Source organism: Macaca mulatta, chromosome 3 (genome assembly GCF_049350105.2).
Source record: "Macaca mulatta isolate MMU2019108-1 chromosome 3, T2T-MMU8v2.0, whole genome shotgun sequence".
Classification (NCBI taxonomy): Eukaryota; Metazoa; Chordata; class Mammalia; order Primates; family Cercopithecidae; genus Macaca; species Macaca mulatta.
Genome location: NC_133408.1, coordinates 178,852,327 through 178,996,505, shown reverse-complemented (window position 1 = coordinate 178,996,505; position 144,179 = coordinate 178,852,327). Strand labels below are relative to the sequence as shown.

The window sequence follows — 144,179 nt, the reverse complement described above, 5'->3', positions numbered from 1 at the left end:
CTCTCAGCACTTCTATTCAACATTGTACTGAAGGTTCTTGTCAGGCCTCTGAGCCCAAGCCAAGCCATCGCATCCCCTGTGACTTGCACATCCGCCCAGATGGCCTGAAGTAACTGAAGAATCACAAAAGAAGTGAAAATGCCCTGCCCCGCCTTAACCGATGACATTCCACCACAAAAGAAGTGAAAATGGCCGGTCCTTGCCTTAAGTGATGACATTACCTAGTGAAAGTCCTTTTCTGGGCTCATCCTGGCTCAAAAACCTCCCCCACTGAGCACCTTGTGACTCCCACTCCTGCCCGCCAGAGAACAACCCCCCCTTTGACTGTAATTTTCCTTTACTTACCCAAATCCTATAAAACGGTCCCACCCTGGTCTCCCTTCGCTGACTCTTTTCGGACTCAGCCCACCTGCACCCAGGTGATTAAAAAGCTTTATTGCTCACACAAAGCCTGTTTGGTGGTCTCTTCACATGGATGCGCATGACAGTTCTAGCCAGGGCAATTAGACAAGAAAAAGAAAGAAGGGGCATCCAGACTGGAAAGGTAGTAGTAAAACTATCCTGATTCACAAATTAATCTTATATATGGAAAATCCTCCTGAAAATCTTCAAGAAAGCTAATAAATGAGTTCAGCAAGGTTTCAGGATACACTCGATACAAAAATCAGTAGTACTTCTATTCTCTTGCAATGAACAATTCAAAAATGAAATTAAGGCAACAAGTTAATTTACAATAGCATCAAAAATAATAAAATAGTAATAAATTTAACAAAAGAAATGGAAAACTTGCCCCATAAAAACCACCAAATATTGTTGAAAGAAATTTAAAAACACCTAAATAAATGGAAAAATATTCCATGTGAATGGATTTAAAGACTTAACGTTATTAAGAGAGCATTAATCCCCAAACTGATCTTTAATGCAATCCCTATCAGAATCCAATCTAGGTTCTCTGTTGGAATTGATAAGCTGATTCTAAAATTCATATTGAATTGTAAGAGATCAGAGTAACCAAAACAAGCTTGGAAAACAAGCAACAAATTAGGAGGCCTCATACTTCCTGATTTCAAAACTTGTTACAAGTAAGGAAGATAGTGTAGTATTAATGTAAGGATAGACATATAGACCAACGGAAGAGAACTGAGTCCAGAAGAAATGAATCCATTTGTCTATGGTAAACTGATTTTCAACAAGGGTGCCAAGACCATTCAAAGGATGAAAGAATAGTCTCTTCAACAAATGGTGCTGAAATAATTGGATATTCACATGCAAAAGAATCAAGTTGGACTTTTGCCTCATGACATTTACAAATGTTAATTCAAAATGGATCAGAGACCTAAAAGCTAAGATTATAAAACTCTTAGTGGAAAAACCAGGGGGAAATCTTCATGGCCCGGGACTTGGCAATGGAATCTTAGATATAACACCAAAAGCATAAGAAACAAAAGGCAAAAAAAAAAAAAGAGAGATAACTTTGACTTCATCAAAATTAAAAACTTTTGTACTTCAAAAAAAAAACACTATTAAGAAAATGAGCCGGGCGTGGTGGCTCACGCCTGTAATCCCAGCACTTTGGGAGGCCGAGTCAGGTAGATCACCAGGTCAGGAGATTGAGATCATCCTGGCTAACACGGTGAAACCCCGTCTCTACTAAAAATACAAAAAAAATTAGCCGGGCGAGGTGGTGGGCGCCTGTAGTCCCAGGTACTCGGGAGGCTGAGGCAGGAGAATGGCATGAACCTAGGAGGCAGAGCTTGCAGTGAGCCGAGATGGCGCCACTGCACTCCAGCCTGGGCAACAGTGCGAGGCTCCATCTCAAAAAAAAAAAAGAAAGAAAAGAAAAGAAAATGAAGAGACAATCTTCTACAGGATAGGAGAAAATATTTGCAATTCATGTATCTGATAAGGGACTGTACCTAGAATATATAAAGAACACGTGAAACTCAATAACAAAAAGACAACTTATTTCAAAAATGGGCAAAGAATAAACATTTCTACAAAAAAGATAAGCAAATGGCCGACAGGCACATGAAACAATGCTCAACATCATTAGTCATCAGGGAAATGCAAATAGAAACCACAAGATTCCACTTCACACCACTAGAATGGATGGCTAGAGTCAAAAAGTCAGATGATAACAACTGTTGGCAAGAACGCAAAGAAATCAAAATGTTTATAAACTGCTAGTGGGAATGTAAAACGGTGCGGTTACTTTAGAACACTCTGGCAGTTCCCCAGACAATTAAATATAGAGTTACCATATGACCCAGCGATTCCACTCCTAGGTATAAACCCGAGAGGGCTGAAAACATACATACAAACAAAAACTTACACAAAAAGTATAATGTTTATAGAAGCAGCATTTATAATAGGCAAAAGTTGGAAATAATACAAGTGTCTATCAACTGATGAATGGAAAAAACTAAAAAAGGTATATTCATAAAACAAAATATTATTTGGTCATAAAAATGAGTAAAATACTAATACATGCTACAACATGATGAACCTTGTAAACATTATGCTAAGTAAAAGGTGCCGATCATAAAGACCAAATATTATATGATTCCATATATATATGAAATATCCACAGCAGGCAAATACATAAAGACAAAGCACATTAGTGGTTGCTTAGGGCTGGGGGAATGGGGCAACAGGGGTTGATAGTTGAAGGGTATGACTTTTTTTTTTTTGAGACGGAGTATCGGTCACCCAGGTTGGAGTACAGTGGCACAATCTCAGCTTACCGCAACCTCTGCCTCCCAGATTCAAGTGATTCTCGTGTCTCAATTTCCTGAGTAGCTGGGATTACAGGTGTGCGCCACCACGCCCAGATAACTTTTGTAATTTTTAGTAGAGATAGGGTTTCACCATGTTGGCTAGGTTGGTCCTGACCTTGTGATCCACCCGCCTCGGACTCCCGAAATGCCAGGATTACAGGTGTGAGCCACCGCGCTCAGTCATTTCTTTTATTTTTTTGGAGATGGAGTCTTGCTCTGTTGCCCAGGCTGGAGTGCAATGGTGCAATCTCAGCTCATTGCAACCTCCGCCTCCCGGGTTTAAGCAATTCTCCTATCTCAGCCTCCCAAGTAGCTGGGACTACAGGCACACGTGGCCACGCCCAGCTAAGCTAATTTTTTGTATTTTAGTAGAGTCGGGGTTTCGTTGTGTTGCCCAGGCTGGTCTTGAACTCCTGAGCTCGGGCAATCTGCCCGCCTTGGCCTCCCAAAGTGCTAGGATTACAGGCATGAGCCATCGTGCCTGGCCAACATTTCTTTTCGAGATAATGAAATGTCCTAAAATCGACTGTGGTGATGGTTGCACTTAAGCTGTGACTATACTAAAAAACCAATTGTACACTTTAAAAGGGTGAATTGTATGATATGTTAATTATATCTCAATAAAGCCATATAAAAATAAAACTATAAATTGAAGATGTAGGTCATCATATCTACGTTAGAATGAAAGTGACCTTTCCAAAAACATGACACCAATGTTAGAAACCATGTAAGAAATATTTCACGTGAAACATATCCTTTATGTTCTGTTCTATTTAACATACATATTAGGGTTTGTCTTTTCTAATTTACTAATCTTTGTCTTTTAATTGGAGAACTTAATCCTTTAAAATATATTGTAATTACAGAAAATTTGTGCTTACAAAGTAAAATAGGCTATTAGAAGATAATATCAGAATTGATTGGGCACAGTTGCTCATGCCTGTAATTCCAGAGCGTTGGGTGCTCAAGGGAGAAGGATTAGTTGAGGCCAGAAGTTTGAGACCAGCCTGGGCAACATAACAAGACCCCATCTCTACAGAAAATTTTAAAATTGGCCAGGCATGGTGGTGCATGTCTGTAGTCCCAGCTACTTGGGAGGCTGAGGCAAAAGGATCACTTGAGCCCAAGAGTTTGAGGCTGCAATGAGCTATGACTGTGCTACTGCACAGCCTTGGTGACACAGTGAGACACTGTCTCTAAATAAATAAATAGATACATTTTTTAAAAAGATGGTATCAGAAAATATAATCTTGAGCTAGGAAATGCTTTCTTTTTTCTTTTCTTTTTTCTTTTCTTTTCTTGCTCTTGTTGCCCAGGCTGGAGTGCAGTGGCACAATCTTGGCTTACTGCAATCCCTGCCTCCTGGGTTCAAGCAATTCTCCTGCCTCAGCCTCCCAAGTAGCTGGGATTACAGGCATGTGTCACTATGCCCAGCTAATTTTGTATTTTTAGTAGAGATGGGGTTGCATCATGTTGGTCAGGCTGGTCTCGAATTCCTGACCTCAGGTGATCCACCCACCTTGGCCTCCCAAGGTGCTGGGATTACTGGTGTGAGCCACTGTGCCTGACCGGAAATGGTTTCTTAAACAAGATACAGAAAGCACTAAACATAAAGAAAAAGATCAATGTGACTATGTTTCATTCTATAAAATCTTTAATAATTACAAACATTTACTGAGAGTTTACTATGTGTATCAAGTTAAGGACTTTACATACCTCATACCATTTAATCTTCACAAGAACCTATGATGAGTCAATACTATTATTTTCCCTGTTTCACAGATGATGCTTAAGGAGGTTAAGTATTTCACCTGAAGTCACATAGCAACTATGCCAGGGTTGAAATTTGGGTCTATCTGATTCCAAGTCCAAACTCATAATCACTACCCTAGAGGCCATGCCAGTTTTGGGGGAAAAGTTCTTCAACTCTTCAGTCTCTAAAACCAGCAGCTTTCTCCTCTTTTATTTTATTTTTTTAAACCAGTATCTTACATTCAATGTTTCCATTTTTTCATCATCTACTTGCCATCCCTTCTGCCATACCCTTTATGAGAATTCCCAATCTGGGTTGTTACTCACTCACTCCTGATCTCCTTGCAACCTAGCTTCAAGCTCCAGTAATAATGATATCCTAATCAGATAAGGAAATGTAGGAAACTCTAATTAAAATGGCCTTTTCTCAGTCTTCATTTCTACTGACCTTTTGTACCTCCTCCTTCTTTAAATGTGATTCTCCTTAATTTGTCAGTCATACTTTTAATTTCTCATTCAACAAATAAGTAGTTGGCATCAACTTTGTGCAAGCATTGTGCCCAGTCCTGGGAAACAAATGTCAAAAGACACAGTCTCAACCATCAATGAGCTTGTTTAGATTGAAGATAATTAGGCAACTGACAAATAATAAGCAGAATGGAGACATTTTGTGTGTGTGTATTGCAGTATATTTTAGTGGTTAAGTCTATGTTGGAGTCAGATAGACAAAAGTTTGAGATCTGAATTTGCCACTTGTTATGTTAGTCGCATAAGCATGAACAAGTTACTCAAAGTACTTTAAGAATTAAGTCAATCATTATAAATTATTTCCTGTTTACTTTAGAAAAGCAGGATGCTATTGGTGTTTGTGAGAGACTAAACAATGTAATATAGACCCCGTTATGCAAGTTAGAAGAGTGCCTGAATTTAAATAGTTTATTAAAATTATAATAATTAAACGCAAACTCTATTTTATTGCTACCAAAAAAAGTTCTTCAGGTACATTTAACATAGCCTTCTACTGCTGGACTACATTATAAAATCAATATATAAATTACATTGACACAATGTCAAAGGAAAAAGCTTGCCTTTTGAGGTTAGAAGTACACTCTGATGTCCTAACTTGGATAATTCTAGGTGTATCCTATAGATAGGATATTGAGTAACCATACTAGACTATGGAAAAGAGATACACAGACAAACTGTAAACATTTAATAAATTGGACCATACACCAAAATTGGTAAATTTCCCCAAGACTGACTCTTGCTCTGTTGCCCAGGCTGGAGTGCAGTGGTGCAATCTCGGCTCATTGCAACCTCCTCCTCCCAGGTTCAAGCGATCCTCTAGAAAGGCAAGAATGTATTTCATTTATTTGTTCTTACTAATGGGTGAAAACTCTAAAGATACCAGATTGCAAATCCAGTCTATTACTAAACTGCTGATGCTGGAAACAAGCCAATTAGGCAGACTTGGGGGACTCTTTAGTTGAAATGACCATTATCCCAAAAATGTATTTTATTTAATATATATGTATATACTATGTGCTCAAGTGTATAATAAGCAATTCAATTTGGAGGGCAAGGGTAGGATTTTTAAAGTTTGACACATGCAGAAATTTTACATTTAAATTTTGGTGTCTTCTGACATCAACTAAAGTAATAACCATGTTAAATTATCTATTTATATTCATATATTTATATATAGATATAGTGTAGAACATATTATCTATTCTATATCTATGTATGTATCTACCTATATCGATATATTGTATATGTATATATGTGTATATGTTAAATAAAATTATGTTATTAAAATGTTAGTAAAGTTACATGTTATTTAAAACATGTTAAATGAAATAAGAGGAGGTAACAACCTATGGCCTCCTGTGTTTTCTCGGTTTCCTATAAAATGAGAACTACAATAGCCTCTCGTCAGGGAAATTAAATAATAGATTTAAAGTGTTCCGCATGGTGCCTATAAGTTAGCTAACTTCTAAGTATTTATAAAATGTCCACCATTTTTGCCTCTTGGGCTAACCTTAAAAAAGAAGTTGACGTGTACCAAGCAGAGAAAGAAGGAAGTCATTCCAGGAGGGAGAATGCTGCACACGAAGCTATGGTGGTAAGAGAATATGGCCTGTGGAACAAATTCAGTGGTTGAACTGAAGATAATAAGACTGACTAAAAGCAGGAACACTATTTAAAGGGCCAAAATAAGAGGTGAGAAACTCCTGGATTAGAATAGTAGCCAAGGAGAAGAAGGGATAGATAAAAGAGCTATCTAGGATGTATAGCTGATAGGAACTAAGGGATGATTACATGGAGATGAAGAAGAGAGCAACAGATATGCCAGGTTTCTAACGTGGTTTACTGGATGTATGTTGGTGACATTCAATCGCAGAGCCACACACATATTTTAGAGGAAGAAGCTGAAGCATTTGTTTTTTGTTTTTTGGGTTTTTTTTGAGACAGAGTCTCACTCTGTCACCTAGGCTGGAGTGCAGTGGCTCAATCTCGGCTTGCTGCAACTTCTGCCCACCTCCCACCCCCCGAGTAGCTGGGATTACAGGCATGCGCCACCACACCCGGCTAATTTTTTGTATTTTTAGTAGAGATGGGGCCATGTTGGCTAGGCTGGTCTCAAACTCCTGGCCTCAAGTGATCTGCCTGCCTCGGCCTCCCAAAGTGCTGAGATTACAGGCATGAGGCACAGTGCCCGGCCAGAAGCATTTGGTTTTAAACATAAACATTTGGTTTTAAATGTAAGGCATCTCGGTAAAATCATCTACAATTTAATGGACATAACACAGAGAATTCAGAAGTCAACATTCTTTTTAGAGTACCTGATAAATATATAATTATGTTCTTATAGAATCACACTGGCAATGACAAAGGGATATTAATCAAGACTTAAAGATAGCAGAGTTTCATGAATAACTTGGAAAGTATAAAGTAATTCAAATTGGAATGAAGTACATTAAAAACACACTTTCATCAATACCTCAGCTGCTCTGCCGTTGTAAAGGCGAAAATGATTACAGGCTTTAAGATTGAGTGCGATGGTACTATCAGGAATTTGCTGAAGGTAAACAGCCAAAACTTCTTGAGACACATCATAGTAATCCAACTTATAGTAGCAGAGGGCCACGTAAACATTGAGGGCAAGGTATTCCCTATTAGATGAAATAATTAGGGTTAACCATTTAAGTCTACTTCACAGAAATGTCAAATTACAAAGCTCAAATAGACAAGGCAAAGAGGACAGTTCATGAATCTGCCTTAGGAAGAAAGAGGGTAAGATATAATCAGTATAATTATTTTCTTTTTGCATTGCAATATTCGGGTGTTTCGATATAAGTAGAGTGAAGGATGACAACTAGAGAAGAAAGGGAAAGTTCATGCTGTTCATATTGAAAAACTAATATATGTGATAATTGAACATAAAAGTACACTCCACACAGAAGACCAACAGACAAGACACGTAGGCTTGATGGCTGGAAATGGAAGCAGGTAGGAGGTAATGCAAAAGAGGATGGAAGGAAGGGGGATGAGATATTTTTGGGAAGGGAGAGAGAGGCCAAGTGTTTAGTGATAAAGTTGGAATGTAAATTCTTTTTTTTTTTTTTTTTTTTTTTTTTTGAGACGGAGTCTCGCTCTGTCGCCCGGGCTGGAGTGCAGTGGCCGGGTCTCAGCTCACTGCAAGCTCCGCCTCCCGGGTTCACGCCATTCTCCTGCCTCAGCCTCCGGAGTAGCTGGGACTACAGGCGCCCGCCACCTCGCCCGGCTAGTTTTTTGTATTTTTAGTAGAGACGGGGCTTCACCATGTTAGCCAGGATGGTCTCGATCTCCTGACCTTGTGATCCGCCCGTCTCGGCCTCCCAAAGTGCTGGGATTACAGGCTTGAGCCACCGCGCCCGGAATGTAAATTCTTAAGAATGGTTTGGGGCCGGGCGCGGTGGCTCAAGCCTGTAATCCCAGCACTTTGGGAGGCCGAGACGGGCGGATCGCGAGGTCAGGAGATCGAGACCATCCTGGCTAACATGGTGAAACCCCGTCTCCACTAAAAAATACAAAAAAAAAACTAGCCGGGCGAGGTGGCGGGCACCTGTAGTCCCAGCTACTCGGGAGGCTGAGGCAGGAGAATGGCGTAAACCCGGGAGGCGGAGCTTGCAGTGAGCTGAGATCCGGCCACTGCACTCCAGCCTGGGCGACAGAGTGACAGAGTGAGACTCCGTCTCAAAAAAAAAAATGGTTTGTATCTAATTTTGTCAGCAAGTTACCTACAATGTAACTATAACACTAAGTCTGATACATCTAGACCATACATTTCAACAGGGGTAATATCAATATCACCCCCAAAGGGGAAAAATTGGTTCTTATCGGAGGATGAAAAAATCATATTCATTTAATATGTAAAGCACTGTTATACATATAGTACATACATGGATATATATTAATATACATATATCAGTATATTAAAATTTCATGGGAGGGCAGTTGGGGGAAGAGTCTTTTAGAAGGGTGACAACGCAAAAAAAGGTAGAGAAAGCCTGATTTAGACAATATCTAATTCTTAATCTCACCAAATTATCAACTAAACAGATTTGAACGCATGGTGGTACTAGATCCAGAGGACACTAGATTCTCAAACTAGTTACAGAAGAAACTAAAAAAAATGAAAAAAATGTAGAGTAGGCATAAAAGGACACAGACCTGTTATCTAGCAGTATTCGCTTATATATATCAATAGCTTCTTGGTAGTGAGATCGCATATAGTGGATTGAGGCCAAACTGAGTTGATCTTCTGTGACATCCTGAAGATTTTGATGAAAGCTCATCAATTTTTTCTCATCATTAAACTAAAATTGTGAGAGTGGAAAAGACATGTAAAGATTCACATTAGTGTTGCTAGAGAAATCAATATCTAAGTGATAGAGATTTTAACTCTTCTTTAGCCATTGTGTCTCTCTCTTCTTCCTATTTCCCTTAGGTTCCTTGTCTTCTATTTCATTTCCTCTGCAAAGAAAGAATGCAAATAGCCTTGGGAGGCATAGCTTGACAACCACAGTGGAAAGCCCTTAGGTTACAGTTAATATTATTTGACCCCTCCCCTTATCTTTTCTTTATATTTTCTCCCTTTCCTTTTATTTTCTGTCTAGTCTCTTTACTAATACCTGGTAACATTTTTAATCTGTTCTTTCTTTCTTTCTTTTTTTTTTTTTTTTTTGAGATGGATTCTTGCCCTGTCCCCCAGGCTGGAGTACAATGGCACAATCTCGGCTCACTGAAACCTCTGCCTCCTGGGTTCAAGCAATTCTCCAGCCTCAGCCTCCCAAGTCCCTGGGATTACAGGTGCATGCCACCACGCCTGGCTAAGTTTTTGTATCTTTAATACAGATGGGGTTTCACCATGTTGGCCAGGCTAGTCTTGAACTCCTGACCTTGTGATCGACCCGCCTTGGCCTCCCAAAGTGCTGGGATTACAGGCATGAGCCACTGTGCCCAGCCAATCTGTTCTTTCATATCTCATTCTACTTGGTAGACAATAGGGAATCAAAATGTACTTCTCATCATGTAACTTAGTGAATTCAATTTTTAATTTCCTGCTCAACATTTTTTCATCCTTTCTTCAGTTACCATACATTGTTGTTGTTTGAGATTGTCAGAATTCTAACCTTGTAATGCTTATTTTGTTAGATGGCTGCTGCAAATATTAGTTGCCTTTTGCTTATATATGGGGCAGAACAGATATATTTTTGACAGTGACCCTTAATGTGTAGATTGCTCACTGCCTGATACAGAGAATGACTTATTAGCTTAAAAATTTTGTAAAGAATTGTCTTCTGTAGACTATCTAGTTACATGGAAAAATGTTTATGATACACTTTTAAGTGAAAAGCCTGGTTATAAAACAATATATACTATGATCCAAATTTGGCAATATAAATATACATATATATACACACACATAAAAATACAAATTTTTTATAGACTGGAAGAAAAGAGAGTAAAATATTACAGTGTTAGCTTTAAGTGGCAGTCTTACAGGAAATCTTGATTTTTGTGTGTATTTTGTTATTTCCTAAAAGTACTATGATAAACATGTATTATTTTTGTAATCAGAAGAAAAACACAGTAAAATATATTTCTTTAAATTCAATCAAAGACTTTCACTACTAAATAATATTAGAGAAGCTTGTAGTAGGCAGTGCTCCCACCAAGAACATCTAGAAAATCTTAAAAACTACTGAAAAATCTATGTAAGAGGGGCCGGGGCAGTGGCTCACGCCTGTAATCCCAGCACTCGGAGAGGCTGAGGCGAGCAGATCACTTGAGCTCAGGTATGTGAGACCAGCCTGGGCAACATGGTGAAACCCTGTCTCTACAAAAATTCGCTGGGCATGGTGGTGCACACTTGTAATCTCAATTACTTGGGAGGCTGAGGCACAAGGATTGCTCGAGCCTGGGAGGCAGAGGTTATAGTAAGCTGAGATGGCGCCATTGCACTCCAGCCTGGGTGACTGGGAGTGAAATCTTGTCTCAAAAAAACAACAACAGGCCGGGCGCGGTGGCTCAAGCCTGTAATCCCAGCACTTTGGGAGGCCGAGACGGGCGGATCATGAGGTCAGGAGATCGAGACCATCCTGGCGAACACGGTGAAACCCCGTCTCTACTAAAAAATACAAAAAAACTAGCCGGGCGAGGTGGTGGGCGCCTGTAGTCCCAGCTACTCGGGAGGCTGAGGCAGGAGAATGGCGTAAACCCGGAGGGCGGAGCTTGCAGTGAGCTGAGATCCGGCCACTGCACTCCAGCCTGGGCGACAGAGCCAGACTCCATCTCAAAAAAAAACAACAACAACAACAACAACAACAAAAAAAAAATCTGTGTGAAGGGTTCATAGAGCTACCAAGTGAGTGAAGACTTCAGATACCAAGATCCCAAGCAGAACAAAAGTGCAAAGAGTGATTCTGATATTTAGTACCATTTTTCTCTAATGGTACCTACCAATTCTCAATTGGTGACTGAGTTGCTGAAAACTAAGCAGAGCTTCAAGAAGTCTTATAGGCTTAATGGACAAAAAAAAAATAGAGATTGGAGCCCACCAGGTTATCAGTTGGGACCCCTGGAAAGCTACCCTAGAAACAGAGGTAAAATAGAAATAGACCAGCTTTAAATCGTTGTAATCTCTGACAGGTATCAGTTGATTTGCCCCTTTTCTATGTGCTTGCCAGAAGTAAAAGTAAATTCTAAATCCTTTCTGGAAGAAGACAAAATCATCCAGATACTCAAATTATCTCTATATATTTTAATATACAATAGCCAGCATTAAACACAATATTGCCAAGCAAACCAGGAGATAAGAACATTTGACTGAAAACCAAGAAACAGCTGTCCAGAGATACACTATAGGAATTACTAGACATGGATTTTAAAAATAACTGTTATTAATATGTTTAAGAAATTAAATTAAAAATTAGGAAATTTTAACTGGAAATTAGAAATTTAAAAAGTAATAAAATGTGATTTCTAAAAATAAGACAATAACTGAAATTAAGAATGAAATAGATAAATAGAATAGCTGATTAGACAGCTGAAGAATGATGATTAGTAAAATAAATTTCTGCAGGAAATATATAGAAAATGTGACAAAGTGTTTACATGTGATACAAATTAAAGGTCTACATACCTACATGTTACTGGGAGCCTAAAAGGAAAGAAGAGTATAGAGTAGAAGCAAAATTTGAAGTAATAATGACCAAGGATTTTTTTTTAATTAAAAAAAGAAAAAACCTCGAGCAAGCGCTATGAACCTGATGTAGTGTAATACAAAGAAAACCATATCTGGGAATATTATAGGAAAAGTGCCAGTAACAAAAACCAACGTATACATCTTAAACATGATCAGAAAAAAACATCTTCACAGGAGCAGCAATAAGACTGATGGCTAACGTCTCAGTAGAGACAAGGTCCTAGGAAGCAATAAAGCAACATCTTCAAAATGCTAAGCAAAAATAATTACCTACCTAGAACTCTACACTGAGAAAAAAAATGCTTTAAAAAAGACAGTCAAATAAAAATGTGTTTAGACAAAAACTGAGAGAATTCATCACCACTAAAGGAAATATTAAAGGAAATTCCTCAAATAGAAAATGATTTTAGATAGGAGCACAAACATGCAAGAAGAAATGAAGAGCAATGGAAAGGATAAATATGGCTAAGTATAAATGAATATTTACTGCATAAAACAGTAATAAAACAGTCTTATGGGATTAGAAACATATAGACACTTAAAATATATTTCAAATTTGTACATAAGATGGAGAGTAAATGAGTTTAAATGATCTAAGGTCCTTTAATTTTCTAGAAATTGGTAAAAGTACTAATTAATATCAAACTTTTTAGTATGCAAAAGACACATGGTAACTGCTAAAATAATGTTAAGAATGTGACAGAGCGAGACTCCGTCTCAAAAAAAAAAAAAAAAAAAAAAAGAACGTATATAACTGGCAAGCCAATTGAGGAGAAATATATAGTTTTAAAAATCAATCCAAAAAAAGACAAGAAAGGAGAGAAAAAGGAACACAGACCACGTGGACCAGCTGGGCAAACAGAGAACTAATAACAGAATGGTAGTTACGAAGCTAACCGTATTTGTAAATACATTAAGTAAATGGATTATATACTGAGGTTTTTTTAAAATAAAGATTTTAACTGGATTTTAAAACCCACAAAACTCATTTATATGCTGTTTATAAGAGTCACCTTAAATTTAAGGACATGGAAAGGTAGAAAGTAAAAGAATAGATGAGAGATATAATAGGCAAATGCTACCAAAAGAGCTAGTATAGCTTACAAATATGACAAAGAGAAATCTTTTAGAGATGAGAGCTATTTCATGATAATATATGTTTCAGTCTACTAGGAAGACACTATTGCTAGACAGTCTACTAGCAATTCTAAGTTTGTGTGCACTTAATGACAGTCTGAAAAACATGTAAAGCAAAACTAAAAAGAGAAAGAGACAAAGTGACAATTGTGATGTGGAATTTCTAAATGTACCAAAAATAATTATTTTCATATAATGCCTGTGGATGATTAAACTTTCTGTAAAACAACTTAGCAATAAAGGCCGGGCGCGGTGGCTCAAGCCTGTAATCCCAGGACTTTGGGAGGCCGAGATGGGCAGATCACGAGGTCAGGAGATCGAGACCATCCTGGCTAACACGGTGAAACCCCGTCCCTACTAAGAAATACAAAAAATAGCCAGGCGAGGTGGCAGCGCCTGTAGTCCCAGCTACTCGGGAGGCTGAGGCCGGAGAATGGCGTGAACCCGGGAGGCGGAGCTTGCAGTGAGCTGAGATCCGGCCACTGCACTCCAGCCTGGGCTACAGAGCGAGACTCCGTCTCAAAAAAAAAAAAAAAACTTAGCAATATCAATTAAAAGTTTTAAAGTTGCTCATACCCAATAGGTATGTCCATTTCTGGGATGTTCAGAATGACATTTTTATAAATTTTTAAAATTATAAATAATCTAAAAGTCAAATAACTAGGAAACAGTGAATAAATAAAGGCACATATGATGCATTTGGTGGAATGCTATAAAACAATTTTTTAAATAAATTAAACAATTATTTAAAATTTAAAATTTGAAAAAATATTATTTAAAAAATTATTTTATCATTATCAAAATCATTACCATACAGCAATTCTGAAAAGTGTATATTTATTTCTAGGAGTCAGGACAAGGTGACTCTGAGTCTGTTTCCTAAGAGATAATAGGATAGTTGACACAAATTAAACTTCTTTTTTATTCTGAGACAGAGTCTCACTCTGTTGCCCAGGCTGGAGTGCAGTGACACGATCTAGGCTCACTGCAACCCCTGCCTCCTGGGTTCAGCTGATTCTCCTGCCTCAGACTCCTCAGTAGCTGGTATTAAAGGAGTGCACCACCAAGCCCGACTAATTTTTTTTGTATTTTTAGTAGACTCACAGTTTCACCATGTTGGCCAAGCTGGTCTCGAACTCCTGACTTCAGGTGATCCACCCACTTCAGCCTCCCAAAGTGCTGGGATTACAGGCGTGAGCGACCATGCCCAGTCTAAACTTCTTATATGACTGTTGCTTAAGGAGAAATAAAACCTAACATCTCTGAATAAATTCAGAGGGTAAAAAACATTGATAGAGGAGAATATCCTATACAATTAACAGTTATATTCCACTTGTTCTAGAAAACTATTAACAAGAATTTCTAATTAATTATCTCTCACGAGTGTTAGTAACAAGAAGGAAGAAAAATAAAAATATTTTTAAAACAAAAAAAATGTGAAATGAGAACATAAATACCTTGTGAGCCAAGTGGAAGAGGAGGCGGTTTTGGAGTCGGCTTTTTGAAGCTGAAAAAAAAATCCAAGCTGCTTATTAAAGAATTCAATAGTCTAGCAGTCCCTTGTAGGAATGAAATGAGACTCGGATGAATCTTCCCAAATCCTTATTTATCTGATCCTAATATATCTCTGCTGGAATACATACTGTTGGCCGGGCGCGGTGGCTCACGCCTGTAATCCCAGAACTGTGGGAGGCAGAGGCGGTCGGATCATGAGGCCAGGAAATCGAGACCATCCTGGCTAACACGGTGAAACCCCATCTCTACTAAAAAATACAAAAAACTAGCCAGGCGTGGTGCGGGGCGCCTGTAGTCCCAGCTGCTCGGGAGGCTGAGGCAGAAGAATGGCGTGAACCCAGGAGGCGGAGCTTGCAGTGAGCCGAGATCACGCCACTGCACTCCAGCCTGGGCAACAGAGTGAGACTCCATCTCAAAAAAAAAAAAAAAAAAAAGAATACATATTGTTTGAGTCTGGTCTCCACCTGCAGTAGCAGAAACAGCATCAAGAACTAGAAGAGAAATGTGCTAAGATTCTTCTCTTCTCCACTGGTTGTTCTACCTGATCCTATTACAGTGATCCACAACACAACACTCCACATGCATGGTTATAGTAACAGCCCACCTCTGTGTTCATATACCAAACCAAACAGTGGTAAAAGACCCCCATGGTCATCTCAATGTGTGCATGAATCCACTCTCATTCACCTCTTAGTCCCGGTATTCTTTGTTATTTCCTTCTGATATCTCCTTTTCCACAATTATACTGCCATATTTTCCTAAATACTAGCCCAGTCTCTATTCTACAGATTTTCTAGCATAATTATGTGCCATACTGAAACAGGCAGTCAAGCAAAAATGTTAACGGCTTTTAAGTTCCAAATCTCCTTTGCACTCTTGGAAAACTTTCTGATTCTGGATACCCGATTCTATCTCTTTTACAGAAAAAGTCATGCTTCAATGTATAAGAAAGAAAAAAAGAAAAAATTATATGGAAATAGAGATAGCTACCATGATCATCTTATATGTGTCTAACACTGTTCTTAGCACAGATAAAGCCTAGAAATATGAGATTAAGTAAGTAACATAAAGGACCTAATAACTAAATTAGGAAAAACTACATTGGTACATATGAAATAATTTGGGTACAAATCAAGAAAGGCTTTGCTGGGCGTGGTGGCGGGCATTGTCTGCAGTCTCAGCTACTCAGGAGGCTGGGGCTGGAGGATGGCTTGAACCCAGGAGTTTGAAGCTATAGCATGCTATGTGCACACCTATGAATAGCCACTGTACTCCAGCTTGGGCAACATAGTGAGACCATGTCTTTAAAAAAAAAAAAGGGAGGGCGAAGGATAGCATTAGGAGATATACCTAATGTAAATGACGAGTTAATGGGTGCAGCACACCAACATGGCACATGTATACATATGTAACAAACCTGCACGTTCTGCACATGTACCCTAGAACTTAAAGTATTTAAAAAAAAAAAGTCTTCAAGTTCCATGTCTGCCATGAATTTGGGCTAAAATTCTTTGTATGTATAAATTAATTCTACCTCGAATACATTCTTCCCTATCAGACATTACAGTGCCCACTTTCTCTGCATTTCCTTGAACTTAATTTGGTTCATCCTTTAATTAACTTTTTTTTTTTTTTTGAGATGGAGTTTCACTCTTGTTGCCCAGGCTGGAGTGCAATGGCTCGATCTTGGCTCACTGCAACCTCTGCCTCCTGGGTTCAAGCGATTCTCCTGCCTCAGCCTCCCGAGTAGCTGGGATTACAGGCATGCGTCACCACACCTGGTTAATTTTGTATTTTTAGTAGAGATGGGGTTTCTCCATGTTGGTCAGGCTGGTCTCGAACTCCTGACCTCAGGTGATCTGCCCGCCTTGGCCTCCCAAAGTGCTGGGATTACAGGCGTAAGCCACTGCGCCCAGCCATCTTTAACTTTTTCTACCATGCTTCCCTTTTATTCTTATTTTCAAATTTGAGTACAATTGTCCTGAGATGAATATCGTATGTAAGAAAGCAGAAGGGATGATTTCTGGATTCTTCAAACTGAAATTTCTGGGTTTCTCACTTAGAAACAGGAAAAGCAGGGCCGTGCGCGGTGGCTCAAGCCTGTAATCCCAGCACTTTGGGAGACCGAGACAGGTGGATCACAAGGTCAGGAGATCGAGACCATCCTGGCTAACATGGTGAAACCCCGTCTCTACTAAAAAATACAAAAAAACTAGCCGGGCGAGGTGGCGGGCGCCTGTAGTTCCAGCTACTCGGGAGGCTGAGGCAGGAGAATGGAGTAAACCCGGGAGGCTGAGCTTGCAGTGAGCTGAGATCCGGCCACTGCATTCCAGCCTGGGCGACAGAGCCAGACTCCATCTCAAAAAAAAAAAAAAAAGAAAGAAAGAAACAGGAAAAGCAGCCATAAAGTTCACAGCCATAAGAGCCTGAACAAAACTATACCTAACTACCACTAACAGCATGCCCATCCTCCTGTGATAGGGCCTAAGAAAGACACCTGGCCCTTTTTCTTCTTTTGTCCTTCTGCTTTTTGGCTGTAGCCTGGTGGGGTGTAGCACTAACTCTCTTTAAACATCATTACTCAAATCCAATATTCTTTGAGGACTAAAGCTATTTTTTTAGCTTTCTAATATCAATTTTTTTTTCTCAAGAGAAAAAGGAATACATTAAGTTTTAAAATCTTCAAAACGACTCTTCACTATGAATGAAGAATATCAGATATAAGAGCCCCTTTACCTTTAAATCCAGCTGCTTCAGCTTGTTTATACATCCCAAGAAAGAAGTAGGTGCAAGCTAGGTTCACCCAGACTTCAGAATTACAATTTTCCTCTTTTGTAGCATTTTCGTATTCCTGAAATACATAGTAAGCAGTGATCTCGTTTTGGCAGCAAAGCAATTGATGGGCCATTCTTCCATAATGGAATAGGATTTCATACTGAGATTAAGTAACTTCACATTTAGGGAATCCTACATGTTCTGCAATTATTCTATACCTGAAAAGGTTAAATGCTGAAGCTACAGCTCAATCCTACATCTGCAGGGCTGTTGTCCATATAATCTTATACTTGTGGGTTTTGTCCCCCAATTAATACTGATAGGGACGAACAAACAATAGAAACAAAAAGCAACTGAAACATTTTATTTCTGCCAACTAAAAAAGACATACAAGATACCCTTTAAGAAATTCACATGTTCAGTTAACTTAAAATCTCATGGCTTTAATACACGACAAGTTTCATTTCATTCTAATTGCTTTCTGGCTTTTTTGGCATCGAGGGAGGCTTCATATTTTTAAAATGTTTTGTTTTTCAGGCCGGGCGCGGTGGCTCAAGCCTGTAATCCCAGCACTTTGGGAGGCCGAGACGGGCGGATCACGAGGTCAGGAGATCGAGACCATCCTGGCTAACACGGTGAAACCCCGTCTCTACTAAAAAATACAAAAAAAAAAACTAGCCGGGCGAGGTGGCGGGCGCCTGTAGTCCCGGCTACTCGGGAGGCTGAGGCAGGAGAATGGCGGGAACCCGGGAGGCGGAGCTTGCAGTGAGCTGAGATCCGGCCACAGCACTCCAGCCTGGGTGACAGAGCGAGACTCCGTCTCAAAAAAAAAAAAAAAAAAATTTTGTTTTTCCTGCCAAGAATACTCTCTGAGACTCACTTTGTCAACGACATTTTCCATATACTCTCACTTTTTATCAGTCTTTCCCAGGTGCCTTTATTTCATTTTCTTACTACATGTGGGTTGTTCTTTCTATCCTCCTATGCCTTTTACAAATACTGCCAGCCTCTATTCTGTCCTTTTCACATCTTCCCTTTCCCTTCACCAACTTTGTTCCTTTGTTCTGCATTTCGCCTCCTCATTACCTGTCCTCGAATATTTTCATTTTAGTTACGGGGGTTCTTCAAATTTGCTTAGATTACATCTTGAGAATGAGAATATGCAGGAAATGTGGCTGGGAGCGGTGGCTCACGCCTGTAATCCCAGCACTTTGGGAGACCGAGGCAGGCAGATCACGAGGTTAGGAGATCGAGACCATCCTGGCCAACATGGTGAAACCCCATCTCTACTAAAACTCACAAAAAAATTAGCCGGACGTGGTGGCGCACACCTGTAGTCCCAGCTTCCCCGGGGGGGGGGGGTGGCGGTGGTGGTATGAAGCAGGGGAATCGCTTGAACCCAGGAGGCAGAGCTTACGGTGAGCCGAGATCGTGCCACTGCACTCCAGCCTGGGCGACAGAGCAAGACTCCGTCTCAAAAAAAAAAAAAAAAAGAAAGTAAATCCATAATCCCACTGATTAACTATTATAGATGGGTAGGTAGATGGGTAGGATTTACAATGACCAAGAAAAACAATTTCCCCAAAACAATTCTACTTGTAGAAATATAAATATAATCGTTCCTATGTCTAAAAATAACCAAGCAAAGGAAAAGCGAAATTCTCTTGAGAGAAGACTCATGAAAGTTTTTATCGGCCGGGCGCGGTGGCTCAAGCCTGTAATCCCAGCACTTTGGGAGGCCGAGATGGGCGGATCACGAGGTCAGGAGATCGAGACCATCCTGGCTAACACGGTGAAACCCCGTCTCTACTAAGAAATACAAAAAATAGCCGGGCGAGGTGGCAGCGCCTGTAGTCCCAGCTACTCGGGAGGCTGAGGCCGGAGAATGGCGTGAACCCGGGAGGCGGAGCTTGCAGTGAGCTGAGATCCGGCCACTGCACTCCAGCCTGGGCTACAGAGCGAGACTCCGTCTCAAAAAAAAAAAAAAAAAAAAAAAAAAAAGAAAGTTTTTATCATAATGGCTTAATTTTCCTGTTCTGAAGATTTACTTAATAAATGCTAATACCAATATGTTGTACAATCTCATTAGTATGCATGTAAAAGTACAAAGTACACAAGATACATGTACATATACAGTAGCCCTCCTTTACCCACAGGGGATATGTTTAAAGATCCCTAGTAGATGCCTGAAATCTTGGATAGTACTGAATCCTATATATACTATGTTTTTTCCCTATACATACACACCTATGATAAAGTTTAATTTATAAGTTAGGCACAATAAGAGATTAACACCAATAATGGATAATAGAACTATAACAATATATGGTAATAAAAGTTATGAGGATGTGGTCTCTTTTGCTCTCTCTCTCTCTCTCTGAAAATATCTTATTATACTGTCCTCATCTATTTTTAGACTGAGGTTGACCTCGGGTAACTCAGATTGACCTCGGGAAGCAAAACCATAGACAAGGGGAAACTACTGTAATAGAACATATTAACATATAGATGATTACTGAAGCCATAAATTTTTAAACAGTCAGTAGTTGCCTTCATTAACAAGTATAATTGAGGAATGCAAATAGATAACTTCTTTTTGTTTCCTTCTGCATTGTTTGAATTTTACCATGAACATGTATTATTATAATATAAAGTTTAATACCATTTTAAACACAGTTCTGTTTGGAAAAAAATTTTTTTACACTAACCTCCAGAGCTCTCTTGTAGTCACCCAGGTGAAAGGCACAATATCCAATCCACAAATTAGTATCCTCTTCTTCTTCTCCAACATGACGTTTGAACTTCAGGTTAAAAATGTATTTAAAAAGCATGAAAATTTGAATAGTAAACTCTCTGTTTAAAAAAAAATGCTATGTTGGGTTACTAACGAACAACAGGCAATCTTAAGTATTAGAAGCATGACAATATGAGGTTTAATTAAACCTATGCCTACAGGACAAGTATCTTCTAATTGTCACAGAAATTTATATTTTCAAATATTTCACATTTGGCTTTCTGTATTAACTGATATTATACTCCAGAAAGCATTTGAGTTGTCTAACAATTCTGGGTGATATATAAGGAAGAGAATTATGTAAAATATTTAGAGCCAAATAACTGAAGGTTAGAGAGGCTGAACCATGAACTCAAGGCCACATGGCCAGTATGTGTGCTGTCAGGGACTTAAAGAAATGCCTGACTCCAAAGCTCATGTTGTCACCCTCTGTGCTCTACTGCATTTAACCTCCTGCTTCAGTCCTATTGCATTAGCACACACATATATTTACTAATAGGTTGTAACCTTTCACTGAGGACTAGCCATTAAATCTTTCTATTACCCTTGAGCAGGCTAGCTTACCAGGTCTACAAGAGTTAAGGATGTTCAGAAGACTTGGCCTCACTTATGTCCATTGTGAACAAATATTTATGAATTCCTCAGCCAACAAAAGAAAAGCCTTATTTTGGAGGAAAGGACTGAGATCTTGACAGAGAATTCTGAATTTCCACGGTAAGATAAGATTTTTTTTTCACTCTACAGGGTGATAAATCAAATAGTGAGCCAACACATATTTACAGAGCATCACTATAGAACTTAAGGAGCCTCAGTCATTACAAGATGAAGACACCCCTTTGATACTTTCTTGTCTGGACTAAGAATTTACTCCTGTAGCTAACTCTACAACATTAGAAATCCTCCTCATACCAAATGCTATGAATTTGAGTATAGTGCCTTAATTCTGGAGATATTCTCATGTGAGGTCTCCCTGAATTCCCTGGAGCTACAGGAAAGCGCATGAGACTTCCTCACCCCAAACCATAGCAGTTTCCATTCCCATGCAGCATGGTACTCCAACTAACTACCTAAGAATGTAAGCAAAGAGCAGAGCCTCCCTGCCAACTTAAAGGCAGTCTGGCCCTGTAGTCCCAGCATTTTGGGAGGCCAGAAGCAGGAGCATCCCTTGAGCCCAGGAGTTCAAGACCAGCCTAGGCAACATGGTGAGACCCCCATCTCTACACACACACACAAATAGCCAATCAAATGAAAATTAGCCAGGCATCATGGCACATGCCTGTAGTCTCAGCTACTTGGGAGGCTGAGGTGGAAGACTCGTGTGAGCCCTGGGAGGTTGAGGCTCCAGTGAGCCACCATCATGCCACTGCATTCCAGCCTGGGTGACAGAATGAGACCCTGTCTCAAAAATAAAATAAAATAAAGGCAACCTGGTGTTAAACAATAAGGAAAATATGGTCACTGTCTTAGAGAAAAAAGAGAGAAACAGACTGATGGAAATAGATATATAGCACTCAGTCCACTGATTCACAGAACTAGAAGGTTCCTCCATGCCAACTCCCCCACTGCAAAGATGAGAAGGCTGATGCCTAAAAAGCTAAACAACATGTTCAATACCAGAGCACTTAGTAAGAAGGTGAACTAGGCCAGGCGCAGTGGCTCACGCCTGTAATCCCAGCACTTTGGGAGGCTGAGGCAGGTGGATCACCTGAGCACAGGAGTTTGAGACAAGCCTGGCCAACATGGTGAAACACTATCTCTACTAAAAATACAAAAGATTAGCTGGGTGTGGTGGCAGGCGTCTGTAATCCCAGCTACTCAGGAGGCTGAGGCAGGAGAATTGCTTGAACCAGGGAGGTGCAGGCTGCAGTGAGCTGAGATTGCACCATTGCACTCTAGTCTGGGTGACAAGAGTGAAAGTCCATCTCAAAAAAAGAAAAAAGAGAAAAAACAAGAAAGTGAACTATACATGGAAGATGGAGAAATACATGTAAACCTAATTATAACAATTATTAACAGTAGATTCAGAGTAATATGGATGGAGTAGCATTTTAAAAGAAATGACTAGGCCGGGCGCGGTGGCTCAAGCCTGTAATCCCAGCACTTTGGGAGGCCGAGATGGGCAGATCACGAGGTCAGGAGATCGAGACCATCCTGGCTAACACGGTGAAACCCCATCTCTACTAAAAACGCAAAAAATGAGCCGGGCGTGGTGGTGGGCGCCTGTAGTCCCAGCTACTCGGGAGGCTGAGGCAGGAGAATGGCGGGAACCCGGGAGGCGGAGCTTGCAGTGAGCTGAAATCCGGCCACTGCACTCTAGCCTGGGCACAGAGCGAGACTCCGTCTCAAAAAAAAAAAAAAAAAAAAAAAAAAAAAGAGAAATGACTGTGGCACAACACAACCAGACCATGCTGTCAGAACTCTTCATTCTTTGGTGCAACGCTTCACCCTCCTGTAACATGTGCTTCCCACAAAGCAGTTTTTCAAAGCGCAGTCTCCTGGGACCATCTCCATCAGGCACTTAGACTACTCACCTGAAAATGCAGATTCCTGAGCACCACTGCAGACCTACAGCAGGAGCCCAGGAATCAATATCTTATTAAGTACCCTAGGTAATTCCAATATATATTAAAAGGTGAGAACTACTGCCATGGAGATTTGAAATATTTTCTGGGGCTATAATATTTTCAACCATAAACATGTTAGAATTATTTAAATTTGATCAAAATTTCAGAACACATAATAGGAAAAAAATCATACATTGGTCAAGGGTTGGGATAAGCAATGTGTGAAATGACATTGTATTAAATGTCCCTTCACATTTTTAGATTGTAATCACCATTAGTAAACTAGACATACTCAAAAGTGGCCCTCAAGAAATTAGGTTTTTGTTTGTTTGTTTGTTTTTTGAGATACAGTCTTGCTTTGTACTCAGGCTGGAGTGCAGTGCAATGATCTTGGCTCACTGCAACCTCCACCTTCCAGGTTCCAGCAATTCTCCAGCCTCAGCCCCCCGAGAAGCTGGGACGACAGGTGCGTGCCACCATGCCCAGTTAATTTTAGTATTTTTAAGAGACGGGGTTTCATCATGTTGGCCACGATGGTCTTGATCTCTTGACCCCATGATCCGCCTGCTGGCCTCCCGAAGTGCTGGGATTACAGGTGTGAGCCATTGCGCCCAGCCAAATTTAGTTTTTTAGTTCATTTTTTATCAGGTTTATAGTTAACTTAGAATCCGGAATCTGTGCCTGACTAGATTTACAGGGGATTTGTACAGGAAGCCCCAGAATGCACGCACCTATTACAACAGCAGAGCAACCAGCATTCTCACCTAATCATTCATCTACAGTCTGGTATTCACATGCTAAGAAGCAATGTTCTTTGGGCATTACCTCCAATAGGGTAATAGCTCCAGTGAAATCTCTTTTTGAAAGTAGCTCCTCTAGTTTTGGAATCTTCCTACCTTTCTTCTTTTTTTTGTCAGTGGGCTGTACGCCTCTGCCTACAGCAGGTTTGGCCCTTGAAAGCATCTGTAAAAGAAACAAAGACAGCTGTATGGTCCAATTCTGATTATCAGATTTAAACTGAGAGTGGCAGCTCTATAGTTTAAAAGTCAAGGCTGGGCACAGTGGCTCACGCCTGTAATCCCAGTACTTTGGGAGGCCAAGGCGGGCGGATCATGAGGTCAGGAGTTCGAGACCAGCCTGGTCAACATGGTGACACCACGTCTCTACTAAAAATGCAAAAATTAGCCGGGCATGGTGGCAGGTGCCTGTAGTCCCAGCTGCTCGGGAGGCTGAGGCAGAAGAACGCTTGAACCTGAAGGCGGAGTTTGCTGTGAGCTGAGATCACGCCACTGCACTCCAGCCTGGGCAACAGAGCGAGACTCCGTCTCAAAAAAAAAAAAAAAAAAAAAGTTATAAGTCAAATCCTTAACAACGAACCCCAGGGAAGCCTATTCACACTTGCTTTGTAACAGGTATTCTAGTAGAAGAGCCATCACCCAATACTTAGGAAGGACCAGACAGCTACTCCCAACTTTATCTTCACTGGCTAGAGATGCTTTCGCACAGCTTCTGTCATCTCAGCTTTCCCTTCCTCTGCTTCCCATCCCACGAGTGGTTTAGATGTGGGTAAATGGAGAAGCAGGAGGGAAGAAAGCATCGAGGTATCTACAGTTGCATCCCTGTCCCCCGTGGGAACACAGGGAGAGCTGGGGATTACCCTCTGCGGACACACCTAGACTTTACACAGAAGTGTGCTGGGAACCTCGAATCGCCAGCCTCAGGACCTACTCAAAGTAATCCCTCACTATTCAGAGCCACTAACCATCTTGACGTCGGTCTTGTGAGTCCCCTCCAGACAGCAAAGGCCGGGCCTCAGCGTTTCGCCGCATCCACACAGGACGCTCTGTCTCCACGGCAACCCCGCCGCGAGGCTGGTACGTCGGGGAGAAAAGCTCGTTGGAGAACCAGCGCCCGCGGCTTCTTGGTTCCGTGCAGCTTCTGCCGCGGAAGAGCAGCGGTTCCTCTTGGGAGGAGAGCGTCGTTCTCTGTGCTGAGAGCGAAAGTTTGGTTGTGTCTCTATTTATGAGTTTACTTTAGGAAAAGGCGAATTGGAATGGCATTGTTTTTCAAATGCAAGTTTTCTGGGAAGGAAATTTTCAGGGACCACTTCCGTTTTGGGCCGCGTTGGACTCCATAGCAACCCTTGGCTGCGTGCACCGCAGAATCTTGGTCTCTGGCTGGTGCGGGAAGCTTAGAAAATTTCTGCTGAAGGAGTTGTAGTTCTGTGATTTGGAGGCAGGAGTGCATCAAAATACAGTTTCCTATTTCCACAGATACATCTACACACAATAGAGAACTGTAATAAATATTTGTCGATTGGATGACTTAATTTATCTATCTTACTCCGGAACCCAGTTAATGCAGGGGCAACCATAATCTTTAAATTCACGAAATCGTGAAATGTTAGAGTTGGAAGAGACCTTACAGGACCTCTGGTCAACCCCTCAGAATTAACAGACTGAAGAACTAACATCTTGTTAGTTAACTAATGTCAGCCTAAAAAGCTCAGGGATCCAATTGAAAGAGTTTATTCAAGTGCAAAGTGTGAGGGCGGCTATCCCGGGAACCACAGACAGCAAAGAATGGTGATCCGTGCTCCCTGATGTAGGGAACGGTGAGGGTCGTTTATATCGCCAAAAACAGGGGTGCTGTACATAATTACAGCATTTTCAAGATGAGGCTAACGTACACAGAAGATTAAATTCACTACTATTGATTATACTCTAAGGGGGATGTTTAATATTCTATTGTAAAGAGGTAACAATCACAAGGGTCTCTATCTCCAACGTCATTTAGTCTGAATAAAGAATAAAAAATCTGGTTAATATATAACATCAACACAAAGATCAGGAAGCAACAGTCATGCACCAGAGAAGAAAAACAGCCATGTTCTGTGAGTTAGTTTACAGGGCTTAACGTTTCCCCTTGGCATAATATGTTTGGAAGGTGCTGAAATTTTCTTTTCACATTTTCCCTTTTCTTCAAAAGCTTTCGGAGAAAGCATTATAGAAGAATTATATTCTCAGGCCGTGTATTTGATCAAACCTCATGTCACTAGGAAGGCTCCTTCCTGGCAGTCACATCCCAAGGAGGAGGGGAAATTGGAAAGGACCAAGTCCGAATTATAAAGCAACAAGAGAAAGTAGTTCTGGAACCTGATTCAGGCTACATGGCTGCCTCTTCAAACAAACAATTATCTGAGTAGTCTTTGTTCTAATTTTCTCAGCTGTGTGTTGACCCAATTGCAGTTAAATACCATAACAGCTCTGTAGACAAAGGCAAGACAAAACACAAACTATGATAATTCCTAAAATACATAACAGCTTTTGCCACCAAGGTCCCCAAGATCCAAATCAACTACTTAACTGGTAGCTTAGAGAGGGTTTTGGATCCGAAAGGTTAATTATTAGAGTTTTTCAAATCAGTCATTACTTTGGTAACATTATTTGATTCATCTGGGATATAAACACAGCATTCAGTTTCTGTCATAGCACAGGTTCCTCCTTGGGCTGCAGTATGTCTAAGACCATACAATTTTGTAATACAGTCTTCTCAAGAGAGTAACTTTATTATTTAACAATGAGACATTCATGTGGCTGTCATTTAGGGCCTTTTGTGTGTAATTGGTTAGGACCTCTATATGGTGAATGACATCTTCAATACCCAGTTGTGGTACAAAGACAGAAGTGAATCTAAGTGGCTTCTGGAAGGTAAGCACTTTCTATTTCTTCTGTTAAAGACACTATTGTGTAAACCTTTACAGTAAGTTCCAGATTCATCCTTTAAATGACATCCATCTGTAAACCGAACAACATCAGCCTAAGTAAGAAAAGTCTCTTGCAGATCAGTCCTAGGAGAAAAAAAGTTTATCAGTTAGAGTTATGCAATTATGTGGTGTTTCATCTGAAAGTGAAGGAAAAAGAGTTGCAATATTTAGCTTATTACATCCAGAGATGGTCACATGATAAGCTAAAAGAAGTGAAACTTCCTATGAAGCTAGTCTACTCATTGAATAATGTTAAGTGTGTTGTGAGTTTAGCAATGCTTCCACAGAATGAGGGATGAAATCAGTAAGGGGAGTTTCTTTTCTCCCAGAGTGTTATTAAGGAGAAAAGGAAAGGCCCTTTTAAGTTCGATGGAGCACCCCCATTTTTTATTTTCTGCCTCCACCTGTTGTTCTTTCCTTTTTAGTTTTTGGCAGTTCTTTTTAATGTGATCAGGCTTTTTGAATTAATTGAAAGCGTATGGTTAGGTCTACTTGGGGGTTTATAAGGATATTTTGAAGGTCCAAATTGTGTGGACATTCGTTTCCACTGTAAATTCATAATTTTATTAGCCTTGCTCTTTTGTTTGGCCTCCTTCTCAGTTTCATCTTCAGTTATGAGACAACTGGTCAGCAAGACTGACCAAATTATGAGTTTGAGAAGTGGCCCAGCGAGAGTTTTGTCTTTTCACTATTAGTGCTAATTCTTCATCTAACCCATTTATAAAACTGGAGTTGAGAAGGGTATCATTTTGATTATTAGCGTAGCTTTCTTCAGATAAACCCAAATATTGTTTAAGTTTACTCAAACCCTCAAAATATGATATTACTGACTCATCTGGATTTTGTTGACCTTGTTGTATTTTACTACAGTCTACTACTCTTTGAAACAGTGAGGAGTGGCTTGAAGCAAAGCCTTTGCAGTTTTGTGTGTCTGCCTACGGTCCTGAGCATTTATGAAAGTCTTCTAAGAGATTTCTTTTTTCTTTTTTCTTTTTTTTTTTTGAGACAGAGTCTCGCTCTGTCGCCCAGACTGGAGTGCAGTGGCACAATCTCGGCTCACTGCAACCTCTGCCTCCCGGGTTCATGCCATTCTCCTACCTCAGCCTCCCGAGTACCTGGGACTACAGGCGCCCGCCACCACACCCGGCTAATTTTTTTTTGTATTTGTAGTAGAGACGGGGTTTCACCGTGTTAGCCAGGATTGTCTTGATCTCCTGATCTCATGATACGCCCACCTCAGCCTCCCAAAGTGCTGGGATTACAGGAGTGAACCACCTCACCTGGCCTTCTAAGAGAGTTCTATAATGGGCCTTGTCTGTCTAATCTTTAGCTTTACTTTCTGATAGTCACATGTGAGTTAGTTGATATAAATCAGAATAACCAGGGCCATAAGCTCAGATATTTAATTCAAATTCTCTAGCAAAACCAATAGGATCCTGGTGAGGGTCGGGGAATAATTTACTATGCCTTTAAGTTCTACCTTAGACCATGGTTGATAAACTAAAGCAGGTTTCCCTCTACCAGATACTGGATGTTCATGAAATGAAGCCAAAAAAGTGGGAGCAGGTGGAAGGGGAGGAGAAGGAAGAGAAGGTCAGTCTGGGCAAGGTAGTTCTGATAAGGAGGGATAGAGAGAAGGGGGAGCAGGAGGAGGAGAAGCAGCAGTTTCAGCAGCTTTTCTGAATTAAAGTTTTAGAGAGCTTTTCATTTGCTTTCTATAGGAAAAGAACTCTGTCACAGCAGCTTTTGCATGCTTCTGGGTAGCATTGGAAATAACTCTCCAAATTATATTATTTAATTCTAGAGCTGGCTTTTTCTAATTGTGCATGTGAGCAAACTAACTTAGGCATTTCACAAGTACCCCACTTTGGCCATTGTAATTCAGCATCTTCCTGTGTCAAATAAGACCATTTTTCCCAATACTGACAGGAGGTGGCAGGTGCGATGACTCACACCTGCAATCTCAGCACTTTGGGAGGCTGAGGCAGGAGGATCACTTGAGCTCAGGAGTACGTAGAGTGTCTCTACAAAAACTCAAAAAATTAGCCCAGCATGGGGGTGTGCATGTGGTGCCAGCTACTTGGAAGGCTGAGGTGGGAGGATTGCTTGAGCCCCAGAGGTGGTGGTTGCAGTAAGCCAAGATTGTACTATTGCACTCCATCCTGGGTGATAGAGCAAGACCCTGCCTCATAAAACAGACACACATACACCCATATTTATGTATGTAGGGTGTGTGTGTATATATGTATATATATATATGTGTATATATATAGACAGGAGGTGGCACCATAAGTCTTGTACATAAATTTAGCTGGAGTTTCTAAAAGTGGGTCCTCCCTTAAAGAGGACTTTGTTTTAAATGAACAGTTGACCATAATTTGTATCCTCTTTTAAACTGACCAAAGATTGAAAGGGAAAGATGTTTTGGGTCTAGTGTGCTGCTTAATAGTGATTACTCCTCAAGGTTTCACCCATGAGTCACCTCTCCCCTCTTATGTGTCCCAACGAAATCCAGAAATTTCTGGGAGTTTAAGGCACCGGTAGCCCAATTCCTTATGTGTGCCCACCGGGCAGATTTCCTTGCATATTCTTCTTTGAGATTTCCCTAGAGCATAGTTACACATCCCAAGCTATGAACTCTGACATCCTTACATGACCTCAATCACCTAAGGTGCTTTTCTTCTGGGAGGAACAAGGTCTTTTGCATTTGGGACTTACGTCCTCATATGAACCCTTTTGTGAATTTTTGGTCACTCAAGAAGAAAACTTAAATGTCAATTTTTTTTTTTTTTTTTTTTTTTTTTTGAGACGGAGTCTCGCTCTGTCGCCCAGGCTGGAGTGCAGTGGCGCGATCTCAGCTCACTGCAAGCTCCGCCTCCCGGGTTCACGCCATTCTCCTGCCTCAGCCTCCCGAGTAGCTGGGACTACAGGCGCCCACAACCGCGCCCGGCTAATTTTTTGTATTTTTAGTAGAGACGGGGTTTCACCGTGGTCTCGATCTCCTGACCTTGTGATCCGCCCGCCTCGGCCTCCCAAAGTGCTGGGATTACAGGCGTGAGCCACCGCGCCCGGCCTTAAATGTCAATTTTAACTGAGCTCCAAAACCTGGGTCACCAACCTGGGTCCAGTTTCAGGCCACAATCAAAAAAAATTTTTTTTTTTGAGTCATAGTCTCACTTGGTTACCCAGGCTGGAGTGCAGTGGAATGATTTGGGCTCACTGCAACCTCCATATCCTGGGTTTAAGCAATTCTCCGGCCTCAGCCTCCCAGGTAGCTAGGATTACAGGCACATGCCACCATACCTGGCTAATTTTTGTGTTTTTAGTAGAGATGGGGTTTTGCTGTTGGCCAGGCTGGTTTCAAACTCCTGGCTTCAAGTGATCCACCTGCCTCAGCCTCTCAAGTGCTGTGATTACAGGTGTGAGCCATTGGGCCTGGCCTAAAACCACAAATTTACCTAAAGCCACAAACATTCAGTTTCTGTTTTCAGAGAGAGAACCTATTTTGTTCTCTGATCAAATTCGAATGACAGAAAGGGCCATACAAAGTCTAGCAAGTAGTTCAACAAACCTTAACTTCAAAGAAAATTGAACGTCATAAATCTGTGAAAGGCAAAACAAGCAAACAAAACTTCTATCTTAAAGTAGAGCTTCAGTTCCAGCTCTGTGGAGCATAGAACTGGATTGCTTGCGTAAAGTCTGAATCTCAGTCAAAGCCAGAGAGATTCAAAACCTGAGAGGAGCCTTGGCAGAGCCCCCTGCCAGTTCCAATGAGGTGGGAATGAGCAAAAGCCACTCCTGTAGACACCAAAGCTCCGAATGTCAGCAAAGAGGCATAGATCTCAGGAGGCCTGCTTAGAGTCTCTGGATCATCAAAATGTCAATTTAATATAATCAAACAGCTCAGGATCCAGTTAAAAGTTTATTCAAGTGAAAAGTGTGAGAGCGGCCATCAGGTAAACACAGACACCAAAGAAAAAATGGTGATCAGTGCTCCCTGATGTAGGGAAAGGTGAGGGTGGTGTATGCAGGCAACCACAGGTGTGCTGCACAGAATTACAGCATATTACAGCATTTTCTTTCCTTTCTTTCTTTCTTTTTTTTTTTTTTTTTTGAGATGGAGTCTCCCTCTGTCACCCAGGCTGGAGTTCTGTGGCACGATCTCGGCTCACTGCAAGCTCTGCCTCCCGGGTTCATGCCATTCTCCTGCCTCAGCCTCCCCGAATAGCTAGGACTACAGGTGCCGGCCACCATGCCTGGCTAATTTTTTTTTTTTTTTTGTATTTTTAGTAGAGACGGGGTTTCACTATGTTAGACCCAGGATGGTCTCAATCTCCTGACCTCGTGATTCGCCTGCCTCGGCCTCCTAAAGTGCTGGGATTACAGGTGTGAGCCACAGCTCCCAGCCAGCATTTTCTATATAAGGCTAATATACAAAGAAGATTTAATTCACTACTACTGATTACACTCTAAGGGGGTTGTTTAACATTTTGTTGTAAAGAGGTAACAATCACAAGAGTCTCCATCTCCAACGTCATTTGGTCTAGGTTTGAATAAAGAATAGAGAGCCTGGTTAATTTACAACATCAACAGAAAGATCAGGAAGCAACAGTCATGCACCAGAGAAGAAAAACAGCCATGTTACGTGACTCAGTTTCCAGGGCTTGACTTTTCCCTTTGGCATAATAAATTTGGAAGGTCCTGAAATTTTCTTTTTTTTCACAGTGACAAGTTGGGCAAAATGAGGTAATTCTCCCAAGTGAATTTAAGTAATTGTGGCATTGTTGAGTTACATTACATACCCTCCTGAATAGCCTATGGAGATTCAAGTAACCATGAGCTCATGGAAGGCAGGTGTGATTTTTTTTTTTTTTTTTTTTTTTTTGAGACGGAGTCTCGCTCTGTCGCCCACGCTGGCGTGCAGTGGTACAATCTCAGCTCACTGCAGCCTCTGCCTCCCGGGTTCAAGACATTCTCCTGCCTCAGCCTCCCAAGTAGCTGGGATTACAGGCACGCGCCATCACGCCCAGCTAATTTTTTGTATTTTTAGTAGAGATGGGATTTCACCATGTTGGCCAGGCTGGTCTGGAACTCCTGACTTCTAGTGATCCGCCTGCTTCTGCCTCCCAAAGTGCTGGGATTACAGTCATGAGCCACTGTGCCAGGCCAAGTAGGTATGATTTCTTAGATTCTATTGCATATTTCTCATGCTCTGACGACCCACCACCACACCCCCCACTGTCCCTGTCACTCCGCTGCAATTACTTGGTGAGTAAATGAATGACTAGATATCTTACTTCACTGATTATATATATAGAAAAACATCAATATACAGAGATACATAAAGACAGCTACATGTACAGATTTCAGATAAGCACAAATTCACCAGTAATGTATTTATAATTCTTTTGGTTCCAAATTTCAGAATTATCCCTATGTTTGGTTGAATTTAAAACAAAAATTATTTCTAGCTCCTCTTTACAGAAGAATATTCTTGTAGGGGAGTGAAAAATGACTTCCCTCTACTCTTCTAAGTTCCTTGGCTGGGCTATGAATTAAATTGACATAAGATAGATTAACAAGAGGAAATCCATTTTAAATTATGTACATACCCATGCAAGCCCCACAAATGTGAGATTCAAAGAAGGGTCAGATGATTGAAACTTATATAGCACCCTGAGGTACAGAGGTGAATAGAGACTTTGGACTTCTGGGTGGGGGGTGGTGACACCTGTTATGAGAATATGAGGGGTGGAAGTGTATGGTGAACAAAGGTTTCTTGTTATGCAAATGAAAAGCCTCTCAAGTAATAAAGGTTCTCTTGGAGCAGTCCTCAGAAGAAGAGGTGGCTGTCTAGGCATGATGTCAACCTCCGGTCTCCCCTCCTGTGATCCAAGTTCATTGTCCCTGGTTGATAAGATTCCAGAGGAGGAGATTCATGACAATTGAGTTCCTTTTGGAGGATCCCTTGGTCTGTCTTAGGCAGATAATCAGAGCTCAGAGAAAGCCTCTGCCTGCATCTGCTGTTCCCCAAGTGACATCAGTTCAAAGTAATCAGCATGTCATAGCATCATACTTTGGGGTGGCATTTCTGAACTCCCATTGTATATTTTTGGTGATAGCTTGATATATCATTTAAATTACCATAAAACCCACACTTTTAAAGCGTGAGTGGCTTTTAGTATATTCACAGTGTGCATCCATTATCACTATTGAATTCCAGTACACTGTTATCACCCCAGAAAGAAACCCCACACCCGTCAGCAATCACTCATTATTTCTCCCCTCCTCCCAGCCTCTGGCAACTACTGATCTCTTTATTGTCATTATATATTTGTCTATTCTGGACATTTAATATAAATGAAATCATACATATGGAGGTCCATATACCATACAGCTCAGTGTTGGAAAATTTTAAATCAGCTTAGCAAACTGTTCAATAAAATGTTTTATCCTCCTACCTTGACAAATATGCTATTATGAAGAAGGTCAGGTTCCAATTTAGAATTCTCAGATTTCTCAAAATTCTGTTGTGGATGTGGCAGTACAGAGAGATCCAACCCCAACCCTCAGCGCAAACCCATGTCTTCTCACTCCAGGTTCTCTCCCACACCATGTAGGGCTTTGTGCATGTATGTGGACACCCAGCCCACAAACTCAAGCTATAGTCACCCAACTCAACTGTGATTTGTCATTTTCTAATAGACCTATAGGGAGGACAGACCCCAGGAAGATACCTGCTCAGGTGTGGAAACAGGCTTGGGGTTGCATCAGCAGGGAATTCAGAGTCCTGGGCACACAGCATCGTCAGGTGAGGTGCAAGGACCCCTTAGCTCCATGGACTTTTCATTCGTGGCTTAGGGTGTGGCCACAGTACAGAGCCCAGAGCAAGGGCTCCTCTTGCCAGGGTCAAAAGGGCTGATGATACTATAAACAACCCTACTGAATTTCCTAAGTCAATTGAAATGACCACTGACTTCCAACAGTTGGGTATAGCTTTAAATCTCTAAATTCTGGTAGAGGCTGTTTGAACTGCAGCTATAGTTATGAAGGGCAGAATATGACATTGAATGTACTTGAGAAGAAGTTATTATTCCTAACTACAGCTCTAATGGTATTATGAAACACATCATAACATAGGTACACAAAACCTGGTTGCATAGGTAACAGGCAAAGTTGGAACTTAAAGTTTCATTGCAGCTGCAACGGATCAGTGGATTCTGAGGGACTGTAAAACATAATCCAGGTTTTGATGATTGTATGACTATAAAAATTTATTAAAAAGCATTGAATTGGCTGGGCGCGGTGGCTCATGCCTGTAATCCTAGCACTTTTGGAGGCTGAGGTGGGTGGATCACAAGGTCAGGAGTTTGAGACCAGCCTGACCAACATGGTGAAACCCCGTTTCTACTAAAAATACAAAAATTGGCCGGGCGCGGTGGCTCAAGCCTGTAATCCCAGCACTTTGGAAGGCTGAGACAGGCGGATCACGAGGTCAGGAGATTGAGACCATCCTGGCTAACACGGTGAAACCCTGTCTCTACTAAAAAATTACAAAAAACTAGCCGGGCGAGGTGGCGGGCGCCTGTAGTCCCAGCTACTCGGGAGGCTGAGGCAGGAGAATGGCGTAAACCCGGGAGGCGGAGCTTGCAGTGAGCTAAGATCCGGCCACTGCACTCCAGCCTGGGTGGCAGAGCAAGACTCCGTCTCAAAAAAAAAAAAAAAAAAAAAATTAGCCTGGCATGGTAGTGTGCACCTGTAATCCCAACTATTCAGGAGACTGAGGCAGGAAAATCGCTTGAACCTGGGAGACGGAGGTTGCAGTGAGCTGAGATCACACCACTGGACTCCAGCCTGGGCAGCAGAGTGAGACTCCATCTCAAAAAAAAAAAAAAAAAAAAAAAAGCATTGAATTGTACACTTTGAATAGGTGAATTATATAGTACTGTAAATAATAAATAAAATTCTAAGCCCCCACCCACCCCCACAAACATCTGAATGGACCCCTCCTCTTTACCAAGGGCGTTCCAAGGTTAATCTGAAAAACTAGTTCAGGCCATGATGGGAAGTGGGAGCTGGACATACCTCATTATACCCTCCTCGCTTTTGGAATTACAGACAGAATAGACTCTTTAAATCTGATAAGAAACATTTATTCTCTTGTAAGCCTGCTAACTGGAGGTTTCATGTGCATAATAAAACCTCGGTCTCCACAATCCATTATTGTAAACCAGATATTCCTTTCTGTTGATAATAACTTTTTCAACCAATTGCCAATCAGAAAATCTTTGAATTTGCCTATGACTTGGAAGCCCCTACTTATAAATGTCCCACCTTTCCAGACCCAACCAATGTATAGCTTACCTGTATTGATTGATACCTTATGTCTCCCTAGAATATATAAAACCAAGCTGTGGCCTGACCACCTTGGATACATGTTCTCAGGATCTCCCAAGGGCTGTGTTCTAGGCCATTGGTCACTCATATTTGGCTCAGAATAAATCTCTTCAACTATTTTACAGAGTTTGACTCCTTCTATCAGCAGTAAGTAAATTGTATCTTGCTAAATCTGGTTTTGTTTGTTTGTTTATTTTAAAGATAATCCAGCCCAGAGCTTAGAGTGCTGCTCTGGAGTCTCTGTTTCTCCAATTCAGCCCTGATACACAGTGATATTGACCCTAGGTTCTTAGAAACCACTGTAGAAATCATGTCTCTGTCATCGACCAGGGCCATGAGTTGCTGAAGGAATGCCAAGGCACTAAGTTTTGGCATTTCCTACTAGGGTTGATTTTCCTTAAGGAAAGAAAATCTCATGAAAAGGAGAATCCTCCACTCTCTGCTACAGAGCCACAGTAAATCTATTCATTGGCTCTGTTTGAGGGCTGTTAGTTTTTTTCTTTTTTTACTAGGTTTACAAATATTCTGCCTTACCAAAAAAACAAAAGAATGTTTTGTTTTTTCTGAATAGAGATTGTTCCTTCTGGAAAAAAAGAAGGCTTTAAAAACCATATTCTGGCTGGTTGCAGTGGCTTACACCTATAATCCCAGCATTTCAAGAGGCTAGAGGTAGGAAGATTGCTTGAGTTCAGGAGTTCAAGAACCAGCCTGGGCAACATAGTGAGTCCCCAGCTCTACCAAAAAAAAAAAAAAAAAAAAAAAAAATTAGCTGGGGGCAGTGGTGTGCACCTATAGTCCTAGCTACTCTGGAGGCTGAGTTGGGAGGATCCCTGAGCCCAGTCTGAGGCAGCAGAGAACTGTGATCTCACCACTACACTCCAGCCTGGATGATAGAGCAAGCCCCTGTCTCAAAAATAAAGCCCAAATTTTTTCTGCTCCCTCTTAGTGAACTATATGAAATCGTGGGGGAGAGGATTACTGATGGCTTGTTCCAAGCAAGAACAAGAGTGACTCTTGGACCAAGCATTTGAAAATATACTCCTTAAAGAAATACACTTTTTTCAAGCCAGGTAAAGTGGCATGCACGTGTAGCACCAGCCACACAGGAAGCTGAGGCAGGAGCATCCCTTGAGCCCCAGAATTCGAGGCTATGGTACACTATATTCATGCCTGTGAGCAATGACTGCGCTCCAGTCTGGGCGACATAGTGAGATGCCCTCTCTAAGAAAAAAGAAAAAAGAAAGAAAAAAAGACATTTTTCAATCATTTTAAAATAGCATTTTCTCTTATTACAAAAGTACTTCATATTGACTGCAGAAATTTGGGAAGATACTGAGAAGTAAAATCAAGAAAATGTAAATTATCGGCCGGGCGCGGTGGCTCAAGCCTGTAATCCCAGCACTTTGGGAGGCCGAGACGGGCGGATCACGAGGTCAGGAGATCGAGACCATCCTGGCTAACCCGGTGAAACCCTGTCTCTAGTAAAAAATACAAAAAAAAAATAGCCGGGCGAGGTGGCGGGCGCCTGTAGTCCCAGCTACTCGGGAGGCTGAGGCAGGAGAATGGCGTAAACCCGGGAGGCGGAGCTTGCAGTGAGCCGAGATCCAGCCACTGCACTCCAGTCTCGGCGACAGAGCAAGACTCCGTCTCAAAAAAAAAAAAAAAAAGAAAATGTAAATTATCTATAAAATGTATAACCAAGAAACAACACCTATTATCATTTTGGTGCTTTTTAAAAAACGATTTAATAAGTGCTAAGGGATAACCATGTTGTGGCTCAACTATGAATATGTTGGCAGACTGAGACAGCTACAGGTGATAATTGTTGAAGCTATATGATGAGTACATGGGCATTTTTTTTTAAATTTATTTATTTATTATATTTTTTGAGACAGAGTCTTGCTCTGTTGCCCAGGCTGGAGTGCAGTGGCGCGATCTCAGCTCACTGCAAACTCCACCTCCCGGGTTCACGCCATTCTCCTGCCTCAGCTCCCAAGTAGCTGGGACTACAGGTGCCCGCCACCACACTCGGCTAATTTTTTGTATTTTTAGTAGAGACAGGGTTTCACCATGTTAGCCAGGATGGTCTCCATCTCCTGACCTCATGATCTGCCCGCCTCGGCCTCCCAAAGTGCTGGGATTACAGGCTTGAGCCACCTTGCCCAGCCATTGGGCATTTATTGTACTATTCTATTTTTGTGTAGAAATTTTCTATAATCTAAAATTAAAAAGAAAATTTATTTGAAAACTCCCAAATTCTTCTTTATGGCTGAAGTTTAACTGAAATGAGTTAAAGACATGGGAGACAATATTTATTTCAATATTATTACAATATAAAAGGTAACTTACCTTTTTTTCCTTTTCTTTTTCTTTTTTTTCTAGACAGGGTCTTGCTCTGTCACCCAGGCTAGAGTGCAGTAGTGCAACCATGGCTCACTGTAGCCTCAACCTCCTAGGCTCAATCGATCCTCCCACCTCAGCCTCCCTAGTAGGTAGAACTACAGGCATGTGCCAGGATGCTGATACATGCCTGGTAATTTTTAAATTTTTCTGTAGAGATGAGGTCCCCTATGTTGCCCAGACTGGTCTCAATCTCCTGGCCTAGGCAATCCTCCTGCCTCAGCCTCCCAGAGTGCTGGGATTACAGGCCTGAGCCACTATGTCCTGCCTGGTAACTTATCTTCATAGCAGTTAAAACGAAGTAGCTTTGTTGGGCTGGGCATGGTGGATCATGCCTGTAATCCCAGCACTTGGGATGCTGAGGTGGGCAGATCACTTGAGGCCAGGAGTTCGAGACCAGCCTGACCAACATGGTGAAACCCTGTCTCTACTAAAAATACAAAAATTAGCCAGGCATGATGGTGTACACCTGTAATCCCAGTTACTCAGGAGGCTGAGACAGGAGAATCGCTTGAGCCCAGGAGGCAGAGGTTGCAGTGAGCTGAGATTGCACCACTGCGCTCCACTCTGGGTAACAGAGACCCCATGTCAAAAACAAACAAACAAAAACAAAAAAATTAAGTGGCTTTGTGTGAGGATACTATAAAAAATAATTTTCAACTTGTGATTGCTAGCATAACCGTTTATTTGGCAGAAAGATAATTGAGAAATCAGAAAGCAATATAAACATAAAAGGAAGCTAATGGGAAAATATCAGGTGTTCCAATTCAGGGAGCCCTGTAAGGAGGGCCTCTGTATGTCAGCTAGCTGCTGAGGTGCCAGGCCTTGTTGTGTTGCATGGTTCACTTCCTCCTGTAGTGCTGAAGGCAGCTGCTAGCAAGAACTGAAGGTGACATAGGGTTGTATGCCTTGGAGTCAGCAAGACCCAGATTTGAATCCTGCCTCTGCTGCTTCCAATGTGTGCTAACCTGTGTTTCAGTGTTCTCCCCTGTAAGTCAGGGTAATAAAACTCACCTCACTGATTTGCTTAAGACTCACCAGATACATAAGCATGAAGCAGTATGATATAAGCAATCAACATTCTTATCGCTTTCAGTTTCTGCTTAGTGGCTTCGCTGGGTGGTTCCGGCTCAGAGTCTCGGTGAGGTCACAGTTAATTGGGGCTGCAGTCATGTGATGCCTTGAGCAAGGCTGAAGGCTCCCCTTCCCACTGGCTTACCCACATGCTGGGCAGCTTAGTGCTGGCCATTGGTGGGAGAGTTTAGTCACTTGCCACATGGACCCCTCTCTAGGGCTGCTTGTGTGTCCACCCAACGTAACGGTTGGCTTCTCCAAAGCAAGGGATCCAAGAGAGAGCAAGGAAAAACCCACAGCGTTGTTTTATGACCTAGTCTTGAAAGTCACACTGTTATTTTGACAGTATCCTATTGATTACACAGATCTGTGCTGTTTAGTGTGGAAGGGTGCACAAAGGTACAGATACCTGGGGGTAAAACCCACTGGGAGCCAGCTGGGTACCATCTCAGGCCATCATCACCAAGTTAACCCCACCTCTGGATTTCTATATCCCCATTTTCTCTGCTCTCAGATATGTTACTGGAAGAAGAGTTGCAGCCTGAAGTTCCTCATTTTAATACCACCAAAACAAAGTTTGTAAATATATCCTCTAAGAGGAACATGGCCCTTCTCCAACTCTAAAAGTATACTTGCAATTCCTTCCCTTCCCAGTACGGTACTCCCGGAGGCACTTGCAGTGATGCAGGTTGGAGCTAGGGAAAGCCCTGGTGCCTGCCCCCCACTGCAGCCTTCCCCTATTTGTCTGACCATTTGATTAATGCTTCTCTTGACTCCCATATCTCCTGTAGAACACCTGTTTGGCATGGACTTTGGACATTCCAAATGTCCAAATCGGACTCAATTCTCTGATGTTTATGTACGTTTCTATGACTTAGCATAGCTGACTCATTGCAGCCTGTATGTTTTCTGCTTCCCCTTCTGATCGGTGGTTCAACGGGTTCATATGGCTCAATGTCACCCTAACATGCCCTAGCAACTTCAGTTTTGCACTCTCCTCAGATCTATTTCATTGAAACTTTCACAAATACCCAGATCTTCTAGTAAAATAACAACAAACAATAATAATAATAAACAAAAAAATAAAAACAAGGGCAAGTATCAATTGAACAAAAAAAATTCTCCCTCTCATTACTGAGATTGTTCACTGAACAATCTTTTCCCTCTCTTCTCTTTCCCTCCCATTCCCTTCCCTTCCCTGTCAGTCCTCTAAAATGAATGTTCTATACTCAATTGTTTTATTTCTTCACTTCGCACACTTTGATTTCCAACTTCAGCATTCTGAGAGAACTGCTCCGTCAAGTGAGCTGGAATAATATGAGATTGTATACAGGAGAATTTACTGACATAAGGGCACATCTCAGGATACGAGGTTGAGCATCCTGGCAAGAACCAGGTACAAAATTGCTGCTAGGGTGGCTCCCTGAATCCCGGAAAAGTGCTGGCTCATGAAGAGTGAGTCTGAAGTGCCTAAATTGCTATGTCAGGCAGTAGAGGAAAGGATTACAGGACTCAGAAAAGGGGACATGCTGAAACAGATGTAAGGTTAGGCCAGAACACCCACCATGGGATTATGTCCTATAGGATGGCTCAAGGAGCCATATTCATCAAGGCCATAGGGAATGCATTGATGAGAGGTACAGCAACATTGCTAATAAGTTCAGTGGTGCTTTCCCCAGTAGAACATAGTTGATGGAAGGAGGGGCTGTCCTGGAACTTGGCTCACTGATAGCAATGAAGATGATGGAACCCTGATGCACTAGACACCAGAATGACGGCACTTAAGGGCAGAACGACAAAATCAGAGTGGCAGCTAACAGGACCTGACTTTTAGGGAGTTGTAGGGATTGTAAATAGCATACAGTTTCTCTAGGAAGAACATAGACGCATGGGTAGTCAAAAAGTTCAAATGGCCGTCAACATACGATTTTTCTGCCTCACCATGGTGTGCATTCAGTAGAAACTGCACTTTGAATTTTGAACTTTGATCTCTTCCCAGGCTAGGGACATGCCATATGATACCCTCTTGTGATGCTGGGCAGTGGCAGCAAGCCACAGCTCCCAGTCAGCCACATGATCACAAGAGTAAACAACTGATACTGTACAGTATACTGAATTCAAAAATTACATGATGAGATATTCAGCACTTTATTATACACTAGGCTTTGTGTTTGATGATTTTGCTCAATTGTAGGCTAATGTAAGTGTTGTGAGCACATTTAATATAGCTTAGGCTAAGCTATGATATTTGGTAGATGAGGTGTATTAAATATATTTTTGGGTTTTTTTTTTTTTTTTTTTTTGAGACAGAGTCTTGCCCTGTCACCCAGGCTGGAGGGCAGTGGGTGATCTAGGTTCACTGCAACCTCCGCCTCCCAGCTTTAAGCAATTCTCCTGCCTCGGCCTCCCGAATACCTGGGATTACAGGTGTGAGCCACCATGCCTGGCTAATTTTTGTATTTTTTTTTTTTTGGTAGAGATAGGGTTTCATCCTGTTGGCCAGGCTGGTCTTAAATTCCTGACCTCAAGTGATCTGCCTGCCTCAGCCTCCCAAAGTGTTGGGATTATGGGTGTGAGTCACCGTGCCTGGCCTAAATGCATTCCTTGCTTACAGTATATTCAATGTATGATGGATTTATTGGGCCATAACCCCATTGTAAGTCAAGGAGCATCTGTTCTGCTTCATAAGTATAATCTAAAATAAAAGAATTAATGAGCAAGACAGTGAGAAAAACATTTCCTGGCCTGGTTTCCATTCCTGAACCAATGTTCAGACTCAGAACCCACTGAGTGAAGTGGTGGCCAAGTCACCAAGATGAAGGACCTGTAACACTATGGCAAGAACATATTGCCACAGTTCCTCTGATTCTTCCCCTAAAGAGATCTATAATATTTATTCCAATGATGGAACACTGGGGATAGGGAAATATGCAGACATTTTGGTGACTGTTGGGTACAAGGTCAGAGGTCAACTGACGCCCAAAAAACTGAAACATTCTCATGGCTTCCATGTCAGAGTGGGAGCAAATGGAGTCCTGACTGAGATCCAGCTTGCAGTGGGTTCCCTGGGTTCATGAACCCACCAATTGTCCTTCTCCTAATCTTCACATATGTGGTTGGGATTGCCACACTTGGGAATTGGGCTAACTCTCACATTCATCCTGATTTTGTAGAGTGGAGCTATCACAGTAGGGAAGGCTAAGTGGAAGTATCTGAAACTATCCCACACCCCAGCCAATGTAGTAACTACAGAATAGCATTACAGTCTAGGCTGAGGAGGATGGCAGATATTAGTGCCACTCTTAAATATCTAAAGGATGAAGAAGCATGGTCCCTATGATGTTTCTGTTTAATTTGCCAGTGTGGACCCTGCAGCAATGGGATGGTTCCTAGAGAATGACTTCAGACTACTGCAAGGAAGTAGTAGCTATGTACTGGATATAGCATCTTTGCCAGAGCAGATTTATGTAGCTTGAAGTGGTTTGAGGCCATTGATCTGGTGAATGCATTCTTTTCTATTGCAATCAAGAAAGAGAATCAAAGAGTTCATATTCATACAGAATGCACAGCAACAAGACTGTATAGTTTTGCCACAGGGTTATATTCCTTTTCAGTCCTCTGCTGTAATCTAGTCCAAAGAGAACCGGAGCATTTGGACATCTCATGTAACATCACATTGATCCATCACATCAAGGATGTCATGCTGCTAAGCAGGATGAGAAAGAGGTGAAGAGCATGGTAGAAGCCTTGGTATGACACATGTGCTCCTGAGAGTGGGAAATAAATCCTACAAAATACGTTGACCTGCCACTTCACTAACGATTTGAAAGGTCCCTTGGTCACCAGTGTGCTGGGACATTCCTTCCAAGGCAAAAGAAAAATTGTTGCATCATTTATACTTATTGGAAAGAAGGAAGCACAAGGTTTGTTAGGAATCTTTGGGTTCTTGATAAAACACATTTCACACCTAAGAATACTGCTGCTGTGCATATACTGGGTTACACAGAGGTTGCCAGCTTTGAGTGGGACTCAGAACAAGAAAGAGCTCTCCGGGCTGTGATACAAGCAACCCTATTGCTTGGACCATAAAATCTGGCACAGCTTCTCATATTGGAGATGTCAGTGATGGAAAAAGATGTAGTATGGGATTTATGGTGAGCCCCAATAGAGGAATCACAATGCAGACTCCTTGGATAGTGCAACAAGGTCATGCCAACTGCAGTGAAGGATTACACTCCTTTCAGAAAACAGCTCTGAGCTTCTACTGGGCCCTGGTGGAGACACCAAGTGATCATGGATTCAAAACTGGCTGCCATCAGCTACATCCTGTTAGACAAACCAAGTGATAAGGTCAGGCAGGGTCACTATCAAAGCCATCATAGGATAAAACTGGTACATCTGGGACTGAACACAAGTGGGACCAGAGGGCACATGCACATGCTAGCCACATGAGCAATTAGCCCAGATTTTCATGTCACTCACTACAGTTGCACCAGCACCTCTCCCCCAGCCTCACCTGTGGTCATGTGAGGGGGTCCCATATAACTAGCTAAAGGAGAAGGGAAAAAGACCAAGTTTGGATTAAGGATGGGCTAGCTTAATATGTGGGTACAAACTGAAAATGCATGGCAGCTATATTACAGTCTCACTCAGGGAAGGTCTTGAAAAACAATGGTAAGGGAAAATCTCCCCAGGGGGAGGAGCTTTGAGAGTGCACCTAGTCATCACTTGGTATGGAAGGAGTATGGCCTAGGGTGAGAACATACATGAACTCATGGACAGTGATGGTGGCCTGGCTGGGAATTTGGGAGCCTAAGAGTAAAAGGAAGCATATGAATAGACGTATGGAAGTGGGCAGTTCATATCACATTAAGACCCACAAAAGATCTGCCAACTACACAAAATAACTTGGCCAGTTAATGTTGGCCAGGGTTAGTGAGAGGCTGCTCCCCCACTGCTGCACGAAGAGGCCACGGTGGCCAAGATGGAAGTGATACAAGAACCTAACAGCATGGATTGTCATTTGCCAAAATGAACATAGCTGCTGCCACCTCTGAATGTCTGATCTGCCAGCCATAAAGACTAATGCTAAGCTCTATTCCTTAATGAGAACAATAGACTACCTGGTGACCGGTAGACTACATCGGGCCCCTTTTGTTCTGGCAGAACCAGTAGTGGTTCTCACAGGAAGAGGCAGTTATTCTGGATTTGGGGTTGCCCTTTCCCCCTGCAGAGCCTCAGTAGTAGCACTCTCTCTCTCTCTCTCTCTTTTTTTTTTTTCCAGACAGAGTTTTACTCTTGTTGCCCAGGCTGGAGTGCAATAGTGAGATCTCAGCTCACCGCAACCTCTGCCTTCTGGGTTCAAGCGATTCTCCTGCCTCAGCCTCCCAAATAGCTGGGATTACAGGCGTGTGCTATCACATCCGGCTAATCTTGTATTTTTAGTAGAGACAGGGTTTCACCATGATGGTCAGGCTGGTCTCAAACTTCTGGCCATAAGTCATCCATGCCTCGGCCTCCCAAAGTGATGGGATTACAGGCATGAGCCACCATGCCTGGCCAGTAGCACCACTTTCTGGAGCCTTAAAGGTTGCCCGATCCACAGACGTGGAATCACACTTAACATAGCATCTTACCAGGTGAATTTTTTCATGGCATAGAAAGTTGAGGGAATGAACCCATGAACATAGTATCCATGGTCTTATCATACACTTCACCACCCAGTAGCTATAGGATGCAGTATTGGAAAGGCCAGTTAAAGATGGAGTCAAAGCACTAGCATGGAGGTGATATCCTACAATGATTACATAGCCTCCAGAACATCGTGGTATATGCCTTGAATCGGTCAAGTTAGTATGGTACTGTGTCCATATGTGAGTCTGGAAAGAATGGTTTCCAGAGTGGCCCTACTTAGTAAAATTCCAATGACCCCCTACGATTTCCTCTGCCCACAACACTGGGCTCTGCAGAGTTAGAGGTCCTGGTTCCCAAAAGGGGCACACTCTTGCCTGGAGATACAGCAGAGATCCCACTGGACTACAGTGATGGCTGTCACCAGGTACTTTGGCCTCCTAATGGTCAAAGACTAGCAAGTAAGAAAGGGAACGGCCATCTTATCCGAGGTAACTGTTGATGGTCAGCAGGAGGTGTGGCTGCTGTTACACAATGTGGGCAGGTGGAATATGCATGGAATTCTGGTGACCTATTTGGGTGTCTCTTGGTAATCCTTTGCCCATCTGGGCCTGAGATGTGCTCAGACCACTTACAAATAGGGCACCCAACCAGATTAAGCTATTGAGAGCAGCTGAGGTGGTGGCCAAGGGTGAGAGGGATTGGAATGGATAGTGGTGGAGGGATATGATGAGGACCAGACGACCAGCCGTGGCCTTGAGACCAACTACAGTGACAAGGACTATATATAGTTCATTCCATTAATTTCCCTCTTATAAGCTTCCCTGTAGGAAGAGTGCCCCTGAAAAGCTTGTTTCCTAAATACAAATGGATAAAGAAAGCCATGTGGTACAAAGGGTGGACTACAGCTGACACAGTGTGGCACTCAGGTCAAGCTTGCTGCCCAACTTTGAGGAGCATGTTTAGCCAATAGCCTCCAGCTTTAGCTCTTTCAAGATCTGCCCCAGCATTTGAGCTGAAGTCATCCACTTCTCTGGCGGCCCCCACCAGTGGCTGAGCAAGGCAGTACAAAGGCCTAGACTTTTCTGTCCGGAGCTGGACCCCTACTCCAGAGCTTCTCATTGGGCTGGCAGAGACTTTGTCAGGTCCTCACCAAAGTCTGATAGGCCCCGTGGATCAATCATGCTTTTTCCTTTGACTTTTACTGGTGTTATGCCCCAGAAAAAGTGCAGAGAAAGTTCTGTACTCTTAACTCCATGTCAGGATCTCCTTCCTGGAGAACCCAATCTCTGATGGCACATATTTCTTTTTTTTCTTTTTTTTTTTTTTTTTTTTTTTTTGAGACGGAGTCTCACGCTGTTGCCCAGGCTGGAGTGCAGTGGCGCCATCTCGGCTCACTGCAAGCTCCGCCTCCCGGGTTCCCGCCATTCTCCTGCCTCAGCCTCCTGAGTAGCTGGGACTACAGGCGCCCGCCACCGCGCCCGGCTAATTTTTTGTATTTTTAGTAGAGACGGGGTTTCACTGTGGTCTCGATCTCCTGACCTTGTGATCCGCCCTCCTCGGCCTCCCAAAGTGCTGGGATTACAGGCTTGAGCCACCGCGCCCGGCCTGATGGCACATATTTCAAAAATTTTCAAAATGTCTCCTTTTTCCTTCCCAGAACTCCTTAAATCACCTTTCTTTCTCCCTTTCACTTTCTTTTTTCCTTTCACTTTCCGTTCTTCTTTTCCCCTTTCCTTTCCCTTCTTTCCTTTCCTTTACTCCCTTTCCTTTCCCTTTCTCTTTCCCCTTCTGTTTCACTTTCCATTTCCCTTCTCTTCCCTTTTCAAAAGGATCTTCCTCTGTTGCCTTGGCTGGAGTGTAGTGGCACAATTGTAGCTCACTACAACCTTGAACTCCTGGGCTCAAGAAATCCTCTCGTCGCAGCCTCCCAAGTAGTTGGGACTACAGGCACATGCCACTATGTCTGGCTAATTTTTATTTTTAGTAGAGATGAGGTCTTGCTATGTTGCCCAGGTGGGTCTCACACTATGTTGCCCAGGAGGGTCATGATCCTCCCGCCTTGGCCTCCCAAAGTGTTGGGATTACAGGCACTGCACCTGGCCCTTAAATCATTTTTCATGGCTTCAAATTGGAGTAGATTCTATGTCTATTCTCCCAACCACTGTAGCCAAACTAGACTCTTCAGTCTCTCATCTTGTATATTCCCATTGCAGCGTTTATCCACGAATTTGCTTATATTTCCAAGCATTTTTTCATGTCTTCCCATACATGCTCCTTGAGCGCAGGGACTGTTTCTTAAACTTCTGCATGTTCTTATGTTACTAACTAATGTAAGGACCACATAGAAGATAGTCAATAAACATCTGGAACTTAGTTGATTTGATAATAAAAGGTCCCTGGGAACCTGTCAGACCACAAATAAGGCCAAGTGGATTAAAAGACAACTATAGAAGCCGCAGCTAGAGGGAACAAGATGTCCCTCTTAGACATCCTGAGATGATCCTATGTGGCCGCCATGTTTGGCTGGTTTTCATAACAAAGTACTCTATTCCTGAAAGAGGGTTTATCTACCATGAATGACAAAGCGGAGAATTCTCATTAGTCATTTTGAAGAATTTCTAAGATGGCAACCAGATTCTATTATTTTTTTTTTTTTTTTATTTTTTTTTTTTTGAGACGGAGTCTCACGCTGTTGCCCAGGCTGGAGTGCAGTGGCGCGATCTCGGCTCACTGCAAGCTCCGCCTCCCGGGTTCCCGCCATTCTCCTGCCTCAGCCTCCTGAGTAGCTGGGACTACAGGCGCCCGCCACCGCGCCCGGCTAATTTTTTGTATTTTTAGTAGAGACGGGGTTTCACTGTGGTCTCGATCTCCTGACCTTGTGATCCGCCCGCCTCGGCCTCCCAAAGTGCTGGGATTACAGGCTTGAGCCACCGCGCCCGGCCGATTCTATTATTTTTTAAAAAGATGTATTTCTTATCTGATCAATGACCCATCTATTTTATTTGAAGATGTTGGAAAAAAACAAAAAACAGAAAAAACAAAAAAAACCCACTTTTTCCTCTTCAACTTGTGTCCTGTCTTCGAAGTCCTAAAAATTAACTGGCAATAGACAGACACAGGAGAAAAGACAAAGTTTATTTACACATTCAAGGAGGAGCTTCCAGTAACAGAAAACTCAGAAGTAAAGGTTTATATACCTCAACTTAACAGAAAGGAAGTTTTCAGGGTTTCAGTAGGAGAGTTTGTAAGTTTCGATTGGGTTGTTTTCTGTTTTTGAGACAAAGTCTCAGCGCTGTTGCCCAGGCTGGAGTGCAGTGGCACAATCCCGGCTCATTGCAGCCTCTTCCCATGCTCAAGCAATCCTCCCACCTCAGGCTCCCGAGTAGCTGGGACTACAGGTGCACACCACCATGCCTGGCTAATTATTATTGTTGTTGTTATTATTATTATTGTAGAGAGCTCACTATGTTGCCCAGGCTAGTCTTGAACTCCTGGGTTCAAGCAATCCTCCCACCACCTCAGCTTCCTAAAGTGCTCGAATTACAGGCTGAGCCACCGTACCTAGCCCATTGGGTTTTTTGGTGCTAATGGTAATGGGACAGTCTATCTTCCTGGCAGCTGAATACTCTGAGAGGCTGTTAATGGCACCATGTTTTCGGGAGTTTCTGCTTTAGTCAGATAAGAGAAGTTTCATTAAGATTTCTTTCTACCTCTTCTGTAGCTCAATGTTTTCACTTAAAAACAATACGTCAACTCTGGGGGTCAAAGTGTGTCCCCACGGTGGAAAAGTTCTTGTCCCAATCTCTACAGGGAGGAACCGATCTGAAATCTTGGGATAAGTCTTAGCATGTCCATCGTGATTGAGGTATAGGCAGTGGTTCAGGGCACCGAGTTAGCGATTCTAGGTAAGCAAGACCACGTCAAGAAGTGGTTCGTCCAGAAGTTCGTGAGAAGGCAGAAACGAGGGAGAGTGACAATCGTTGTTCTTTAAGAGGGCGCGGTGGTGGAGGAGAAAGTTACACATCGGTCCTGGACCGGGCAGACCACGATTTGGGGCTTGGGGACGCGATCTGGGGAACCTCGGTGGCATCTGAGCTCCGCTTGATGCCAGTGCGTGTTTGTGCAAGTTACTTCCTCAAGTTCGGGGTGAGGATAATAATATCTACAGTATGGAGTTGCTGGGAAGATTTACTACCAACGGAGGCAGAGCGCACGGCTCGCAGGAAGCGCTCGCTAGGGTCTGCTCTTTCCGGGAATGGGTGGGGTGCGCACTCCTCAACAGGGCTCCCAAGACTTGCGTCACACGCCTCAGTCGGCTGGCTTATAAAAACACCGGCCAGAGCCCCAAGATCGCTTTTAGTTTCTCTTCTTTCTAAAGAAGCCACGCGGAGCCCGGCTGGGGAACCTCACCCTCGCCGAGCCTAGAACCGAGAGCGGCCACCCCAGGCGGTCACCAGCGGATTTGCCCGCGCGTTCTCTTTCTTTCCACCCAGTTGCCCTTGCGGCCGGCTGTAAACCTGCCACTAGGACCCGGTCGGTGAGAGCTAGCCTGTTGACCTGAGAGCGGAGAGTGGATCGCTGGGCTGGACTAACGGCGACGGAGAGCGCGCCCTCGCTGACTCCGGGCGCGCCCAGCAGGAGCACCGCCCGCGCCCGCCCCTGTACACTTGTAAGTTTCGATTTCCGCGGAACCGAGTCCCGCGCCGCGGCGGAGCCAGCACAGCCAGCGCGCCATGGCGGACCCGGAGGTGTGCTGCTTCATCACCAAAATCCTGTGCGCCCACGGGGGCCGCATGGCCCTGGACGCTTTGCTCGAGGAGATCGCGCTGTCTGAGCCGCAGCTCTGTGAGGTGCTGCAGGTAGCCGGGCCCGACCGCTTTGTGGTGTTGGAAACCAGCGGCGAGGCCGGGATCACCCGATCGGTGGTGGCCACCACTCGAGCCCGGGTCTGCCGTCGCAAGTACTGCCAGAGACCCTGCGATAACCTGCATCTCTGCAAGCTCAACTTGCTGGGCCGGTGCAACTATTCTCAGTCGGAGCGGTAAGTGCACCCGGAGGGAGGGGCGCTGTCCGCAACCCTGGTCTGGGTGGACTGTCCAGGCGGGCACTGTTCTGGGAGGGGCACGGCCTCGCCGGGACCCCGCACCTGACAGCCTCTGCCTTCAGCCACTCCCTTCTCTGCTCCCCTCTGGGAGCCCCTGCAGGACCCGCGCTTCTACGGTTCCCTTCCTTCCGGCACCTCCAGACCTTTTTTCGAGAATGGCTAAAATGCTAGTGCCTAGCGGAGACCAGGCTCAACCTCTACCCCTTTCCCGGCCCGCCCGCACCAATCAGAAGAATAAAGTGCTCTGGAGCCAGCCAGGGCCTAGAGAAGCGGGAGGCAGGGTTGGGAAGGAAGGAAAGAGCCTCTACTCTTTGGTATCTTGAGTCTTTCCCTCCCTGCTACCTTCTTCCCTAGACGTGGCGGAGCCAGCAACCAGCCGCGCTGGGCCCCCTGTCCGTCTCCGCCAGAGCGAGCCGCAGGTCTCTCTGCTTGTCCCTCCCTTCCTGGTCACCCCCATGCCCCTCATCACCGCTTTTCTGATGCCTGGCGCTTAACAGGGGTAGTCTTTTTCCAGGTTCCTGAATCTGTAGCAGCCGCGGGCCTTCCCTCCGGGTGGTCTCTCCACGGTGGCGCGCGCAGTTGACCACCTGCCTTGGGACAACTCTCTTAAATCGGTTGGAAGCAGTGCGGCTTACCTCTCGGGCCGCTGCTAATGTTTCCATTTGCCTTTTTTTTTTTTTTCGTCTAAATGCAGGTGTGCTGCAAGGTTTGGGTTAAGCCTCTTGAGTGATTTTCTTCCCAGTTTCTCACTAAGAGAGCTTGCTCCCTCGGGGACAGCTGCACATCTGAAAAGATGGCTTCCAGGTCCACATTCGCTGTCCAGGCCTTTCCCTTGATCCCAGGCCCTTCCTCTCCCGCATGTGTCCTGTCCATAGAGTCAAACTCATCTTTTCCCCCAGGGGGGGTCTTAATCCTCTTCCTCACAATCTGTCATCACCAAATCCTTTTTGTGAAGTCTCTTTCCCGTCTTGGCGGGTTCCGCCTTCCCATCTCATTTCTCAATGAACTGAATGAATGCCTTGTGGAATTAATCAATGGTTCTCTCTGGTCAGTCTTTCCTTCCACCCTTTCTGTCACTATGTGCTTCTGCTCAATTACTTTTCTCGGTAGAGTACTTTTTACACTTGGCCCATTCTTAAACACTTTGAATTGTATCCCAGGGTTTAAAATGGTGGTCAGCAAACTTTTTAGGCTGGAGTTCAGTGACTCCACCTCGGTTCACTGCAACCTCCACCTCCCGGGTTCAAGCGATTCTCCTGCCTCAGCCTCCCGAGTAGCTGGGATTACAGGCACGCGCCGTCGCACCTGGCTAATTTTTGTATTTTTAGTAAAGACAGGGTTTCACCATGTTGGCCAGGCTGGTCTCGAACTCCTGACCTCAGGTGATCCACTTGTCTTGCTCAGCCTCCCAAAGTGCTGGGATTACAGGTGTGAGCCACCTCGTCCGACCCGGTCAGCAAACTTTTGATCACGCACCTAACTTACAAAAACTCCAGTCACTCACCCCCAGTATACGTTTAATAAAACACACAAAGGTAAGTGTTTTAGATGGATGAGGTAGAGGACACAATATATTTTTTAAAAAAATTTCTTTACAGCAAAAACCCTTTCAGCTCACTCTAACGTTTTTAAAAAGTTCTTGAATGTGTTCCTTTATTTAAAAATTTCTTTAATATGTTGTGAGGCAATAATTTGAAGGTTATTTCTGAGTTGCTGGGAGTTATGGGTATTGAGGAAATCATCTAAGTTGTCGCTGGTCACCGAAGAAGTATCTGAGAAGGAGAAGAGAGCAGAGGGCGGGGATAGAAAAGGAAGGAACATTCTAGCATGTTCTAGCACTACACCAAATAACATGGTTGGAAGGCTTTGTTATGATTTTTCTGTTACTATCTTTTCTATTATGACAAATTCCTCACCAACTAGTGTTGACTTTTAGTTTGAAATACATATGCTTTTTATTTTTTTATTTCTTACTATGGATATTTTCAACATACTCAAAAGTAGAGAGAAAAAAATGATGAAGCCCCTTGTACTCATCATTTCATTTAAACAGTTTTCAAAATATGGCCAGTTTTGTTTCATTTGTTCTCCCTATTCCCCGTATGTCCCCAACTCCAATGTGTTATTTTAAAGCAAACCTCAGCAACCATTTGATTACTAAGTACTTTAGTATCTCTAAAAGATAAGAACTGTTTTATTAACATAATACAGTACAATAATCACATTTTTATAAAAAAAATTACAATTTAATATCATCTAATATCCAGTTGGTATTCAAATGTCCCTGATTGTCTTATATCCAACTTGTATTTTCAGGAAAAAGCCTACGTAGACATAATCCTTTAAAAAATTTATTTTTTATTTTTATTTTTTTACTTTTTGAGATAGGGTCACCCAAGGCTGGAGTGCAGTGGCCTGATCTCAGCTCACTGCAAACTCTGCCTCAGGTTCAAGCATTCTACTGCCTCAGACTCCCAAGTAGCTGGGATTATAAGTGTGTGCCACCATGCTTGGCTAATTTTTTGTATTTTTAGTAGAGATGGGGTTTCGCGATGTTGGCCAGGCCGGTCTCAAACTCTGAGCTCAAGCCATCTGCCGGCCTAGGCCTCCCAAAGTGCTGGGATTTCAGTCCTAAGCCACTACCTTGCCTGACTTATAATTGTTTTCATATGTTACATATCTAACATTTAAATACTTAGTTTCAATTTGTTGCAGGCAATACACTTCGAAATTTTAGTTTTATGGATTTTATTATGGTATATTTTTCCCTGGTTTGAAATAGCAAAATTGTTTTAAAGTCGTTAATTGGGTTGTTAACCCCCACTTTTATAAGAATATATATAATATAGGGATTATTTGGTCTATCTAAATTTGGATGGGCCCTCCAGAGAATTCAATAAAGTTTATTTTTTTTTAGTAGAGTGATAAAATCTTATTTCCTAACGTTTATTGGCCGAGCCATATTTTTAATTCGTTTTACATCACTTTTGAATTTAGGAATTACAAACTTTTAATCTATTAATGTATAAAATGTTCTAATAAGGACCTCTGGGAGAATTTTTTTTTTTTTTTTTTTTTTTTGCCCTCGGGTCCTAGAAAACATGTTTTTTTTTCCTCCCTAAGTATGTTTTAAAAATATTCTCCTCTCAGCAAGTTATAAAACCTTGTCTTCCAAAACTGCCACTTGTGAGTTTGAGGACTTTCTTTGTAGATTACCAGTTAATGGGGTCTGTTAACTAATTGCTACCCATCTTTTTTTTTTTTTTTTTTTTTTTTTTTTTTTTGAGGCAGAGTCTCGCTCTTTCGCCCAGGCTGGAGTGCAGTGGCGAGATCTCGGCTCACTGCAAGCTCCGCCTCCCGGGTTCACGCCATTCTCCTGCCTCAGCCTCCTGAGTAGCTGGGACTACAGGCGCCCGCCACCACGCCCGGCTAATTTTTTGTATTTTTTAGTAGAGATGGGGGTTTCACCCTGTTAGCCAGAATGGTCTCGATCTCCTGACCTCGTGATCCGCCCACCTTGGCCTCCCAAAATGCTGGGATTACAGGCGTGAGCCACTGCGCCCGGCCTGCTACCCATCTTGATGTTACTATCAGTTCAGTAAACTGGTCTCTGTTTACAGGGGGACGATTTGCATTGTGCTGGGTGTATAAAATTTTGTCTGTGGTACTATTATTTATAGATAGGATTTATCCTGTCCTGTAATTTCTGTCTTTTCTTTTGCAATGTTTTTAGTTATACATTTTAGTTGACAACAGGGCTTGCTTCGATGTTGGATAATTGTTTTGGTGAATCGGTTTGGATATTTCTATTTGCTTTGCTGAAATATATGCCCACACAGGGAGTTCTAATCCCAGTTCTGATGCAAAAATAATCACTATTTATCGAACAAATAACTATGTGCCAGCCACTATGATAAGCACTTTGGAGATGATATCCAGGTTAGTCTTTAGGGTAGCTCCTAAGGTAGTATTTTAAGTCCCATCCTTATTATAGGAAACTCAGGCATAGAGTTTTTCAGAAATCTACTGAAAGTAACATAACTAGAAGCTGGCAGGATTGGTATTTGAATCTAGATCTGCACGACTTCTTTTTTTTTGTTTTTTTTTCTTTTTCTTTAGAAATGAGGTCTTGCTTTGTCACGCAGGCTGAAGTGCAGTGGCAGGGTCATAGCTCACTGCCACCTTGAATTCCTCGAATTTCTGGCTCAGATGATCCTCCTGCCTCAGCCTCCTGAGTAGCTGGGACTACAGGTGGGCACCACCACGTCCGGCTTGCTTTTTTTTTTTTTCCCCCGAGACAGAGTCTCACTTTGTCGCCCAGGCTGGAGTGCAGTGGCGTGATCTTGCTACAACCTCGGCCTCCCGGGTTCAAGGGATTCTCCTGCCTCAGCCTCCCAAGTAGCTGGGATTACAAGCATGAGCCACCACACCCAGCTAATTTTTGTATTTTTTAGTAGAGATGGGATTTTGCCATTTTCCCTGGGCTGCTCTCAAACTCCTGGGCTTAAGCGATCTTCCCATCCTCCCAAAGTGCAGGATTACAGGCATGAGCCACCGCTCCTGGCCTTGCTTGATTTTTTTTTTTTTTTTTTTTTTTGTGGTGACAGAGTCTGGCTCTGTCCCCAGGTTGGAGTGCAGTGGCGTGATCTCGGCTCACCGCTGTTTCCACCTTCTGGGTTCAAGCGATTCTCCTACCTCAGCCTCCCGAGTAGCTGGGACTACAGGCGCCTGCCACTACGCCTGGCTAATTTTTTTTCTTTTTTGTATTTTAGAGACGGGGTTTCACTATGTTGCCCAGGCTGGTCTCCAAATCCTGAGCTCAGGCAATCCGCCCACCTCGGCCTCCCAAAGTGCTGGGATTACAGGCGTGAGCCACCACACCCAGCCTTGACTTCTTAACTAGCTACTTCCATTGTCCAGTAACTATATGAAGTTATTAATTCAAAATTTTTTTTTGCCTGCATGATTTCTGTTTAACTGTTTCAAGCAGGCTGCCTAAGCGTCTTTACCTTGCTTTGTGGTTTTTGCCAGTGTGGGTGTTTCCTCTGGGTTCTTTCCTGTTTGTGTCTTTCCTTTTCGGTTAGTTCACATTTTGGGTGGGGGTGGGTAGATGGGAAGAGGACTAGTTGACTATTTCGCAAATTGGATAGAATACTGAAAAACGCAAAGAATAATATAACAAGCACCAGAGAATATTTATTCTGAACCCATACAAGTTATAACTCCCCTCCTAGAATAAATAAGTGTTCACATTTTTCAATTCTGCTCCTCTTTTAAAATATAGTAAACAATCATAACAGACCTAAGGTTATTTTTTTCTCATCCCCCAGTCTCATTTCCCTCTTTCCTAAGAAGTAGCTTCAATCATGATTTTGGTGTGTATCTTGCTCTTCCATGATTTTATAACTTCCTCATATATATTTTTATCCATATGCAAAATGTAGTATTATTTTTTGTGTTTTCAAATTTTTATTCAATGCTGTGTTTTGGAGATCTATTCATATTGCTACACAAGGACCTAGTTTATTCATTTTAAGAGTTGAAAAGGGCCGGGCGCGGTGGCTCAAGCCTGTAATCCCAGCACTTTGGGAGGCCGAGGCGGGCGGATCACAAGGTCAGGAGATCGAGACCACAGTGAAACCCCGTCTCTACTAAAAATACAAAAAATTAGCCGGGCGCGGTGGCGGGCGCCTGTAGTCCTAGCTACTTAGGAGGCTGAGGCAGGAGAATGGCGTGAACCCAGGAGGCGGAGCTTGCAGTGAGCTGAGATCGGGCCACTGCACTCCAGCCTGGGCAACAGCGTGAGACTCCGTCTCAAAAAAAAAAAAAAAAAAAAAAAGAGTTGAAAAGTATTTCATCATAGGATTTATACCACAGTTCAGTTACCTGTTCCTCCCAGTAAGGGATATATGGTATATTTCCAAGTTTTTGTTATACCAAATCAAGCTGTCAAGAATTTACATGCAAGTGTCTCTTGGTGCTCATGGTTAGAGCTTTTCCAGGGTAGATCATTAGGAAGCAGAATTGTTGGTTTGAATATTACATAGCTTCAACTTTTCCAGATTCTGACAAATTAGTATAAAGGTGGCTGTGCCAATTTATACTTATACGTTTGAGTGTCCCCGTTTCTTCATTTTCTGGCCAACTAATGCTTGGTGTTATCAAACTTTTTTGACTTATGCCAATTAGAAGGCTTTGAAATAGTCATTATTTGAATTAATTTTTTTTTTTTTTTTTTTCTGAGCTGGATGCAAAGCACTACATGGCTGTACTCCCAGTGCTTTGGGAGGCCAAGATGAGAGGATTGAGGACAGGAGTTCAAGACCAGCCTGGACAACATAGTGAGACCCCATCAAAAAATAAAAAAGTTAAAAAAAAAGTTAAAAAGTAAAATAAAAAATAAAATAAAATAAATAATTAAATAAAAAACGAAAAAAATTAGCTGGGTGTGGTGGTGCATGCCTGTAGTCCTAGAAATGCTGGAGGCTGAGGCAGAAGGATTGCTTGAGCCCAGGAATTTTGAGGTTACAGTGGGCTATGTTCATGCCACTGCACACCAGCCTGGGCACCAGAGTGTGGCTCTGTCTCAAAAAAAATTTTTTTTATAACAAATTTTAAAAGTTTTTGTATTAAAGTTTTTATTATGTGATTATATATACATACTTTTTTTTTTTTTGAGACAGGGTCTTGTTCTGTCACCAGGCTGGAGTGTGGTGGTGCAAACATGGCTCACTGCAGCCTTGACCTCCTGGGTTCAAATGATCCTCCCACATCAGCCTCCCAGTAGCTGGAACCAGGCTAGTGCCACCATACCTGGCTAATTTGTGTGTGTGTGTGTTTAGAGACAGGGTCTCACTATGTTGCCCAGGCTGGTCTCAAGTGCCTGGGCTCAAGCAGTCCTCTTGCCTCAGCCTCCCAAACTGCTGGGATTACAGGCATGAGCCACTGAGCCCAGCTGAGCATGATTTATTACTATTAAATATTTAGACATTTGTATCCAAGCCTCCATTTATAACCTTGCTCTGGGCCCCACCACTTTTAGAGAAAGACTACTCTGATTCACTGAAATGTTTTCATTACTTTCTTTTGCATGAATGTACACAATTTATACATTGATTTTCTTATTATTAAAATTGAGACTGGGCTCAATAGCTAACATCTGTAATCCCAGTACTTTGAGAAGCCAAGGCGGGAAGATCTCTTGAAGTCAGGGGTGCGAGACCAGCCTGGGCAATATAGCGCCTACAAAAACATTAAAAAATAAAATTAGCTGGACACAGTGGCACACACCTGTAGTCCCAACTACTCAGGAGGCTGAAGTGGGAGGATCACTTGAGCCTGGGAGGATGAGGCTGCGGTCAGGTGCAAGTGTGCCACTGCACTCCAGCCTGGGCAACAGAATGAGACCCTGCCTCTGAAAAAAACAAAGTGAAATTGATTTAAGTTTTTGCTATTAAACCATTATGCTGTGAACATTTTGGTATATGCTTCTTTGTGTACATGTTACATGAGTTTCCCTAGGGATCTAGTAGTGGAATTTTGATTCTTAAGTTTTATGTGATAATACCAAATTGTTTTCTGAAGTGTGTTTGCCAAGTTATACTCCCACCAGAAGAATAAGAGCCTTCCCTTGCCTCACATCGTAGCCAAGTGGTATCATCAGCTTTTTAAAATTTGTGCCAATACAAAGAATGCAAATTGTATCTCACTGTGTTTTTTTTTTTCTTCTTTGAGATGGAGTCTCGCTCTGTCACCCAGGCTGGAGTGCAGTGGCACAATCTCGGCTCAATGCAGTCTCTGCCTCCTGGGTTCATGCCATTCTCCTGCCTCAGCCTCCCAAGTAGCTGGGACTGCAGGTGCCCACCACCAAGCCCGGTTAATTTTTTTTGTGTGTGTGTTTTTTAGTAGAGACGGGGTTTCACCATGTTTGCCAGGATGGTCTCAATCTCCTGACCTCGTGATCAGCCCGCCTTGGCCTCCCAAAGTGCTGGGATTACAGGCGTTAGCCATCGCGCCCAGCCCTCATTGTGGTTTTAATTCTTTATATATTCTGTGTCTCTAGCCCTTTTAAGTCTCATTACTTGTTTTTTAAGTTTGTCTTACTTGGCATCTTAGTAGTTGCTTCTTATTTGCATTTTACTTTTTTGGTCATCTTGGCACTCTATTTTTGTTTGTAACAGTTTTTTTTTTTTTTTTTTTTTTTTTTACCATTTTTAAAATGGCTAAAACTATTTATTTATTTATTTTATTTTGAGACAGAGCCTCACTCTGTCACCCAGGCTGGAGTGCAGTGGTGCGATCTCGGTTCACTGCAACCTCTTCTCCTGGGTTCAAGTGATTCTCTTGCCTCAGCCTCCCCAGCAGCTGGGATTACAGGCGTGTGCCACCACGCCCGGCTAATTTTTGTATTTTTAGTAAAGACAGGGTTTCGCCATGTTGGCCAGGCTGGTCTCGAACTCCTGACCTCAGGTGATCTGCCCACCTACCTGGGCCTCCCAAAGTAAAACTATTTTAAAGTGTACAGTTCAGGGGGTAGTAAGTACATTCATGATGTTGTGCAACTATTACCACTATTGGAATTCCAGAACATTTTCATCACCCCAAAGAGAAACCCCACACCCATCAGGAACCAGTCCTCATTCTTCCCTTTCCTCAGCCCCGGGCAATCTCTAACCTACTTTTTGTTTGTTTTCCAATTCTGGACATTTCCTATAAATGGAACCTAATAATATGTGACCTTTTGTGTCTGCTCCTTTCACTAAGGAAACATGATTTGCATTTTACTGTTGCATGTTCTGTGTTGTTTGTGCTGGCGTATTCATCTAGGAGAAGTCTTTCTGAAGTTCCTTCTGTTACTAATTCTGCACTGTCCATGGAGTCATGTTGTTGTCGGACTGGTGGCCCTAGAGACATGCTGTTTTCTTTTTTTTTTTTTTTTTTTTTTTTTTTTTTTTTGAGACGGAGTCTCACGCTGTTGCCCAGGCTGGAGTGCAGTGGCGCGATCTCGGCTCACTGCAAGCTCCGCCTCCCGGGTTCACGCCATACTCCTGCCTCAGCCTCCTGAGTAGCTGGGACTACAGGCGCCCGCCACCGCGCCCGGCTAATTTTTTGTATTTTTAGTAGAGACGGGGTTTCACCGTGGTCTCGATCTCCTGACCTTGTGATCCGCCCGCCTCGGCCTCCCAAAGTGCTGGGATTACAGGCTTGAGCCACCGCGCCCGGCCGAGACATGCTGTTTTCTGCAACATCGTGACACAACAGGGTGCACCCTGTAAGAATCATTTGGGAATTTTTGTTCTCTTTTCACAATCACTACATCTCAAATTTTTAATTTGATCAAATTTGACTCTCAGTGTCTGCAGTTTTCTTTAGAAATTAAGCTAACAGCGGGGCGCGGTGGCTCAAGCATGTAATCCCAGCACTTTGGGAGGCCGAGACGGGCGGATCACGAGGTCAGGAGATCAAGACCATCCTGGCTAACACGGTGAAACCCCATCTCTACTAAAAAATACAAAAAAACTAGCCGGGCAAGGTGGCAGGCGCCTGTAGTTCCAGCTACTCAGGAGGCTGAGGCAGGAGAATGGCGTGAACCCGGGAGGCGGAGCTTGCAGTGAGCCGAGACTCTGTCTCAAAAAAAAAAAAAAGGAATTAAGCTAACAAATATAATGACATTGTAATATTGTGAACCATGATAAAAATCTTAAATAGTGACAAATGAAGCATGTGATAACACAGTATTTTCTACTTTTTACATAATGCAGAGTTGGCAAAATTAAACATTTAAAATAAGTAGATATATTTTTCCATCCATTAAATGGTTCTGATTTGCTTACTGCTTCTGCCTGTATTTACTTCCAAACCAGGCATCTGTGATCTTTACCTATGGCTACTTTGGGATAGAAGAAGCCATAATAACATGGGCATAAAAAAGGGATAAAAGGTTTCAGTAGCACCTAGGATTTCAGGCCCAGTGAGTAATCACTTTAACCAAATTGCAGCAGGGGAGCTGGTCTCAGGTTGGGAGGAGAGAGGGGAGACTTATTTCATGATCTTTTCCCTATTTCCTATACAGGGAAGAGATTGTATTTTATTTTTTTTATGTACTATTTTTATTTATTTACTTATTTATTTATTAAAATAGAGACAGCGGTCTCAATGTTTTGCCTAGGCTAATCTCAAACTCCTAAGCTCAAGCCACCCTCCTGCCCCGGCCTTCTGAATAGGTGGGATTACAGATGTGTACCACCATGCCTGGCACTGAGAAGATATTTTAATATGTTTTAGACCAATTTAGAAAATCAAGCTAAAAGACGTCATCTAGGGAAATCGTTTCCTAACATTTTGATCCCGCATACCTATCAGCAGAGAACGTTTTGAGCATGTACTCCTAATCCTAATGTGTGTACATTTATTTAAACATTCTATGATGTAAAATTCTTAATTTGTATGCTATTTACTGTTTTACTTTTTAAAATTTTTTAAAATCAATTTTATTGAGGTATGATTTACATACAATAAAATGTACCCATTTAAAGTGTATGGAGGCCGGGTGCGATGGCTCATGCCTGTAATCCTAGCACTTTGGGAGGCCGAGGCAGGCGGCTCACTTGAGGTCAGGAGTTTGAGACTAGCCTGGCGAACATGGTGAAACCCCATCTCTACTAAAAAAAGCAAAAAAAAATTTAGCTGGGCATCGTGGTGTGCACTTGTAATCCCAGCTACTCAGGTGGCTGAGGCAGGAGAATCTCTTGAACCCAGGATGTGGAGGTTGCAGTGAAGTCAAGATTGCACCATTGCACTCCAACCTGGGTGACAGAGTGAGACTCCATCTTAAAAAAAAAGGTAAAGTGTATTGTTTAAAGAGTTTTGATAAATGGAGGCACCTATGTAACCATCACAACACCCTAGATACAGCACATTTTCATCAGCCCTAAAGGTTATCTTATGCCCCTTCTCAGTTAACCAGGGAATCCCCCCACTCCTCCAGCCCTTTTGGCCCAGGCAATACTTTTCTGGGCTGAAAAGATTTTTTTATATTAAAAAATATAAGGAGTTCCAGTATTTTTTCCCATCCATGATGGATTGTTTTGAGTAGCTTCTGGGATGTAGTTACCCAGCTTTGGAGCAGTACTTCTCAAACTTTGACATGCATTTTCATCACATGGGAGAATCTACTAAAATGCAGGTTCCCAAGTCACGTATTGGAAATTCTGTTCCCAACAGGTGGGTTGGAGCCTGAGAATCTGCGTTTTTATTCATTAGTTTTTAAATTTTTGTTTACTTTTTTTTTTTTTTTTTCAAGACAGAGTCTCCCTCTCTCGCCCAGGCTGGAGTGCAGAGGCAAGATCTCTGCTCACTGTAACCTCTGCCTCCGCCTCCTGGGTTCAAGTAATCCTCCCACCTCAGCCTCTGAAGTAGCTGGGATTACAGGCCTCTGCCACTATGGCCGGCTACTTTTTTGTATTTTTGTATTTTTATTTTTATTTTTTTTTGAGACGAAGTCTCACTCTGTTGCCCAGGCTGGAGTGCAGTGGCCGGATCTCAGCTCACTGCAAGCTCCACCTCCCAGGTTTACGCCATTCTCCTGCCTCAGCCTCCCCAGTAGCTGGAACTACAGGCGTCGGCCACCAGGCCCGGCTAATTTTTTGTGTTTTTTAGTAGAGACGGGGTTTCACCGTGTTAGCCAGAATGGTCTCGATCTCCTGACCTCGTGATCCGCCCACCTCGGCCTCCCAAAATGCTGGGATTACAGGCTTGAGCCACCGCGCCTGGCCATTTTTTTGTATTTTTAATAGAGACAAGGTTTCGCCATGTTGCCCAGGCTGGTCTTGAATTCCTGAGCTCGAGCTATCCACCCAACTCAGCCTCCCAAACTGCTGGGATTACAGATGGAAGTCGCTGCGCCCCAGAATCTGCATTTTAAATACCATCCTAAAGAATCCATTTGCAGGGGTCAAACCACACTTTCAGAAACATATATTTCCTTAGGGGTAACTTCCTGGAAGACTGCAAATGCAAAGTTTTATGTGGCTTTCGAGTTTGAGGGAGTAAAAGAAATGAATTTTTTAGTGCAGAATGAATGAAATATTTTTCTTTAAGTGATCTTTCTCAGAGATTAGGGGTTCTATTACTTTTATGTGATAGACCAAAAGACATAGGAAACTTTTGGCATCCTAGGCACCAGGTCAACAAATATTTATTGAGCACATACTTTGTGTCACAAACGGTAGATTATTCTAGAGGCTTCTGCCCCTTCCTCTGTCACTCACAGGATCCTGAAATACTGTCAACCAGTTAATTAATCTCTCTCTGGTTAGTATTCCTTAACTTTCAGAGGGACTTACGCTGGGAAGTATTGTGGCGAGTGGTGGGGAGAAGCCAGCCTGTGAGAGGAGAGGAGGCTTGTGTGAACTACTTTCTCTGATCATCAAGATTTTGGTGGCCGGGTGCGGTGGCTCATGCCTGTAATCCCAGCACTTTGGGAGGCCGAGGCAGGTGGATCACCTCAGGTCAGGAGTTTGAGACTAGCCTGACCAACATGGAGAAACCCTGTCTCTACTAAAAATACAAAATTAGCCAGGAATGGTGGTGCATGCCTATAATCCCAGCTACTTAGGAGGCTGAGGCAGGAGAATCACTTGAACCCGGGAAGTGGAGGTTGCTGTGAGCTGAGATCGTGCCTTTGCACTCCGGCCTGAGCAACAAGACTGGAACTCTGTCTCAAAAAAAAAAAAAAAAAAGATTTTGGCAGTAACACCACCACCTCCGGCCATCTACTCTCCTTTTTCTCAGTCCTGATGTGGACCCAGGGCGATGTTTCTCAAACTTTGCTACGTGTTGGGATCACTTAGGGAACCTTTAAAAAATATGGATGCCTGACTCCTACATTCTGATTTAATTATGGTTTGAATTGGAACTTTGGGATTTTTTTTTTAAGTTCCTAGATGGTTTTTAATGGGCAGCAAAGCTTGTGAACCATGAACTTAGGGGACTAGAGAAGTCAAGACTGGAGAGACCGTCCATAATAACAGAAAGATTATTTTTTTGGTGGCACCCGCGCTGTTTGTCTCACTCTTGGTACAATCGTCGGATATGTGCAGATTCTTGGCCTCCTGCCTCCCCCGTCCTCAGCAGGCCCGGCCTCCTCTGCTGCCCAGTCTTGCAAGGCCCTCGGTGCTTTCCTCCCCCTCGGTGCAGGCTGGGGCTTGCCATGGCTTCAGCCTTAGGATCATCATCTTCTGCAGTGAGCCGGGGCTCTCTTTGTGCCTGGTGTGTTCTGGGTAATACAGTTGTGGTTAAAGCAAGCTCATTTTTTTCGGCTCCACCCTCTGTCTCTCCCCACATCCTTTCTTACCCTGCTCATGTGATCTCGTCCGGTCTATTCTGTTTCTCCTCCATCTTACTAGGGGGTCTAGAGGCAGTGAACCATCCCTACCCTCTAATAACATGGCTATTTAATCTTGAATATCAGAAGTACAAACATGGGGAATAGGAATCTCGTGGCTTTAAAATAGTATTTCGTTAGGGTTGGTTTTGACTGATGACATTTTATTCTTTAGCTCAATGTTCTCTAGATTTTATCTTTCACACGTCCTGGTTCCTTTTTCACCTGGCTTATATCATGGTGAGTGATTTCCTGTTTTCTATACAAATCAGCAGTCTTTTTGTTTTTGTCAACCCTATTGGGTGTTGGGGAGCAGAGGGGATGAAGGAGAGAAGGGAAAGGGAAGGAGTACTTCAATATAAATTACTGTCAAAAAAAAAAAAAAGACTCGGGTTACTGTCTCTTTTTGGTCTGTTGAGTCAGAGCTAGCCCTGTGTTTACCGATGTGTGAAGTGCAAGAACTCAGAGGTGAACATCCGGTTCAGGAATCTAACCCAGAATTGAATGTGACAAGCATATCCAGTGATACTCAGCTCTGACTGCACACTAGAGTCACCTGGGCTCCCACCCCAGTCAAATGAAGCCAGTCTCCAGGGCGGGGCCCAGGTTTGGGTATTTTCAACACTGCCCAGTTGATTATTATGTGTAGCCAGGAATGAGAATCACTGTGCAGGCTAGTTGTTTAGGCTGCACCCGTGGTGAGAGAGAGCACTTATTGCCTGGGCTAAAATAACATTTTGTTCTGTGGCTGGAAGAGAAAAGTGAAAAGGTCATTTGTTTTTAGGCTTTTGGCTTGAGTTCCTTAAAGAGAGACAATTCTGCGTTTTTCAAGGATGTCTTTGCTCTTTTTTTTTTTTTTTTTAAGTTATCACCTCCTACCGCAACTTGTCCCGTTTGTTTGAGGTTTATCTGCTCCAAATGTGGGTAGCATTCTGCAAACGCTTGTTTTGTCCTGGGAAATTCATAATAATTTGTAGGAGAGCTCTTTTTGTCCTGGCGAGAGGGGAGTTCCCACAGCTTCTAACCAACCTTCTGTAGGACCTGTTGTCTTTTTTGGGGAGGTGACCCTGAGCTGCCTATACTCCAAGTATGTTCATAAAACCAGATTGTTAGACATGCAAATTCTTGACCTCCACCCTTAGATTTACTGATTCACAGACTGCAGGGTGGGGCCCAGGAATCTAACGGACCACTTGTCTAGGTGATGCTGATGCATGCTAAAAGATTGAGAATCACCCTGGGATGTCTGGGATGGGGCCTGAGAATCTGCATTTCTGACAACCTCCCAAGTGATGCTGATGATGCTGGCCTAGGGACCAAACTTTCAGCATCGCTAGCTTAGCAAACCCCAAAGGGCCACGGGAGACTTTCACACTATTTCCTGGCCGAAGCCCACTAGCCAATATTAGGCACCTGGAGCTGGGACAGAGTGATCAGAAGAAAGTCGGAAGGAAGGTTCTGCCACCTGAAACCTACACATGACCCCCTTCACGCTCTGATCGTGGCCCACGCCGCTGAGCTTGTCTGTACAACATTAATTTTCACTTGCATCTGTGTAAAGAGACCACCAAACAGGCTTTGTGTGAGCAACAAGGCTGTTTATTTCACCTGGGTGCAGACGCGCTGAGTCTGAAAAGAGAGTCAGCGAAGGGAGATAGGAGTGGGGCTGTTTTGTAGGATTTGGGTAGGTAGTGGAAAATTACAAAGGCTGGCAGGGGCGGGGGACACAAGGTGCTCAGTGGGGGAGCTTTTGAGCTAGGATGAACCAGGAGAAGGAATTTCACAAGGTAATATCATCAGTTAAGGCAAAAACAGGCCATTTTCACTTCTTTTGTGATTCTTCAGTTACTTCAGGCTATCTGGATGTGTACGTGCAGGTCACAGGGGATATGATGGCTTAGCTTGGGCTCAGAGGCCTGACACTAATCACAACAAGTAGTGCCTATCACATACTGTGTTCCTACCACACCCTTTATGTGATTTATGTCCACGATCTCTGCTTGCACCCTGCTTAAATAATAGTGTGGGAACAGTGGCTTAAATCATTCTGGATGCCGATTTAAATTTTTTTTGGTTTGAAAAGGTTTCAGATCTGTTTTTGTTCATTTTCCCAGCTTAGGTTTTTGCTTGTGTTTTGGGATACCTGTTCATTACTGGATCTTCCTCTTATCTCAGTCACCTTTGATTTCTCATTTTATCAGGCATATTCCCAAAGTAGGATTATCGTGACTACTAAATTAAATAACAGAGGTGAAGTTCCTGTCACTTAGTAAATGCGTAATAAATGTTAATTTCTGTGCTTAAACCAGATAGAAGGGAAGTGTAAACTGCCCCACCTTCGTGGCTGAGCGAGTGTTGTACCTGAGCGAGTTAGAGAGAAACGCCACACTTTGAGACGAATTTAAGAGTCCTTTATTAGCCGGCAACCGAGAGACGGCTAACGCTCGAAACTCTCTCGGCCCCGAGGAAAGGGCTTGATTTTCCTTTACGCCTTAGTTTAGAGAGGGGAGGGGGAGCTTAATTGCAGCAATTCTACAGAAGTAAAAACATGCAAAAAAATTAAAAAGACAAATGGTTACAGGGAAACAAACAGTTCCAAGTGCAGGGGCTCTACATCTATCATAAGGCGATAGATGTGGGGGCTCTGCCACACACAAACTCAGGGCTTTACGGTCTTACCTCATGAGCAAAATCCTGGAAACTTGGGACATTGCTTGCTTCAGTACCTTATCAGTGAATTGGACTCTTTGATATGTTGAGAGTCAGCTTACACAAGTTAACTCCTTGAGGAAGGGGGTGGGTAAGGAGTCCTTGATGTCTTGTAAATGAAGGAGCCAAATGGAGTTTGTCCGGTTTTGTCAGCTAAGGGAGAGCCTATTCATGTGGAAACAAGGCTAGGTGATTAAGGGAGAGTCTAAAAACAAGGTTAGGTATTACATGATCAATATCCTGAAATTAGGGCAAAGAAAAAGCCCCTAAGAAGCCACTGGGGAGAAGTCTAGGGAATGTGGGAAAACGAAGCAGAGTTTGCCAGGGAAGGGGCTGCAGGTCAGACCCAGTCGAGACAGAGATGTTGCAGGTCGAGACTGGGTTCAGGGTGAGAATCACAGAATCTAGAGGAATAAGAAGCTTGCCTGAGGATGGAGATGAAAAATGAAAAAGAAAACCAGGCCCCCAGGTGGGCAGCGCCAGGGACCCCAGCCAGTGCAGCATGGGCTAGCTTTGACTTTTCTTTCAGACAGAAGCACCTTGGGTAGCTTTGGAAAAGCCTGGACACTTGGGGTTCCAGGCAGAGGGGTCCCTATTAGGCTACCTGGCTTCCTTTAGTTATTTAGAGGAAGTGCTGACTTCAGGGACCTTGGAAGTGCCACACTCCTCATCTAGCACAGGACAGGAAAAATTCTGCATCTTGCCGTGATCTGCACAGGTGCCGTAGGCTTGGCTTTAAGTTTAGGACATCTGGGCTGGAGCTAAAGGGGAAGCAAAGATTCTTAATTCCTTCTGACTAACAAGTTGCTAAATACATCAGAGCCAGAGGGCAGAACCTGTCTAGTGGTGGGAAGTTTCAGTGAGGTCATTTTCAGCTCAATATCAAGAAGAATATTAGGGTGGCATGGTGGCTCACGTCTATATCCCAGCACCTAGGCCTAGGTGAGAGGATCGCTTGAGCCCAGGAGTTCAAGGCTGCAGTGAGCCATGATTGTGCCACTGCACTCCAGCCTGGACAACAGAGTAAGACCCTATCTCAAAAAAAAAAGAAAAGAAAAAGAAAACCTTAATGGTAATGGCTAAATGGACATCAGCACAATGAGGTAAGATCCTTGTGAGATAAAGAGGCTCACGGTCATCTGGTCAATCCACCAGAGAGGATTTCTGCTTTGAGGTGGAGGCTGGAGGGGATTACCTTTCTTTTTTTTATTTTTTTGAGACACAGTCTCCCTCTCTCGCCCAGGCTGGAGTGCAGTGGTGCGATCTGGGCTCACTGCAAGCTCTGCCTTCCGGGTTCACGCCATTCTCTTGCCTCAGCCTCCTGAGTAGCTGGGACTACAGCTATTTTTAGTAGAGATGGGGTTTCACCTTGTTAGCCAGGACGGTCTCGATCTCCTGACCTCGTGGTCCGCTCACCTCGACCTCCCAAAGTGCTGGGATTACAGGCGTAAGCCACCGCGCCTGGCTGGCTGGAGGGGATTATCTTTCAAAGGCCCTTCTTGCTGTAGGAGTCCTTCCTCCGGGATTGATAAAGTGGAGTCTTAGCCCAGCTGCTGAGGGTTCTGGGTAGGGGCTGGTGGGGACTGGTTATCTGAAACCACAGTGCAGGATCAAAAAGCAGAGGTCGACCTTATCAAGGAGTGCCAGGAAGCCAGGGTCACCGGGTGGAGAAAGCAAGGAGAGGGCCTGCCTGGGAGAATGGCAAGGATAGAGGCTGTCGCTAGAGCCTGAGTGACTGGCCTTGACTTCTCCAGGAGGCAAGGTACGCGGAGGGCTGGCTGGGTTTCAAGGGCTCCGCTCCTGGTTGACAGAGTCCTTGGTTCTCTATTTTTTTCATATGAGGTTATGCTGTGAGATCTGAAGGCAACCTGGAGAGTTGCAGAACGATTTACACACAAACAATAGCATTGAATAAGTGACTTTTAAAGATTAATTCTTAGAGAATAACTTTTACCTAGATGTTTGCATTTTCAAAAAATCATCAATTTCAATAAGATCATTTTGCATTTACCAGTGACAATTAAAAAATAATAGTGCAATCCCAGCACTTTGGGAGGCCGAGACGGGCGGATCACGAGGTCAGGAGATCGAGACCATCCTGGCTAATATGGTGAAACCCCGTCTCTACTAAAAATACAAAAAACTAGCCGGGCGAGGTGGTGGGCGCCTGTAGTCCCAGCTACTCGCGAGGCTGAGGCAGGAGAATGGCGTAAACCCGGGAAGCGGAGCTTGCAGTGAGCTGAGATCCGGCCACTGCACTCCAGCCTGGGCGACAAAGCGAGACTCCGTCTCAAAAAAAAAAAAAAAAATAATAATAATAATAATAATAGTGCAACAGATGATATTCAATATTTTGGAAATGAAGGAGAACTATTAAAAGAAAAATTTAAATTCACAATAGGAAAAAACAGAATAAATGGAGAGATATTTTCTGTTCCAGAATCAGAAGATTTAATGAAGTTAACATGCTATACTTAATATCCAATCTAATTTATGGAGTTAATAGAAATTACATTCCCAATGTACTGTTTTATGGAAATTGAGATAATTTATTCCCTAATAAAATTTTTATAATGAAAATAGTAGGCTGGGTGTGGTGGCTCACATGTGTAATCCCAGTGCTTTGGGAGGCCAAGGATGGAGGATCAAAGAAAAGAAAAGAATAGTTAAGCACACTAAAGAGTTTTTTGAAAAGGTGTAAGCCAATGATACGAAAAATTACTGTTAATATTTAAAGTATATTTAAAATGTTAACAAAGGGCCAGGCGTGGTGGCTCATACCTGTTATCCCAGCACTTTAGGAGGCTGAAGCAGATGGATCACCTGAGGTCAGGAGTTCGAGACAAGCCTGGCCAACATGGTGAAACCCCGTCTCTACTAAAAATACGAAAATTAACCGGGCGTGGTGGTGGGTCCCAGCTACTTGGGAGACTGAGGCAGGAGAATTGCTTGAACCTGGGAGGCGGAGGTTGCAGTGAGTTGACATGCTGACATCTTGCCATTGCACTCTAGCCTGGCAACAAGAGCAAAACTACATCAATTAAAAAAAAAAAAGTTAACAAAGGACATTTAAATTTTATGATATTGATATGCTATGGGCCGGTACGGTAACTCACACCTGTAATCCCAGCACTTTGGGAGGCCTAGGCAAGTGGATCACTTGAGGTTGGGAGTTCCAGACTGGCCAACATGGTGAAGCCCCCTCTCTACTAAAAATACAAAAATTAGCCAGGGGTGGTGGCGCGTGCCTATAATCCCAGCTACTCAGGAGGCCAAGACATGAGCATTGCTTGAACCCAGGAAGCGGAGGTTGCAGTGAGCCAAGAGAGCGTCACTGCCTCTCAGCCTGGGCACAGAGCAAGACCCTGTGTCAAAAAAAAAAAAAATTAATATGATATGATAAATTGTATGATACAGGATTCAAAGCAGAACAGTAGATTGATTAAAAACACAATAGGGATTACAATTGTTCTTTGTAAATTTTTTATTTTCTTTTAATTTTTTATTTATTTTTTAGAGACTGAGTCTTGTTCTGTCATCCAGGCTGGAGTGCAGTGGCACAGTCATAGCTCACTGCAGCCTCAAACTCCCAGTCTCGGTGACCCTCCCGCCTCAGCCTCCCATGTAGCTAGAACTACAGGTATGCACCATCATGCTATGCTAACTTTTAAAATTTTTTGTAGAGGCATGGGTCTTACTGTTTTGCTCTGACTGGTCTCAAACTCCTGACCTTAAGTGGTCTTCCTGCCTTGGCCTCCCAAAGTGATGGGATTACACACATGAGCCACCATGCACAGCCCCAGTGGTTCTAAATTTGATAAAAAGTTAATTAAAAAAAAGTCTAGGATAACAAAATAAGAAAGGAATCATATTTAATAGACGTAATTGAGAAAAGTTGATATAAAACACTTATGTCCTCTGATGTCATTTATTATAACAGTCTCCAGATGTTTTATTTTTATTTCATTTTATTTTTTATTGTATTTTATTTTTTCTGAGACGGAGTCTCGTTCTGTCACCCAGGCTGCGTGCAGTGGCACAATCTCGGCTCACTGCAAGCTCCGCCTCCCAGGTTCACGCCATTCTCCTGCCTCAGCCTCTCGAGTACCTGGGATTACAGGCCCCCGCTACCATGCCCATCTAATTTTTTGTATTTTTAGTAGAGATGGGGCTTCACTGTGTTAGCCAGGATGGTCTGGATCTCCTGACCTCATGATCCGCCCACCTCGGCCTCCCAAAGTGCTGGGATTACAGGCGTGAGCCATCGCGCCCAGCCTAATAATCTCCAGATGTTTTAAAGAATTAACATTGAAAGTATCTCTTTTAAAAGTTAAACTAATTAGGATATATGTAATAGTTATCCAGCTGTGGTGGGTGAATTAATTTTGCTAGTATTAAAGCAGTAGGCTAGGGCTGCGTGCAGTGGCTCATGCCTGCAATCCTAACATTTTGGGGGGCTGAGGCGAGTGGATCACTTGAGGTCAGGAGTTCAAGACCAGCCTGACCAACATGGTGAAATCACATCTCTACTAAAAATACAAAATTAGCTGGGCATGGAGACGCATGCATGCCTGTAATCCCAGCTGCTTGGGAGGCTAAGGCAGGAGAATCGCTTGAACCCGGGAGATGGAGGTGACAATGAGCTGAGATTGTGCCACTGCACTCCAGCCTGGGCAACAAAAGCAAAACTCTGTCTCAAAAAAAAAAAAAAAAAGTCTTTGATATGAATTACTTGTGTTTCCTATTTATTGAAGTAGCATAATGACAAAATCCAATGCAAATGTGCTTGTATGGGAAATAGGCACACTCCTAGATTGCTGTTGTGTTTTCTGGACAACAGTAGATCAAAATGAAACACAAGCTGCCAAGAAAATTACTGTTTTCTTTAAGGCCATATGCCCAAAGGAATAACTCTCAGGAAAATAATGTATAAGAAGAAAGGTTATTTGTATAAAAGTAATGCTAGCCACATTATACTAGCGAAAATCTGGGCATTACCCAACTACCTGACAACTTGATAATTGTGGTGAAAACTAGAAAATATTAATATGTGGTCATATTAATAACTACTAAGGCCATAAGCCTAAGGATTTTGACACTATCACCCGTAGAATATTTAAGTTAAAAGGTGGAATGATAGCCAGGTAAGGTGGCGGGCACCTGTAATCCAGCTACTTGGGAGGCTGGGGCAGGAGAATCACTTGAACCTGGGAGGCGGAGGTTGCAGTGAGCTGAGATCGCGCCATTGCACTCCAGCCTGGGCAACAAGAGTGAGACTCTGTCTCAAAAAAAAAAAAAAAAAAAAGTGGAATGAGGCTTGGCATGCCTGTAGTCCCAGCACATTGGGAGGCTGAGGTGGTTGGATCACTTGAACCCAGGAGTTTGAGACCAGACTGGGCAACATGGCAAAACCCTGTCTCCACAAAAAATTTAAAAATTAGCTGGGTGTGGTGGCTCATGCCATAGTCCTAGCTACTTGGGAGGCTGAGGTGGGAGGATCACCTGAGCTTGGGGAGGTTAAGGCTGCAGTGAGCCTGATCATACCACTGCTCCCCAACCTGGGGGGAGAGAGTGAGACCTTGTCTCCTCAAAAAGAAAAACATGTGGAATGAGTTTGTTGTATGGACATTGATAACTGTCAAATTATGTTTGCCTAATAAGAGCAAAAGTGCTACTAATGTTTCTCAGTGATCTCAATCAGTGCTTCTCAGACTTTAATGTGATTAAACCAAGTGCTCCATCATGCTTCCATCTATAGCTTCCATATAGGAAAGTTTATATTATACAACAATTCCATGATCATGGAAAGTTCTACTGACATTGTTGAACTAAATCATTAAAGTCTCAAGGTGAAGGGATGTTACATCTTTTTCTGTAGAGTTTTTTGAAACATGCAATTAAGAGCTTGTTCCATTCCTTTGTAGTCACAAATAAGTATGTACATTGGTATATAAGACATACAAGAGATACAGCAATGAGCAATGTTATATAATGAAAAGATTAGATAAATGGAATTCTTTTGTCCCATTGATTTTTACTGCAGTCCTGGATGTGTTTTCATAATTTGTTCTCTCTTTCTTGATAGGCAATCATTTTTAATAGATCTGTTTTAGTTTCTTTGCCAATCTTTTCCTCTTCTGACCTTTCTGAGCTATACACAAATTATAACTTAATGACTTAATGTATACTAGAGGAAATGCTGTTTAAAGAAGTATTGCAATAATTTAAACTCAGATATATGTATGTATTTGAAGAAGATACACCATACTCCCATCTACCTGTTTCATGAATTTATTTTACTAAAAGTGTATTTTTGGTCGAGTGCAGTGGCTCATACCTGTAATCCCAGCACTTGGGGAGGCTGAGGCGGGCAGATCACCTGAGATCAGGGGTTCGAGACCAGCCTGGCCAACATGGTGAAACCCCATCTCTACTAAAAATACAAAAAATTAGCCGGGTGTGGTGGTGCATGGCTGTGGTTCTAGCTACTCGGGAGGCTGAGTCAGGAGATTCGCTTGAACCCAGGAGGTGGAGATTCTAGTGAGCCGAGATTGCACCACTGCACTCCAGCCTGGGCAACAAGTGCGAAACTTTGTCTCAAACAACAACAACAACAACAACAAAAACAGTAAAAAAAAAATAATGAAGTGTATTCTTTAAGCAGAACCAACCCGTTTCTGTTATCAAAGGATATGGGCATGGGTCTTTGCTGACTGAAAGTTTTATGGCTGATTTCTGTTTCTTTGCATCTGTGGAGTAGAAATACTGACCATTGTCGTGTTTTCTTCCAGGAACTTATGCAAATATTCTCATGAGGTTCTCTCGGAAGAGAACTTCAGAGTCCTGAAAAATCACGAACTCTCTGGACTTAACAAAGAGGAATTAGCAGTGCTCCTCCTCCAAAGTGATCCTTTTTTTATGCCTGAGGTAAGTTGTGATTCCTCAGTTTAAGGAGGGAGAATATTGCTGGCAGTATTGTGTCACAGATATTTTGGAGCAGGAGCAGAGAAAATTCAAAATTAACACCAGGGTTCTGCAGGTGGCAGTCGAGGCTGTTCTGAGTGACCTAAGAGATCCCAGAAATTTCTCTCCTATTTGAGGTTTTAAAAGAATGTGAGTCTGGAATACCTCTTCCACTGGGCTGCAAGGGAACCCTGTGTGAGTAAGTATGAGCTGAAGATCTGATAGTAGTCAGACTACTTGATGCTTTAAATCAAGGTGGCTTCTTGGAGGAGATGGACTTTGGAGTGAGGTTGGGAAGACGGCAGGGAAGATGAGGGTAGGCTAAGCTGTTGTAACAGATATCCCCTCAAAACGCAGTGATTCAAATAAAATGTAATTTAGTTTCTCTATCACTTGATAATCTAGGTCAGGAGTCAGCAATCTATAACCCAGAGGCCAAAGCTGGCCCGCCACCTTTTTTTTTTTTTTTTTTTTTTTTTTGAGACAGAGTCTTGCTCTGTCACCCAGGCTGGAGTGCAGTGGCGTGATCTCAGCTCACTGCAACCTCTGCCTCGCAGGTTTAAGCAATTCTTCTGCCTCAGCCTCCCAAGTAGCAGGGATTACAGGTGCCCACCACCATGCCCGGCTAATTTTTATATTTTAATAGAGATGGGGTTTCACCACGTTGGCCAGGCTGACCTCGAACTCCTGCCGTCAAATGATCTACACACCTTAGCCTCCCAAAGTTCTGGGATTACAGGTGTGAGCCACTGCACCCAGCCTGTTTTTATAAACAAAGTTTTATTGGAACACAACCGTACCTATTCGTTTATGACTGCTTTCACCCTGCAAGGGTGAGTTGAGTAGTTGCAGCAGAAACAGAATGGCCTACAAAGCCTAAAATATTTACTATCCGATCCTGTATGGAAAAGGTTTGCCAGCTCTTGGTTTTTCCTGGATGTGGATGGGGGTAGCCTGAGTTGTCAGGCAGCTAGACTTGATGATGTCATCAAGGGACTCAGGTCAGTAGGTCAGCTCTGTTATCTTCAAAAATGTGGCTTCCATCTCCGTGTACAGTGAGTCTGTACTCACTGTCACCATTTTCTAGCCAGTGGAAATGTAGAGAGGAAGTAAATGGAAGGCAAGCAGTTTCCTTTTTTAAAAGATGTGACATGGACATTGTTTATGGCACATCTGCTCAATCACATTGGCCAGAGATTATTACATGTCACACTTAGCTGAAAGGGAGTCTGGGAAATGTAGTTTCTGTCTGGGTAACCATGTGTCTACCTAAAACTTGGGAGTTTCTTTTACTATTAACAGTTTCTTCCACTCAGGAATATAGACTTAAGGATCAGAGAATACTGTTTAAAGACTGGTTTCTGGTCCAATAAAATCCATGAATAGAGAAGTTAGCCTCACAGTTAAAGAGAGGCATAGAAACATAATGGGTGAGTGGAAGGGATGGAGAAAATGTAAGTAAAATTGAAATTCATTTGCACTTTTTTTTTTTGAGACAGGATCTTGTTCTGTCACCTGGGCTGGAGTGCAGTAGCATGATCAGGGTTCACTGCAGCCTTGACCTCCTGAGCTCAAGTTATTCTTCTGCCTCAGTCCCCCAAGTATCTGGGACTACAGGCATGCACCACCATAACTGGCTAATTTTTTTTTTTTTTAATTTTAGTAGGGACAGGGTCTCACTATGTTGCCCAGGCTGGTCTTGAACTCCTGAGCTCAAGCGATCCTCCTGCCTCAGCCTCTCAAAGTACTAAGATTACAGGCGTGAGCCACTGCACTCAGCTCAGATGCACTTTTATATACAGTGAGATAGCTGTTGGGGACTTCTGGAGGCTTAAACACTTTTTGACTCTGAGCTCAGTGTGTTTCCCTAAGAACTTAAAAAACTTATAACATGAGAAGTGATTTTGAGTTGGCCACTGAGCTCAGGAGAGATATGAGTGCAAGACACATTATAAAGACTTGTTGGGGGTTGGGGGGGAGGAAAATATACCCCATTTTCTCTCCAGCCCCATGCATTCTTCTATCTAGATACTTGGATTTGTTTCTCTGTTTCTCTCTCTCCCTCTTTCTCTGTCTTTCTCTCTCTCTGTCTCTCTGTCTCTCTCTCTCTCTCTCCCTCTTTCTCTGTCTCTCTCTGTCTCATTTCCAGGAGTCCAAGGTTTAAAGGTCTTGTCTTGGGATATCTATGGGCCTTGGCCTAGATACTAGCCCAGTTCCCCATCACTACCAGCATGGGAAAAATGCCTTATACATCAGCCCTGTTAAAGCTCCTACTGACGATCAGAGACATCCCATCCTTTTCCTTTCATTGAGGGAATGACAAGATGGAGTCTTGCCATGACACTTGAGAGAAGGTATTTTGTGGTCTATCCTTAGTCTAGTGTTAACCTGGAGGCTTGGAAAGGCCATTCATCATGTCTGATCCCTGCTTCAGTTCTTCAAAAGCATCAGGTACTTTTAACATTGGGCCACACATCTATGTTGAGTCCTTGGAGAATAAGGACACTCTTCCTGTATTAGTCCATTTTCATGCTGGTATGAAGACATACCTGAGACTGGGTAATTTATAAAGAGAAAAGGTTTAATTGCTCACAGTTCCGCGTGGCTGGGGAGGCCTCAGGAAACTTACAATCGTGGTGGATGACAAAACAGGAACATCTTACATGGCGGCAAGCAAGAGAAGTGAGTGCTAAGCAAAGGGGGAAGCCCTTCATAAAACCATCACATCTTGTGAGAACTCACTATCATGAGAACAGTAGCATGGGGGTAATTGCCCCCATGATTCAATTGCCTCCCACCAGGTCCCTCCCATGAGATGTGGGGATTATGGGAACTACAATTCAAGATGAGATTTGGGTGGGGACAGAGCCAAACCATATCAGTTCCCTTCTCTAGGGAGGAGGTCGGCAGACATGAACCTAAGAGAAGGCGCTGTTGTGTTAAGGGATCCCAGAAGAGCCCTCTGACCACAGTGCTGTGAGGGTCCCTCTAAGAAAATGCTCTCATCATGCTTTCATCAAACAGTGCAAAGAAGAGGTCAGCGTCACCCAAGGCTCCCTTTCCATTGTTAGAATTCAGTACCCACAATTAGAGGGTGGGGTGGGGTGGGGTGGGGAGGTTCTTACCTGAAGCTTATTTTTAGCTAATAATTTAATTGCCATTTTCCACTTGTGAGAGTTAAGATTCTGGACTGGGAGACTGCATTATTTCCTGAACTAGAGGTCTGAGGAGCTGGTTTCTGGAGTTAGCATGAATTAGTATTGTTGGCATAAGTTTTGTTCAAGAATGTTGGGCAAGAGAAGGCTCTAAAGGAGTGTTTTAACTTGGGGGAGTAGCATGGAATTTTTTCATAGGGCTTTAGCAGGAGGAGTCAGCCAGAGTTCAGCTAATTTCAAGAAGAGTTGGTCCAGGATGGCTCTCTAAAAATGGAGGAATTATCCCTGCAGATTTGCAGCTGTTGTTTTGGGCAATTTGGATTTTTTTTTTTTTTCTTTTTTGAGATGGAGTCTCACTTTGCCTCCCAGGCTGGAGTGCAGTGGTGCAATCTCAGTTCACTGCAACCTCCGTCTCTTGGGTTCAAGCGATTCTCCTGCCTCAGCTTCCTAAGTAGCTGGGATTACAGACGTGCACCACCACACCCGGATAATTTTTTGTATTTTTGGTATAGACAGGGTTTTACCATGTTGGCCAGGCTGGTCTCAAACTCCTGACCTCAGGTGATCCTCCCACCTCAGCCTCCCAAAATGCTGGGATTACAGGTGTGAGCCACCATGCCCAGCCTGAACCACCAAACCTGACTGATTTGGATTTTATCAGAAGGGATGAGGAGGAAGAGAGGGGCTAAGTGCAAGAGGCAGTGCAGAGAAACAGCTTTGTGGTTTAGGGGGTGTGAGATGGGGACCACAGTGGAATGTTTCCAGTCACTTCATTGGTTGTTTTGCATTTGTTCAACTAATATTTAAGAGCACGTGCAAGTGTTAGTCACAGTGTTAAAATACTGGAGGTAACCAGTGGGAAGCCACACACTCATCCCTAAAAAACTACATATTCAGGCCAGGCGCGGTGGCTCAAGCCTGTAATCCCAGCACTTTGGGAGGCCGAGATGGGCGGATCAGGAGGTCAGGAGATCGAGACCATCCTGGCTAATACGGTGAAACCCCATCTCTATTAAAAAATAGAAAAAAAAAAAAAATTAGCCAGGCGAGGTGGCGGGCACCTGTAGTCCCAGCTACTTGGAAGGCTAAGGCCGGAGAATGGCGTAAACCCGGGAGGCGGAGCTTGCAGTGAGCTGAGATCCGGCCACTGCACTCCAGCCTGGGCGACAGAGCGAGACTCTGTCTCAAAAAAAAAAACAAAAAACAACTACATATTCACACTTTTTCATTTTGCTTCGACTTGTGAGAACATAAAAAGATCGGGCAAACCTGACTGCCTGGTATATAAACTTGTACAATTGAAATTTGCTTATTAAAGGAAGAAATGATTTCATTTGGCCTAATGAAGGCAGGAGCATTCTTGTTTAATATCAGCGTGGGAATAGGAATGTTACCAAAACATTATTTGTGAAGTTGCTAATAGTGCTTTTTTGCTACAGTTCAAACTTTAGCGTACATCAGAGTCACCTGGAAGGTTTGTTAAAACACAGACTGTTGGCCGGGCGCGGTGGCTCAAGCCTGTAATCCCAGCACTTTGGGAGGCCGAGACGGGCGAAACACGAGGTCAGGAGATCGAGACCATCCTGGCTAACATGGTGAAACCCCGTCTCTACTAAAAAATACAAAAAACTAGCCAGGCGAGGTGGCGGGTGCCTGTAGTCCCAGCTACTCGGGAGGCTGAGGCAGGAGAATGGCGTAAACCCGGGAGGTGGAGCTTGCAGTGAGCTGAGATCTGGCCAATGCACTCCAGCCTGGATGACAGAGCCAGACTCCGTCTCAAAAACAAAAAACAAAAAACAAAAAACAAAAAAAACAGACTGTTGGGCCCCACCTCTGATGGTTCTGACTCTATGGATATAGGCAAGTGCCTGAAGATTTACATTTCTAACAAGTTTACAGGTAGTACTGATGGTGCTGGTCCAGGGACCATACTTTGAGAATCGCTGGTCTAGAGTCTAGAATCTGGATAATAGACTTGATAGCAGTTGCCTATATCTATTTGAATCATGTTTTAGCGATTGTCCATGTGGCTAAATCATTGCTAGTGGGGGTTGAATCATGGCTTTGCCATCTAGACAGATCACAGTGAACGATACTGATCTGGTTTGCTCAGAGTCTATAGAAATGACTCATTAAAATCTCTGAAATTCAGGTTTCTTACTAATTATATTGGTTTCCTCATTTCATGGTTCAAACACTTGCATCACACTTTATATTTTCCATAACACATTTACAAATTGTGTTATTTAGTCTGCTTAACAACTTGTTTTTGTAGACAGAACAAATCTTTTTCTCCTGTTACAGCAAAGGAAACAGAGGCTAAGAGTAGGTAAGGAGTCTCTTGAGGTCACACAACTGCTTCCAGGGCCTCAGATTTTAAAACCAGCATCCTCCAGTTCTGTATCATATGGCCTGGCCTCAGCTGCAGTATTTTCTCTGCCCTCTTTCCAGTAGGAACTACATCCCTTCAGAACTGGTCACATACATGTATGTATTTAGATGGAAATATAAAACTTATCTTCTTTAGGCAATCTTTTGAGAAATGTCATTCTGCCTAGCAGAGACTAAATTTTAGATTTCCAAACAGTTGCAGCTAAGACCCATGTGTCCTTTTCTTTTCTTTTTTTTTTTTTTTTTGAGACGGAGTCTCGCTCTGTCGCCCAGGCTGGAGTGCAGTGGCCGGATCTCAGCTCACTGCAAACTCCACCTCCTGGGTTCACGCCATTCTCCTGCCTCAGCCTCCCGAGCAGCTGGGACTACAGGCGCCTGCCACCTCGCCCAGGTAGTTTTTTGTATTTTTTAGTAGAGATGGGGTTTTACCAGGTTAGCCAGGATGGTATCGATCTCCCGACCTTGTGATCCGCCCGTCTCGGCCTCCCAAAGTGCTGGGATTACAGGCGTGAGCCACCGCACCCAGCTCCATGTGTCCTTTTCATTGCAAAGCGAGTTGATAACCAAAGATGAGCTTTCCTATGCTGGGTTCCTTCATGATATAGGGCTCACTTTGGGTCCTGTTTGTAGCTAACCAGTTTACATTGATTCTTCCGAGGGTTTTCAAATTCATCAGTATCTTTTAGTTAGTCTGTGGGCCTCTTCTGCCCCAAGTAAATCACCAATTGAATGTGACTCATCAAAGATTGTAGAATATGCGTGTATTTTTCCTCCTTTGGTATATCTCTGTTTGCTTCAGAGATTTTTGCACACGTGAGCTTGCCTTAATTAATGTTTGGCAGATACAAGAAGGTGTTTTGACTCTGGCTATTGTTTCTCCCTTCTGTAGATATGCAAAAATTATAAGGGAGAGGGTCGGCAGCAGATTTGTAACCAGCAGCCACCGTGTTCAAGACTCCACATCTGTGACCACTTCACCCGAGGCAACTGTCGTTTTCCCAACTGCCTCCGGTCCCATAACCTGATGGACCGAAAGGTGCTGGCCATCATGAGGGAGCACGGGCTGAACCCCGACGTGGTGCAGAATATCCAGGACATCTGCAACAGCAAGCATATGCAGAAGAATCCCCCGGGACCCAGAGGTAAAGGCCTTTTCTTTTCCAATTGTGTGAACTCTTTTTTTTTTTTTTTTGAAACAGAGTATCTCTCTGTCACTCACACTGGAGTGCAGTGGCATGATCTCAGCTCACTGCAACCTCTGCCTCCCAGGTTCAAGTGATTCTCCTGCCTCTGCCTCCGGAGTCGCTGGGATTACGGGTGCCCACCACCACACCCAGCTAATTTTTGTATAAATTAGAGGCAAGGTTTCGCCATGTTGGCCAGGCTGGCCTTGAACTCCTGACCTCAGATGATCTCCCTGCTTCAGCCTTTCAAAGTGCTGGGATTACAGGCATCAGCCACTGCACTCGGCCAATTGTGTGAACTTTCAAATCAGCAGAAATCGCAACAAAGAAAAACTTTGCCATAAAAACTCTACCTTGCCACGTAAAACTCTTCATTTTCCCTTCCAAACTTCATGCATATGCATACACCATTTTTACATAATTATAATGGTAGTATACATGCAATGTTTGCAATTCAATTTTTATGCTTAGCACTATTGCTGCCCCCCAGGTTTAATTTTTTTTTTTTTTGAGACACAGTCTTGCTCTGTCACCTAGACTGGAGTGTAGTGGCACGATCTTGGCTCACTGCAACCTCTGCCTCCCGGGTTCAGGCAATTCTCCTGCCTCAGCCTCCCAAGTAGCTGGGATTACAGGTGCCTGCCACCACGCCCGGCTAATTTTTGTATTTTTAGTAGAGATGGGGTTTCACCATATTGGCCAGGCTGGTCTTGAACTCCTGACCTTGTGATCCACTTGCCTTGGCCTCCCAAAGTGCTGGGATTACAGGCGTGAGCCACCGCGCCCGACCAGCCCCCCAGGTTTAAAAAGTGTGTATCATTTTCCTAAAAACAAATTAATAAAGCTTTTTTTTTTTTTTTTTTTTTTTGAGACGGAGTCTCTCTCTGTCGCCCAGGCTGGAGTGGCAGGATCTCAGCTCACTGAAAGCTCCACCCCCCGGGTTCATGCCATTCTCCTGCCTCAGCCTCCCGAGTAGCTGGGACTACAGGCGCCCACCACAACGCCCAGCTAATTTTTTTGTATTTTTAGTAAAGACAGGGTTTCACCATGTTAGCCAGGATGGTCTCGATCTCCTGACCTTGTGATCCACCTAGGCCTCCCAAAGTGCTGGGATTACAGGCATGAGCCACGGCGCCCAGCATTTTTTTTTTTTGAAATACAGTCTCGCTCTGTCGCCCAGGCTGGAGTGCAATGATACGATCTTGGCTCACTGCAACCTCCATCTTCCGGGTTCACGCCATTCTCCTGCCTCAGCCTCCTAAGTAGCTGGGACTACAGGCACCTGCCACCACACCCGGTTAATTTTTTTTTTTGTATTTTTAGTAGAAACGAGGTTTCACTGTGTTAGCCAGGATAATCTCCATCTCCTGACCTCATGATCCAACCCCCTCAGCCTCCCAAAGTGCTGGGATTACAGGCGTGAGCCACCGCGCCCGGCCTAAAGGTTTTTTTTTTAAGGAAAAGAAGCAAACATAAAATTGTTTAGATTTACCAGCTGTTAACATTTTGTCCCAATTGCTTTAGCACTTTCTATCTATACATACATACAGCTCCACACGTAGAACATTTTGGTGGTTAAAGCATTTGATATATGCAAATATCATGACATTTCACACCTGAATATATCAGCATGTATCTCCTCAGAACAAGACCATTCTCTTACATATTCACAAGACAATTAATACAGAAAATTTATTATTGATGCAAAACTATGTACAATTTAATTTATGGTCCTCAGTGCCATTTCTTTAAAAAAAAAAAAAAACCCAATATTTTAAAATTTCTAAAAAAATCACAATGACTCCCGTTCCCTCTTTTCCCCATCCCCTGGCAACTAACATTCTGCTTTCTGTTTGTATGAATTTGACAACCCTAGGTACCTCATATAAGTGGAGTCGTACAATATTTATCCTTTTCTGACTGGCTTATTTCACTTAGCAGGATGACCTCAGGGTTCATCCATGTTATAGCATATGTCAGAATGAATAATATTTCATTGTATGTATATAATTATATATTTTTTATTCATTCATCTGTCGATGGACATTTGGGTCATTTCCAGTTTGATTATTGTGAATAATGCTGCTGTAAATATGGTGCACAGAAGCCACTTTAAGACCCCGTTTTCAGTTCTTTGGGGGTGTATAATCTGAAGTAGAATTGCTGAATCACATGGTAATTCTATGTTTAAGTTTTTGAGGAATGATCATACCTTTTTTTGTAGCAGCTGTGTCATTTTTCATTTCTGCCAGCAATGCACACGGGTTCACATTTCTCACATCCTCTATCATTTCGTGTTTTCTGATTTTTTTTTTTTTTAAAATAATAGCCATCCTAAGGAGTATGAAGTGCTATTATTACTTTTTTTTTTTTTTCTTTTTTTGAGACAGTGTCTCACTCTGTCACCCAGGCTGGAGTTCAGTGGTGTGACCTCAGCTCACTGCAATGGCCGCCTCCTGGGTTCAAGTGATTCTTCTGCCTCAGTCTCCCAGGTAGCTGGGATTAGAAGTGCCTGCCACCATGCCCAGCTAATTTTTGTATTTTTAGTAGAGATAGGGTTTCAACATATTGGCCAAGCTGGTCTTGAACTCCTGACCTCAAGTGATCCACCCACCTTAGCCTCCCAAAGTGCTGGGATTCCAGGCATGAGCCACTGTGCCCAGCCAAGTGCTCCTATTTCTGAAGCATTTTCATATTATATAATGACATTCATTTTTAATGTCTTTATGAAGTGGATGTAGAAAAGGTGAATTTTATAAAGCAGATAGAATACATGATTCTAAGATTCTGTGCAAAGTAATGAACAATTAAATTTCCTTATATTTGGGAAATGGTTTATCATTTACAAGGGACTTTCACCCCAAATAAATATTTCATCATTGTTCCTCACAGTGAAACCACAAAGAAAGGCAGATATGTCATTTATTAGCCTTACTTAAGGGGGAAAAGAAACTGAGACTCAGAAATATTAAGAAACTTCTATTGCAAGCAGTCTCAGCTCATTTTTAGACGAATGAAGGATAATATAATGAAGAAATAAAAGGTAACATTTTCAAGACCTCACACCACTAGAAAGTAGCAGAGTGCATGTTCTGATCCCATATCTAATGTTTTTTCTCCCACACTACAGTGGCCTCGGAACAGGGGAACGTCTGGAGGGATGGGTTTTGGTGGTAGCTTCTCAATGTAAACTTACTGTGAATGAGAAAGATCTGTATATGTTTTCACTTCTAGTTAATCTCCCGAGTGAAGCCTTTTCTTGACAGGAGGAGGGTGTTTGCTTTTACTACATTACTGCTGCCCCCTGGGGTTTGGAAGAGAAAAAACGTCTCTTCTACCCCTTCTCCACACAAAAAACACAACTCACACACACACGAGCACACGTGCTCACCTCACATTCACACACCACACGTGCACATGTGCCTCAAACACAGACATGCGCGTCTTCCACATGTACCCCCAGCACACACACACACACACCCCACATAAACATCACACGCACGCACGCCACACACACACTCCACACGTGCTCACAAACACACCCTACTCCTTCCTTCCTCCCTGCTTCCAGGAGGGTGTGACCTGTCAAGTTTCTAGAGGGAGGCCAGTTCCCTCCAGGCCACACTGCTTTGTCGATGTTGACTTCTGATACACTTTGGCCTTATGGAGTGGGATGAAGAAAACTAGGAAAATTTCCGGCTTAAACAAAGTCAGGCCTTTAGACTGTGGTTTCATTTTCTGTTGGTTTGTTTGAAGCATTGTGAATCTGTCAATAGCCAGGTACACCCATATCACAATACGGGCAAAATTGAATGCTTTCTGGAAAATCTTCTCTGATTTGCCCTAATCTGTCTCTCTCCATTGACCACAGTGGTGAATGTTGACTCAGGACCAGGAGATAGTGGACAGCCCCACCTAAAAGTTTTGGGGTTTGGGGGCTACTTTGAGTCCCAGAAGAGAGCCTGGGTCTCACTATCATCCTAGGCCATGGAATGACGTGCTCTGCCGTGCAGGCAGAATGTCAGGATTCTTTCATCAACTGACACAGTCAGTGAGCACCTGTAGTCCCAGCTACTAAGGAGGCTGAGGCGGGAGGATCGCTGGAGCCCAGGTGTTCGAGGTTGCAGTGAGCTGTGGTCGGGCCACTGCATTCCAGCCTGGGCAACAGAGCAACACTCCATCTCTTAAAAAAAAAAAAAAATTTCCCGTCATTGTCAAACCACTCACCTTCAAGATTTTTACACGTCAAACCACCCATCTTCAAGATTTTTACACATCAGATTAGGCCAAGTAATTTGATAGCACTTGGATAGCAAGGCTGGAAAAGCAAAGAGGAGGAAGGGTGGTAGGAACTCAGTTACATTAACTCCAGTGTTCATTACTTTGTTTCATTTTGGCTTTTTCTCCCCTAGCTCCTTCTTCACATCGTAGAAACATGGCGTATAGGGCTAGAAGCAAAAGCCGAGATCGGTTCTTTCAGGGCAGCCAAGAATTTCTTGCGTCTGCTTCAGCGTCTGCTGAGAGGTCCTGCACGCCTAGTCCAGATCCGAGCAGCCACAGGGCTTCCCTGGAGGACACGCCTGTGGATGATCTCACCCACAAGTTCACGTATCTGGGGAGTCAGGATCGCGCTCGGCCTTCCTCAGGCTCGTCCAAGGCTACCGATCTCGGAGGAACAAGTCAGGCCGGAGCAAGCCGGAGGTTTTTAGAGAACGGCAGTCAAGAGGACCTCTTGCATGGAAATCCAGGCAACACTTACCTTGCTTCCAATTCAACACCAGCCCCCAAGTGGAAGAGCCCCACATCCTGGACGAACGACCAAGGCGCCAGGAGAAAGACCGTGTTTCCTCCCACGCTGCCTGCCGCCCTCTCTTCTCTTGGCTCTCTGCAAACACCTGAAGCTGTGACCACCAGAAAGGGCGCAGGCTTGCTTTCCTCAGACTACAGGAACATCAATGGCAAAAGTGGAACTCAGGACGTCCAGCCTGGCCCTCTTTTTAATAATAATGCTGATGGAGTGGCCACAGATACAACTTCTACCAGATCCTTAAATTACAAAAGCACAAGCAGCAGTCAGAGAGAAATATCAACACCTAGGACTCAGGATGCTGGACCTGCTTCCCGAGATGTTCAGGCCACTGGCAGAATCACAGATGATGCTGGCCCAAGAGTGGCACTTGTTAATGGTAAATACAAAGGGAAGAAACTTGGGGCTAGTGCATTTGTTCACGATACACCAAATGGCTCTAGTCAAGTGGCAGATAAAACTACTGACGTAGAAAAAACTGGTGCCACTGGTTTTGGCTTCACAATGGCAGTCATGGTGGAGAAAGATAAGTTACGTTCTGGAAGTCAGAGTCTGAGGAGCCTGGTCCCCACCACACCTGGGGAATCCACTGCCTCTGCACAAGTCAGCACTCTGCCTCAGTCACCTGCTGCGCTTTCCTCAAGCAACAGAGCTGCAGTATGGAGGGCCCAGGGGCAGAACTGCACCCAGGTTCCTGTTTCCCCTGCCAGTGAGCTCACAAGGAAGACAACAGGCTCTGCTCAGTGTAAGTCACTGAAGGACAAACGGGCCCCTGTGTCTTGAGTCTGCAGCAGAGTGGCTATGGCTGCTGGGTTTTCCTTGCATGTTCCCCAGTTCTTAAAGGGTAAAGAGTTAGAGGGTTTTGGTTAAGGGGTGGTCTGGTGAGGAGGTTGACTAGTGAAGACAGGGAACGACCAACCAGTAGAACCACAGGGAATAAGCTGCCACATTTATTGACAATAGGAATATTTCAACTATGATTTAAGAAATAAACACAACTTTCACAGGACTCTGAGGTCCACATTTTTGTTTTATGGAGGGGCTGTCTAGACACTCATGAGAAACACATAAATCATAGGAATTTTCTTGAACATGGCCTGCATTTCAGATATTCTTTCCCATTGTGAGACCAAGTGCCTTGATTTTTGGTTTAAACATTACGATCAGCATACATGCATCCTTTTTTGTTTCATAGATTCTTTATCTGATGTCACAAGTACCACATCTTCTAGGGTGGATGATCATGGCTCAAAGGAAATTTGTCTTGACCATCTGTATAAGGGTTGTCCGTTTAATGGTGAGTAACCTAAGGACTTTTCTGTAAGCTTCTACCTTTTGGCCATTGTAAATAACGCTGCTATGAACATGGGTGTGCAAATGTCTTCTCAAAACCTGGCTTTCAATTCTTTTAGATATATACACAGAAGTGGAGTTGGGGGATCATACAGTACTTCTTTTAATTTTTTTTTTTTTGCGGAACTTTTTTTTTTTTTTTTTTTTGAGACAGAGTCTCGCTCTGTCGCCCAGGCTGGAGTGCAGTGGCCGGATCTCAGCTCACTGCAAGCTCCGCCTCCCGGGTTCACGCCATTCTCCTGCCTCAGCCTCCCGAGTAGCTGGGACGACAGGCGCCCGCCACCTCGACCAGCTAGTTTTTTGTATTTTTTTGGTAGAGACGAGGTTTCACCGTGTTAGCTAGGCTGGTCTCGATCTCCTGACCTCGTGATCCACCCGTCTCGGCCTCCCAAAGTGCTGGGATTACAGGCTTGAGCCACCGTGCCCGGCCGCGGAACTATTTTTCATAGTGGCTGTACCATTTTTCTTTCCCACCAGCAATGCACAAGGGTTCACATTTCTCCACATCCTCACCAACACTTGTTCTTTTTGTGTGTATTTGTTTGCCTTTTTTGTTTGTTTGTTTGTTTTGAGACGAAGTCTCGTTCTGTCACCCAGGATGGAGTGCAGCGGTGCAATCTCAGCTCACTGCAACCTCTGCCCCCTGGGTTCAAGTGATTCTCATGCCTCAGCCTCCCAAGTAGCCGGGATTACAGGCGTGTGCCACCACGTCCGGCTAACTTTTGTATTTTTGGTAGAGACGGGGTTTTGGCACATTGGCCAGACTGGTCTTGAACTCCTGACCTCAAGTGATCCACCCGCCTCGGCCTTCTAAAGTGCTGAGATTACAGGCATGAACCACTGCGCCCAGTAACTGTTTGTCTTTGATAGCAGCCATTCTAACAAGTGTGAGTTGTGGACTATAATGAGTGGTTATGTACTTTTCAATCAGCCAAGTCTCAAGTGGGGCCACTCTATGGGTGTCCCTGCAGTGTCTAAACTTGTCTTTTTTGTTAGTTTGTTTTAGAGCTGTCACACATCTTTATTTTGAGTATTTCAAAACAATTTAAACATAATATAATGCAAATTTTGAAAAACAGAACTATTTTCTATCTTCCTGTATTGTAGCTTATAACATCTATTCATTCTTTAGCCGGCATTTCTGCAATGGGTATCTTTTTTATGCCTAGCCCTGTGCCAAATATGCAAAGGGGATGTAAGCTAAACCATAGTGCAGCCTTCTCTTTAGTGACTTTGTAATTAAGGTAGGGCATGAAAATATCCATAAAATGCTAGGCACGGTGGCTTACGCCTGTAATCCCAGAACTTTGGGAGGCTGAGGCAGATAGATCACTTGAGGCCAGGAGTTCAAGACCAGTCTGGCCATCATGGTGAACACCCATCTCTACTAAAAATACAAAAGTTAGCCGGGCGTGGCAGCACAGGCCTGTAATCCCAGCTACTCGGGAGGCTGAGGCAGGGGAATCTCTTGAACCCGGGAGGTGGAGGTTGCAGTGAGCCAAGATCGCGCCACTGCACTCCAGCCTGGGCGACAGAGTGAGTGAGACTCTGCCTCAAAACAAAAACAAAAACAAACAAACAAAAAATCCGCAAATGAGAAAACTGTGTGCAGTAAGTAAAAACGTATACAAAATTAACCCCCAACTGAGTATTGGGTACTGGCTAAAGGAATGCAGAAAATACAAGTCAGATGGAGATGGAGTGAGATTCGTTAGGAGAATCTTTCTGGAAGAGATGAACTGTAGGCCAGGGCTTCAAGGAAATACAGGCTGTTGCCTCTGCTGGAGAGCATTTTGGCTTAATACACTTGGGGGGGTGCAGAAAGGGTAACTAAATTTCTGATTACCTCATATTTCTTTTTTTTTTTTTTTTTTTTGAGACAGAGTCTCGCTCTGACACCCAGGCTGGAGTGCAGTAGCCAGATTTCAGCTCACCGCAAGCTCTGCCTCCCGGGTTCATGCCATTCTTCTTCCTCAGCCTCCCGAGTAGCTGGGACTATAGGCACCCGCCACCACGCCCGGCTAGTTTTTTGTATTTTTTAGTAGAGACGGGGTTTCACCGTGTTAGCCAGGATGGTCTCGATCGCCTGACCTCGTGATCCGCCTGTCTCGGCCTCCCAAAGTGCTGGGATTACAGGCTTGAGCCACTGCGCCCGGCCACCTCATATTTCTATCTGGATAGAGTGACTTTGGGGGTAGTGGAGAATTTTTGTTTTGTTTTGTGTTTTTTTTTTTTTTTTTTTTTTTTTTGAGACAGAATTTCACTCTGTCACCCAGGCTGCGGTGCAGTGGAGTGATCTCGGCTCACTGCAACCTCCACCTCCCAGGTTCAAGTGATTCTCCTGCCTCAGTCTCCCAAGTAGCTGGGATTACAGGCACTCACTAGCATGCTTGGCTAATTTTTGTATTTTTAGTAGAGACAGGATTTCATCATGTTGGCTAGGCTGGTCTTGAACTCCTGGCCTCAATTGATCTGCCTGTCTCGGCCTCCCAAAGTGGTGGGATTACAGGCGTGAGCCGCCACACCTGGCCTGAACTTTTGTTTTCTGATGCATCTCCAAGGTAATGAAGGAACCTGGAAAATGGACACACGGCAATGTCAGCAGGTATAGATGGGACCTGTCTGGCAGGGGGCAGGCAGGAATGGATGGGGAAAGCTGGCAGTGAACTTGACTGAATTGTTTAGAATCCCCGCTCAACAGTCCCTCAGACCCCCTCTTTGTCTTTGTAGGTAGCTGCAGCAAAGTCCACTTCCATCTGCCTTACCGGTGGCAGATGTTTATTGGTGAAACCTGGACGGACTTCAAGCCCATGGAGATGATCGAGGAAGCCTACTCTGACCCCAGAATCCACGTGTAAGTTGGTGACTGTACTCTGGCTTTCAAGAGTCCAACATTATCAAAGGGAAGCATTAGTGCTATTCTTAGGGGAAAAAGAAAAAAACACTCTTCCATCGGAATCCCATTCCAGATACTTCTTGAGATAAAAATGGCAAGTGCCTGCCAAGTTAATGAAGGGAAAACACTGTTGGGTGGATTTGAGGTCACACTGAGCCTGGCTAATACTAGAGATCCTGGGAATGTCTGCTAACTCAAATGAATCAAACGGTGACATGATTATTTGTTTAGTTGATAGTTGTCTGTGTCCTGCAGAAAAACACAATGCAGAGGCTGGTTTGTATCCTGATCAATTCATCATGGAACTATTAAAAGTACTAAATGATTTAGGATGAAAGAGCCTTTGGCTTAACTTCATAGTTTAAAAACATGATTTGAATAATTTCATATAGTTTTAGTGTGGAATTTTGTTGTGGACTTTAGCATTTAATACCTTCCTTATGTTTGCTATTTTCTCTAGCCTGGAGTTGTCTAAGAGGGTACCTTACATTTCTGCTTCTGGCTGAGCATCGTTGTTCATGCTTATAATCCTAGCACTTTGGGAGGCTGAGGCAGGAGGATCACTTGAGCTCAGGAGTTTGAGATTAGTCTGGGCAACATGATGAAACCCTGTCTCTACCAACAATACAAAAACTAGCCAGGCATGGTGGCATGCACCTATGGTCCTAGCTACTCGGGAGGCTGATGTGAGAGGATCACTGGGGCCCAAGAAGTAGAGGCTGCAGTGAGCCGTGATTGTGCCACCACACTCCAGCCTGGAAGACAGAGTGAGACCCTGTCTCAAAAATAAGTAAAAACATTTCTCCTTCTGGAAGAGCTGAAATGGGTGATACCCATATGACCATATTTATCTATGGTGTGCAAGGATATAAGAAACATCCCAGTTTAACAAGGAAATTCTTTAGGGGGAAAAGTTACATTACTTTTCATCATATGAGAATTTAGTGATTTGGGGGTGGGAATTCTGTGTTGCTGCATTTTACCACTAGAGGGCGACATCAGCTATTTTCTTGTTGCTATGTCTCTATTTCCGCCCCCAGGCAAGTGAAGAGCAGGGTTTCTCTACCTGAGCACTACTGACATTTTGGGCCAGATAGTTGTTTGCTCTCAGGGCTGTTTAGCGCTATTCCTAGCCTCAAAACACAGATGACAGGAAGCACCACCCCCCACCAGCCCTGCTGGTTGTCATAACCCAAAATGTCTTCAGATGTTGTAAAATATCCACGGAGGTCAAAATCGTTCCTGATTGAGAACCACTGATCTAAGAGGTCTTTTTTTAGAGCAGCAGTTCTCAAACTTTTTGGTCAGAGAACTCCTCAACACTTAAAATGTATTCAGGATCCAAGGCCGGGCGCGGTGGCTTATGCCTGTAATCCCAGCACTTTGGGAGGCCAAGGCGGGCAGATCACAAAGTCAGGAGTTTGAGACCAGCCTGGCCAACATAGTGAAACCCCATCTCTACTAAAAAAAAATACAAAATGTTAGCTGGGCGTGGTGGTGGGCGCCTGTAATTCCAGCTACTTGGGAGGCTGAGGCAGGAGAATAGCTTGAACCCAGGAGGCAGAGGTTGCAGTGAGCCGAGATTGCGCCACTGCACTCCAGTCCAGGCAACAGAGCGAGACTCTCTCTGTCTCGAAAGAAAAAAAAATGTATTCAGGATCCCAAAGAATTTCTGTTTATGTGGAATATAGCTATCAATATTTACCATATTAAAAATTAAAACAGAACAATTACATATTTGATTCACTTAAAAATAAGAATAAGCTTGCTATATGTTAACATAATGAAATGTTTCATGTAACTATATTTAATACTATATACATACTCATGTATGCCCATTTAATATACATACCCAGATATATAACTGTGTGTATTTATATATGTATATATAATATTTATATGGATAATTATAAAATAACTGTTTTCCAAAACAAAAAATTTATTGAGAGGAATTTTATATTTTTGCAAAATAATGTCTGGCATGATAGAAGAAACTAGATTCTCATATCTGCTTCCTTATTCAATCTGCTGTGAAATCATATATTGTATAGCCTCTGGAAAATTTTGTCGTGTATTCATGAGAGAATGAAAGTGAAAAAAGCAAATAATGTTTAATGTTATTATGAAAATAACTTTAACCTTGCCAAATTTCCACAACGGTCTCCACATTTTGATAACGATTTAAATAATAATAAATAATTTAAAAAATGGACCAAACGTGAGTTTCTAACTTACTTTCTAACATTGAGCCAATCAGGAGTTTTGTGGGCATAGTTTTATTTTGGGATTTTTCTGAAGGAAGAATGCACCATGTGACACCATTAATTATGTGGTGCAGGCAAGTCACTTTCCTTTTCCTCTCTGCGTTTCCATGTTTCTTTTATGTATAGGACCTGGAGCTATGGAAAGAAAACTTGAAGATCTATTTTAGCCCTGAAAGTTTAATTCTGCGCTCTCATTAGGGAAGACGAGATTGTAGAAAACAGGGGTCTATGAAACATTATGTTAACTTAATACTTTTCTCTCTCAGCTGTTCTGTAGGAAGTTATACAATCAATTTTCGGGAAATGAGTTGTGATTTCATTCCTATCCGACGCCTTTCCACTCCTTCTTCTGTCACCAAGCCAGCCAATTCTGTCTTCACCACCAAATGGATTTGGTATTGGAAGAATGAATCTGGCACATGGATTCAGTATGGAGAAGAGGTGAGCACTGTTCCTCTTTGTAGAGGGCTCTTGTTTAAACTTGTCAACTTAAAAAGAACACTATTGGCTGGGCGCGGTGGCTCACGCCTGTAATCCCAGCACTTTGGGAGGCCAAGGCAGGTGAATCATCTGAGGTCAGGAGTTTGAGACCAGCCTGGCCAACATGGTGAAACCCCATCTCTATTAAAAATACAAAAATTAGCCGGGCGTGGTGGCATGTGCGTATAATCCTGGCTACTCCAGAGGCTGAGGCAGGAGAATCTCCTGAACCCGGGAGGTGGAGGTTGTAGTGAGCTGAGATTACGCCACTGCATTCCAGCCTGGGGGATGGAGTGAGACTCTGTCTCCAAAATAAATGAATAAATAAATAAAATAAAAAGAACACTATTAATAAAATGTTTGACGCCTATGTTGTTACCCATGGAGTGTGGGAGAGGAAGTGGTATTTTTTTACTTTGTACACAGCTATATTCAATATTTTTTCAGCAAGCATGTACTCCAGTTGCAGTCATACATTAAAGTATATATTAATTTTAATTTTAATTTTAATTTTTTTTGAGATGGAGTTTCACTCTTGTCACCCATGCTGGAGTGCAATGGCATAATCTTGGCTCACTGCAACCTCCACTTCCTGGGTTCAAGCGATCTTCCTGCCTCAGCCTCCCGAGTAGCTGGGATTACAGGCATGCACCACCACACCCAGCTAATTTTTGTATTTTTAGTAGACATGGGGTTTCACATGTTGGACAGGCTAGTCTTGAACTCCTGACCTCAGGTTATCTGCCCACCTTGGCCTCCCAAAGTGTTGGGATTACAGACGTGAGCCTCTGTGCCTGGCCATATATTAATTATTTTTAAGGAATCACTTGAGACGTGTCAGCTGCACTTCCCTCTTTCCTCACCATCAGAGGGGAGAGTGGAACCTTGAGATAGCTTTCTATGTATAAACGCATAGATATACAGAGGCTACTGCTTTGAGCTGGAAAAGAGGGCGAGAGTGAGAACTTAAAGGACCATATGGATGATGGCATGGTTAATTAGACCAGGGCATGTGTTAATTCACTAATGCAGTGAAACCACATCTGGTACAGATAGTCACTACTCTTCAGTCAGAGTCTGGATTTAGATGGACTTAAAGGACTAGAACTAGAAGATTCTAGGCTGACCCATAGTGGGGGCATAGTAATAGGGGATGGAAGTTTAGATAAGCAGAGCTTCTGTCCTTCTGTCTCAGTGTCCCTTCCTCCCTTCAACTCATAGATTAAAGAGAGAAAGAAAGCAGACCTTAAGCAGGTAATGAAATCAGGGTGGGCCGGGCACGGTGGCTCAAGCCTGTAATCCCAGCACTTTGGGAGGCCGAGACGGGCGGATCACGAGGTCAGGAGATCGAGACCATCCTGGTTAACATGGTGAAATCCCGTCTCTACTAAAAAATACAAAAAACTAGCTGGGCGAGGTGGCGGACGCCTGTAGTCCCAGCTACTCGGGAGGCTGAGGCAGGAGAATTGCTTGAACCTGGAGGCAGAGGTTGCAGTGAGCCGAGATTGCACCACTGTACTCCAGGCTGGGTGACAAAGTGAGACTCCATCTCAAAAAAAAAAAAAAAGATAATGCAGGGACAAAGAAATGGCAGCGTAAGGTTCTACATATTTAGGTTGGTGTAAAATTACTTTTGGGTTGGTGGTAATTACTTTTAATAGCAAAAACAGTGATTACTTTTGCACTGAACTAATAGTTACAATCAGTGGGTTATACATTTGGTTCTGAGCTGCCTAACTGCCAAAGCAAACCAAATACTTGGGAGAGGCACTGCTCTGTTATGTTAGTGAGGCCTGAGAAAAACACCTCCTATAGTGGGCCACATGGCAGGAACCCTGTGTGCTGTGGTGAGGTCCTCAACCACAAACAGCCCTACCATGAATTCGTCTGCATGTTGATTTCCAAACTGTCTTAGCAGCAGATACATTTTATCAAACCATCTTTCAAAGACCTTAAAGGAGCCAATGAGAGTAGAGCAGGGCTGCCCTGGTGGAATAGGATAGGGGCTCAGAGTGGTCTCCTGGGCCCCTCCTTGTTGCTCTCCTCTCTCCTGTGGTGGCCCATGTAGGATCTTTGCGGAACAGAGTTCTGCTGAAACTCCCATGTGTGTGAAAACGCCTATGATATTAAACTTTGCACAGATTCTTTGTATGCTCAAGCCAAGGATGATGTCAAATAAGCGATTCTGTCAGGCACCTGTGGAAATAAAATTATAAACCCAAATTAGCCTTGGTTAAAATAAAAATAAGCTATAGGTCTTGATTTTTTATATCAAATAATTGGAATTTTCAGTAAGATATAAAGGGGAAAGGTTGGCAAACATTTGCATTCTAGTTACATCAAGGTTCCAGGAGGCCAGGCGTGGTGGCTCATGTCAGTAATCCCAGCACTTTGGGAGGCCAAGGCGGGTGGATCACCTGAGGTCAGGAGTTCAAGACCAGCCTGGCCAACATGGTGAAACTATGTCTCTATTAAAAATACACACAGAAAATTAGCTGGGCGTGGTGGTGCCCACCTGTAATCCCAGCTACTTGGGAGGCTGAGACAGGAAAATCGCTTGAACCCAGGCGGTAGGGGTTGCAGTGACCCAAGATTGTGCCACTACACTCCAGCCTGGGTGACAGAGTAAGACTCAAAAAAAAAAAAAAAAAGTTTCAAGAACCAAAAAGAACTATTCGGGGGAAAGAGAGTATTTAAATTTAAATTTAAATTTACACAAGTTCAATCATGTTCCCTAATAAAACATCAAGAAACTTCCTGAGCTTTTTTTTTTTTTTTTTGAGACAGAGTTTTGCTCTTGTTACCCAGGCTAGAGTGCAATGTTGTGATCTCGGCTCACTGCAACCTCTGCCTCCCAGGTTCAAGCAATTCTCCTGCCTCAGCTTCCCAAGTAGCTGGTATTACAGGCACCCACCACCATGCCTGGCTAATTTTTTGTATTTTTGGTTGAGACGGGGTTTCACCATGTTGGCCAGGCTGGTCTCAAACTCCTGACCTCAGGTGATCTGCCTGCCTCAGCCTCCCAAAGTGCTGGGATTACGGGCGTGAGCCACCATGCCCAGCCCTTCCTGAGTTTTTTTTTTTTTTTTTTTTTTTTTTTTTTGAGACGGAGTCTCGCTCTGTCGCCCAGCCCAGGCTGGAGTGCAGTGGCGCGATCTCGGCTCACTGCAAGCTCCGCCTCCCGGGTTCACGCCATTCTCCTGCCTCAGCCTCCCGAGTAGCTGGGACTACAGGCGCCTGCCACCTCGCCCGGCTAGTTTTTTGTATTTTTTAGTAGAGACGGGGTTTCACCGTGTTAGCCAGGATGGTCTCGATCTCCTGACCTCGTGATCCGCCCGTCTCGGCCTCCCAAAGTGCTGGGATTCCTGAGTTTTTTAATACAAAGTTCTTTCTGGGACATTTAGTCTGTGTTAGCTGTAGAGTTTTTATTTTATTTATTTTTATATTCTGGATTCCCATGAAAACTGTAGAGTTTTTAGAATGTAACATTCAATCTGCAAACACGTGAATATTGTATTCATTAAATGTGACGTGGGTCTGTTGGATGTTCACTGAAGATGTGAATGAACTCTTACTATCATACTAATAAGACCCATCATTACATAAACTGAGTTGGCTCTAGTTATTAAAAAAAAAAAAAGGAAAAATCAGGTCCTGGATTTAATGTTTTCCTTGCTGGGTATCCAAGTAAAATTAAAATAATGTTTCTGGGAGATTTGAACCCCACATATCAGGAGCAACCTGGTTTCTTTCATGGGTCAATACATTATGGTCCAAGTTTGCAGCCCTTTGGTGACCTGCCTTGAGCCAGTGTACGGGCTAAAATATTTAGAGAAAAGAGTGGACTGTGTAGCCTTCAGCCAGTGCTCCATAGCTTTTATTTCTTGTAACTGAATTTTGAATAAGTCAGGCAACTAAGAGTCCTGGGTTGGAACCTCTCTAAGGGGACCTTGAGGTGTAGAAATTTTTGCCAACAAGTAGGTACATATGCTTTGATTATGAGCTCTCTGGGAGGTAAAATAGATATCCTTTTACGGAAATTGATGTACTTAACCAGGACTCATACCTACATAGATGGTGGGCAGGGAAAGGGTGTGGTATTAGGAGAAGTGATGATTGAATCGATGGGCAGCTGGGCAGGAATGGTGTAGGGTAGAGTGATAGCAGGGCTGACAGGAGGGCAGAGCCTGGGAGTCATTGGATGTGCACCAGGTAGGGAGTGCAGATTCAGGTCTTCGAAGATGTTTACCAGCAAAGTAGCTAAGCTTAGCAGCTGTGGAAGCTGGTGTTGAGAAACAGCGGGAGGCTATGGCCTGAGAGACCCTCTCAGAGCGAGGACAAGCCACAGCTCTAGAAAAGCCAAGGTTGAGGCAATCATTGACACCCAGGATATAAGCTAAGACCCGTTTACTGCAACTGAAACATAGATTCAAGTCTTGTGGGGAATAAATAATTGGCGGCTGTATGATTTATTCATTTATTCAGACCTGGAGTAACAGTACTGTACTCTAGGACACATGATGGCTATTAAATTAATGGTAGCTAAAAGGTCAATGAGACATCTTGCAAGGCTGTCACTATCTGTCACTTAAGAGTATGGGACAACTGTAGCTTAGGATTGCCAAAGAACTGGGGCCAGCTCAGCACAGATATGACTGATTTTCAGATACCACCAAAAAAGACTCATCGTTACAAGAATACCTTACGATACCTTTACAATAGAAACACCTGGTAATTACTTGTGTGACCTCTTGACCATAACATACCCATGACATGGGCATGTTCCTGCTGTCCTATTAGTCTTACAATAGCGAGGGTTGAATGAACCAGCCTATACAGCAAGCAGTGCCTGACACTCATCTCTGATGTGGACTAAACCAAGGGGAAATGTTACCCTGGAGGACTTTACCACCTATCAGCGTTCATGAACATGACAAGTGCAGTGTGAGGGCAAGGCTAGAGAAGGTCAGAGTGGAGCCATGCTAGGCTGTGCAGATGCCCAGACACTGACTTACTGGCCCTGTGCTGTCCAGTATGACAACCACTTGCCATATGTGGCAATTTCATTTTAAACTTTAATTAAACACATAAAAAATTAAGAAATCAGTTCCATGGTCACTGTAGTCACATTTTCAGTGTTTTATAGCCACATATAGCTTGACTACTGAAGGAGTTAAAAATATGCCACTCTGGGCCAGGCGCAGTGGCTTATGCCTATAATTCCAGCACTTTGGGAGGCTGAGGCAGGCGGATCACGAGGTCAGGAGATCGAGACCATCCTGGCTAACACAGTGAAACCCTGTCTCTACTAAAAATACAAAAGAATTAGACGGGCGTGGTGGCGGGCGCTTGTAGTCCCAGCTACTTGGGAGGCTGAGACAGGAGAATGGCGTGAACCCAGGAGGCGGAGCTTGCAGTGAGCGGAGATTGCGCCACTGCACTCTAGCTTGGGCGACAGAGCAAGACTCTGTCTCAAAAAAAAAAAAAAAAGCCAATCTGGCATATTGACTATTTTGAGTTAAAAGCACTTGAAAAACAGCAGGTGCAAGATGATCACTCTGACCTTCTGTTACTTAAAAGCAGGAGATGAAATTCCTATGTGAAAGATGTTCTTCCCTGGCTGGGCATGGTGGCCCACACCTGTAATCCCAGCACTTTGGGAGGCTGAGGCAGGCTGATTACTTGAGGTCAGGATTTGGAGACCAGCCTGGCCAACACAGCGAAACCCCATCTCTACTAAAAATACAAGAATCAGCCAGGCGTGGTGGTGCATGCCTGTAATCCCAGCTACCCGGGAGGCTGAGGCAGGATAATCGCTTGAACCCAGGAGGTGGAAGTTGCAGTGAGCTGAGATCATGCCATTGCACTCCAGCCTGGGTGACAGAGATTCATTGAGTCTCAAAATAATAATAATAATAATAAAGAAAGAAAGAGATCCTCCCTATACCAGAATGAAAGTAGCATTCTTATCATCAAAGCCAGGAAACCTGTGCAAACAAATCCTATTAGACAAATCTTCATCCTCCTGGACACTTCTCCACCAAATTAACTTCCCTAGCCAAAGCCCCTTTGCCTCATCCCGTTTTCATAACCTATGACTCTTTGTCTAATTCAATACAAGTGTTTGTCTCTAACTGCAGCTTTGGGTCTTCACTTTCTTGTGAAGTCTCCTATGCCATGTAAAACTTGTATTAAATGAACGTGTATGCTTTTCTCCTGTTGGTCTTTTTGTATATAAATTTATGGAGTACAAATGTAATTTTGTTATATGCATAGATTACCTAGTAGTAAAGTCAGGGCTTTTAGGGTGTCCCTCACCTGAATAATATACACTGTACCCATTAAGTAATTTTTCATCATCTACTCGCCTCCCAACCTGCCCTATCCTGAGTCTCCACTGTCATTCCTATCGTGGTCTTATGTCAATTTAACGCTCAGATCCAGCCAAAATACTGTAAAAGGTAGAGGTGAAATTTTGCTTCCCTGGCCGGGTGCTGTAGCTCACACCTGTAATCCCAGCACTTTGGGAGGCCGAGGCAGGCAGATCACCTGAGGAGTTCGAAACCAGCCTGATCAATACAGTGAAACCCCATCTCTACTAAAAATACAAAAATTAGCTGGGGTGTGGTGACATGCGCTTGTAATCCCAGCTATTCAGTAGGCTGAGGCAGGAGAATCGAACCCAGGAGGCGGAGGTTGCAGTGAGCCAAGATTGTGCCACTGCACTCCAGCCTGGGCAACAGAGGGAGAGGGAGACCCTGTCTCAAAAAAAAAAAAAAAAAAAAAAAGAAAAGAAAGAAAAAGAAAGAAAGAAAGAAATTAATTTTGCCTCCCCTACATATAATCTAGGACAGCGCAGAGAACATTTTCATCACCACAGAATGTTCTAGTGAACAGCACTGGTCTAGACCCTAGAGCCTTGCTAGTCAAAGTGAGGTCCACAGACCAGCAGCATCAGCCTCAGCATCACCCAGGAGCTGACTGAAGTATGGAATCTAAATCGTCCCCAACTTCCCAGAATCATATCTGTACTTTAATATGATCTCTGGGGCACTCACATGTATGTCAAAGTTTGAAAGTCTCTGGCCTTTTAAGTGAGGAACAGAGTGGGTTTTACAGAGCTGAGCAGGCAGTGGATGGATACAGGGCTTCAGCTGTAGGGATGGGAAATTGGGAAGCGATTCAGTTAGTGGTCAAACCAGGGGATATCAAGGTGCCAAAGCTGTTCCACCCGCCCCACATCATGCCAGAGGTGTTTTGCCCGAGGAAGGCATAGGGTTTACCAGGCACCATCGAATCACAGCAGCAATCTCTTTTACAATCGCTCTGATAGATACTATCCACACAGCTGTGGCAACAAGCATCTTCATGATATGAATTAATTGTTGGCTGCTGTAAGTTAGAACATTCTGCTAAAGTCAGCATCGTTGTCCCTTCCACCCTTAGTACTGGTTCTACCTCCTGAAACACATTCAAGTTTATTGCCACTTTGCCCTGTGTACAAATATTTGAACACTGCTTTCTGGTCCCACCATGCTCCACTCCAGGATAAAGAGACCCAGCTCAGGCCTTTCTCTGTCCAGGACATTTTCCTTAGACACTTTCATTCTGTTGCCCTCTGCTTACAACCAGCAGGCATTTCCATTAGGGAAGAGGAAGGGGTGTGGGTCTAGCTGAAAGCCCAAGAGTCTGGAATGTCATTTAAAAAAGGAACTGTGAGCCCCTCCCCACCACGGCTGCCTGGAAAAATTTGCTGTCATTAACTCCTTTGTTCTAAATCACAGGAAACAAGTGTCTCCTCACCATTATATACAGGGAACCCCTGCTGTTAGGGGTGTACATCTAATCTCCCCTGATTGGCCAGGGTGGCCGCTGGAATGAGGGCAGTGGATCAGTGGCCTAGCCTGCCCCCTTGCTAAAATCAACTCATTTCCCTTTTACCACCCATTCTGATGTTTGCATGCTTTCTATATGCTTTGAGACTAGAGATTATAGCTTTACATTTGCGGGGTATGCCTCATCCCTTCCTTCTTTCCTTCCTTCCTTCCTTCCTTCCTCCCTCCCTCCCTCCCTCCCTCCCTCTCTCCCTTTCTTCCTGCTTTCCTTCCTTCCTTCCCTCCTTCCTTCCTTCCTTCCTTCCTTCCTTCCTTCCTTCCTTCCTTCCTTCCTTCCTTCCTTCCTTCCTTCCTTCCTTCCTTCCTCTTCTCTTTCTTCTCTTTTTTCTTTTCTTTTTTTTTTGAGATGGAGTCTCGTTCTGTCGCCAGGCTCTGCAATGGCACAATCTTGGCTCACTGCAACCTCTGCTTCCCAAGTTTAAGTGATTCTCCTGCCTCAGCCTCCCGAGTAGCTGGGACTACAGGCACCCGCCACCACGCCCGGTTAATTTTTGAATTTTTAGTACAGACAGGGTTTCACCATGTTGGCCAGGATGGTCGTGATCTCTTGACCTCGTGATCCACCCACCTCAGCCTCCCAAAGTGCTAGGATTACAGGCGTGAGCCACAGTACCCAGCCGCCTCATCCCTTTCATTATAGCTCCTGTTAGTGGCAAATCCAAGTGCATTTTCAGTTAGCTGGCTAGCAGGAGGCTTGGCCAATTTTATTTACTTACTCTGGTTCAGGACAGAGGAGAGGGTTCGGTTATTTATATTTGAACACTGCAACTATTGGAGTTTGGACGAAGAGCAGATGGTCTTTCTTTACTTCCCCTCATGACAACTGTAAACTCTGCGTGGCTAGAATAGCCCGCAATGTTCTATTTCATGTAAGAGTCAGTGTCAGATTCTGTTAGATGGCAGATGCCGATGCAGCATCACAAAAGAGGGGATGCAAGTTGCTCTGTACATTTGGCTGCTGTAAAAGAGTATTGCAAAAAGCTACATTTTTCAGGCATCCCCCAAGCGTGTAGTGAGTTTCTGCAGGATAGACTCTTAGGTACTATGATGGAGAAGACCACAGAAGTTTGTGACATAGCCCTGAGCTGGAAGCTCTTACAATCTGGTTTGGGAAGCAAAATGCACTCCTGTTCACATCCCGTTACTAAAATGAAATCATGTAATAGTAGAGATTTCCTAAAAACCTACCCTGAACTCTTTACCTTTTATTTTTTTTTTCCAATTAGAAAGACAATCAGAAAAGTTCAAACATCGACTCTTTATACCTGGAGTCTCTCTATCAATCCTGTCCGAGGGGAGTTGTGCAATTTCAGGCGGGCTCACGGAACTATGAGCTGAGTTTCCAAGGTGAGTTTCTGTGTTTGGCAGTGTGGTGTGTCATTGAAATCTGCCTGCAGTGCACACGTGGGAGTGGGAGCAGAGTGGGTATGCATTGCTATGGCCAGGGTCAAGGTCAAGATTTAGCAAGGCGGGGGAGTGCAAGCTATGGCCATCAGGAGACCTGAGTTCTAGAGCTCTGGCTCTGACAAACACTTGCTCTGCTCCCCTAGGAGGGGCACCTGGCCTATCTAGGCGCACTTCTCTCAACTGCAAATTCAGGAGCTCAGACTAAGTAGTCTTGGGGGTACTTCCAGCTCTGCTATGCTGTTTCTGATTCTGGCTGGGCAGATGCCCAGACAGAGGCAATATTTCAGGTGCTGGTGACTACAGTAGAGGCCTTGGGCTTTTGGATACCTTCAGAGTTTTAGAAACTTGCTGTTTCTTTTAGGCTTTATCGTCTAGGTCAGTGGTTCCATCATCATATTGATTAAAGTACTTTGCCTTCCACCATGTTTATTGGAGCCACTGTAGAAAGGTCTTCTGGTGAGCTGCTGCCAATCTACCTGCTGTGTTTAGTTAGATATCAGGGCAGGAACTGCCCTCCTTCTGAAGGTACCATCCCATCAGGCACCCCCTGCACATGATCAAGTACTTGCCCTTTTGGGACCTGCAGGTGCTTTGGAAGAGGTAAAGGAGCCTTTCTTAGGTCCCTGAATTCCCAGATGGTACCTGCAGTTGGATCCTGTACCACTTAGTGGGCATTAGATGATGTAGCTTTTACAAGGACCATTATACCAAGTATTTGGAAAAACAGTCTGGCAGTACATGTCAAGTAACATTAAAATTTGCTAATATGTTTGTCTTTTCATTCCCTCAGGAGCCTTTCTTAGGAAATAATTCACTAGAAGAAGGGGGGAAAAAGCTATAGGCATAAAGTAAGGTGCTTGTTAAGCAGCATGGTGTGACTGAAGAATGCTAGACCAATACCAGTACCTACAGTACTAAAAGTAGGACCAGTCTGTGTGTACCAGTACAGTGGTGACTAAATAAACTAGGGTATTAAATTTCAGTGGCGTATTTGGCACTTGTTAAAGATTTAGATATGAAAGCCAGATAGGAAAAGCAAAATTTGGTATTGTTAAATGAAAAAGGCAGAACGCTTTTTTTTTTTTTTTTTAAGACAGGGTCCCGCTCCATCACGCAGGCTAGAGTGCAGTGGCACCATCACGGCTCACTACAGCTTCAACCTCCCCAGCTCAAGCTCTCACCTCAGCCTCCCAACTAACTGGGAGTACAGGTGCATGCCACCATGCCCAGCTAATTTTTAAATTTTTTGTAGAGATGGGGGTCTCACTATGTTGCCCAGGCTGATCTTAAACTCCTGAGCTCAAGCGATCCTCCCACCTCAACCTCCCAAAATGCTGGGATTACAGGCATGAGCCATAGTGCTCAGCCAGAACCCCAAATTTATGTTTCTGAAATTTTCTGTTTATATTTAAAATAGGAAAGTTAAAAAAACACAACCAAAAATCAATGTGCGTGATTGCAGCAATGCATGCATGTGGGCCAAGACTGGAAGATAATAATGAAAAATTAAAATCTATTATATTGGGTGGTAGAATTAAAAATGACTTAAATTACAAACAATTCTTAGGTGGTATTGTATTGTTTTTATGGTTTAAAAGGGTGGTGGAGAGATGAGAGCCAATAGACTTTGTTCCTGAATCTAGAGTAATTTTTCCAGCTACTTCTGTTTGATTGGTTCATATAAACCAGTTCAGAGCAGTTTATAGTGTTCCAGATGGCTTTTTCTTTTCTTTTTTCTTTTTTTCTTCTTGAGATGGTGTCTCGCTTTGTCGCCAGGGTGGAGTGCAATGGTGCAATCTTGGCTCACTGCAACCTCTGCCTCCCAGGTTCAAGCGATTCTCCTGCCTCAGCCTCCCAAGTAGCTGGGACTATAGCTGTGTGCCACCACGCCTGGTTAATTTTTTGTATTTTTAGTAGAGATGGGGTTTCACCGTGTTAGCCAGGATGGTCTTGAACTCCTGACCTCTTGATCCACCTGCCTCAACCTCCCAAAGTGTTGGGATTACAGGCGTGAGCCACTGCGCCCAGCCGCCTTTGTCTATTTCTTAACTAGACTGCCAGTGTATTCTGTAATGCATTAAGCTAGTATCTGAGTGCCAGCTGTGTACTGGCTACTGCTGTGGGTGCTGGGATACAGTGGTGAAGTTGCTCTTCGAGCCTATATTCAAAAGGGTGATGAGAGACAATGATCAAGTAAACAAGTCGGGCCATATCAAAAAGTGGTAACAGTTGCTGAGAAAATGAAACAGTGCCAGGAAGCAGCCAGAGAATGGAGGAGTCAGTGGGACAGCACTTACTTTTATAGAGCAGCCTCTGCCTGTAGGAAGGAGGGCGCTCCAGGAGAAGGAAGAACTAAGGCTAAGGCTGGAAGGTACAGACCAGCTTGAAGTTTCGCAGAACAGGTAGATGGTCTGTAAGAGATGAGAGCAGAGATAGAAACTTGGATATTTTATTAGGCGGAGGCCCTGGGAAGATTTTGAGCAGTGTTGTGGTATGATCCTATTTGTGTGTGTGTGTGTGTGTGTGTGTGTGGTTTATGTTTGTTTCCTATTTTAAGAGTGCAGTTGGATGAGTATTGACAAATGCATGTAACCACCACCCTAAGCAGGATATAGAACATTTCCATCAATCCCAAAAGTTTCCTTACGTCTCTTTGCAATCAGTCTCCCCAGCAACACCATATACACCTCACTTTATCCACCTCACAGGCTATTGCTGATTTGCTTTCTGTCCCTGTTTTACCTGTTCTAGAACTTGATATTAATAAATGCTTGCAGTAGGTATGTTGTTGCACGTGGCTGACTTCTTTCACTGTGAATAATGTTTTTTAGACTCATCCGCGTTGCTGCATGTATAGTAGTTGTTCCTCTTTTATTACTGAGGAATAAGTAATAAGTAATAAGTAATAAGTAATTGTAAGGCTATTCCATACTTTGTTTACCAGCTGATGGACATTTAGGTTATTTCTACTTTTTGGTTATCATAGTAATGCTGCTGTGAACATTCATATGCATGTCTTTGGGTGGATAGAGGTTTTCATTTCTCTTGGGTAAACACCTAGAAATGGGATTGCTAAATCATATAGGAGTGCATGTTTCACTGTATAAGAAGCCACCAAACTGTTTTCCAACGTGGTGGTTTCATTTTACACTCTCACTAGCAATGTATTATGATTTACTTTTTGAAGGGATCACTCTGGTTGCAGTTTGGACTGAGGTTTACAGCATGAATTGAAAATGATATTTCACACTTGATGTAGAAGAGAACCCTTCAAGACAGCTACCAGATTCCAACCCGCAATCACTGATGTCTGGTGCAGGGAAGCTTGCAAGGATGGCGTCTTGTTATTTGGCTGCCCCATCTCTCCTCTTTTACCATGCAACTTGGATTTAAAGATTAGATTAATTCCTGAATATTCATTCACTCCTTTGCTTTCTGAGCCTTCTACTAATGGCAGTGAAGGATACAAGTCTTTTACTGCAAGCAATTCTCATCCCAAAGGATTTTCTCTATTCGTATACAAACGGGTCAGTCTCGAATATTTGCTGTGTAAATAGCCTCTGCAAAATAACAAGAAGTCATTTTCTAGAACTGATCTTGATTATTTTATTTATTTTTTTCTGTCCAAAGGGATGATTCAGACAAACAAAGCTTCCAAAACTCAAAAGGATGTCATCAGAAGACCAAAATTTGTGTCTCAGTGGGATGTGCAGCAGATGAAGAGAGGGCCAGAGTAAGTGTTCTGAAGCAGCTGTTTGCTGACAGATGCTTGAGATGGTCATGCCCTGGGCTCACCAAGTCACTCGTGAATCTGGAGCCTGTTTCCCTGAAAAGTTCCTGCTTGCATTACTCTGCAGTTTCCATTTGCATTCTCTATGAGTAAGATGCTTGTTAAGCAGCGTGGTGTGACTGAAAGGATACTAGATCAGAAAATGAATTTTCTTTCTGAAAGGGAAGTCTGAGCAAGTCTCTTAAATACTCTGGGCTTTAGCTTCTCCAGCTGTGAAGAGCTGGATTGATGTGGCATGCCTAAGGAATAATCATATGTACTAGGTTTTTGTTTTGCTGTGGATTCTTTTTTTTTTTTTTAGAGATGGGGTCTCACTTTGTTGCCCAGGCTGGTCTCGAACTCCTGAGCTCAAGCGATCCTCGTACCTCAGTCTCCCAAAGTGCTGGGATTACAGCCGTGAGCCACCATGCCTGGCTTTGCTGTGAATCCTTTTGGGTGTCTTGTTTTCCTACATGATTTATAGAGGATGAGGGGCGGAGAGAGAGAGAAAAAAGGGATGAGCTAGCTGTTAGAGCAAAGGCTTCGAAGACAGATAATGTTGATTGAAGGGATTTTAAAGGAAATGTTGCTGTGGGGGATTCGTTGTAACTCTCCTTGTGAACTGCTCAGTAAACTCTACATTGTTCATGAACATTTTTGGAGTTGGATATTTTTTTTCTGGGTGATGTGTGATTATATAAAATAGGCTTCAAGAGAAGTATAAAATCAAGGCGTTCTAACTAGGTTCTTTGGTTGTAAGAATTCAAGCTATTTGATGAAAAAGGGAAGTTACTGAAAAGATAAATAACTCTGAGGTCATATGGAAAACAACTCGCAAGAATCTAAGAATGGAAACTGAGCTGTATCAGGGCCTCAGGAAGGGGAGCTGCTTCCAATTCTGCTTTTGAACTGGAGCAGCCTAGAGTCAAAGATTCTTTCTTGGGACCAGGTTAACAGCCTGGACGCTGGATCTAGCTCACCTAGGTTCAAATTCCACCCTGCCACCCATTAGCTGTGTGGATTTGGACAAATGAATCACTCTGTATATTCTTGTCTGTAAAATGGGCTTAATAACAATACCTACCTCGGCCGGGCGCGGTGGCTCACACCTGTAATCCCAGCACTTTGGGAGGCCGAGGCAGGCGGATCACGAGGTCAGGAGATGAAGACCATCATGGCTAACACGGTGAAACCCTGTCTCTACTAAAAATACAAAAAAATTAGCCAGGCGTGGTGGCGGGCGCCTGTAGTTCCAGCTACTCGGGAGGCTGAGGCAGGAGAATGGCGTGAACCCGGGAGGTGGAGCTTGCAGTGAGCCAAGATTGTGCCACTGCACTCTAGCCTGGGCGACAAAGCAAGACTCCATCTCCAAAAAAAAAAAAAAAAAATTATAATAATAATACCTTCCTCACGGCTGCTTGGGTAACACATTCCAAACACTCATCAGGTGTTCAGTAAATGTAAACTCTTCTGGTTATTATTATTTTTATTCCCCTGCTATTAATAGACTTAGTAACTATATATAATTAAGTTGACTTAATTCTAATTCATAATTCCAACCTGCATATCCCTTCAGCCTTATCTTCTGCCACTAACTGCCTAATTTTCTCTGAATTTCTCAAGTTGATTTCCCAAGAATTAGAATCTGATTGATGTAGCTATCTAAAGTCCCTTCCAGCAAGTTTTTTTTTTTTTTGGACAGAGTCTCACTCTGTTGCCCAGGTTGGAGTGCAGTGGTACGATCTCAGCTCACTGCAACGTCTGCCTCCCTGGTTGAAGTGATTCTCGTGCCTAAACCTCCTGAGTAGCTGGGACCACAGGCGCCCGCCAGTATGCCCAGCTAATTTTTGTATTTTTAGTAGAGACGGGGTTTCACCATGAGGGCCAGGCTGGTCTCGAACTCTTGACCTCAGGTGATCCACCTGCCTTGGCCTCCCAAAGTGCTGGGATGACAGGCATTATCCACTGTGCTTGGTCCCTTTCTGTAGTTTAAATATTCAAATGAATAAAGTAAAAAGAATATTTCAGGGTTTCGGGAAGAGAGGAGTGAAGCTCATGCCCTTACAGGAGCTTACATTCTGGTGGATGAGGCAATAACTGTTTCAGTTCCTGACAAATGTTAGATGGGGGAAGAAAAGGCAGAGTAGGAGGATGGGGAAGGGCTGTTCACATTCAGCCAATGAATGAGATCATCAGAGCTGCTTTCCATTTGTTACAATGGTTCTGGCAGGATGTCTTCACAATAGTGTGTTGGAACTGTCTTTCCTTAAAGCAACAAAGCTGCCTATTTTTTTTTTTTTAAGTTCCGGTAATGTTGATTTTTTAACAATTCAGATATTCCCAATTAGTCTCAACTAGTGAGACCATGCTTTATGGCCCTTCTGGACAGTAGGAACTATGGAAAGTATAGAAGACCTTGACTCCAAGCTGGATGGTTCTTTCTGTGCACGTATATTTCTAGGGGAAAAAACTGGTTTGTGGCATTTCCAGAGAGCTCCTGTAGTCAGCCACTGTCAATCTCGAGAACTTCCATATGTCAGAGTTGCTTCATGCTTCTCCATTTGCTCTTCCCCTTTCCAGAAATACTCCTTCCCATCATTCAGATGAATACAGCATCCCTCATGATTTAGCTGGAATGCCACCTTCCCATACTATAACATTCCTTGTGACTCTCCTCCAATTCTCCTGTGCCCTCCAGGAACACTCGAGATTCCCTTATAGTACTTACCCACTTCTACCTTGTAATACAGTTACTCGTGTAAATGTCTCTAGCACAACCTTCCTTCCTCTTCCCTTCTCCCTCCCTGCCCACCAATCTCAATTATCAGCTCCTCAGAGCTCTCGAAATATTTTGGTGGTTTTGTTTTTTTTTCGGTTGGGGGGTTAGGTTGCTGGGGTGCAGTGAGGCAATCACAGCTCACTGCAGCCTCAACCTCTCGGACTCAGGTGATCCTCCCACTGCAGCCACCCAAGTAACTAGGACTATGGGTGCACACCACTGCACCTGGCTAATTTTTGTATTTTTAAATAGAGACATGGTTTCTCCATGTTGCCCAGGCTGTCTTGGAATATGTTGTATAATGCATGGCACATAGTGATAATAAATAGCCACATGAATAAAAAAAAAAATTGAGAAAAACATGTTAGTGAGGGAGGGTTGGAGGGAGTGGGTCATGCAGAGAACCAACTTTAATCCTGCTCTCACCAGCCCAAGGAGACACACTTGCTGTAGGATAGAATAAGGGCTGGCGTACTATCCTGGACTACAGTGGGATATAGAAGTGAACTATAGCACACGTCACTGTTCATGAGAGTTTACAACATATTCATGCAATCTATCCCGCGTTATACAAATCCAGAATGGAAACCTGACCTTAAAATAGAGATAAATTGGGGCCAATCTTTGTCATTCTAATGAGTTGTCTTCTTCTTGAAAGAGTTTTTTCCTTCAAGCATTTATTTTTAAAAATATAATTGTTTTGATCATGGAAAATTTCAAACATAAAGTACAAAGAATTGATGACAAACCCCTGTGTACCTGTCATCTAACTTAAACACTGTCAATATTTTACTATCTTTGTAACAGATTTGTGGTAGTAGTAACAATATTGTTACTACCGTCACCTCTCAACTTTTTTTTTCTTTGAGAAAGAATGGAACTCTGCACGCGGGTTAGAGTGCAGTGGTGCCATCGTGGCTCACTGCAGCCTCAACCACCCGGATTCAAGTGATCTTCATGCCTTAGCCTCCTGAGTAGCTGGGACTACAGCCATGCACCACCACACTTGGATAATTTTTTAAAAATGTTTCTCGAGATGAGTGGGGGAGTCCCACCATGTTGCTCAGGCTGGTCTTGAACTTCAGATCTCAAGCAATCCTCCTGCTTCAGCCTCCCAAAGTGCTGGGATTATAGGCATGAGCCACCACACCTGGCCTAACTTTTTTTCTTTTGCTGGAATATTTTAATGTAAATCCAATACATGTTATCATTTCCCTGTATATGTATTAGGTGTGTTCCTAACAGGTAAGAGGTTTTAAAAAACATTATACAATATCATTAACCTATGTAACAAAGTTAATGATAATTCCTTAATATCATCTAATACCCAGTTCACGTTTTATGTTTTCCAATTGTCTTAAACAATGACTATTTAGAGTTGATGTGTTGCAATCAGTATCTAAGCAGGGTCTGTACATTGCATTTGGTTGATTTGTGTCATAAACATCTTTTAGTCTGCTACAGTTTCCCCTCCTCTACTTTTTTCATGCAATTTCATTTTTTAAGAAACTAGTTAGGCCTAGTGTGGTGGCTCATGCCTATAATCCCAGCACTTTGGGAGGCCGAGGCAGAAGGATTGCTTCAGCCCAGGAGTTCAAAACCCTCTTGGGCAACATGGTGAGACCCCATCTCTACAAAAACTTTTTAAAAAGTTAGACAAGTGTGGTGGTACACACTTGTGGTCCCAGCTACTCAAGAGGTTGATGTGGGAGGATCGCTTGAGCTCAGGAGGTTGAGCTGTGTTTGCACGACTGCCTGGGCAACAGAGTGAGACTCTGTCTCAAAAAACCGACAAACAAACAAACAAAACAACAATAAAAACAACAACTAGGTGATTTGACCTATAGAATTTTCCAAATTCAAAATATAGCAAATTGACCTGGCATGCTGGCTCACGCTTAGAATCCTAGCACTTTGGGAGGCTGAGGTGGGAGGATCACTTGGGCCCAGGAGGCTGAGGATATAGTAAGCCATGATCACACCACTGGACTTCAGCCTGGGTGACAGAGTGAAACTCTGTCTCAAAACAAATTAGCAAATTGTTTCCTTGTGGGGTCATATGATGTGTAATTTCTATAAATTGACCATTAGATTTAGAGAACTGATTAGATTTAGGTTCAGTTTTGAGTCAAGTATACTATACAATTGATGGCTTTGTACCAGTGATCCTGTCCCATCTTCTGAAGAGATATATAGTGTCTGATTGTCCTATTTTTAGTGGTAGGTTCAGGACATTCCAGTCTGATCATTCCACTATACTATTCATCTAATCTTTCACTTAATGGTTTTAGTAGCTAATGATAATGATTGTTTAGAACCATGATGTCATTAGGTATTGCCAAATGGTGGTTTTCTAATTCTATCAACTCTTTTGCAGCTATTAGTGCGATTCATCTATAAAGAAGAATTTTTCTGGTAGCTTTAGGTTCTATGGAATAGAAAAAAAAAAAAGAATTATTTCTCAGGTATGGTTACCCTGAAATATAGTTCATACTGGAAAGGCAGAATTCTTTCCTCTAAATTCCTAATGTATTTAATTGTTTATCCTTTGACCAAGAAGCTGTAAGACACATTTGCTTAATGCTAACACGTTAGGACCTTTGAAAGTTGAGCCGAAATATGAAAAAGATGTTTTTACATTTTAAATCAATAGGAAAATGGCATTTAATTGACCGATTATGAATAGTTGCAGCATTTTTAAAAGACATGATTACTGGTACATCTATACCAGGAATATGCGAGGATATAGTCCAGACAAAAATACAGAAATAAATATTGTGTATTTCTCTAGGCATCCTTGGCCTAGTGGCTGGAAGTTAAGAGAAAAGGTCACTTGGACCTGTGGAGCAGAGAGTTAAGTGATTTCTTTCTCTTTATTTGTAGCCGTCAGCCAGCACAGACCTCGTCAGTGTCTTTAACTGCGACCTTTCTTCCTCAGGAGGACCTTTGCTTCCTATCCTCAAATAAATACAAGGTACTTGGTTTTTACATGTTTGGTGGATGAATACATTAAAAGTTAGAAAAAGTACTTTGCTACAAGTGTATGTGTTTGTCTGGATGAATGAATTGCTCCTGCAAAACTCTTAGATCGGCCGGGTGCAGTGGCTCACACCTGTAATCCTAGCATTTTGGGAGGCCGAGGCAGGTGGAATGCCTGAGCTCAGGAGTTCGAAACCAGCCTGGGCAACACGGTGAAATCCCGTCTCTACCGAAAATGCAAAAAAATTGACTGGGCATGGCGGCGTGTGCCTATAGTCCCGGCTACTTGGGAGGCTGAGACAGGAGAATCGCCTGTACCCGGGAGGCAGAGGTTGCAGTGAACTGAGATCACGCCACTGCAATCCTGCCCGCTGAGCTCCGGCCTGGGTGACAGAGCGAGACTCCGTCTCCAAAAAACAAACAACAACAACAACAACAACAACAAAACACTCTTAGATCAAGGTTGGAAGGCAGACATCTAATGGTTCTCTTTCCCAGAGATCACCTAAGTGCCATAGGGCACCTCACTGTTTCCAGAGTTCAGCCACACACAGTCTCATTTGGGCAGATCCTCACAACAGTCATATGAGATGAATATTAACATCTATTTTATGGACAAGAAAACTAGAACTCACGGAGTAAAAGTGACTTGTCCGTTAGTTACAATTAACAAGTTTCTATGGGAGTCCAACAAACTGTGCCTCACTTTGTCACTTAACCTAGTTGGAACACAACTTTTCCTAGATAGCTTAGCCTCCCCATGCTGGCTTCAGCTGTTGTGCAGGCTGGTCTACTTGGACTGCATGGCACCTCAATTCCTCTTGCCCCGCATTGGGAAGAGGTTACTGGACTAAATCATACTGCTGGGGACTTCCCTTTTCCCTTAGGCATAGTGCTTTGCTAGCTTTCAGTTGGCCTGGACAGACAGGCCCGCTGCCTGTCTGGTTAATGACGGGAATGAATTGGCAGATGTGGGAACCCTGAGCCAGCTCATCCTATCTGCTGTTAGAAAGAACCCTGGTAACAATACTTGATGGCATAGAGGGGCACATATGTGGATGTATCATGCTTTAAATGTTACCTATTTCACATTTATATATTTTTAAACTTTATTAGTTATCAGAGATCCATCATCTACATCCGGAATATGTCAAAGTAAGTGAGCATTTTAAAGCTTCCATGAAGAATTTCAAGATTGAAAAGATAAAGAAGATCGAGAACCTAGAGCTCCTGGATAAATTTACACGGTTGGTGGCCACGTTATCATGTTTCTTTGCATAAAACCGGAAAGGATTAGTTAACATCCGTCCTTTGAGATTTATATTCACTGATTTATTTTAATAGTCAACAGTTCCTTCAGGCTGTAGTCTTTTTCTTTCATTGTATCAACTCCGGCTTCTCTCTCTCAGCCTTACTGTTTTACAATTCAATGATTTCATGTGTCTATCTTTTGAAAGTTTTCATAAATTTATTATTGTACAGCTGCTGCCTTAAAGTTAGTAGCTCCACTGTGAAAGCAGATGGAATGAGATTTTTAGATGATTAGACTTTAGCTGGGATTAATGTTACGAACTGGAGTGGGAAGGGGATGTCTCAGTGTTAAGTCTCACGTTTCCTATATTAGGAAGAAATCACAGATGAAGGAAGAAGGAAGCCTCCTATTTTATGCGACAAGTCGTGCCTACGTGGAATCTATCTGTGCGAATAATTTTGACTGGACCCTGCATGAAACTCATGAAACCAAATATGGAAAAGGTTAGTGCCGGGATAGAGACGCACTAGTAGAATCATAACTCAGGCTTTATACGAGCTTCTATTAGGAGGTATATGTAATTATTTTGTATTAACTAGAGTGTCCAGGCTCTAGTGGTCCTGGAGAGATAATAAGCTCACGGTAATATCAAATGCTGAAATGAGAGTGAATCAGTTGGCTTGAAGCTTGATTGCTGGACCTTAGTCCCACTCCTGTCTTCTGTTTGCTTTCTGGGACTGACCAAAGTCCTCGTACGTGCTAGTAAACTACTCCATCTGTTGGTCTTGTCTACCATTACTACTCACTTCTGGCTGTGGCTCTTTCTGAACCCATGTCCCTGCCTGCAAAGCTATTTGAAGCTTCAGTTGTCACAGACTGGTTTTAATTAGAGAGAGGGAGAAGAGACCTCTCTCCATCTTAGGCCACATTGGGTCACCTGGGTCTGAAGTGTCACAGGTGTGCCCACACAAAAAATCTTTATAGCTCTTTCTTTTTGCTCCTAAACTCCTGCATGCCAATTTTTTTTTTTTTTTTTTTTTTTTTGAGACAGGGTCTCACTTTGTCACCCAGGCTGGGTGGCAATCTTGGCTCACTGCAGCCTCGACCTCCTGGGCTCAAGTGATCCTACCACCTCAGCCCCTCAAATAACTGGGACAACAGGTGTGTGCCACCACATCCAGCTAATTTTTTTTTTTTTTTTTTTTTGCATTTTTTGTAGAGACAGAGTTTCGCCATGTTGCCAAGGCTGGTCTCAACTCCTGAGCTCAAATAATCTACCTACCTTGGCCTGCCAAAGTGCTGGGATTTCAGGCGTGATGCATGCAACTCTTTTTTTTTTTTTCTTTCTTTTTCTTTTCTTTTTTTTTTTTTCTTTCTTTTTCTTTTCTTTTCTTTTTTTTTGAGACAGAGTTTTGCTCTCGTTGCCCAGGCTGGAGTGCAATGGCTCAATCTCAGTTCACTGCAACCTCCGCCTCCTGGGTTCAAGCGACTCTCCTGCATCAGCCTCCCAAGTAGCTGGGATTACAGGCATGCGCCACCACGCCCAGCTAATTTTGTATCTTCAGTAGAGATGGGGTTTCTCCATGTTGGTCAGGCTGGTCTAGAACTCCTGACCTCAGGTGATCTGCCTGCCTCCGCCTCCCAAAGTGCTGGGATTACAGGCATGAGCCACTGCGACCGGCCTGCATGCAACTTTTAAAAACAAACAAACCAAACTGAAAATCACTCATCTTTAGGAAATAAGTAATAGTTTATCACAGATTCAAAGTGAATTCAACTCATACAACTAGGATTAAATTCAATTCTTGCCCCAAAAGGCAAGAAGTCAATCAGTCAGTCAGCAAATATTTTTGAGTGTCTTCTGTATACTAGATGGTGGGTACACAGTGGTGAGCAAGTTCGTAATTAATTAAATGATTGTGGCCAGGCATGGTAGCTTACACCTGTAATTCCTGTACTTTGGGAGGCTGAGCCCAGGAGTTGGAGACCAGCTTGGGCAACATGGCGAGACCCTAATTTTTTGTTTTAATTACAAAAAAATGTTTTTAATTACCTGGGCGTGGTGGCACATGCCTGTAGTCTCATCTACTCAGGAGGCTGAGGTGGGAGGATTGCTTGAGCCCGAAGTTTGAGGCTGCAGTGAGCTGTGATTTTGCCATTGCACTCCAGCCTGGGCAATAGAGCTATACTTTGTCTCAAAAAAAAAAAAAAAAAAAAAAATTAAATGATTGCAAATGTCGGGCTGCTATAGAGAGAAATAATAGGTCCAGGTGTGGTAGCTCACGCCCATAATCCCAGCACTTTGGGAGACTGAGGCAGGCAGATCACTTGAGGTCAGGAGTTCAAGACCAGCCTGGTCAACATGGTGAAACCCCATCTCTACTAAAAATACAAAAATTAGCTGGGTGCAGTGGCATGTGCCTGTAATCCCAGCTACTTGGGAGGCTGAGGCAGGATAATCCCTTGAACCCGGGAGGCAGAGGTTGCAGTGAGCCAAAATCGTGCCACTGCACACCAGCCTGGGCGACAGAGCAAGACTCCATCTCAAAAAAAAAGAACAGGTCCTGTGGACAGCTAACCCAGCTAGAGAGGTGTTCCCAAAGATTGGGCTAGAGTAGGATTCCCCTGCCTTGTAGAGTCACCACATAGTGGAGAAGGGAGAAGTGGTACAAGATATGACCATAAAGAGCTAAACTTGACTGTAAGGGCATGGGAAACTAATGAAAGGTTTCAAGCTGGGGAATGAATTTACTGATGAGATTTCATAAGTTTATTAAGTTTAAATGTATCAGTGAAACTTACCTAGAAGTGTTTGAAGGAAATGGGAAATGTAACCATCTTGAGTGACATATAACAGGTGAAATTAAAACCCATCAGTTTCTTACAGGTCTATCCTATGTTAGAATCCAAACAAATATTTATCCTAAAAAATGAAATGTTAGGCTAGGCACTGTGGCTCATTCCTGTAATCCCAGCACTTTGGGAGGCCGAGGTGGGTGAATCACCTAAGGTCAGGAGTTTGAGACCAGCCTGACCAACATGGTGAAACCCCCTCTCTAATAAAAATACAAAGTTAGTCAGGCGTGGTGGCACATGCCTGTAGTCCTGGCTACTCGGGAGGCTGAGGCACGAGAGTTGATTGATCACAAGAAGGGGAGGCTGCAGTGATCCGAGATCCTGCTACTGCACTCCAGCCTCAGCTACAGAGGAAAACTGTCTCAAAAAAGAAAAAAAAAAGCACTTAGAAATGTAGGAATAGAAATGAAGTTTCTTAACACAATAAAGGGAATTTTAAAAAAAGAAAATACAGATTCCAGATTACATAAGTGTGTTATAAAAAAACTGATGCAACAAAAACAAAAATCGACAAATGGCATCAAACTAAACAGCTTCTCCACAGCAAAGGAAACAATTAACAAAGTGAACAGACAAACCCACAGAGTGGAAGAAAATATTTGCATGCCATACATCTGATAAGGGATTAATATCCAAAATGTATAAGGAACTCAAACAATTCAACAACAAGAGAACAAACAACCCGATTTTAAAATGCGCAAGCTGTTCCCATAAGTGGCCTGAGGTGATCTGTGAAATGGTTTGCTGTTCACTTGACCCAGAAAACTCCATGAAATCATGCAAATAAAGAGGTTCAAATCTTCATGTTCACTTTAAGAACACCCATGAGCCTGCCCAGGCCATCAAGAGTATGCCTATATGAAAAGCCAGCAAGTGTCCAAAAGATGTCGCTGTATAGAAACAATGTGTACCATGCCAGCGTTCCAAGGGTGGAGTTGGTAGGAGTGCCCAGGCCAAACAGTGGGGCTGGGCACACAGTTGGTGACCCAAAAAGAGTTGAATTTTTGATGTACACACTTAAAAATGCAGAAAGTAATGCTGAACTTAAGGGTTGAGCTGTAGATTCTCTGGTCATCAAGGATATTCAGGTGAACAAAGCACCAAAGATGTGCCACCTGACTTCCAGAGCTCATGGTTGGATTAACTCATGCCTGAGCTCCCCCTGCCATATAGAGACAATCTTCACTGAAAAAGAACACCGTGTTCTTAAACCAGAAGAGGAGGTGCCCGGAAGAAAAAACTATCCCAGAAGATACTGAAGAAGCAAAAACTTATGGCACAGGAATAAATTCAGCATAAAATACGTGCAAATAAAAGTTTCAAAAATGAGCAAAAGACTTGAATAGACATTTCTCAAAAGAAGAAATACAAATGGCCAATGAGTTCATGAAAAAATGCTCAACATCATTAATCATCAGGGAAATGCAAATTAAAACCACAACGAGCTGTTGCCTCATACCAATTAGAATTAGAGGCTGAGGTGGGAAGATTGCTTGAGCCCAGGACGTCAAGCCTGCAGTGAGCCAAGATTGCACCACTGCACTTCAGCCTGGGCGACAGACGACAGAGACCCCGTCTCAAAAACAACAACAACAACAGCAGCAAAAAAAAAAAAAAAAAAAAAAAAAAAAGAGAGAGAGAGAGAGAGTTGAATGTAGTGACATAGTAAGACTTCCAGGACTAAAGTGGAAAAAAAAGTTGTAGAACAGTTCATATATTATGATCCTATCTATGAACAAATAGAACAGTTCATATATTATGATCCTATCTATGAACAAATAAACCACCATAAAACTATATTAGAGTATATGCACATATATGTATGTGAATGCATAGAAACAGGTGTGAAAGAATTCCCACCAGCCATAAACTGTTTTGGGAAGAGGGGTGGGATTGGATGTGGTAGGTCAGTATAGGTAGACTTCCATATTTCACTTTAAATATAGTAGAACATTATGTGCATAGAATATCTAGTATCTGACCTATTCAGGATAAGCAATGTTTCTGGAATTGAAACATCTAACTATAAAATGATAAAAAGAACAAAAACAAAGTAAATGCAAAGTATATTAAACATTTGTTACCACAGATAAATTCATTTTACTTATTGATTCTTGCATGGAAATTGGAGTTGGCAATATCTACTCATGGTCTTTAAAATGACAGAGTAGCCCCGGCCGGGCGCGGTGGCTCACGCCTGTAATCCCAGCACTTTAGGAGGCCGAGGTGGGCAGATCACGAGGTCAGGAGATCGAGACCATCCTGGCTAACACGGTGAAACCCCGTCTCTACTAAAAATACAAAAAATGAGCCGGGCGTGGTGGCGGGCGCCTGTAGTCCAGCTACGTGGGAGGCTGAGGCAGGAGAATGGCGTGAACCTGGGAGGTGGAGCTTGCAGTGAGCCAAGATCGCACCATTGCACTCCAGCCTGGGTGACAGAGCGAGACTCCGTCTCAAAAAAAAAAAAAAAAAAAAATGACAGAGTAGCTTTCTTAAAAAATATTATTTGTATTTTTTGATAGAGTCTCACTCTGTTTCCCAGGCTGGAGTGCAGTGGTGTGATTCTAGCTTACTGCAGCCTCAGCTTCCTGTGCTCAATCAATCCTGCCTCAGCTTCCTGAGTAGCTGGGATTATAAGTGCACACCACCATGCCCGGCTAATTTTTAAATTTTTTGTAGAGATGGAGTCTCCCCATGTTGCCCAGGCTGGTCTTAAATTCCTAGGTTCAAGTGATCCACCCGCCTCAACCTCCCATAATACTGGGATTACAGACATGAGCCACTGCACCTGCCCAGAGTAGCACTTGAGAATGATAAAAATAAAAATCTTAACTTGGCAGGAAATTGTTGGTCTGCTGTGTATGGAAGCAGCAATCATAATCTGAGGTTTTAGAGAGGACAAAGCATCAACTGACTCATCAGTTCCAAGTTGGCTCAATTCAGTTCACACTGGGTGAACTGCATGAATTGGGCCACTGTGTCATTCTCATTTGGTCATTGCACCCAATGGTTCACACTATCAGCATGAGCTCTGCACTGTAGCAAATATTCCTCAGTCATTTCTATAGGGTTATATACTGTATTTAAGTTTGCCTGCATCATGAACATGTTTTTAAGTGCAAAGAAAAGTTTATAAGTATCAGTAAGGTATTATTGACATATGCTTAGTCCACGCCCATCTGACTATGTATAACTAATCTTATAAACTGCATACCTTCTTTTATAATATGTCTTAACCTTTCTTTCTGATTCTTTCTAGGAAGTTACTTTGCAAAAGATGCCATCTATTCCCACAAAAATTGCCCATATGATGCCAAAAACATCGTTATGTTTGTAGCCCGAGTTCTGGTTGGAAATTTTATTGAAGGAAATGTGTCGTACGTGAGCCCTCCTCAGCCATACAACAGCTTTGTGGATACCAGGTTGAATCCCTCCGTTTTTGTCATCTTTGAGAAAGATCAGATTTACCCACAATATGTGATTGAATATACTGATGCAGACAAAGCCTGCGTGATTAGTTAGAACCGATGAATACAGCGTCAGAAGGATGCCATAACCATTCTGTTCCCTTACAGAACTAAATTGCCCCAGACAGGAGTTAAAGTTTTATATTTTCCTGCCCAGTTATCTAATGCCTTAGATCAGTGGTCCCCAAACTTCACTACACATTTGAATCATCTGGGAAGTTTTAAACAAATTCTGATGCCCAGGTTGCCCCCCATGCCAATGAAATCATTTCTGGGCTTCAGCGACAGGCAGTTGTATTTTTTTTTTTTTTTTTTTTTTTTTTTGGAGATGGAGCCTCACTCCATCGCCCAGGCTGGAGTGCTGTGCCACGATCTCGGCTCACTGCAACCTCTGCCTCCCGGATTCAAGCAATTCTTCTGCCTCAGCCTCCCGAGTAGCTGGAACTACAGACACACACTGCCACGCCCAGCTAAGTTTTTGTATTTTTTTAGTAGAGACAGGAATTCACTGTGTTGCCCAGGCTGGTCTCAAACTCCTGAGCTTAGGCAATCTGCCCGCCTTGGCCTCCCAAAGTGTTAGGATTACAGGCGTGAGCCACCACGCCCTGCTAGCAGTCGTATTTTTTAAAGTCCTTCTGATGATTCCAATGTGTTGGAAAGTTTGTCTTGTCTCAGATGTAACTGGTAAAGTTTGATTTCTAAATTTTCTGTAATTGCAGCAACCTTTCCCTCCTGTCTACCCTTTTAGTTTACTGTATGCCATGGTTTTGTTTTGGTTACATTGAAAGAAAGTTAATTTGGAAAATTTGGGAGAAATCTAAACATGCCTATTAAGGATATAAGACATTACAGCTTTAGAAGAAAGATTATGAAAAACTGGGAAGAAAATGCTTAAGGACATGCTAGGGAAAAAAAAGTAAAGTTGAAATGCTATTGCAGACATAGCTGCAGTACTGTACCTCATCATTCTGATGAAACTGATTTGGAGCACCCATTTCTTTATCGCTACATTTATTTAGGGGACCAACTCCATCCAGGTTGACTCTCTCTGGAATGCGGTAATAAGAGCTGGCAAGTATGGCTCAGAGAGAAGCAACCAACTGGAGTTAATTGCCCATTTGGGCTCTTTGTATAATTATGGCAAAGTAGACATTTATGTTCTAATTAATATGATTACAGAGAAGGCTTTTTCTCGGGTCAGGCTTTTCATGAAAGTATTTTGAGAACAATGAATTGCAATAACCAGCTTCACACAAGCATAACTGATAAATGCGAGTGCTATTGTAGTCTTGGCAAATGAGCCAAGAACCTAGGAGCAGGGCCATTCCTACTGAAGGACGGGCCCCCGACGGGGATGACATTTGTTTCCTGGTGAGCACAGAATCAGAACAAAGAACAATATCCCAAAGAGGCCCTGTGCCTACCAGGAGCTTCTTTTTCCTAATGTAATGGATGATATGGAATTGTAGGACCATCGGTTTTTACTTAGAGCCCTTGACGTGCTTGGACCAATATTTCCTTCCTTCTTATGAACCAGCTTTTTCCTTCTGATTTTCCCTTTTCAACATTCCTTACCAGTCACTAAAGTTTCCTGTAGTAATTTCTTCTAGCAGACATGTTATAAGTCAGATTTCACTAGCATCAGAGTTGATTTTATATTAGCCAGATTTTGGATCATCACAGAGATCTCCAAAGTCCTTGGCTTAAACGGCTCCACCAGTAAAAAAATTAGAGAGAGATTTTTTAGAGTACAGTTATTTGCTGGGAGGGTTACCACAAATGCTTATTCTCATTGACTTATTTCTTTCATGGTAACTTTCGTTTTGGAGCGTTCATTTTCTGAACTTGACCCTCACATTGTAGGGGCGCAGTTTGTCCAACTCTTTCCAACAGCCCATTAGACACCACTAGCTGGATATTTCACAGGCATCTTTGATTCAACATGTCCAAAGTGGAACTCTCCATCTACTTCCCTCACATGAATCTGTTCCTCTCCCAGGATCTGTATGTAAGTGAATAGCATCACCATCTACCCATTGGCTCAAGCAGAAATCCGGAAGTCATCTTTGACTCCTTCCTCTCCCTCCTGATAAACATCTAAGCAGTTTCTAAATCTAGTTTTACCTCTTAAATATCTCTGTTCCCCTTCTAAGTTGTTTGCTGTGTTTTCTTCAGAGCAAGAAGGTTTTATTTTTTAAAATTTACTTAGTAATGCACATGCAAAACATAAATCAAGTCTTCAGGATAAAGTTCAAAACCGCTGTCATGGCCCCATGTGATCTCTCGCTCCCCTACCCCTCTATCATTTAGTTTCTTCTGCACAAGCCACTCTGGCTTTCTTTCAGTTTTGTGGTTCCCATTTTTAGCTAGTTCAGTGGTTCTCAATGGGCATTTCTGCCTTTTTTTTTCTAAATGACAAATACAAATACATCTTCTTTATTATCCTCCAAATCCAATTCAGAGGTAATATGCTCCACCTACACACAATTTTAGAAATAAATTAAAAATTAAATAAAACTAATATTAACATAAAGAGGAAAAAAAAAGGTACCTAACTTGGGTAAAACTGTAATTGAAGACCTAATGAAGTAGTCAGATGCTTACAACTATTTATAATGCATCAATTTGAACTTAGAAGGTAGGAGATCAGTCCCTATGCGGGAAAATGTAAAAGCAGGGATACGGGTGGACATTAGAATAAAAACTAGGGATACAGTAACTTCTTTGCATATGACAATACTTATTTGTATATAAGAGAAAGAACGAAATAACCTTTATTGAAATAAAGATACTATGCAAGAAAATGTACAGATTGTCGAAGTGGAGAAAGTGAGGATATATTCTTGCAGACGAGCTATAGGTCATACATGAATGTCTGGTGAGACATTCAAAATTCGTATAGGGTGCAGAATAATTTCTTATTGTGAGGAACTGTCCAATGTATTGCAAGATGTTCTGCATACTCGGCTCTCACATACTAAATGCTAGTAGCGCACCCACCCCCACGCCCAGTCATGGTGACAACCACAAACCCTATCAGATCTATTCACCCTTTTCAGAGCAGATATTTTGTAACATTCTCTTTGCTGTCCTGAAATGACTCATAGATAATACAATCTACTTACACACATGAATTTCTTTTTTTTTTTTTTTTTTTGAGACGGAGTCTCGCTGTGTCTCCCAGGCTGGAGTGCAGTGGCGTGATCTCGGCTCACTGCAAGCTCCGCCTCCCGGGTTCACGCCATTCTCCCGCCTCAGCCTCCCGAGTAGTTGGGACTACAGGCGCCCGCCACCACGCCCGGCTAGTTTTTTGTATTTTTAGTAGAGACGGGGTTTCACCATGTTAGCCAGGATAGTCTCGATCTCCTGACCTCGTGATCCACCCGCCTCGGCCTCCCAAAGTGCTGGGATTACAGGCTTGAGCCACCGCGCCCGGCCAATGAATTTCTTAAAAAATCAATTTAATGCCCTAACTCTCTTATTAAGGAGAAATAGAAAAGAATAAATTTATAATGAAAAGAAGATGAATTTCATTATGTAAATGCTCAGGCATGACTCCGCTGTTTGAAACAGACAGATGTTTACTCTTCCTTGTAATGAGTAGGTTTGGATTTAAGAGCCGATTAGCGGCTACTTCCTGTAAACAAGTACAGGAAAATGAAACTAGAGGGATGGGGGACACTAGAATGAAAACCAGTGTTAGGGTAAAGTCAAAACAGACCATATACATAATCTGTGTATGGGAAAAGAAAGAGCGAAGTTACCTTACTTAAAGATAATAGGACAAGACAAATTACAGATTGTCTCAGAGAAAACAGATGAGTTACTCTCTCGGACAAGCTGTAGGTCCTACATAAATGTCCAGCAGGACATTAGACAGTCGTACAGGGTACAGAATAATTCTTCGTTGTGTGGCACTAACCCACACACTGCAGGACATCGTTCTCCCTGGCTGCATCCACTCAGTGCCGGGAGTAGTCCCCAGTTATTATGAAACCACCAACAACCCACTGACCATAGTGAGAACCACAGATTTTTTTCCACTGACCTAGCGAATATCTAGCATCCTTAGATTGGCTCAACTGTTACTTACCTAAGGAGTCCTTCTATAGAATAGGTCAGATACTTGCCTCCCGAACTCCTTATTTTTAAAATACTTGGCGCCTTGCTTTGATAATTTGTATTATGTATCCAAACTGAAATTATCTGCTTTCCGCATTAGAATGTAAGCCCCCTGAGGGGTGAGTCAGTCTGTCTTGTTCGCTGTGCCACGCCTGATGCTCAGCCCAGCAGCATGCTTTGTACACTGATATATTGGGTAAATTTTGTTGAATAAATTAAGCTCAACTATTTATATTTCAATAGTTGAGTTGTATTGCTTCTTGTTCTTCAAGCTTAATTTGAACTGTCTAATAAAAAGAGTTAAATAATTTGGTTCTATTGCCTTTATTTGATCTATTTCTAGGTATCTCCAAAAACATCATCAACTGCAGACACCAGTTATTCAATGGGAGAGAGATGATGAGTTTTGCCCCTTCCAGCTTTATCATTCCAGGGCTCAATGACCAAGTCACCTGGGCAAGGCACGGTGGTGGTGATGGCCCCCACATCTTTTGTCTGGGGATCAGAGAGGGAAGGGCTGAAAGCTGCTAACATACCTTTCTTCCTTTGGTCTCAGGGATGTGAACAGGGCCAGGCTGAGGCACAAAAGTTAAAAATATAAATGGTGATAAGCAGAATTACCGTATCAGCCATTCCTCCTTCAAAAGCCCTTCCCTACTCATTACCTTCTTTTTTTTTTTTTTTGAGATGGAGTCTCACTCTGTCACCCAGGCTGGAGTGCAGTGGCGCAATCTCGGCTCACTGCTACCTCCGCCTCCTGAGTTCAAGCAATTCTCCTACCTCAGCCTCCTGAGTAGCTGGGATTACAGGCGCCTGCCACCACACCTGGCTAATTTTTGTATTTTTAGTGTAGATGAGGTTTCACCACGTTGGCCAGGCTGGTCTTGAATTCCTGACCTCAGGTGATACACCTGCTTCGGCCTCCCAAAGTGCTGGGATTACAGGTGTGAGCCACCTCACCGGGCCTCATTATCTTTTTTAATCACAAAGCTTTCAGTGGGAAGGGAGCAGGGAGAGAGTGAGGGAAATGAAGAGGGAGAGCAAGTTCTATGGCAGTAGAGATTTAATAAAGTGAAGGTAAAACTGCCATTTGACTTGGACCTCAATATAAATAAAGCATGGTGTAGCAAAGTCATTGCTGTCAAAGCATCTGGATTCAAACACGCAAAAATGCTATCAAACCAAGCATGAGCAGATCTTGGAGTTTTTTGATTATTTTTTTCTATGAGTATATTTACTTTGTCATAGTGCACCCAAGTAAACCTGCCATTATCTAGTTTCTGGTGGATTCCTCAGTCCAGCATTTGGTAGAAATGAAGCTATGGCCGGGTGCAGTGGCTCACGCCTATAATCCCAGCACTTTAGGAGGCTGAGGCAGGTGGATCACGAGGTCAAGAGATTGAGACCATCCTGGCCAACATGGTGAAACCCTGTCTCTACTAAAAATACAAAAATTAGCTGGGCGTGGTGGCGCACACCTGTAGTCCCAGGTACTTGGGAGGCTGAGGCAGGAGAATGGCTTGAACCTGGTAGGTGGAGGTTGCAGTGAGTCAAGACTGCCATTGCACTCCAGCCTGGGTGACAGAGCAATACTCTGTCTCAAAAAAAAAAGGAAAAGAAAAAAGAAATGAAGCTACATAGCAACCACTTTCCACTCATACCCTCATACCTTAGCTACTGTAAAGAGAACTGCCATGAAAGGCAATACTTAGTTGAGTGCTAAGTGTGTGTGTCCAGCGCCATGGGGGCCATGTTCTGGGACATGTTTTGGAAAGAGTTCAGGGGATAACAGGCAGGCTTCATTTAGAAGGTTAAGACCAGAGCGGATGAATTTATAACAGTGATATCAGTGTATGTCCCCAGAGTGACTGGCTGCAAAGCTCGTGCTACACATGCATGCCTGAGTGACCATAAGCTTGAGAATGAGCTTCAGAATCAGTGGGAGGAGACATCAGAACGTTCCAGGAAGTGCTTAAGTCTTAAAAGCTCCAATTCTAAAATACCACCCCCAATCTCAACCTCCTGTTTTCTCTTTCCATTCCCTTGTGAACCTGCCCGGCGTCTAATGTCACCCTCTTCTTCCTGAAAAATCCACACGCTTCAACAGTCTGCTCTGGGATCTTTTTACTCCTTTATGCACTTCCCCATGAATAGTCTTATTTATTCCCAGATTCAAATGTCACACACTCTGACTCCAGGATCTAAACCTCTGCTGAGGAGTCAGATAACCTGTGCATGGTGTCACGGCTACTGAGTAACAGAACCAAGATTCTAAACCCGGAAGTTCAGCTGCGGAGTCTGCAGGTTAAGTGTGTATCTGTAGGAACAGTCTTGACCTCTCTCACCTGCCCACCCTTCCCCCATTAACTCGTGCATTTACTCTTGGAGTCTTCTCCACACTCTGCCTCATAGTCTTCCTCTCCACACAAAATCCCCCCTTTTCCTTCAGTATTCACTGTGGTCAACCCATGCAACACCCCTAGCCTTAGATGTCATTAACACTTGTCTTCACTGTCCTCACTATTCGGGGAATCAACATCGATCACCCCACTGTCATCAGTCAGAATTACTCTAGAACTGCTTTCTTCTTTTTGAGACAGAGTCTTGCTCTGTCTCCCAGGCTGGAGAGTGATGGTGTGATCTCAGCTCACTGTAACCTCTGCCTCTGGGGTTTGAGCAATTCTCCTGCCTCAGCCTCCCAAGTAGCTGAGATTACAAGCGCCTGCTACCATGCCCGGCTAATTTTTAGTAGAGATGGGGTTTCAACATGTTGGCCAGGCTGGTCTTGAATTCCTGACCTCAATTGTTCCTCCTGCCTCGGCCTCCCAAAGTGCTGGGATTACAGGCATGAACCACCATATCTGGTCTAGAACTGCTCTTTCTGAAATCCCAAACCTCTATATTCTACCTCTGACCCCAGCCTGCTTTTTAGCTCTCTTGCCTTCCTACATTTCGTACATCATCTCTCTCTGCTCACATACAGCCGCTTACTGTCTTCCCTCCTCCCTTACCTAGTCTCCAGCCCATTGTTCAGCCCCTGGCCACTATTTCTTTTCTTCTCTCTCTCTTTTTTTTTTGAGACAGGGCCTCACTCTGTCTCCCAGGCTGGAGTGTAGTGGTGAGATCTCAGCTCACTGCAGCCTCCGCTTCCCAGGTTGAAGTGATTCTCCCACCTCAGCCTCCCGAGTAGCTGAGATTACAGGTACCCACTGCCATGCTTGGCTAATTTTTAGTAGAGATGAGGTTTCAATATGTTGCCCAAGCTGGTGTCGAACTCCTGACCTCAGGTGATCCTCCTGCCTTGGCCTTCCAAAGTGCTAGGACTACAGGCATGTGCCACCACACCTGGCTAATTTTTGTAATTTTGGGTAGACACAGGGTTTCACCATGTTGCTAAGGCTGGTTTTGAATCCCCGAACTCAGGTAATCCACCTGCTTTGGCCTCCCAAAGTGGTGGGATTACAGGCATGAGTCACTGCACCCAGCCCCCGATCACTCTTTGAATTCATACTTTCAATCATCCAGAACCTTGGACCTTAAGTCTCATCCACTGGCAAAACCTAACAGTGAATCAATCAAATTCTGTTCTTACACCTTGAGAGCTTTTAGGAGAATTGCAGCACTGTTTGGATCCATGCCACTACCAATCTGTGGCTTTGACAAGGCCCTCCCCATACCCACTGGTCCTACCTGTCAGCCTTCTCCCCATTCCACAAGTCAGCTTTGTCAAGCCTTTATGGTCTCCTCAAGTGACTCTCCACCACCCATTCTTGGTCTTGCCTTAAAAAGACAAAACAAAACAAATAGATGCTCTAATCCTTGTCTCCTTTCCTGTTGTGTGAATGGAAGAAGCATCTCCCCTCCTGGAGGACGTTAGTTCCTCTGACGTCTCCCATTCTCTCTCACTGCCTATGGACATTCCCCACAGATTACCATTCCCCTTTCCTTTATATTCTTTCTTTTTTTCTTCTTCCTTTTCTTTCCTTTCCCTTCCTTCCTATCTTTTTTCTGTTGCCCAGGCTGGAGTACAGTAGCACGATCTTGGCTCACTGCAGCCTCTGACCTCCTAGACTCAAGCAATCCTCCCACCTCAGCCTCCTGAGTAGCTGGGACTACAGGCACATGCCACCATGCCTAGCTAATTTTTGCATTTTTAGTAGAGATGGGGTTCTACCATGTTGCCCAGGCGGATCTCAAACTCCTGCGCTCAAGTGATTCTCCTGCCTCCGCCTCCCAAAGTGCTGGGACTGCAGGCATGAGCCACCACGCCTGGCCTCCTTTATTTTCAACTTTCCCTTCTTACTGGCTCTTTCTTTTCTTTTTGTTTTGTTTTTGAGATGGAGTTTCTCTCTGTCCCCCAGGCTGGAGTACAGTGGCGCAATCTTGGCTCACTGTAAGCTTCACCTCCCGGGTTCCCGCCATTCTCCTACCTCAGCCTCCCGAGTAGCTGGGACTACAGGTGCCCGCCACCATGCCTGGTTAATTTTTTGTATTTTTAGTAGAGACGGGGTTTTACCATGTTAGCCAGGATGGTCTCGATCTCCTGACCTCATGATCCGCTCGCCTTGGCCTCCCGAAGTGCTGGGGATTGCAGGCGTGAGCCACCGCGCCCGGCCTTGCTGGCTCTTTCTACTCAGTATGTAACTATGCTTGTCTCTCCTATAATAAAATACCTTTCTCAGTCTCGTGTCTTCCTCTTATTATTACCTTACTTACTTTTAGAAGTAGTCTAAAGTCCCGAATTTTTCCTTTCTTCTTTTTTTAACCTACAGAAATCTACCTTTTCTCGTTACTCCTCTGAAATAAACTTGCCTAGGTTATCACTGCCTACAAGCTTTCCCTTGTCGGAAAGCTCCTCCCTGTAGTATCTCACCATGCTGATCACTTCCTCCTTGAAACTCTCTCCTCTGCGTGTCCATGAATGACTCTCATTTTTCTCTAACCTCTCCTTACCAGTTTATATGTTAGGCTATGTTCCCTCAGGAGCAATCAGACAAGGATTGAATGCACGCAGTTTACTTGGGAGGAGATCCTAAGAAACACTGGCAGGGGAATGGGGAGGTGGGGCAGGGAAAGGAAGACTGTAAGGGGAGTGCTAATGAGCAGGGGTGGCTGTGGGCAACCCGGGTTCAGTTCCACTGAGGAAACACTGGGACACCATGGAATGTACACCTCCAAGTGGTTCCACATGAGGAATAATGAGTTGGGCTGTTTGATCCATTGCTGGGGAGGAAAAACTTTTCCTGAACCCTCTTAGGTTCAGTTCTGAGGGGCTGCAAATTTAACTGACAAGAGAAAAAATATGTATGCATACGGCAGTGCACAAAAGAAGTGATGATGATTTATTTACCTAACTTAATAGGGGAGGGGGGGGCAAAAAGACTCCTGCGGGAAGAACGAAGGGAGATAAGGAAGTTTGTGATCATGTTTATGCAGGTGCACATGGTCTTCTATTTTATGTTCATAAACTCCTGGAGAGGAGATGAACGGCAGCCTCATTCCCAGAAGCTTCTGCTTTTACTGAAATAAAGGAAGCTTTGAGAAGGCTTCTTTTTGCCTCTTTTGAATCTTAAATATCTTTAGTTTAAAATAATCCTCATGCCAACTTTGGGGTTGAGAGTGCATCGTCAAACCAACAACTCCCCAGCATCCCTGGATGAGGGCTCTTCCTGGAGGTGTTGGCTCCTTGGTAATTGTAGCCTGCCTTTCCTGCTGGCTGCTTGCTCCTTCTGTTGGAAAAAGCTTAGGCAGCGAGTTCAGGAACAAATACTGAGTGCCAAGGGGACGCAGGCTACTGCCTATTCTTCTCTTCCCCCACTTGCTTATTTAATGTGGGTATTTGCCAAGGTTCTTTCCCCCCACCTCCGCTTTTTCACACTCTCCATTTTTGCCAGGTGATCTTATCAACTCTCAGTTACCTAACACTCTGATGTAACACAAATCCACATCCCTTCCCTTCTCATGTCCCTCAAGGTCTAGACCTGTATACCGAATACACCTGCCTGTTGAGCATCTTACCTTGGGTTGTCCACTGCAAACTCAACATAAATAATATTGGGGTTGTAGTCCCTCAAATCCTGTTTATTTTCTGTTATTCCCCACCTTGTCTTGCTTTTCTAGAAATCCATTCTTCTCATTGCTGCCAGGGTTTTTTCTAAAATACCTATCCTACAATACGGCCAGGTACTATTTTAGGTGGTAGGGATACAGCAATGAACAAAACAAGGTTCCTGCTTTCATGAGCCTGAATTCTATAGCCAAATATACAAAACAATAAACAGGAAAAATATCAGTGGTAAGTTCCATGCAGACTGGGGAGCTACTTTTGATTTGAGAGGTCAGGAAAGGTTTTGCTGAAGAGAAGACATTAAAGCTCAGAGCTGAGTGACACACCTTGAGTGGCATTCAGGAGACATCCACACTTCCCGGATGAAAATCCTTTAGTGACTTCCCAAAGTTCTCGGGATATAAGTCCGTATTTCACAGCATGGCAGCGTAGGTCTTCCGGCATCTGGCCAATTGTCTTCCTCTCCAGCTTCTTTACATCACACGACATTAATGCATTTAATCCTCACAAGCACCTTGTAAAACAGCAGCTAAGCTGGCTGAGTTCTCTGATGGTCTGATTCATCTTTGTACTGTCACTGCGTTAGTAGTTGGCCCAACAAATGTTCATTAAACAAGCAAGGTGTTGGACAAAAAGCATGGATGCTTAAGGCAGGTCTAGACTGGCGCTCAACAAAAATAAGGTAATTCACATTTGCAATTTAAAATTTCCTCGTAGCTACATTAGGAAAGTAGAAGCAACACATGAAGTTGTCGTAATATTTTATTTATCCAAATATATCCAAAATAATATCAGTTTAACATGTGATTCATATAAAGTTAATGAGATATTTTACATTCTTTTTTTCATTCTCAGTCTTCAAAATCTAGTGTGTGTTTCTCACACTTACATCACATCTCAATTCGGATTAGCCACTTTCCAATAAAGCTCAGCAGTCCCGCGGGGTGGCTCACGCCTGTAATTCCAGTGCTCTGGGAGGCGGGGGCAGGTGGAGCGCTTCAGGAGTTCGAGACCAGCCTGGGCAACATGGGGAGACCCCTGTTTCCACAAAACAAAACAAAAACCAAAAAAATTAGTGGTGTGAACCTTTGGTCCCAGCTACTCAGGAGGCTGAGGTGGGAGGATCGCTTGAGCCCAGGAGTTCCAGGCTGCAACAAACTATGATAGCGCCACTGCACTCCAGCATGGGCGATAAAGTGAGACCTTGTCTCCAAAAATAAAAATAAAAATAAAAACAAAAATACAACAACAACAACAACAAATCCCAGAAGTGCTCAGCAGCCACATGTGGCTAGTGGCCACCTCCCCAGAAGCAGCCCGGCCACTCACCACCTACCACTTTTTACCTATTTCACCTTCTCCGAAGGCCTCCCTAGCACTACCAGTTGTTGTCTTACTTCTTGGCGAGTCCCTTGTGACTCCCACTATACAAGCTCTTCAAGGCTAGGCCTCGCCCTGAACGGCGCCCGGGCACAGCAGACGCTCCATCAACGCTGTCCCCGCCAGAGTCCGCGTCCAGGGGATCGGCAGGCCCCGTACTCTGTTTCCACGCGCCGGGGCCGCCCCTCGCCCGGCCTCCCGCAGGCCCACCCCTCGCCAGGCCCAGGCCCATCCCCGGAATGTTCGCTGGAAATCGTGGACGTGACTGGGAGGAGCCTGCCCGCCCCGGCTCTCTCTCGGCGCCGCGCGCACAGGGTCCGCGCCAGCGACCATGGCGGAGCCCACGGTGTGCTCCTTCCTCACCAAGGTGCTGTGCGCCCACGGCGGCCGCATGTTCCTGCGGGACCTGCGCGGCCACGTGGAGCTGTCGGAGGCCAGGCTCCGGGACGTGCTGCAGCGCGCCGGGCCCGAGCGTTTCCTGCTGCAGGAGGTGGAGACCCAGGAGGGCCTCGGGGACGCGGAGGCCGAGGCGGCGGCCGGCGCGGTGGGCGGTGGCGGCACCTCCGCCTGGAGGGTTGTGGCCGTGTCCTCTGTGCGCCTCTGCGCCCGCTACCAGCGCGGCGAGTGCCAGGCCTGCGACCAGCTGCACTTCTGCCGCCGGCACATGCTGGGCAAGTGCCCCAACCGGGACTGCTGGTGAGAAGGCGACGGCGGGGGGGACTGTGGGCGCTGGCCGCTGGCCTGGCCGTCCGGCTGGAAGCGGGAGCGACGGGAAGCGGGGCTTCGTCCCGGCCGGGGCTGGACGACCCCCTCCCGCAGGCCCTTCCCGGGGCGGCCTCCCCCGCACTCCCAGCAGCTGGGCGGAAAGGCGCGAAGGTCCTCTCCATGGAGACGGCTCTACCGCCCCCGCTGGAAAAGTTGCTGCCCCCGCCCCCCGGATCCTGCGCGATGCGGCCGGGTTAAATTCGGACTGGGACGTTGGAGTTCACTTACTCCGGTGATCTTTGGCGGGAGGTGGGGGGCAAGGGGCGTCTGAGGATCCCGTGAGATCCCTGGACCCTTTATCCGGAAATCGCCCGTTCCCCCATACCCACACACTTTTGCAGAAGCAGGTCTGCGCCCTCTAGGTTTAACAGCGCTGAGCCAGTCCCACCCCAGGAAACAGGGCTGGAGGGCTTGGGTGAGGCCCTGTGGTTCCTGACTGCCAGAGCTGGGGTTCGGGGCTGCCTCCTGACCCCAGGCTGTGCTTCACATCCCCGAATTTTCCTTGGTTGTCTCTAGCCACACACACCGCCAAAGCGGTGCTGGGGATAGGGGCGCTTTCTTTTTATCGTTGGTGGACTGTTGGGGTGGGCAGCTGTTGCCGGGGAGAAGGCCGGGGAGAAGGCCAGGGAGAAGGCCAGGTACAGTCGCCTACAGAACAGATGCGCATCCTCAGGCGAAGTGCGAAGTGCATCCTGAAGCGAAGTGAATCCTTGGCTTCAAAGCATTCCTACTGAAAATTCAAATGACCCTGGGAACGGAGTTGCTTCAACCCAACTTTCTTATTTTCCATCAGTGCTTATTAGGCCATGCTATCCCCGGTTTCATGAAAATTTTTCAACTTCACATGTATTAAATAAATTGAAAGCTGTTCAAGGCAAGGAATTGGACAGACTGGTCCTTCTTCACCTGGGCATCTGACCGAGGACTTTGTTCTTTTAGGTCTACCTGTACCCTTTCCCATGATATCCACACACCTGTCAACATGCAGGTGCTGAAAAACCATGGACTTTTTGGTCTCAATGAAGCCCAGCTTCGGATCCTGCTTTTGCAGAATGACCCTTGTCTTTTACCAGAGGTGAGTCACCGAGGAGTCACCCTCATGTCACATTCGTTACAAGTACTTTCCCCATTTACTTTTCTTTTGGCTTTAGATATTTTAATTGCTTTGAAGCAACATGATTCAGTTTCACACGCTTTAAAGGTACCCTTTATAATTGCTATCATGGCAAAATAGTATGTTTGTTTGGGTTTAGCCATATACAAAGAAGTTTTAAAAACAAAATAGTACAAATCCAAAGAGAAAATTGGAACATCAATTAAGACCACCAATTAAAAGTAAGATTTTCTAATCTAGCACAGTGATGCTGTCATAGACACCTCTACTTGGCCAGAAGAGGGATGGAAAGAAGGGAAGATGTTGAGAAAACAGAGGATAGTTCATAATTGTGGCCCGATTTTAACTCTAAGGCATTTCAGAGTCTAAAATGGAAGATAGCCACAAGACTAGAGGCAGGAGCTGGAGCCTTTGGTGCAGGTGGCAGAGGCTGCCCTCAAGGCTGCAGAATCTGTACCCCGAAGGCAGTCCTGGAGTTGATCTCAGGAACAAGGAGGTTTCTTCCTGACATGCGTAACCTGTTTCATTTCTTCGAGCACTGAAGCCAAGTCTGGTACGTCATGGTTTTGAGCCAGATGCATTCCAGCCAACCATGTTGCCTGAAATAGATCCAAGCAGTAGCTGAAGCAGGTTATTGGCAGAAAGGGTGAGGAGGGTGGCTGCAGCTATGAGGCTGGGTCCAGTCCTTCCTCTCTCAGAGAGGAGGTGTGGTGCTGCTGCTATTTGCCTTTTAATTTTATGTACTTTTTGATTTATAGAAGTTTAGTATTTTTATTTTGTCAAATCTATCGAATTTTTTTTGGTGTGCTCTTTTTTGGGGTGTATCCTGGGCCCAGCCTCACCTTGTCATATTAGACTACTTAAGTGTTTTGTGAGCAGCTGAGGGGTTGATTGCACTAACAACTGGAGCCTCCCCCCTGCCTCCACTTGTTCCCATCACCTGGGACTGGAAGTAGGTGACATATGGCACAAAACGTGACCATGTGGACAGCAGGGACCATGGAAAAACACAGTGCATGAGGCATGAATGGTGCCTCACATCTCTTGTATGAAATGCCTGATGATTGCTTTTACCACTCTCTCAATAAAAAAGACAGTAGACAAATAAGTTTCATGCTGGTGCATTAATGGACAAATTTCTAGAAAAATATAGCTCGTCAAAATGGGTTCAAGAAGAAATGGAAAGCCAAAATAGTCTCATAAAAATTTTTAAAATAAAAGCATTAAACACACCTCAAAGCATTAGAAGGCTTGCACAAGAAAACATCAGACTTACATAGTTTTTGTTTTGTTTTGTTTTGTTTTGTTTTGTTTTGTTTGAGACAGGGTCTTACTCTGTTACACAGGCCAGAAGTACCTCGGCTCACTGTTGCCTCTGCCTCCTGAGTTCAAGTGATTCTCCTACCTCAGCCTCCTGAATAGTTGGGACTATAGGCATGTGCCACCATGTCCAGCTAATTTTTGTACTTTTTGGTGGAGACAGCAATTCACTGTGTTGGCCAGGCTGGTCTTAAATGCCTGACCTCAAGTGATCCCCCTGCCTCAGCCTCCCAAAGTACTGGGATTACAGGTGTGTGAGCCACTGCCTGGCCAGGCTTATGTAGTTTTACAGTTGAATTCTATCAAATTTTTGTCTGTATTGAAGTATAGTTGACAAAAATTTTATATTTACAGTGTATAATGTGATGTTTTAATATATTTACATTGTGAATTGATTGCAATGATTAAGCTAATTAGCATACCGTTACTTCACATAGCTATTATTTTTTGGGTGTGGTAAGGACAGCAATTTTTAGGTATACAGTATGTTATTTTTTTAAAAATTTCTTTTCTTTTTCTTTTTTTTTTTTTTGAGATGGAGTCTCACTTTGTCATCCAGGCTGGAGTGCAGTGGCGCGATCTCGACTCACTGCAAGCTCCGCCTCCCGGGTTCACGCTGTTCTCCTGCCTCAGCCTCCAGAGTAGCTGGGACTACAGGCGCCTGTCACCATGCCCAGCTAATTTTTTGTATTTTTTTTAGTGGAGATGGGGTTTCACCATGTTAGCCAGGATGGTCTCGATGTCCTGACCTCATGATCCGCCTTCCTCGGCCTCCTAGAGCGCTGGGATTACAGGTGTGAGCCACTGTGCCTGGCCATTACGTTATTATTAACTACAGTCACCATGCTGTACGGTAGATTTCCAGAAATTCATCCTGTCTAATTGAAACTTTGTTCCCTTTGACTTACATATCCCTATTCTCCTTAATTCTAACAAATCTGTAAGGAACAGGCTGTTCCAATATTTGGAGTAGGTCTAGGATCTATTTTTCATGATCTCCAATTCTTGAACCACTATCATACTAAAGTAGTTTATCTTTCATTTATAAAGTTTATTTATTTACTCTTTTTGAGACATGGTCTCGCTGTGTTGTCCCGGCTGGAGTGCAGAGACAGGGTTTTGCCATGTTGCCCAGGCTGATCATAGCTCACTGCAACCTTGACCTCCTGGGCTCAAGCAATCCTTGCATTTCAGCCTCTCTAGTAGCTGGGACTACAGGTGTTCATCAACACACCCAGCTACTTTTTTTTTGTTTTGTTTTTTGAGACTGACTCTTGCTCTGTCACCTAGGCTGGAGTGCAGTGGTGTGATCTTGGTTCACTGCAATCTCCAACTCCCTGGTTCAAGCGATTCTCCTGCCACAGACCCCTGTGTAGCTGGGATTGCAGGTGCTCGCCACCATACCCAGCTAATTTTTTGTATTTTGAGTAGAGATGGGGTTTGTCGTTTTGGCCAGGCTGGTCTTGAACTCCTGACCTCAAATGATCCGCCCACCTCGGCCTCCCAAAGTGCTGGGATAACAGTTGTGAGCCACAGTGCCCGGCCTCCAGATACTTTTTTTGGTTTTGTTTTGTTTTTGTTTGTTTTGTAGATAGTCTCGCTCTGTCACCCAGACTGGAGTGCAGTGGCGTGATCTTAGTTCACTGCAACCTCCGCCTCTCAGGTTCAAGCAATTCTCGTGCCTCAGCCTCCCGAGTAGCTGGGACTACAAACATGTGCCACCATGCCTAGCTAATTTGTTGTGTTTTTAGTAGAGACAGGGTTTCGCCATGTTGCCCAGACTGGTCCGAAACTCGTGAGTTCAGGCAATCTGCCTGCCTTGGCCTTCCAAAGTGTTAGGATTACAGGTGTGAGCCGGTGTGCCCTGCCTACTTTTAAAATTTTTTTGTAGAGACAGGGTCTTGCTGTGTTGCCTAGGCTGGTCTCGAACTCCTTGGCTGAAGCGGTTTGCCATCCTTGGTCTCCCAAACTGCTAGGAGTACAGCCGTGAGCCACTGTGCCTGGCTGATTTTGTTTGCTTGTTTAATCAATTCGTGTTTCCTTTTCCAGATAAGCTTTAGAATCACTTAAATTCCTAAAAGTATTTTAAAGGAATTCTTTGAGAAGGGTAGGAATTGCATTAAAGTTATGAATTTATTTTAGAAAATTGGCATCACAATTATAAATAGGATGCTATTTCGTTTTAAACCAGGTCGTCTGTGTCTTGTAGGATTTCCCATATTTTAGATTTGACTGATTACATTCCTGTAGTAGTATTTAACATGTTCCTGTATCCCTCAAATTTTGGTCAGGTTTAGGATTTATTTTACTTTATTTTGTTTATTTATTTATTTTTGAAACGGAGTCTCGCTCTGTCGCCCAGGCTGGAGTGCAGTGGCACAGTCTTGGCTCACTGCAACCTCCACCTCCCCAGTTCATGTGATTCTCCTGCCTCAGCCTCCTTAGTAGCTGGAATTACAGGTGTGTGCCACCATGCCCGGCTAATTTTTGTATTTTTAGTAGAGTTGGGGTTTCACCGTGTTGGCCAGGCTGGTCTTGAATTCCTGACCTCAGGTGATCCTTCTGCCTCGGCCTCCGAAAGTGCTGGGATTACAGGCATCATCCGCCACGCCCGGCCAGGATTTATTTTATAGCAGGAATTTTTTTACATGTGGAGCATTGTTAGGGTGACTCACCATCCCATTTGCCTGGGACTAAGGGGTTTCTGGGGATGTCGGATGTTCATAGTAAAACCTGGACAGTTCTGTTTCCTGTTGCATCACATCGGGAGGCATATGATGTCATCCTTGGGTGAGAGGCTAAGACTGATGCGTGGTTTCAGGGTCAACAGCCTGATCCCATCATTATAAAGTTCCCCTTCAGTGTGGTCTTGGTGTGTCTGGGATAGACCCAGTTTGTCTGAGTTGTCCCAGGGTGATTATTAATAGTGCTCCCTTGCACCCTAAAAATGCCCTTGTCTGGATCATAAATTATATCTTTGTGCCACCTGTTGAAATTGGTTTCCCTGGAAGCAGAGCCTGAGATAGAGACTGAGGTGCATGTGAGTTTTTTTGAGGGTGGGCTTTTCAGGAAAACCCAGTATGGGAGAGAGGGAAGCAGGGTCTAAGGAAGGAAAAGCTACAGTCACATTAGGTCTGGCCTTGACTTGATTCATGGGGAGCTGTGGAACAAAGATCACACTGAGTCTAGCTTTGAGGCACTTTAGCATTTTTTTAGCTTTGTCTAAGTCATTCATTGGCTACAGGCCTTGGGGGCAGAGGGCAGGTCAGCTGAGAGTGTAAAGTAAGAGAGGGGCAACTGTGAGTCACGAGCAGCCAGTACCCACAGCAGCTGGAGTATGGTTAGCACCACTGCGCTATCATCAGGCTTTCACCCCAAGACTTTAACAGCCACTGGTGATCAGAAGGAGTCATTTAGTCTTAGTTTAGTTAGAGAAGCTATAGTTTTTGGCTTGAAAGATGGAGTGAAAACTAATATTGGCCGGGTGTGGTGGCTCACACCTGTAATCCCAGCACTGTGGGAGGCCGAGGCGGGCAGATCGCCTGAGGTGAGGAGTTGGAGACCATCCTGGTCAACATGGTGAAACCCTGTCTCTACTAAAAATACAAAAATTACCTGGCTGTGGTGGTGAATGCCTGTGGTCTCAGCTACTCAGGAGGCTGAGGCAGGAGAATCGCTTGAACCCAGGAGATGGAGGTTGCAGTGAGCCAAGATGGTGCCACTGCACTCCAGCCTGGGTGACAGAGCGAGACTCCATCTCCCAAAATAAATAAATAAATAAATAAAATAAATAAATAAATAAAAGAAAACTAGTGTTTCAGGTGTTGCCTCATTTCTGTACCAGGTCTGTTTGCTCTACAACAAAGGGGAAGCCCTCTATGGCTACTGCAACCTGAAGGATAAATGCAACAAGTTTCACGTGTGCAAATCCTTTGTCAAGGGAGAGTGCAAACTCCAGACCTGCAAACGGTCCCATCAGCTTATCCATGCTGCATCCTTGAAGCTGCTGCAGGACCAAGGACTGAATATTCCAAGTGTTGTTAATTTTCAGATAATCTCCACCTACAAGCATATGAAGCTGCACAAGATGCTTGAAAATACAGGTAGGAAAATCCAAGGAGGACAGAGAAGTATCAGAGATATAGTTTTGGGCTGCTTCACTGTAAAGAAATAAGAACACTGACATGAAAGTGAGTCGGGGGGCAAAGCAGTTCCTATGTTAATTTCAGCTTTGTTCTTGGGAAAATTTAGAACAGGCAACATTTTATTGTATAGAATGGTGATCCTAACCAAAGGAGGAAAGGGATGGAGTTTATCTTTAGCACTGTCACTGCCAGCTACTAAAATCTACCCAAGTGATTGAACAGTAGCTTGTTGGTAAATTGGATGTCAGGTTTTTTATTGAGACGGAGTCTTGGTCTGTCGCCCAGACTGGAGTGCAGTGGCGCGATCGTGGCTCACTGCAACCTCTGCCTCCCGGGTTCAAGTGATTCTCCTGCCTCAGCCTCCTGAGTAGCTGGGACTACAGGCATGTGCCACCACGCCCAGCTAATTTTTGTGTTTTTAGTAGAGACAGGGTTTCACCATGTTGGCCAGGATGGTCTCAATCTCTTGACCTCATGATCTGCCTGCCTCGGCCTCCCAAAGTGCTGGGATTATAGGCATGAGCCACGCGCCTGGCCCAGTAGAACAGTTTTAACAACGTGGTTAGGAAAAAGAGGAAGGAGATGGACCAGTGACTGGAAAAGTAAGATTAATGTAGGGATGACTTTCTTTTCATAAATAGAATTTTTGGCTTTGTTAATTTTTAAGTAATTTTGATGACATTGTAGAACAATTTGGAAAATAGCAACTGGAAATGCAAATTGTATATGATTTTGCTCACTCTAATCTACTATACTTGTTACAATTTTATTATAGGCCATTTAGTTCTGTTATATACAAACACAAATCCAGTTGTGCTCAAAGTACATGTTAATTTAATATCTTAAATTTCTACTTTATACAACATATTTTCTCATCTTGCTAGGAATATTGCATATTCCCATTATAAATATATTCCCATAGTCTTTCAGTAATTTTTGTTATTGTTTTTGGAGACAGAATCTTGCTCTGTTGCCTAGGCTGGAGTACAGTGGCGCAATCATGACTCACTGCAGCCTGGAACTCCTGGGCTCAAGTGATCTTTCTGCTCAGCCTCCCTAGTAGCTGGAACTATAGGCACATGCCACCATGTCCAGCTGTTTTTTTTTTAAATTTTTCTTTTGTAGGTACAAGGTTTTGCTGTGTTGACCAGGCTGGTTTTGAACTCCTGGGCTCAAGCAGTCCTCCAGCCCTGGCCTCCCAAAGTGTTGGAATTACAGGCGTGAGCCACTGCACCTGGCCTTTAGTAGTTTTTTAAAGTCTGCAAAGTGTGATTTGGTGTTATTTTAATTATAATGCATTCGGTTACTTATTCCGTTACATTTGCTGGTACCTGAAAATCAGTGGGTGGTAGGCTTAGGAGAATTGCTGTTGGGAAAGGTAAATCACCAAAAGTGGAGTTGCCAAACCTTTGCCATGCTAAGCTTTTCATATTTTGGGATGTCAGTGTCAGACGTAGTGAGTGCAGGCAGGGAGGGCTCTGCATATACCAGTGTCAGGGCTGTTTAGGGAACCGTGAGTGGTGGCAGGTTGGCAGGTACCTTCTACCCTATGCTGTGTCTAGGGCCTGTCACTGTCTTCATCTGGTTTTGCTTGGTGAGTCTCTCCTGTGACATAATGACTTTCCGCTTGCTCTCTCTCTCTCTCTCTATTTTTTATACACAAACACACACAGAATTTTTTAAAACCCAGAAGACATGAACTCTCCAAATCCAGGTGTTGAGAGTCTTGTCTGATGTCTGGTTAGCTGGGCTGTTGCTCCCAACATAAAATGAAACTTGGGGTATCATAGGAAAACTTACCCCTTTCCTCTTTGTAGATAATTCATCGCCTTCTACTGAGCATTCACAAGGCCTTGAGAAGCAAGGAGTGCACGCGGCTGGAGCCGCAGAAGCCGGTCCTCTGGCTTCTGTCCCTGCTCAGTCGGCTAAGAAGCCCTGCCCAGGTAAACCTTAAAGGGGGTCAGTGAACTAAGAAGAAGCTTGTCCAGCTTGGAAGATCTGAAAACAAGCCTTCTGTTTAGCTTTAATTTGTAACCATTCATTCATTTAATGATAGATTTGTAATGGTCATAATAACATCTACCTCACAGTGTGTTGTGAGAAGTAAAGAAGATGGAAAAGGAGAAAATGTCCTTTTGGAAGAATACAGTTGGGCATGGGTGGTTGGGGATGGGGTTGGAGTTTGAGCAGGCAAAGAGGCTAAAATTGAGTGCAGATGGGGCCAGGCCAGGGCAAGTGCTAAAGATGGCAGCTTCTACCTGCAGCTCCTAGGTGCTTTCCTCAGGCTGGGTGGATGGAGCTCTGCTGACTTGTGTGGTCCACCATAGTTTTTCTGTCAGTTTATATTGTGGCAATCATAGAGTACTTTGCACACTTTTTTTTTTTTTTTTTACTTAATATTGTTTCATAAGCATCTTTCTATATTTGTTCACATCATACATAATCATGTTTTTGCACAGATACATTAATATCTCATAGTTTATTTAACTACTTGCCTTTTTCTAACAATTTTTTTTTGAGATGATCTTGCTCTGTTGTCCAGGCTGGAGTGCAGTGACGTGATCTCGGCTCACTGCAGCCTTGACTTCCTGAGCTCAGGTGATCCTCCCACCTCAGCCTCCTAAGTAGCTGGGACTACAGGTATGCACCACTACTGGCTAGTTTTTTGTATTTTTTTTGTAGAGAGGGTATTTTGCCATATTGTCCAGGCTATTATTGAACTCCTGGGCTCAAGCAATCTGCCTGCCTCAGTCTCCCAGGGTGCTAGGATTACAGGCGTGAGCCACTGCACCCAGCCTCTAACAAGTATAACTCCTGTCTTAAAATCTGCAGAATATTGAATTTTTCCAGCTATTTTTTACTTTTGCTTAGCTTATAGATGCTAAGGGATACTGTCATTTGCATTTTTAAAAATATATATATGAGTGAATAGTTTTCTGGTGTCTGCTTTCTGATTGTCCTTATTTTTTCATTTTACATTTGGCCTCTTATTAATGGGGTCCTCATCTATGCTGATGTGGGACAGCCTTTAATGAGACTTCACAATTTTCATGAAAGGACCTCAGCAATACTGTGTTTGGATGATACTCAATTTTTGTAGGTCCATCCTCAGCCAGTAGTACAGAGTATATAACCTTTGGGTTCTCTCCAGAGACTTCTACCTCACTCTGTCTACTCTTTTTTTTTTTTTTTTTTGAGACAGTTTCACTCTTGTTGCCCAGGTTGGAGTGCAATGGTACAATCTCAGCTCACCATAACTTCCACCTCCTGGGTTCAAGCGATTCTCCTGCCTCAGCTTCCCAAGTAGCTGGGATTACAGGCATGTGCCACCACGCCCAGTTAATTACGTATTTTTAGTAGAGACGAGGTTTCACTTTGTTGGTCAGGCTGGTCTCGAACTCCTGACCTCAGGTGATCTGCCTGCCTCGGCCTCCCAAAGTGCTGGGATTACAGGCGTGAGACTCTTTCTACTCTTCATCTCTTATTGAACTTTTACCAAAGCCCAGTTGCTATAGTTTGAAGGATGGGCAGTTTATCCATTCCTTTAAATTGTATCCATTCTTCCTGTGGCTCAGGATGGACCATCAGATATCTGTATACCTCACGCATTTCATGTTCCCTTTCCCCTTTCTCCCTTCTCCCTTCCTTCCTACTCTCCACCTATCTAGCTATGTTCATTGAGTTACATTTCAATATTTTGTGGTTTATCTTCATCAAGGGGTACCACAAGAAGCAGCTTTATGAAATTAAATTTTTTGTTCTGTTTATTGTAGTTATCCCCAAATGTCACTGTGTAGATTGTTGTTGTTTTTTTTTTTTTTAATTCAACTGTCCTGCAGTAACATAACATTTGAGAAACAGAGACAATGTAATAAGTTTTCATAAAGCTAAATTAATGTAGAGAAATTTTTATCATGAAATGCTATCTCTTCAATTCGGGGAAAAGCAAAAGTGTCCTTTTTAAAGTGAGAAATGGCTGTGTTTTCTCCTAATGGATAGTAAGAGTCATCCCACTTGTGTTGACCTTTTTACTTTCATTGTCAGCAATATTTCTGAAAGCCCTTATGCTCTGCATATTTTGTTTCTTTTTTTCTAGTCCAGATTTCTTCTGGTGATAAGTAAAAAAATTATTTTACATTTAATTATTACTATTATTTACACTTATCATTTTACTATTTGATTACTGTTTACTAATCATTCACTATTTTTGTAGTGAGCTATCTTAAATTTTTAATGGAAACAGTGTAGGGTATAAATGCATTTCCTTTACATTGAGAGACTTGGTGGACCTTTACTTGTTTATGTTCTGTTTTTATATCTTATCATTATGCTTTTATATGTGAAGTTATTGGTCCTCTGTCATCTTTGTTGTAGTATTTTATTCAATTCTATAATAGTCTACTTTAATCTTAGTTCTGTTGGTATTCATTCATTCTGTAAAATATTTTATATAACCGTACCTGTCTTTCTCTGATTTTCACTCATGATTCGGCTGTTAGAAAGTTACTGCGTTATAGTTGGAGAAGAGTTTTCTTTGGTAATTTATCGGGGTTTTTGATGTAAAGTCGCATGTCTGTAGACTCTACAAATTCAACATATTCTAAGTTGAATTATGAATTTCCCTCTAGTCTTGTTCCTCCTTTTATTTCCTTATTTTTGAATGTCCCCACTATCTACCTAATGGCATAGGCAAAAAGCTGTAAATTGTCCTATACTTTTCTTTCTCCTTGTTCCCTTTGTCAAATTGTTTACCCAGTGTTGGAGAGTTTCTTCCCCTCATAAGCCTTTCAAATAGTTATCCTTCTCTGCCCCTTTCTTTCCACCCCGTACTTACTGCCTTGTTTCAAACCCTCATCACCTTCCTGCATATATCCCACAGATGCGTAAACTCCGTGGTTTTCAAGACATGTGTTTCGGGAGTTTTTGGTAAAAGGTGCCCTGTTCCCACTGCAGTGATGGTAGCCCCATTTTAATCTTTAATAGAATAGGCTTTTGTGGATTTCACTGTTCTCCGTGCCACTCTTCACTTCTCCAGCCTTCCATCTGGCTGCCTGATGTTTTGAAAGCAAACCCAATCATACGGCTTTTTTCCTGCTGAAACCTTCCTTGGTCCTCATCATGTAGGGTAGTATTCCTAAATTCAGACGCCTGCAGGGACTAGAAAGGTGAGTTAAATGGATGAAGTGAACTGGATGCAAGAGAAGTGGGAGAAGGGAGAAGTGCTATGGCAAACTGTCCCATCTAAAAGGGATGCCTGCCTCTTGTATCCATGTGGGAATGTGGGCCCACTTTGTCATATTGCCCAGTTTTTTAAAAAGAAGCCAGAAATTCAGATTGTTATGAGACATTTTCTGATTGAATGTTGACTTTAGTCGAGTTTTTAAAATGCAGACCAACATTGTATATACTTGACCTACTTGGAATTTCTGGAATGTGCTATTTCGTCTTGTGATTCTCTGTAAATGATGTTCCCTGTTTTTGTTTTTTGTTTTTTCCTTTGAGATGGAGTCTCACTCTGTCGCCCAGGCTGGAGTGCAGTGGCATGATCTCGGCTCACTGCAACCTGTGTCTCCCAGGTTCAAGTGATTCTCCTGCCTCAGCCTCCCGAGTAGCTGGGATTATAAGTGTGCACCACCACGCCTGGCTAATTTTTGTATTTTTACTAGAGATGGGGTTTCACCATGTTGGTCAGGCTGGTCTTGAACTCCTGACCTCAGGTAATCCGCCCACCTCGGCCTCCCAAAGTGCTGGGGTTATAGGCATGAGCCACTGCACCCAGCCTGATGTTCCCTCTTTTATAAGTGTCATTCCTTCTTCCTCCTTCCTACCTCACAACCTGGCAAAATTGGATTCTTCAAAATGCCAGGTTGGCCTTTCTTGACTCCAAAAGAGGTGGCTCTTGTAGCATTCTCACAGGCCTAGCATAGCACTTACTTTATGTTGCAATGCTGTGTGTTTTTACTCCCTAGCTGTGAGCAAAGCATTATTTATTCTTGGTAGTTGTAACACTTAGTAGTGAAGACATATTTTTTTTTGCCATATAATGGATTATACTTTGTCTTTGAATCCGTGTGAATCAGTAGCATATTGGTGTTCATTGTTTTTCCTTCTTCTCCTACATTTTTTTGAGACAGGGTCTTGCTTTGTTGCCCAGGCTGGAGTGCAGGGCACAATTATCGCTCTCTGCAACCTTGGTATCTTGGGCTCAAGCCATCCTCTTGCCTCAGCTTCCCTAGTAGCTGGGACTATAGGTGCATGCCACCATACTCAGCTAATTTTTTTAGGTTTTTAGTAGAGACAAGGTCTCACTATGTTGCCCAGGCTGGTCTTGAACTCCTAAGCTCAAGCAGTCCTCCCGCCTTGGCTTCTTAATATGCTGGGATTACAGGCATGAGCCACTATGCCTAGCCATATTTTTTCCAATATTAAAAAATCTTTTTTCCCCCTAAGGAATGTGTTCTATCAGGTCAACATCTTTTTAGTGCTTCAATTTGACTTGTCTACATCTAAAGTTAACTCTTTCAGACTTACATTTATGATAGTAATTCTTTCCATTGAGGGATTTAGTCTCCATTATTATCACGTTTCTTGATTTTTTTTTCATTCTACTTGGTTCTTCTTTTTGTCTAGGTTTTATATATACCTTAATTCTTTCTTGGCTGTTTTATATGTGTATGTTGCTGTCAGTATGGGAATCTCTATTATTAGAAAGCTATTAACTTTTAAAATATGTATCTTTTGGTGATTGTCTTTGTTCTAACAGTTTTAGATGGTCTGTTTGCTTTTTCTAAATATAAAATCATAGGTATTTCTATTTTATTTTTGTGTTTCATAAAATTGTAATTTTTTTTGATATTTCTTCATTACATATGAAGTTAATTGTTGGTTTTAAACAAATGTTCTTTGTTAGGATAACAGAAATAACATCTTCTATTCTTGTTTGTTGGAAGCTAAAAGCTTGATAAAAGGAATTGGTATCTTTTGATACAATCATATTTTTATCACTTAAATTGCTTAATATGATTAAAATAAGAGTTTTTGTAATATTAAAACTTCCTTAAATTCCTGAGATAAAACTCTGCCTGGTTATAGTATATGTTCTTTTAATGTATTATCTTTCCTATTTGCTGTACATCTATACTTTCATAAATAAAATTCATTTATATTTTATGTGTATATGTAGTAATTTCCTTTTTATTTTTACTGGCATATGGTCAAAGTATAAATCTTATTCTCGGTACTGTCTGGAGTGTTTGTAAATTGATTTGTAATGCCATTTTTATTTAAAAAATAATGTATTATTATATTTTTGAATTTCTCTCTCTCTTATTAGGAATATTTTTCCAAAATTATTTTTTGAAAATATAAGACTGTGTCATTGTGGAAATTTTGAAGAGTACAGGAATGTATGAAGGAAGACGTAATAATCCCCTCATAATATCACTGTATAATCACTCTTAATACTGTCTTTTCTTTTTTCTTTTCTTTCTTTCCCTCCCTCCCTCCCTCTCTCCCTCTCTCCCTCTCTCCCTCTCTCTCTCTCTCTCTCTCTCTCTGTGTGTCTGTCTCTCCCTTTCCTTTCCCCTTCCTTTCCTTTCCCTTCCCCTCCCCTCCCCTCTCCTCCCCTCCCCTCCCCTGCCCTCTCCTTTTGGGTTTCTCTGTGTCACCCAGGCTGGAGTGCAGTGGTGCAGTCACAGCTCACTTCAGCCTCTGCCTCCTGGGCTCAAGTGATCCTCTCACTTCAGCCTCTCACTTCAGCCTCCTGAATAGCTTGGACTACATGCATGTGACACCACACCCAGCTAATTTTTTTGTATTTTTGTATGGAGACATGGTT

General features: G+C 43.4%; 3 protein-coding genes across 4 annotated transcripts in view; 2 read left to right on the top strand and 1 right to left on the bottom strand.

Moving 5' to 3' along the window:
* Positions 1–24,923, bottom strand: part of IFT56 (intraflagellar transport 56) — a 65,889-nt gene extending 40,966 nt beyond the window's left edge. The window contains exons 1-7 of the mRNA XM_001106020.5: positions 24,827–24,923; positions 23,890–24,027; positions 20,415–20,507; positions 17,668–17,782; positions 14,874–14,923; positions 9,243–9,388; positions 7,531–7,702 (exon numbers count right to left, since the gene is read on the bottom strand). Coding sequence (XP_001106020.2) covers positions 7,531–7,702; positions 9,243–9,388; positions 14,874–14,923; positions 17,668–17,782; positions 20,415–20,507; positions 23,890–24,027; positions 24,827–24,829 — 717 coding nt within the window. The 5' untranslated portion in view covers positions 24,830–24,923. The remainder of the gene's footprint in view (positions 1–7,530; positions 7,703–9,242; positions 9,389–14,873; positions 14,924–17,667; positions 17,783–20,414; positions 20,508–23,889; positions 24,028–24,826) is intronic.
* Positions 24,924–47,456: 22,533 nt separating this feature from the next.
* Positions 47,457–121,856, top strand: ZC3HAV1 (zinc finger CCCH-type containing, antiviral 1). Of its 2 annotated transcripts, none has more exons than XM_015135016.3 (13): positions 47,457–49,376; positions 72,324–72,459; positions 78,931–79,183; positions 83,638–84,411; positions 85,228–85,329; positions 88,116–88,239; positions 90,812–90,986; positions 100,147–100,267; positions 103,958–104,060; positions 109,759–109,849; positions 110,971–111,101; positions 111,479–111,609; positions 117,222–121,856. In XM_015135016.3, exons 1-13 carry the CDS (start codon positions 49,069–49,071, stop codon positions 117,482–117,484), a joined length of 2,712 nt encoding a protein of 903 aa, XP_014990502.3. In that variant the 5' UTR covers positions 47,457–49,068; the 3' UTR covers positions 117,485–121,856. The 2 variants fall into 2 exon arrangements, with proteins under 2 accessions (XP_014990502.3, XP_014990501.3); XM_015135015.3 differs by having other exon boundaries at positions 83,638–84,777.
* A 7,113-nt stretch (positions 121,857–128,969) lies between these two features.
* ZC3HAV1L (zinc finger CCCH-type containing, antiviral 1 like) lies at positions 128,970–143,516 on the top strand. Its single transcript, XM_001107704.4, has 4 exons — positions 128,970–129,694; positions 130,703–130,838; positions 136,042–136,300; positions 138,160–143,516. The coding sequence occupies exons 1-4, from the start codon at positions 129,330–129,332 to the stop codon at positions 138,294–138,296; spliced, it is 897 nt and encodes a 298-aa protein (XP_001107704.1). The 5' UTR covers positions 128,970–129,329; the 3' UTR covers positions 138,297–143,516.
* Positions 143,517–144,179: the final 663 nt, after the last annotated feature.

Bases quoted from the DNA above. Each gene is read 5' to 3' on its own strand.
- ZC3HAV1 (XM_015135015.3), top strand. From the start codon at position 49,069: ATGGCGGACCCGGAGGTGTGCTGCTTCATCACCAAAATCCTGTGCGCC. The intron at 111,102-111,478 runs GTTGGTGGCCAC...TTCCTATATTAG, and splicing joins CTCCTGGATAAATTTACACG to GAAGAAATCACAGATGAAGG. The intron at 111,610-117,221 runs GTTAGTGCCGGG...GATTCTTTCTAG, and splicing joins TGAAACCAAATATGGAAAAG to GAAGTTACTTTGCAAAAGAT.
- ZC3HAV1L (XM_001107704.4), top strand. From the start codon at position 129,330: ATGGCGGAGCCCACGGTGTGCTCCTTCCTCACCAAGGTGCTGTGCGCC. The intron at 129,695-130,702 runs GTGAGAAGGCGA...TTGTTCTTTTAG, and splicing joins TGCCCCAACCGGGACTGCTG to GTCTACCTGTACCCTTTCCC. The intron at 130,839-136,041 runs GTGAGTCACCGA...TTTCTGTACCAG, and splicing joins ACCCTTGTCTTTTACCAGAG to GTCTGTTTGCTCTACAACAA.